This window comes from Arvicola amphibius, chromosome 14 (genome assembly GCF_903992535.2).
Source record: "Arvicola amphibius chromosome 14, mArvAmp1.2, whole genome shotgun sequence".
Classification (NCBI taxonomy): domain Eukaryota; kingdom Metazoa; phylum Chordata; class Mammalia; order Rodentia; family Cricetidae; genus Arvicola; species Arvicola amphibius.
This window is the reverse complement of record NC_052060.1, coordinates 8,563,974-8,708,152: the sequence shown is the minus strand read 5'-3', so window position 1 is coordinate 8,708,152 and position 144,179 is coordinate 8,563,974. Positions and strand designations below refer to the sequence as shown.

Genomic DNA, 144,179 nt, shown 5'->3' with positions numbered 1-144,179 from the left:
TAAGCACCATCAGTTCGCCTGCCTAGAACAGTGGAAAAGAAAAATGAGATAAAATACTTACAAGAAAAATATCAGCCGGAGGATTCCGAGAGCCACTGAGGTCCCAAGGACTTAAAGACAAAGACTGTCGTGAAGAGAGAAATAAAAAACTCCTCTCCGCTCCTCTCATAGAAATATTAGCTGCCTGGACCTAAGGTTATGAAACTGAACACAGCCCTTTACAGCCCAGACAGTAGAAAAGCAAGAGGTGGGGTCTGAGTTCACCAAAGAGAAGGAACTCTGTTAACACCCCAGGGTTGAGTTGGAACCTACAGAAGGTGTATTAGTCATGACTTTCTTAAAAGACCAGAACTGATAGAATGGACATACATACACATACATAATACATACACATACATAATACATACACATACATAATACATATGCAATCATTGATTATTAGAGTGGCTTACAAGCTGAGGTCCGGCTAGTCCAACAATAGCTATCAAGAATCTGGTAGTCGTTCAGTCCACGAGGATGGATGCCTCAGCCACTCTTCAGTTTGCATCAGAATCCCACGCAAGCTTCCTTCTTCCTTATCCTTTCATGTGGGCTGGCCCCAGAAGGCGTGGTCCAGATTTAGGGTGTGTTTTCTCACCTCAAAAGATCAAATCAAGAAAAATTCTCATAGGTGTGCCCAAGCTACTTGAGTTTTAGTTGATTCCAGATGCAATCAAACTTATAACCATGATTAGCCATCACAGAAGGCTACCCTTTGAAGGAACTGTGACCTAGACCTATACAAGCCATCCATCAAAAAGAATGAGAAGGATGGCCAATGAGAAGGCTCAGAAGGTAAAGGCACTTTCGGCCAAGACTGACAATGAGTTCAGTCCCTAGGACCCATATGGTAGCAAGCAAGAACTTCCTTCTATAATTTGTCCTGAACTTCACAGGTGCATTGTGGGAGACCCATAGCCATGCGCTAAATAAAGAACAAATAGATGCCACTTGAAATAAATCTCAGCTTCTGATGAACTCCATCATAGATTGGATGAAGATAATTTCACAGCACCAGTTATCCAATTCTGAATCAGAGCCCCACCCATCTTGAATTTCACCCAAATGCAACTGTGTGTTTGGGCAAGACTTGGGTGCAGTTTTGACTTTGAAACTGAGGCCAGCTGGTGTGCAGACATGCCACACGGCTCTTTCAAATGGTGCTTACTGAGCTAGATTTTTTCTGGTGTGTCATCAGGGTATCTTTAGTTAGCTTGCATTTGTGAGCCCATGACTTACCCAAATGAATCACAGCCCTTATGGATACAGGGGGTCACAAAAACAATTGCTAATAGTTAAAGGTTTCTGAATACACACAACCAAAAATTAATTCAAAATAAAATACCTAATGAATCCGAGGTGATTCGGGCAGTGTTTGCGCATGTTACACCACACGGCTCTATTGCAGCCATGGCTCCTAACACAACATGCCACCGAGTGGTGTGCACACCATCACACCACACAAGGCCAGGAAGAATGCCCAAAACACATTGGTTCCCATTGGAAACTAAGATGTCTTATTAGTTACACTATTGTACTTGGCCACATTTGGTGGTGTGCACTTAGGAGGCAGAGGGATGTCTGTGACTGCTGGGCCAGCCTAGTCTACATCATGAGAATTGACTCAAAAAATTGCTTTTATAAAAACTAGCAGTTTAACTGTAGAAAAACAAGATTTTTAGTGTTTTCCTGATGTCGTCCCTCAGCATACAAGCATCAAATTCATATCTTGGATTACATTATTAGGATGTTTGATTTTTAAAATTGCTGTTTGAGTTGGTAGCTTGAGTTTCATTTTTTAAAAAAAAAAACATTAAATGAATGTTTTGACTTGGGGTTAAGACAGAATTTCCAACAGTGTCTGAAATGGCCATAAACATGCTTCTGTCATTTTGTTCTATCTATAAAACAGCATTGACGGATAGACAATTTAAACGTCGATCAACTTGGAAATACATCAGACAGGCTTTGTATTGTGTGATACCAAATAGTCAGCTAAGACTTGGTACCAGCTTGGTGTATGGGGGAGGGGTGAAACAGTGTCTCTTGGAGCCCAGGCTGGCTTCACACTCTTGCTGTAGTTGAGGGTAGCTTGAACTCCGGAACTTCTTCCCTCTACCTCCCAAGTACTGGGCTTGCCACCACACCTGGCTCAAGATTTAACTCCTTATTTAAACATGAACAAGCGTGTCGATCTCATTTGAATGCAGATTTCCTTACATCTTTAATAAATGCTAAATTTGAGTGCATACCAAAAATTGTTTTAAATAAATCTCTGTAGGGTTTATTAACAGCAAATATTCATAAATCTATATGTCCACATACTGGGAGTCATGAAAATATTTCTTGAGTCAAAGGCTTTGCCCCAGAGGAAAGTTTCAGAAACCTTGTTCTAGATGCTCAAGGCTGAGAGACGCAAAATGTTGATCCTTTCATGGGTTTATTTGTATATTTTGTTGTCTAACCCTCTATGATGTTCAAGTCATTGCTCAGTGGTTCTGAGTGAGACAAATTATATTTATTCTTTCATAATAACAAGCACTTTATTTGACCTAATACAGTCAAACTTAAGCGGCATGGCACCAGGACGGAAGACACTTGGAGACTGGCTCATACTCTTCACCTAACTCCCACTCTCAAGAGGAGCACACCACACTTATTAGTCAAGGAAAGAGAAAATGTTCCAAAAGGAAGGAAAGGGGGGAAAGCAGATATGGCAGAAGGGAGCTCAAGGACCGTTTGTAACACCCCCAGAATGTTTTTTAAATGTCTACTTGGATTGCGGCAATAAACGAATACTCCCAGTCAAGGAGTTCGAAATTACTGCTTCTACCCTGGAAATTCTACCGGGACATGAGTGCAGGAAAGTGGGTGCCGGTAACTGCCACCAGACATCGTCCAAACCAGTCAGGCAGCAGAGGGTTTGCATGGGACTTCCCTCTGGCTAACTGTGCCAGCTGGTTGTCTCATTGATCTAATTAATTTGGCCCTTCATGTTTTATTATCAAATTTTCTCACCCTACTTAATTAAGGGTCAGCAGAATTTTGTTAATATTCATTGTAACTAATAAGCCTTCAAGGAACTTACTTTTTAATGAAGGTGCCAGTCAATAGCCAAAAGACAGGTATGGACAGAACGGACCACCCCAAGGTAACACGGGGTCATCGTTCTTTTTCTTCTTTAGTTTTTCAGAAAACTAGAATGATCGCATTAACTACAAATAACCAAACAAGTTTGTCAAGGATAATGTTGTCTAGATCTTTGCTAGACCAGCGAATGACTACGTTTAAACAAATACATCAGTCACCTTCCCCTACTGTGGCACTAGCTTTTTTCACTGATTGTATTCAGCATTATATAAAAGCATAGTTCTTATTCTTTCCATTGCTCTTGAGTTAAAGTTAGGGCCAAATAAAGTCTATTCTTAAACTAAGTTAATTATCTCATAAGTAGGTATAAACATGAACTCTACTTGACTATGCCGGTGGGAAAAAAGACCAGTTAGTTTAGGGACATTATGAAAACCATTAAACTTAAAACTAACACAAATGAGAAAAACGTTCCCTTTGGTACTAAAGCTATTCTGTTTCCGAGAATAGAAGAAACGGCCTAACAATATGGAGAATCGCGCTGTTAGAAAGGGAATGTTGTAAAAGCCAGCTGGGGAGGACTCAGAGGAGCTGATCGGGTTGATCACAATCACTTGGTGGTTAATTCTGTGTCATCTTGATTGGGCTGATGGATGCCCAGTTTACTCAGAAAACGTAACTGGGAGTGTCTGGGAAGGTTTTTCTGGGAAGAGATTAGCATTTGAATCAACAGACTGGGTGAAGATGCCCTGCCCTTGCCAATGTGGGTGGACATCATCGAATCCACCAAGATGTGAATGGAAAAAAAAAAAAGAGAAAGGTGAATTCTTCCCTCTCTTATACTCAGACATCCATTTATCAGGTCAGTCCCACCCACCCCCGCCCCAACCCTGTTCACAGTTCCTCAGCCAGGGACCAGGAGTTAAAGCATCAGCTCCCGGAGCTCTCAGATCTTTAGACTTGAACTAAAGAGCTCTACCAGGTTTCTAACCTCTATCCTCACATAAACCAGTTCCTGTAATAAGCCTCCTCTTACCTACTTGTGTATCCATCTGCCTATCTATCTATCAACTTATCTACCTACTTACCTATCCATCTCTGAAAAACCCTCGTGAAGGTAATTTCTAACAGCCAACACAAGATAAGACATTGGAATCGAAAGTCACCAGATGCTAACAAACCCAGGGTCCCTACCTTATTTTCGCTGCACAGTTCTCTCACTTCCTCTTCTCCCACTACACCAAACAGCAGCCACTTGGCTTTGCTATCGTGAAATTTCCAGCCCCAGGAGTGGTTACAATAGGTTCTCCAAAATGCAATTTAAAAGCATAAATTTCTAGTGAGAAACGTGAAAAGAACTGGGTTGTGCATTAACCATGAGACGTATCTGCCAGGGCCCTCTCTCTCTCTTAAAAGGTTGGATCTGATTACACATGGGGCCACAAAGGTGACAGAAGTCATGGAAATGGCCTGCAGAAATTCACACTGCCAAAGCCAAGGGAGGGAGGCTGAAGGGGGATGTTGGTGTTTCTCTAAATAGAAACGGTTCCAGTGTGGCGGTGGTCTCTGTGTCTCCTTTCTCTGTGACCCTGTGGGTCTTGGTCCTTTTGTGCCCTTCCATATTTGCCAGTGTTGGTATGTTGGGTCCCTTTCTCCATGAACTCTTCAGACTGACTCCAGTTTAACTGCAAGGACCATGTGAAGGTGCAAATCTCCACCCCTTCCAGAGAAGACATCTTATTTACTGTCATCTCATTTCAAGACCCATGAAATTTAAAAAAAAAAAAAATGTTGAATTTAAAATGAGGTTGAAGGGCTAGAGAGATGGCTAAGCAAGTGAGAACACTTGTTGTTCTTACAGAGGGCCTGGGTTCAGCTCCCAGCACTTAAAGGCGACTCTCCACCGTCTGTACTTCCAGTTCTGCAGGAGCTAACCCCTCCTCCGGCCTCCGCAGGCGCCAGGCACACGCATGATGGCATTTACGCCTGCAAACTAAACATTCCTATCCATAAAATAAAATAAATCTAAAAAAGAAAAGATAATGAGGTTAAGACTCCTTCCACTAATTCCTAGTTTGCAACCCCATGTGGACCTTAAGTGGAGTAAGTTTCTAAGGACTTGACCTCTGTCTGCTGTTTCTGTCTCCTAAAGGCAGGTAGAAAACACACAGGCTTTGTAGTGCAAGGGGGTCTGGGGAGAAATCCTGATTCTCACACTTCTTAGCACAGTGACTTTGGACACATGAGTTGGCAGATTTACTCCAGAGCTGGCAATATATATCAGTAACACAGAGCTAGCACATGAGAGATCATGCTAATGCTCACAACTGCCACCTATGTCCCTTAAGCTGTAACTGACCAGTGAGGAATAAGACTCTCAGTCCCTGACAGTGTGATACAGATAGTAACCCATCTTCCTGCTCGATCATTTTAATCAATAAATTGTGCTCCTTTTCTAAAAGAAATTATTTTTGGTCAGATTACCAATAACCAACAGCTGATGCACTCACAGAGCTGTGCTGATCTCTCTGGTCCGGCCATTTCTCAAGTGGCTTCCACAAGCCATTCTCACTCTTCAGGAAGAGTCTGGAGAAGGAAGCTTGCCGCCTTCAAGAGAGAAACTGCCACATTTCCTCATTCCCATCTTTCTCTTCCGGCCAGCCTCTGGTGACTGTCATTCCCTTTCTGCTTCTGGGTTCCATTTTGGTAGGTTCTACATTATAAGCGAGTTCACACAGTGTTTGTCTTTCTGTGCCTGCCTTATTTCAGTTAGCATAATGTCCTCTCCTCCAGATGGACCTGTGTTGTAACAAATGATGTGGTATTACACTACAGAAAGCTAAATAGTGTTCTGTTACATCTGTATTACAGCTTTCTTTCTTTTTTGCTGTTTTATTTTTGAGACTGTGTCTTGTTGTGTTGTCCAAGTTGTGCTGAACCCAACAGGTGAAAGTTACCCTTCCACTTTTGTTTCCTGAGTGGCTGGGACTCCAGATATGTACTTCCATGCTCAGCTTATTCCAAATTTTCTTAATCCACTCATCCACTGATGGAAATTTAGGTTGTTTCCTGTCTATGGTCAAAAGGTAGAAAATTTGACAGAGATGGAAGTTTCGAGACCTGTTGCACAGTAGCCTGAGTGCAGTCAATAACACTGCATGGTCTGGGCCATCTCAAATAACTAAGAGAATGGACTCAAAGTATCACCAGGGAAAATAATAGAGAAGTAAAAAAAATCTTAATTGGCTTGATTACTAATGCCAGAATGCATAGATACATCAAAACATAATATCATACTCTATAAATGTGTATAACTATGGCTTGTCAATCAATAATTAATATTAACCAATATTTAAAATAATTAATTTTAGAGAGAGGGAAAATACAGGCAAAAACAGTGCCACAGGTTTTTACATAGACGCAATTTTATGCTCACTCAGAGACTAACCCAAATCCAGACAAGGGATTACGCAGTCTTTTGGTGAGTACTTCACATCTATAGAAGAGTCTTCATATTACACACACACACACACACACACACACACACATACACACACGACAAGGTCAACTTTTTTAGTTTATGCACATCTGGTACTCTGTACATCCCCTAAGGGATGATGATTTATATAAATTATTTTTTAAGTGGCTGTCTACAGGAGGACAGGATGTTTCAGTCCTGCCAATTTATCCAGTCCATGCTTGAAAGTGATTGAGGGCAAAATAGATGAGAGACTGAAGATAGAGTTAGGACAGCATTCTGGTGAAAACTGAATCTGTCTCGTGTTTATTTCTCATAGCCTTTATGTGCCCCAATTCAGAAAGGAGGGGGAAGGAAAAAGGTGGTTTTTTGTTTTTGGTTTTTTTTTTGCCCAGATACAAAGAACAAAGTGTCTACCTTCTTAATACCCCAAACATCAAGTAACCCTAGGTCAGAAACTTCACCTTAGGCCAAACATCTTGCTGTTTGACCTCATAAGAGCAATAATAACCTTAAACTCTCTGACCTTAAGACAAAATGGAGCAGAACCTCTTCTATAGGCTTCCACTTCTTTTAATTGAATTATTAATACCTGAGCTCCTGCCACAGAACAGATGACTGTGTCTGTCTTAGGTTGTCCTTTTTAACCTTCTAGCCTTACCCATCATTAGTACACATATTCCATCATGCACATCCTGTCTTAGGTTGACTGTAGGCATAAAAGACCTTACCCATCTTTGACTTTCATCCTCTGTTATAAAGGGTTAAGGGAGACTGTAGCTAAATGCCATATACCTTTGAGCCGACTTTCACAAGTAACTTGGTAATGCTAAGAAATACATATGCTCTATGTCTATAATATTTCCTAATAAAGGAAGTAAAGGATGACCATGATGGAATGGCCTTTTTAAACTGGTCCAGGATGTCTCTAACAGTTTCAGCTGCATCAAAAGCCAACTCTGTCTTTCCAACCACACTGTATCTAAAGACCCATTAGCATCATGTCAAACTCCTCTCAAAATGAGCTCTGACATTTTTTTCCATCCATTAACACTTACACAGTATATCAAAGGTTGCAAACATTAACAGGTCAATACTGTAGCCTTAGTATGATTATCCACAATTGGCTATATTACAATTTTCATAATTTTGATTCAGCCAAAGAATAATAAAATGTTTTGTAGTGAGTGAGGTATGAGTCTTTTTCCTCTCCTAAAGTCCAATGTATTGCTGCTACCAACTTTCAAAGATAAGTTTGAGCTGTTACAGTCCCAACAGAAAAGCTTTTATCCTATTTATCCCCATCAATTTGGTGGGTGTTTTCAGTACCTCCAATGTGGTTTATTACACTGAAGAGGTTCTTTTAACCACACAACACCTCTATACCAGTGTTCAATTGTTTCAATGCATCTCTTTCCCACGGAGGGGAAGTCTGAGGCACCTGTCTTCCAGGATTTCCATTTCAAGAGCAGATGAATAACTACACTGGCAAAAAATGCATTCTGTGTTCCAAGATGTCATGTGGATAAACTGCCAAACATTCTGTTTTTGGGCCAGATTCAGAATAATTGAAACTCACAGACATCTGACAAGGTGGCGTAATAGGTTTGTCAAGAAGATAGAAATCACTAGCCATCATCAAAACCTCTCTCCCTTCCCAGACTGCAGAATGATGAAGTCAGAGAGTCGGGAACACAGGCTCAACAGATGTTTCTCAGACTTCTCTGGGAGGGCCACTGCAGATGTGATGTCACCAGGGCCGGTATTCCTCTTCTGCACATGTGGCACTAAACATTCAGGCAGCCATCAAGCCTTATTCTCTTCCTGTGGAAAAACCACAAAGATGCCCTTAACCCCATATTAAAATAGGACCAGGTCCTTTCCAACATCCAGTGCAAGAGTCTTCCGATTCGACTTGAGCAAAAGTCGTTCAAGCGCCATCATGCCAAAATCTATTCATGGCAGATTGTTCATTGGCATCCATATTCAGAGAATTTAAAACGAAGAAGGCATGATTCAATGCATTATGTGGAGTCTGGGGTTAAAACTCCCCTTTCTTTATTTTTAGAAGTTGTGTTTTCAAAGTGCCACAGGTACAGTCCACAATTCCTCGTCCTTGAGAATTATGACGAATGCCTGTCTTATGCTCAATGTTCCATTGGGAACGAAACTGCTGAAATACCTTGCTAATATATACGGAACTATCATCCATGTTTATGATTTTAGAAATTTCCATGCATGAAAAAATATTTTAAGCAATGCATTATCACATGGTTAGTGGCCTCTCCAGTTTGTGCAGTGGTCATCAAGAAACCTGAATATGTATCAACTGTCATATTTTACATATTTTAATTTACCAAATTCTACAATATGAGTAATATCCATTTGCCATAAATGATTAGGAAATAGGCCTCAAGGTTTTACTCCCAAAGAAGGTACAGGAAAATATTGTGGGCGAACATCACATTGCTTAACAATCTGACAAGCAGTTTCTCTGGTAAGGCCAAAATGTTTTCTCAAACTTCTGCTATTCTGATGATGACAAGCATACAAGTGTTGAGCCAGTTCTACCTGGGGCAGGGCTATCATCTTTGTTAATTTATCAGCTGACTCATTACTGTCAGCCAGTGGACCAGGAAGATCAAAATGAATCCTCATATGATCCACAAAGCACAGTAATTTTCTTTGATGAATGGCATTTTGAATTTGCTGAAACAGCATTTTAATCTGATCATTACCAGTCCCTATACATGGAACTGTTTCTATTACTTGATGATCTCTGAAAATATGATAACTATCAGTATACAAATTAAATAAACTATTTACAAAAATCTGGAAACCCATAGCTACAGCTGGTAACCCGAGCTGAAACTGGAGCCATTTGTACCACGTAACCTTTACCATTAACAACATAAGCAGCTCTCCCATTCAAGGAACCAGCAGTAAAAAAAAAAAAAACCAGCATAGCATCTTTTATGGGACAGGTATCTTTTGGCATGGCTGCAGGAACAGGCAATTCTGACTATAAAGCTCCCATTAGTGTCACAGTCTCACTAACTTTTCTCAAATCTTGTGTTAATCTCCACTTTCCAGATTTCTTTTTAATGATGAAAATAGGAGAGTTCCAAGAAGTATTAGAAGGCATAGCATGACCACTGTTCGGCTGTTCCTGCTCTAACTGATGAGCAGCTTGTGACCTTTCTTCTGGTAGAGGCCACTGATCCAACCATACAGGCTCATCACTCTTCCAGATATTTGAGTCTGCATAGGGCGCAGGCCTTCAGTAACCTCTCCTAAAAATACCCTAATCCTGCTCTGGAAGAACCTTTGCTGATGATAGGATAGGATAGGATAGGATAGGATAGGATAGGATAGGATAGATTGACCACCGAAGGATCAACCCTTCCCTCGTTCTCCTCACCTAGCCCTTGACTGGGCAACAGTCTTGCACTGGGACTACATAAAGACACCCCCATTAAGGTCATAATATCCCGATCCCATAAATTTACAGGTAAATGAGGAAGAACGTATGGTTGAAAAGTTCCCTCACCACCTTCCTCACCTCTCCAGGAAAGCTCATTGCTACTTTGCTCTGGCTAATCCCTTGTAGCTGTGTCTGCATTTTGGCCACGTTGAAGGCCATTGATTGGTGTGGTAACAGACACATCTGCACCAGCGTCCAGGGGGCCAGAGAAGCTCTTTCCATTTGTAAACAAAACAAGTTCCTGGCGCTGTGGACCTATGACTTGTAGCCATTAAGCATCAGATGAACCAAACCCAGATTTTCCTCTCTCATCCCTCTTAACCTGGCTATTTGTTTGCGCTTGGGGAAGTAAAATCAATTGTGCCAGGCTCTGGCCTGACTTTACTACAAAGATTCCATTAGGTGAGTGAGTCATAACTTTGATTTCTCCTTCGAAATCAGCATCAATCACTCCAGGATCTGCAAAGATCCCTGTATAGTGGTGCTACTTCTTCCTAGCAGTAACAGGCAAAGGCCTGTGAACACCAGCCTGGAGAGCTTGCATCCCCATTTCAGGCGTTAAAACTGTGTAGCTGGTTGAGCAGAGATCCAGTCTAGCGCTTCCTGCCAAGCTCTGCAGAGCTCCTGAGTGGATTTCCTTGTCGAGGAACAGGCTGTCTGAGTGCCCCATAAGTTTCTCTTGGGGCCTGAGGTGGCCCCTTGGGTCGTTTCCCTGCAGGAGATTCCATTGGGCATCCCTTGATCTACATTCATTAGCCCAGTGCTTCCCACTCCTGCATCTCAGACACAACCAGGGCCCTTCCTCACTCCCCTATCAGGCCACTACCTGACTTGGTGTCCTTTCTAACCAAATCCAAAGCAATTCCTAGGAGACTCTGTAGTCCTCCTTCTCCCTGGGCCTTGATTATTTTGTTGAAATAAAATAACTTTAACTGAAACTCCCATAACGCAGCAGCCATAGCTAACCCCTGGGTGTATGAGGGCCCAATATCTGAACAAATCCAAAGAATATCAGAGATGTCGCCCCTCTCTCTAAAAGGTCTCAAAGCAGCTTGACATACTGCATCAGCATTCCCATAGGCTAACTGTTGAACAGTCAGAAGTCCAGCTTCTGCATCCTCGACTAACCTGCTTGATGTCTGCATCAGTGGAGAGACAAAGTCCTGAAATAATTCATCAGGTCCATGCCTTAGCTTTGATAAGTCCTCAATCTGCCCTCCAGAAGATGGGATCTTGTTCCAGGCCCTCTTGGCAGCTGTACTAACCTGGGCATACACTGCGACCTCAAAACTTAAGTGTTGATCTGTATCTCTACAGTGTCGTTCTCCAGCAAGCGTATTGTAAGAAATAGGAACCTGCTGGGCTCACTTTCTCTCAACTGAGGTCTGATATTGTTCTGCAAATTTAGTCTCCCACAACAGATAATCACCTCCTGACAGGCAAGCTCCGGCTACCTGCTTCCAAACCCCGGGGAGGCAAGGCTTCTGGAACTATGTTCTCCAACAGCGTTTGAGTAAAGGCTGCATTAGGTCCTTACAGCATACTGTGTGTATGCTGCTTTTGACTCCTTGAGGCGTTGAAATGGATTTGGGAGGTGCACTCTGACTAGATCTCCCCGAGCGTCTTTGCTCAATCACAAGAAGCATTTGGAACCCTTGTGCATCCTCCTCTCTGTCAGTGGCCTCTGTAATACCAGCTTGCAGAGGAGACTTACAATAAACAGAGAGAATTTGCAGTGCCCCGGGGAGTCCCTGCACCACGGGTGGATCTAAACCAGTGACTACTGGAGGAATACTCTTCCCATCCGAGGAGAGTTGCAGAGTTTCCAGCTCCTGTGAAGGTAACACTACAAAATCGCCCAAGCCTCTTAGCTCCTGCTGAATCTCACCGCTATGTTTCTGCCTCCTTGCATTCTTGGTCAGAAGTGAGGAAGGTGACCACCCCTCGTTGTGGTATTTAGGGGGTTTTCCCTATAGCTCATAAGGCTTGGATTGACTCTAATCAAACAGTCTCATAAATGCTTCCTCACCTAGCAACTCTTCCCACAGTGTGGAGGGTTTTTGTTTCAACTTTTAACCAGTTCAGAGGAAATGCCTTCTGCCGTTCAAGGCCCGATTCTAGACTTTCCTGTTTAAGTGCCCGCTAGCCAAGGGCATCCCCTGGGATGCTTCCATGCCCATATTTATCACAATGTTGTTGGATTTTTCACCCCAATTCTTGCCCATGTATGTGGTTCCAAAGTCCCATGCTCTGGAAACCAAGGACAGATCTGCTTTACAAACTCCAATTTTTTTTTTTTTTTTTTTTTTTTTTTGTATTTGCTGCTGTTCTACTTCAGCTCTCCTGGCCTTTAAAATATTTCTAAGCAAGTGTACAATTAACTGACTATTTTCTTGTCCCGTATCTACAATTATATACAGTATTTTACTCCTGAGGTTTTCACTCACTGCACTTCACTTCCTTTTCTGAGCTCTCTCTTCACACTGAGGTGTCCATCACTTTATTATCTTTGTGTTCAAGCCCCAATGTCCAGGGCACCATTTGCCTCGGTTCTGCTGATTTACCTGGTCCGTGCTTGAAAGAAGGGGTGTGAATTGAGGCATAAGTAAGACGAGAGACTGAAGATAGAGTCGGGAGGGCACTCCAGTGAACACCGAATATGCTTTATGTTTATTTCTGATAGCCTTTATATACCCCAATCCAGAGAGGAGAGGAAGGCAAAAGGCCTTTTACCCAGATACAAAGAACAAATTAGTTAACCTTCTTAGTACCCAAAACATCAAGCAACCACATCCTAGGTTAAAACATCCTGTTATCTAGGCAAGACACACAGCAACTTCACCTTCGGCCAAACATTTTGTTGTTTGACCTTGCAGAAGCAATAATAAGCTTGAATTCTCTGACCTTGTGTCAAGATGGAGTGGTGCCAGCTCTGTGGGCCTCTGCAACAGGGACCATGTTTAACTCTTTGATCGCCATATTTCAAGCCAGTGCTTCTGTAGAAAGTAAGCATGAAATAAACATCTGTTGAGTGAAAGAAAGGTATGACATTTGTATACTCATCACTAATAAAATATTTTAATAGATATAAAAAGGTTTAGCTGGAGAATTAATCTGCTGCCAAAGCAAACATCATGACACTTTCCAAAGCCCAGAGTAAATATTGTTTTGAATAATACAGACAATTACTTCACAGATAATCAGCAAAGGACCATAAACATCTCTAGCCCTCCTTGCTGATGAACCTACATCCCATTTAGGAAACCAGCAGAATATTTTCTTCCTGACTCCACGTTGCCAGATTCTCTTAGACGAGTGTTGCACCACAAGCTTGGTTCAAGTTCCCTGCTGAATAGCTTTCATGATGCCTAGAGGTGCTAGGCAGGCTCCCGGGGAAGAGAGTCAGCAACAATGCTACATTACCAAGCTGCCAGGCAAGATGGACCCACTGGTACAATAGTGGCATGACTGTTATGGGTGTAACCAATCACTTTTTTTTTATTGTGTTTAAAACCCATTTCACAGCTGGGAATTTGTGTCTGGGGTCAATATCCTGTGGGTGGGGAAGTCATAGATCCTATGGGGGTCAGGGATCTATTACTGTTGCTTTGATAAATGAATATGTGCTCATCAAATTATCTTCTAGACATTTATGTTTGCGGCTATAGATTATTACTGATATCAGCTTTGGTCAGAGAACCTTGTTTTTATAGTAGGTAGTGACTGTAGAATACTCGGTATAAAGCAACTGTTTACATCACATACCCCACTCCAAGGCTCAGGGGATATCACAGAAGAAGGGGTGAAGAAGTCGAGTAGTGTGGCATGGAACATGCCTTCCATTCTGACATGCCCATTGTGTCCAGGAGCTGGCAGCACCTGTAATTAGCTGCACACGATTGGTCCTATTAGCACCCCATTTTGGAAGGCAGAGGTGCTCATAAAGCCACACCCCTTCCTAGGGATCTATAAGCAATTAATAGTTTCTGGAGGAAGGAGACACATTTTCTTCAGTGGCAAAGCACCTAGTAAGTTTCCAATACCCATGTTTCTATAAGCAAACCAATTAAACCCATTGGGCCACGGGGGTGGGGGGAGATACAGAAGTATAAAGAGGTCTAGTTGAGAAGAAGGAGGGGATTAGTGAGAGGAAGAGTGGGATAAGCAAGAGTAACTGGAATTGAATGGGACTGAAATGCATTGTGTACATGTGTTACCATGTCATAACAAAACCCACTATCACCTATAATTAATTTGTGTTAATCATGATTGTTTCTCCAGATTAATTTTCCTCACATTTCTAGAATTAACCGCATGCTATCCTTTTTCCAATAATTTTATTCTTAATGCTTCTCCCAGAAGGCAGACATTTTCTTTCTTTTCTTATTTTTTTCTTCTTCAAATTTTCTTGACAGTGACTCTAAAAATAGTCAGAGATATGCAACACAAACCCTGAGATGGGCGCTATTTCTGGCCTTATTCTAGATTCACTGTGGCTGTGCCCAAGGCATCCAACTGGGTCAAATGGCAAAGGCAAAAACACTGTCTACAACCTGTCCTGTCAGGCAACACCAGAAGTTTCTTTGGCTAACTTTTATTTTCAGGGTAATTAGTGTATGAGTAAGAGCCTTTCTTTTACAGTCTTAGTGTGGGACACACAACATGTCTCTTTCCTTTCTCCACCTGAAAAAAAAAATGGTATTACAATGACTTCTTTCTAAGTTGATATGCAGTAAAAGATAAACCATACAGGATCACTGTTGAAACAGCTCCAGCCACGTGCCTTAAAAATAATGTTTATTTTGAACTGTATCTCGTGTATCTATAGGGTATCCTTGGCCAGGTTTTGAGCCCCTGGTCCCAGTATCAACCAGTTGTCCAAACAACACATACGGGTTCTTGAAGTGCTGCAACTCTGGAGAGAAAGGTATTCTGAGCATTGGAAGCCAGGCAATACCTGTGCTATACTCTGAAGGGAAAGTTATCCTGGCCATCGGAAGCCAGGAAATACCTACAGTTCTGTTCCCGAGGGGCATGGTTTCCCCACAGGAATGTAGCAGTTGTGCTTCTCTCTGGGGAGAGCCATTACAGCTTAGCTCTGCTCTGCCAAGGGAGTTTCCCTGCAGAAATGTAGCAATCTTCTGTTCCAGCTAAAGTTGTTACAGCTCTGCTGTGCCTTACTGTGCTGTTCTGTGCTGTGCTGTGCCGGGCTGTGCTGTGCCATGATGTGCTGTGCCAGATGTGCCGTGCTGTGCTGTGCTATACTCTGCTCTGCTCTGCTCTGCTCTGAGAATAACAGTTCTGCTCCTCTCCAGCAAAAACAGTTATAGCTCTGCTCTGCCCCTACTTCTCTGTCCCTCTCCACTCCTGCAAAAGAAGGTCCTTACCAAGACCTCATTCAAGACATTTATTGGGAGGGAGGAATCCAGGAGAGTGGCTGCCTCTGCCAGGGTGGAAAGGACAGCTCCCAAATGAACAGGTACAGGGCTTAGATAGGATTTCTTAAGGGTAGAATCTTTCCATGGTGAAGATTTTTAGGGTCGGAATTGGTCAGATTTCAATCCCTGAGCTTGAACAAGCTCAGAGATTGGCTGGGTTTCGTGCCCAGGAATTGATTGGTTCTTGTGTTCAGGGATTGGGTGGTTTGCATGCTGAGCTGGTCAGGGCCTAGGTATGTTTCTTTGGCTGTGGCTTCAGGGCTAGGGTATGTTCCTTTCGCTGGACCCTTTCAACCTTTCGGCTCTGGTGACAGGGCCAGTGTATCAGCTCTGGTGGCAGGGCCAGTGTATTGGCGCTGGTCACAGGGGCAGGCGTGTTTCTTGGGCAGGCCCTTTTACTCTTCAGGTTCATCTTGATGCAAAGCAAATAAAAAACTAAAGAGCTAAGCACAGATCCTTTTGGATAACCCAGGCCACAGCTCCACAGGTAGTAAGGACTGGACTTCCTTGGGTACTTACTAGGCGCCTGGAACTATTTCTGAGACTCTACACATGCTGGCTATACAATCCTCATAAGTACCACGTGGTGTGCGTGCTATAGCTAGACCATCTTCTTTAACTTATTTGTTTTTTTTAAGATTTTATTTTTACTATGTATGTGTGAGTGTATGTGTGCATGCATGTGGTGCCCAGGAGGTCAGAAGAGATCTTGTTTACTTTTTTATGGCTGTGAAGAGACACCATGACCAAGGCAACTTATATAAGAATGGGTTTATTTGGGGCTTACAGTGTCAGAGAGTGAGTCCATGACCATCATGACAGGGAACACAGTGGCAGGCAGGTAGGTATGCTGCTGGAGCAGTAACTGAGAGCTTACATCTTGTTCCCCAGACATGAGACAGAGAGAGAGCTAACTTGGAATTGTTTGAGCTTTTGAAACCTCTTAAGTACACCCCAGTGACACACCTCCTCCAATAAGGCCACACCTCCTAGTCCCTCCCAAAGAGTTTCACTAACTGGGACCCAAAAATTCAAATATATGGAACTATGGGGACCATCCTCACTCAGACCACTACAGGGAGTGTCAGACTCCTTCAAGCTGCCTTTACAAGCATTTGTGAGCTTCCCCACATGGGTGCTGAAATCCAGTCCCCAGTCCTCATGATAAAGCAAGCCTTCCTAACCACTGTGCTCTCCTTCTTAAATGTGCTCTCCCTATCTTAAATGAGACGCTGTATGTTGAGTTCCATGTTCTGTACATGCTAAGCACTGTCTTTACAAACTATCTCCCCAGACCCTAAACCATATTCTATACATAAAGAAACTAAGGCACACAAACCCCATCAGTTTTCCTGAGGTCGTCTAACAAGAATGGCAGAGTGCAGATGTGAATCAGCCGACTTAGCCATTATTCTGACTGCATTTTTAAGTCTTTCTGGGGCTGGAGAGATGGCTCCGCAGTTGAGAGCACTTGCTAGTCTTACAGAGGACCCAGATTTCGCTCCCAACCCCCACATGGTGGTTCACAACCATTCCTAACTCCGAGAACAGGGGATCTGATCCTTGGGACCTCCACAGGCACCAGGCATGCACATGGTGCTCATATATACATACAGAGAAAACACTCATACATAAAATAAATTTCAAAAAGTTATAAATATTTGGGGTGGGTGGGTGGTGTGTTCACATCCACTCATATCTATGTGGGGTACATGTGAGGGCAGGCATGTGCATGACACAGTACTCCCCTGGAAGTCAAATGAAGACAACCTCAGATATCAATCCTCACCTTCTCGATTGTCTGAGACAGGGTCTCTTTCTTTGCTGCCTACACCAGGTTAGCTGGTTTGCCAACTCCCAGGAACTCTGTTTCCACCTCCCATCTGGACTTAGGAGCACTGTGATTACCTATGCATGAATCCAGCTTACATGGGTGCTGAGGATCCAAGTTTGCTTACAAAGCAAGCGTTCTACCCCCTGAACCATCTCCCCAGTCCCTACACTCACTGTGTGTTGGGAAAGTGGCAATCGCCTTGTAAAAGCCAGTCAGTGGGCCAAGGGCTTCACCTAGTTTATTTCATGAAGTCCCCGCAACAGGCATCCTCCTCACCTCCAATGACAAAGACCGAGATTTAAAAGAATGAACTTGCTGAATTCCCCATTGATAGTAAACAGATTCTGAGACTGCTGACGGAGCCTTAGAATACAGAAAATACTAAGCCATGTTTGTAAGCCGTCCAAGCTCAAACCACAGTTTCCACGAGGACTCTTTCATCGTCAGGGTATGAAGACGTAGCTGCTGGGTCTAAGATAAAAGTTTCTCTGGACTCTCCACTCTACAGGACTTTTCAGATAGGCCAAGAGAAGAACAGGGTCCTGCCCAGGAAATTGAAGTCTCTTTTGATTCAGCTATCCTACCAGATAGTGCCAAGGACGGGAGCTTTGGAGAGTAGGCCCAGCATGGACAGCTTGCAGCAGAGAAGGCCTTGTTGCCCTCTGCTTCTGATGGGGACCGCAGACCCTCAGACCCTGAATTTTCTGTGACTCCTTGCCTGCTGGAGTAACCAACTTGTTTTCCTATGCTTGCAGCTGCTCTGAGCGTGAGACCCTCATGAGTTCCTGATGGCAGGGGAGTGGTTTCTGGTGGGCTTGCAGCTGAAAAATCCCAAGTGCTAGGGCATGCCCATTAGTCAAGGAGAGCCCTATATAAACTACCCTGGAACACAGTAAAATGGGTGGGCATTCTTGTTTCAAGGATAACCCGTGTCTCTGTCTGTGTGTGTGTGTGTTTCAATCTCCAGTCTCTTGCCCCATCACGTGGTAGACAGGCAGTATTTACTGTACATGCTTCCTACAGGGCTAGGGCTCTACCAGCCCTGGCTACAGCTACTGAGGCTTTGGGTAGCCAGGTCTGTCTCTGATTTACATGTTTGTGAGTTAAATTCACTCAATCCTAAGCGTAACTCTTGGCATAGATTCTGAACAACGCTAACCAAACGTCCCTAGAATGTTTCTGTCTCCTGCTCTCTAGACTCAGTGGCTTCCCCCTTTGCTTTTCTGTCACATGAACCTACTATACCCGCTACATTTTCTTCTGCCCCTTTATGATTAACTGTCATCCCTGGTACAGGCAGGGGCAGAGCAGAACCGTGAAAAACCAGAAGTGCAGGCCGGTCTGCCAGAGCTATTGGGGGTGTGACCAAGAATAAGACTTGGATTTGATTGGGACTTGCGGGACAGTGGGAGATAGGGCAAAGATTCCAGTCATGAGAAAGGCTTTTGCGAGAGAAGAGAAGTAAAAACAGAGGAAGAGGAAGAGAAAGATGAAGAACCCCTGTGAGTCATCTAACCCCACCATTATAGTGAGGACACTGGAAGACCAGCCCAAGAATTTTGGCCGTGTAATAAAAGATTACCACCCGCGCCCCACCCCCACCCGCACACCACCCCGCGCAGCTGCCTATCTTCCTGCCTTGCACCTCCTGTCCCCTCAGCCCCTCCCGTGAGCCCACGCCCATTTATTTTGGTGTGGAAAAGAGTCACCTACTGCTCTCAGGCTCTAAAGACATCCGACAACTGTTGGAAGCAAAAGAGAAACGGCGTCGCCCCCTAGTGGTCCAGGCTCACCTCAGCGCCGGGCTGGGCCTCTGCTGGATTCCCCAGGCAGGAGGTAATGGCACGCTGTTGCCGCTGAAATGACTTCCTGATTTTCTTAGAATTTCTGGCTGTGAAATGGCTTATGTCATAATGGTGAGGCCCAGGTGGCATCGCCTCACTCCCTCTACCTTTCCAGCCAGTTTTACACACAGACAAGCTATAGCTACCTTCGACGCTACAGTGGGAATTGCTGCTGGTTTTTTTTTTTTTTAAAGATGTATTTGTTTTTATTTTAGGCATGTGAGTGCTTTGCCTGCAAGTATGCAAGCGTACTAGGTGCATGGTTGGTACTTGTGGAGGCCAGAAGAGGGCACTGGGTCCTCTGTAACTGGAGTTACAGATGGCTGTAACCGTGTAGGCTGGGAACCAAACCCAGGTCCTCTACAGAAGCAGCAAACACTCTTAAGGGATGGCCTCTCTTAGCTTGATACAATGCCTTTTGATGACAAATAGCCCCTGGGAGGATTTTTTTTCCTCATGGTTTAGTAATGCAGTAGACCAGCGTTAAAGAGGGAAAAAAAAATCTATCTTTGTTACCATTTGGGACCATTCAGCCAAGTTGAAGCAGGCTAATTTTCATTCATTTGAAACCCAAATAAACAAATAAACCTCTTAAATAAAGCCCCATCACATGCAAACCTCTAATGAATAATTAATTTGGCAGAAGAGGAAAAAAAAAGGATAGAGAATCACAGACAGATATAGGATGGGGGGGTGGTAACTGTTCTGATCAGATACCATTTCTCAAGGACCGAGACAGGAGAATGGAGCCCCGCGGTCAAGTCAGGGCCATCCCTGCCCAGCTCCCCATCCGCTTTCCTTGTCCTATGCAGGCAAATCATCATCATAGTAATTGTGTCTGGACTCCTGAAGCTTCACCACCCTGTAAGGTCACTGTCCCCACAGTCCCTCCCCTGCCGCTGTCTAAGAGGAAGTAAGAAGCAGGTGGACACGGGAGAGTTGTCTGGGCACAAACACAGCCCCCAACATTTGAGGGCAGGACCTGAAGTCTAGACCTATTCTGGCCACCACAGAGGCAGGGAGTGAGACAGGCAAAAGGGAGCTAGGAGCCAGCCCGTTTCCATAGATACCGATTTCACTTGCATTTTATGACAGCTGTGCCAGGCTGCCTGGAGAGGCTTTGTTTAGATGCCTGGGGACAGGCTCAGAAGAAAAATGCTGTACGGATGATTTCTTTGTAAAATCTTTTTAAAAATCTTATGCCTTCCCTCCCCATCTCAGGCCAAGAGCACCCCTAATCTCTGCTGACCCTCTGGCAGGGGGCACCCCAGGAAGACCTTTGCCTTTGCCTAAGCAGATGTAGCACCTCAATATTAGGCACTGTGAGGGTCAGACAAAATGGCCCTTACAAGCAAGCCACTTTCAGGACCACTCAACCCTGATCCCAGTGTGAGAGTGTCACCGGGGTTTAAGGTGAAGAATCTCACTCTGGTTCCAGCGGGGAACCCTTGGAAAACTTCCCCTGGGCTTCAGTTCAAGCCATGGACTCCCCAGAATCTCCACCATCCTCTCTTACTTTTCCATCTTCATCTCCTCCGTCTCGTCTACCCAGAAGGCCCTTCTCTCTGCTTATCATTCATTTGCCTCCCATACACACCATCAGGTTCTCTCCTTTGCTGGGGCTTCATGAGAAAGACTGAGATACATTCCCTGTTCTCAGTGACTTCGAGGACCTGTCTCCGGGGAGACAGACGTGTAAGTGAGCTACTAAAATCAAGACAACTCTAGGGTCAGAGGAGATTTTCTGGAGAAACTAAAGTTTGAATGAGGCCCCAGCAGACGAGTCGGAGCTGAGAGATGGGAAATTCAGTGTAGGGGGACTGCACAGGCAGAGGTTTGGAGGTAAGAGGGTGATGTGGGATTGTGCCCGCGGCAGGATCATAGACGCTGAGAGTTGAGTACAAAGCTATCAGTGGCGAGAGGTAGGTAGGTGCTGCAAGCGGACATGAGACAGTGCGGGCCCTGTGCAGTGTGCTATAGGCCCACGTCTCTGCCTCCTGTATTTCCAGAGCCTCCCAGCAGTGACTTATTGCTAGCAAGCCACAGAGAGGTTTGAGCATAGGAAGCACATGCTCAGATTTGTATTTCAAAAGACTGTGCTGACTGCCAGACCCCACTTCCAGTCGCTCTCCAGAGCAGCCTACTTAGCCTGAGACAGGTTCTGACAATAATAAAGTTTACATCAGAAAGGGGGGGGAGGCTCTGGGAGAGCTGCCCCACCCACCCCACACTTGGGAAAGCTCTCCCCACCCCTTACCATGGGCATCATGAGCATGGGAGAGCTAGCTCTGCCCCTCACCTGAATGAGATGGTCCCATCCACCCCATACTGACCAACTCAGCTGCCCCCCAGGCACACATCCGGGACTCTGGGTTGGCACTTCCCCAACATCCACCCGATCTACAGCCTGCTGGAGCCTGTGAAGGGACTGGTCCTGAGGAAGCAAAGCCATAGGATCTCCATGGCTGGGGCAACGGCAGGACACCGGAGAGGAGTGTGAGTGGGGGTCCAGTACTGATGGTTACAAAGTCAGAGGCCTTGAAGATGACCAACTCCTTACACAGCAAACATGTGCAAGGAAAGCTGCTTGGACAAAGGGTCTACTGCACGGTACACAGCAGCAGTTCCCAGTGCCTCTGAGATGAATGAAGAGGGAATGGGAAGAGGAGTGAGGAGGATGGGGGAGAGGAGTGGGGGGGATGGGGGAGAGGAGTGAGGGGATGGGGGAAAGGAGTGAGGGAGATGGGAGAGAGGAGTGAGGAAGATGAGGGAGAGGAGTGAGGGGGATGGGGGAGAGGAGGGAAGTGTTTTTCAGGCGGCTTTTTGTTTATTTTTCTTTGGCTTTTTTGTTTTTTTAGTTAATATTTTCATTTTATTTTTTATTTTTATTATTTCTTTCTAAGTTTTCCTTTGGGGAGATGCTACACGGGTGAAGGACAGTTACTGAGGGACTGGAAAATGAGTATGATTTGAGTGTACAATGTAAAATTCCAAAAACTCAATTAAAAAATGTTTAAAAATAAATTAAAAATAGCACATATCTGAACTCTTGCTTGAATGTGTGAGACTGGGTTGATCCCTAACACCATACACCCCCCCCAAAAAAAAATAGGAAAAGGAAAAGTTGGACCAGATACTTTCTCCGGGTAAGACCTCCCACCATGGCTTCAGGTTGTCTTTTCTCCTCTGGCTGTGTCGATGGTGCCATCTAGTGGTAGAACTGTGTCTTGCCCTCAAGCTTGCTTCCAAAGAATTACCTAAAAGCTTGTGTTTTAAGCTTTAAGCCCCCAAATACCTCAGGAACGGAATATCTCAGTATTATTTCCATACTAAAGGCTAGAATCCCAAGAAACAGTACAATTGCCTGGGGTCTCCTGGCATTCACTGAACTACATTCAGTGATTCTCAGTATTTCCTCTTCAAAGCTGAAGAAACTGAAGCCCCAACGACTGGCAGACTAACTAAATGAAGCCAAAGGCACCGAAGTTTTCCTGCATCCATTTCTTTCTTTTTTTAGGAAAATGTTGTTACATTCAAAACATTTATTTGAATCAAAGTAAAATGAGAAAGAGACAGGCTTCTTCCTCTCTCTCTCTCCCTCCCTCCCTCCCTCCCTTCCTCCCCCCTCCCTCTCTCTCTCCCTCTCCCCCTCTTCCCCTCTCCCTCCCTCCCTCCCTCCCTCCCCCCTCCGTCTCTCTCTCCCTCTCCCCCTCTCCCCCACTCCCTCTCTCTCCCCCTCCCCCTCTCCCCCACTCCCCCTCTCCCCCCTCCCCCTTCCCCCCTCCCTCCCTCTCTCTCTCCCTCTCCCCCTCTCCCCCCTTCCCTCCCTCCCTCCCTCCCTTCCTCTCTCTCCCTCCCTCTCCCTCTCCCTCTCCCTCTCCCTCTCCCTCTCTCAATTCAAGGCAACTGGCCCAGGCTGCAGTTGTTTTCCTTGTCATGCATGTCAGCCAGGGTACAGCTGTAGGCTAGACTTGAGTATAATTATAAGAAGAATAATTGCAACCAGAATATTCGAGGTTGCATGAGCCTGGCACCGATCAGCAGTTAAACAAGTTTCATTTCTATAGACTGCGTAGCTGCTTTCTGCAGAACAAAATGCATTCTGGGGTCAGAGAAAGGTGTGGGAATTGTAGCCTGAGAACCACGAGCTGCGTGTCTGCAGAGGTCACGTTTGTGGCAGGAGTGTTGCCGAGTTCCATGTCAGGTTCTGATTGTGCTATGGCGAGTCGCCACAAATCCAGCCGCTAAAGACAACCATGAAATGTTGTCACCTCACATGTTTATGTTACAAGTCTGAAGTAAGAGATCAGAAGCACTGAGATCAGAATCAAAGCGCCCCAACCTGTGTTCCTATCCGGAGGCTCAGGGGCACCATTTTCCCTGCTTACCCAGCTTCTGGGAACCGCTCACACCCCCTGACTTCAGCAGTGACCCCTCGAGTGCTTCTCTCCATGTTCTCCTGGTTCTCCGGCTCTCTTTCTGTCTCCATTTTTCTATCGAAGGACTTCTGGAGTCCTGTAAGGATAATAGCCTGGGACTTGGGAGATGGTTTCAGTGGGTAACATGCCTGCCCCAGTGTAACACAGTTCAGATCCCTAACACCCATATAAAACTGAGTGTGATGGCACATGCCTGTAGCCCTGGAGCTTACTGGGTGTGATGGCGCATGCCTGTAGCCCTGGAGCTTATAGGCCAACCATTCCAGCCAGTGGTGAGCTCCAAATTCAGTGAGATTGTCTCAAAAGGTGAAAGGTAGAGAGGGATAATAGATATACCCAAATGTTGACTTCTAACCTTGTGCATGCCCACACATGGGCATGCCATCTATATGAACACATGTGGAAATACAGTGGGGGGGGGGACACCGAGAGAAATGGAGGACAGAAAAAAATTTAATCAGGACTGAACTTGGGCAGTAGCTCAATCAATAAAGTGTTTGCTTTGCCAGCATAAGAACCTGAGTTTGATCCCCAAGCACAAGGTGGTGTGAGCTTGTAATCCCAGCACCAGGAAGGCAAAGACAGAGGATCTCAGACTTGTGGACCTGGCCTAATCAGAAAGCCTGGGGTCAAGCGACAGCCCTGGTTCAGTAAACATGGTAATGGCTGCTGAGGAATAATCCTCCTCAGTTGGCCTCTGACAGCTACATGAATGTGCACACATGTTTACATTCCCTCCATGCTCATGCAGAAGGGCACACGTGTGTGCACACATAAATGTACAAAAGAATGCTGTCCTCATGTCAGGCCAGCTGGTTGGCAGGTTCCATATCAGCATCGTCATAGGTTCAAGAGGTCAGAGTGTGGACATCTTTGGGGTTCACTTTTCTGCCGTCCACATACTCTGAGATGTAAGAGACGGAGTACTCATCGAGAGGGTCAACACGGTCACATATGGCAGCGCCCAGGTGTAATTCCTGCACTTGGGAGGTGGAGACGGGGATTAGGCACTCGGGGTCATCCTCAGCTACGTAGTGAGTCCAAAACCAATTGCATGAGACTCTGCCTCAAATAATAATAATTTTAAAAAAAGAGGCCAAGGGTAATGGTGCATGCCTTTAATCCCCCCACTAGGGCAGCAGAGACATTGGGATTTCCATGAGGCCAGGCTGGCCTCCATAACCAATGTCAGAAAACAAAAAGAAGGTCATCCTAGATGCTTAGCTGAGCAGCGGAAAGCACAGTGTTGCTCCTCCATGGGAAGCTGCAGGCTCATGATGATCTTAGAGGTACCAAGGCGATTTCAAAGTAAAAAAGAGGGAGGAAAAAAATCTTGGAAACTCCCTCTTTACAGAAAGTGTAGAAAATATGCCTTCAAAGAAGAAAACAGTCTCCCCGCCCCCACCAAGGAAACAAGTGTAACTCAAACATCTAGAGTCACAGTGACAACCTATCGCAAGATTCAGGCCCATGAGCCCCAAGTTCAATGTTCTGATTTGCAAGTAGGAAGGAGCCAAAGCAAGAGGTGGTGATGGTGGAATCTGTTGCCAGATGAGGTGAAATGATAAATAAAATATGCACTCCTGTTGAAAAAGAAGCTGAGATCTAAAGGCAGAGGCACTCCTAACAACTCTAAAGCGTTTGGTTATTTTGTTTTGTTTCATTTTTAAGATCCAGGCTGACCCACCGGACACGAGCTGCTCCGACAAGTCTCCTAACGACTTCCTGAATTTTAATGGCATATGGAGGCCTTTCTATGCCAGGCACAAAGTCAAGAAGCCATAAATTTTTAAAAGATAGACTTGATTTGATAAAAATATCAATTCTCTGCACAGCAAAAAACACTGAAAGCAAAGCAAAAGATGAGTCATCAGCTGGAAGTTTGACAACGCGCGTAAGGAGGAAAAGTAGCCATAGTCCGGAGAAAAGGCTGATAAGTCAACAAGGAAAAAACAGATACCCAACTCACGTGCACACGCGCGCGCGCACACACACACACACACACACACACACACATGCCCATACGCACACACATACACTCAAAAAGCCAGGAGTAAACAATTCCAAGGGAAAGAAATAGAAATAACTAATGAATGTTCTAGAAGTAAATACATCTCTCGAGTAATCAGGAAAAATGCAGATTAGCGGTCTCTTCCCTGCCCACCCATCGGCACACTGAGGCGGACCACAGCAGTGATGGTGGAACACAGGCTGAGGGGCGGTCCTGAAAGCTGCCGTGTCGTCTGGGAGTCTGTTTGAAGAGCAACTGTTGTACTCAGCAACTTTTTAAATCCATCTCTTCTGAAAAGTTAATTCTGCCTGAGTTTTCCTCCATTTGCTCAAAATAGGCACACACAGACACACACACACACACACAGAGACACAGACACACACACACAGACACACACACAGAGACACACACACAGAGACACACACACACAGACACACAGACACACACACACAGACACACAGACACACATACACAGACACACACACACACACAGACACACACACAGACACACACAGACACGTTATTCCATACTTTGTAACAGAAAAGAAAATAAGGGTGTGCAAAGTGAAACAGACTGCAGTACTTAGAAAATATTCACAGTGATGTTGGTTTTTTTATAACAACAAAAAAGAGGAGGGGGAAGAAAAGGAAGAGGAAGGCGAAGAGAAGGAGCTGGGGTGGGGGTGGGAAGGACCGCAATCCTAACGGGCCTTCAGAACAAGCTGAATACATTCCTGAGGTGGACCTTATCCTGGAATAGTATTTGGGGCACTAGCCAAATGAGGTTGATTTGTGGGCACTGCAGAGATGTAAGTGAAAAGGGCAAATGACAAAATCATGTGCAACACACTGGCCTTGTTTAGATTTACACGCATATGCACGCACACAGAAACCGGGCTGGGGCGCACACCAAACTGCTCTGGGGGGGTCACAGTAGTGGTAGCTTTGTTTGAAGAGTCCCTCGCTGTCAGATGATTTCGCCTGTCTGTTTGCTTATTTCCCGGGTGTATGATATTTGTACCTTACGCTTGTCCTTTTGAAACTATGAGTACTCCAAGTGAAACGGTCTTCAGTCCTTGGAAAATGTCCGCAGTATGTTGGTTTTTTCAGAACAACAGCAACAACACAATTTCAGCCCTTCAAATGTTAACTGACAATCACAGAGTCGGGAGACCCCAGATACTAGGGAAGGTCAGAGCCAAACCGTGTAATTGAAGGAGACAGCAGGGGCCCAGAGCAAACGTGGGCTTTGGAGTCAAGCAGCACTGAGCCAGCCCCGGAACTGCTCTTTCTTCCTGTGCCTAGGACCTGGACTTCCCTGAGTCTCTATAAAGTGGAGAGAGACGTGTGTGCCCCTCAGTCTTGACGTACATATCATGTCTGGCTCCTCTCTGAGTACGTGGTAAGCGTACATGGTAAGTACATGCTACGGGTAGGGTGGACTCATGCAAAATCCGGGGAACTTCAGAGAAGTCGTCCCGAGACCTTCTCCCCGTTTGGAAGGACCAAAAAGAAAAAAGGGAAGGAAAACGTTTCTAGGGCGTATCTTGACAGTACAGTGTCTAGACATGCAGGAGGTATAGGAGAAAACTGGATAAAGCAGATTCCCGGATGACCCTGGAAGTGCGCTTTGGCCAGCAGAGGATCCACCATTTTGCATGCTTTAGAGACTAGCAAGGGGCTGGTATTGAGCCTGCGGGTTTCCACCTGGACTTCTAATTCCCTGCGTCTCGGGTAGAGCTGGGGGTTTATCGCAGGTGACTCTGCGGTGTAGCGACCCACTGACCTGAACACCAAAGTGACACGCCTCGATCTTTACCCTCTCTCCGAGACTCTGATCTGGTATTCTCTCTACATGCCCCCACGCACTTAGGACTCTGAGAAACGCTCTGGGCTGCAGGTGACCAGAGGCCAGTTACTGTCACCTGAACCAACTCTGCCCAACATGGCAACGGGACAGCCGAGTGGACCCAAGATTTTGAGTCTGGGATGATTCTGCGAGCCAGACCCAGCTCTGGCCTGGGTCCTGCCTGTGTGACATGCTCAGCACAGGACAGGAAGTGTGTCCACCTTCTGCCTAAGCAGATTGGGAAAGATAACTTTGTTAGCAGGAGGCTGGGCTGAGGGGTCGCACTCTATAGAATTGGCATGGTCTGCTCTCACGCATGAACTGCTCTGTTCAATAGAGGGCCCCGCCTTGCCCTGACAACTGTCTGGGCTGGAAATCCTCTCCAGAGTGAAAGTGCCCCCTAGTCCCCCTCCAGCCCCCACCCCCGAGTACCTCAGGGCACAGGAGCCCTTGAATTTCAGCCAAATGGTCTGATAGTGAAGAATCTAACTTATGAACAAATAAACCAGGGAGGAAGGACACAGAGGGCATAGCTCAGAGCCTGGTCTCTCCAGGCAGAACAACCTAGAAAAAGCAAGCACTGAGCCCCATACCGGTGAAGCAAAGAACCTTTGATCTCTCTCTCTGAAGGTGCTCTGACCTTCTTCCTAGGAACGGCAATGAGGGCAGTGACCATTTATCAAAAGATACTTGGCCGGCTCTGGGCTCAGTTTTACACGCAGTTCTATTTAATCACTGCAACTGTAAGGCTAGTTGTGTTCCCTTGGGGTTAAGGAGGGAAAAATCTCTTCTCCAAGATCCGGCAGCTCCTGGTGCGGCGCTGAGACCCCTCCCTCCAGATCTTCACATCCACCAGCCTGCTGTTTGGTTTCCTGTAAAACAATGGCAGGCAGGTCTAGGGATCGGCACACACGGGGTTTTTCTGCCTTTCCTGCTGCCATGCCTCATGGCAGAGCAAATACGTGCACACTCCACGTACTATGTAGACATCACACCAGGAGCCGAGCCTCATCCATGTTGGCATTCCTGGCAAAGTGGCTGCCTAACAAAATCCATGGTAGACGGAATGGGCCTGGCACATGCTGGACGTGGTAGAGTGTCTCATTTCTTGATGGCAGTGGGCTTTAGGACACATGCCAGTAAGAAACCGTACATGGATTAAAAAAAATTAGGAAATTAAAAAATTACACTTCTAAACATTTTTACCCTTGCCACTCCGTCTCAAGCCACTCCAAGCTCTTTGTGGGTTGGAGCCTTCACCCCGAATTGCCCGTGCCCTCATGGGCCCAAATCTTACCTTGTCAATGACATCTGTGTGAGCACCAGCCCTCCCAATCCCACTCGACCTCAACGGTGAGCCCTCAACCGACACTTGTCTGAGTGTCCAGACTCTGGTCGCTGAGGCACTAAGAAATATTCAGGGAAGTGATCCAGTTTGCACACGGCCCTCTGTGGTATTTCTTGGGGCTTCCCACCCTGTTGCACACAGTAGAATCTGGAACTTGTTCATCTTCCATTCCCAGTCTCCAAAGGGACAGACCAAGGGTGGTTTCCTCGGGCCCCTAAATCTTTGTGCTACCTGCTGCTGCCAAAAGACCTTTGCTACCTAAGTGACTCTGGCCTGGACGTAGGGGCACCAGAACCACACAGAGTGCGTGGGCTCGGCCTGTATCTGGACTCCCAGTGTTCCGCTCACTCTGAACCTTCGTTTCCTTATCTGGAAAATGAGGGGACTGAGGTTGGTAATGTCTCCCAGGCTCTCCCAGTTCTGACTTCTCCCCGAGGGAGGGGGCCGGGCATGATCTTAGTCAGGATGGACTTGGGGACGAATCAACCCATAGATCTGAGCACAGGACAGCAATACGGTCAACAGGATGCAAGTGGATTCCTCCTATACTCAAAGCCACAGAGGTGGTGAGAAAGCAGAGGTGGTGAGGGGCTGGACGACTCTATTGACCAATAGACAGTCCGGTTCCCAGCTTCAAACCCCATATTCCCACACATCACTGCCTCAATGCTCCCAAAAGCAGAAGGCCAGTGAATTACCCAAAATGCCATGATCTGATAATCTATATGGTTTCATAATTTAAAGTTGAAATCTGCCTTTAAATTTAGATTTATGCCTCATGTTTTTGAGACTCAGAGATCAAATAATGTCATACGATGCCAAGTGCAGTTAAATCCAGCATTCAGGAGACAGAAGCAATCAGACAGATCCCTGTGAGTTAGAAGATCCTCTGGTCTTCATCATGAGCTGCTCCCAGCTGCCAGGGCTACACGGGGAACACATCTCAAAAAAGAAAAAGACAAGAACAAACAAAAACAAAGCAATACAGCCTCAATGAGAAGACTTTGTGAATGAACTACAAGACCATCTCTGGTTCCTGGCAGGCATAGACATGTCCTTTCTTCTCAGTAAGGCTAAGGTGGGCCTCATTCCTCATCTTTTTTCAAACTTTTTTTCCCAGAAGGTATGAGATTGGGTACTAATATTTTCAAGGGCTTGTTAACTGCATACAGAGCCAACAACGAAACTTAATTCTCAGGAGCGGTGGTACATGACTATAATCATAGTACATTGGGATGCTCAGGCAAAAGGATCAAAAGTTCCAGAGCATCCTGGGCTACATGTCAAGCGAGACCTCTTCTCACAGAATAGAAAAAACCCACAACAGTTAATTAGGCCTTGTTAGTAGAATGTTCTTCTGTGTCAACCAAGTAAATAAGCAAAACAAGTGCTAAAAGGAAGTGCTAGAAAGCTAACCAGACATAATGACTTTAATCCTAGCACTCAGAAGTGTGAGGCAGGAGGACTGCCCTAAGTGTGAGGCCAGCATGGGCTACATGATGGTTTCCGGGCAACCTGGGCTACAGAAGAGAAATGTCTTAAAGAAAACTAAGGGAAGGGAAGGAAGTTTGAAGAGAAGGAAGGAGGGAAGAGAGAAAAGAAAGAAGGAAAAAGAGAAATGTCCCAAACCCATGAGACTGTGATCAGAGCTATTTGACATTCTGCCCATCTGTGCTCAAACAATCCTCTCCAAATGTCTACAAAATGGCACTTGATGCCACCCACCACAGCAGCCAAGGTCAGACAGTCACTCCTAGATTAGGTTGGGGGAGTCATTTTGATAACACGTTCTGTAGGTCCTGGACTTTCTCAGAGAGAGCAGAACTACAGGAATGAGCGTGTGGGCGATCCTTCTTAAAAGGGTGATTTCCCTCCCTCCCACTTCTGGCTCCTCTCCTCATTGCTATCAAGGGAACAGTCTTAACCACCTGTTGTCAATGGAAGGGCTCCCTGGAAGGCATTGCCCTAGCGCATGTGGGCTAAGGTTGTGGGTTTGTGAACGTTTCAACGACAGTGACGCTTAAGACTTACACGGGTTGATGCCACTCTCCTTCACCCTGCGCTGTTAAAATGAGATGTGCTCATGGCCACAGAAAACAGAAGGAAAAACAGAGTGGAGGGAGGTGGCGAGCAAGCACTCAGCTTTCAGGGAGCCAGTTTTGCCCTTAATTTGTACTTGAGTAATTGTGCATTGTTATTTCCTGAGAGAATCCAAATACCAGCTATTTTGCTCCAGTATTTCCATGAGTAAATTGGTAGAATAAACTACCCCGAATTTTGGTGGGTGCCTGCAATCCCAGCTACTTGGGGGGGGGGGGGGCTGAGGCAGAAGAAATGCACATTTGAGGTCAGCCTGGACCGTTGAGGTAAACTGTGTCTCAAAACAAAACCAAACCCTGAGACAGGTCAGGGGTTAAGAACACACACACTCTTGCAGAGACCTCAAAATGTATTCCCAGCATCCACACCAGCATCTCACAGCCATCTGTCATGACAGCTCCAGGGCTCCTGAACCCTTTTCTGAACTCCATGGGCACCTGCTCTCTCGCATATACATACCTGCACACACACACACACACACAGAGAGAGAGAGAGAGAGAGAGAGAGAGAGAGAGAGAGAGAGAGAGTTAAAAGGAAAATAAATTGCTTTAAATTTTTCATTGGGAAAGCGTGGTCGAAACAGCCACTTTTACTGCTGTGTAATCTAGTCAGTCCTAGACAATGAAAGGGATGTGGCTCTCGGACAGCACGTGTCCATGCCTCCTAAGGTGACTTCCCAGTGTCATTCTTTATGAGGCTACAATGATACTTCAATCCAAGACCCTCTTGAGGAGCAAACCATCACACCATCGTTTACAGAAAGTGTGCAGCCCTGCATAATCCCTCCACACAATGCAGCTTCTCAAAGGTACTTGTAGGTGATGAGGTGAGAAACGATACAAAATTGACAAATAATGCCCGAGCCCTTTAAAGTCCACAGCTTACTGTTTTATTCATTAAATTTGTTCTGAGATAATTATACTTGTGTACACAACACATACTGACCGCTCTAACCCTGCCTCCCCACCGTCTTCCCCCATGCCCCTTCTTCCCACAAATCTCGTGTTCATGCCTATTCCTTTTGCTTTGTGACCCACGTAGACAAACCAGGGCTGTCTGTATTGCCCTGGGTTTGATGCTATTTGTTGGAGCCTGGTAGGTTCAGCAGAGAGAGGGTAAACAACACAGACAATAGATCCTCCTCTCTCAGAACCTATCAATAGCCAATAGCTCAGAGGTAAAGGGTAGGGCCTCGTGAGCCCCTCCCACCTCCTTGATTGACAGTTGGCAGGGGCCTTCTTGTGTAGATCCAGTGCTGGTAGTTACTGTTGTTCAGAGTTTAATAATGATGGCCGCTGTATTGAGTCTAAAGAAAGGTGATTTACAGCCCTTAACCCTATATTCTGTTCTACGAACTTGCTGTCCTCTCTTTTTCAGTGCTCCCTGAGCCCCAGAGGGAGTGGTATATCCGTCTTGTTTAGGCCGGGCTCACAACTGTTGCTTAGTCTCAGCACCTTGGGAATCCCTGGGTCTCTGCTTTCGCTGATACTCTTTGCAGGAAGAGGCTTCTCTAGGATCAGCTTTGTCTACTCATAGAAGCATAGATATTTAGAAGGTCGTTTGCTTTGTCCATTTACTTAACTATCGGTCATGAGTTCTCCCACTGGAGCCAGGAATCTCCCTAAACCTCAGTTGTTGGCTGGGCTTAAAGTATCAGGAATGAATTGTCCCTACCACCAACACCAAAACACTCCAACTGGAAGGCATTTGGGTACACGGCATCATCAAGCCTCTTTTGCACAGGTAAAGCAGGCCTATTTTGCCCGGCAGGTTGAACTTCTGTTTCACAGGGCTCAGAGCTGGGCAAGGTCAGCAGTGACCTTTCTCCCACAGCATCCTGCTTAGCGCCCACTGTGGTTTGACTGCCAGCCAACATGGCAGGAATTGTAGCTCAGTGCCTCCTGCTTTCTCTCTCGCCGACAATCAGAGTGTGTGGTGTCTTAGTGTGATTTTAGCCTCTCGTTCTGGTGGGCAGCATGAGGAGTGACAAGAACCTGTGTTGCTTCGGGGGCTTTGGGTGCTTTCCTTGACCCACCTGGGGGCATGTGTCTCCCAGCTGGGACTGAGGACTATATGCAGCACCCCACTGTTTCTAGGAACAGAGCCATCAGGGAGGATGCGTACTAAGGGTGTTGAGTCACAAGATCAAGCCCTGATGGAGGATGAAATACCATCCTTTGAAAGGAATCACCCCTTCTCATTTAGTCTGACTAGAAGCAGAAGACCGGGCAATGGGCCCTTGTTACTCTCCCTACATTACTAAGAGTGTCAAAGATGATAGCTTCAGAGCCTGGGGAAAGACCCCTACACACCTGCCCTCTGCAAGAAGCCGAAGATTTCCCCTCACAGAAGGCCAGTCTGTAGCTAAAAGAAACGTTTGGAGCCTGCAGAAGCCCCAGCTAAGCTTTCCCATGTCCGCTTTCCCCCATCCTCCTCCCCTGGGTGCCCAGCCTAGCTCTCCCATTCTCTCCCTCCCATTGTTTCCCAAAGGTCCCTCCCTTCAGAAAAGCCGTCTGGCTGGGAGCTTAAAATATTGCTGGACAGTAAAACCTACCCATCAGGACCAATCCAGTCATATCTGCTCAGTCGTGCAGCATATTAGGGGCGGGGTAGAGAAGGGGGAGGTGGGCTTTTAGGTGGCAAAGGAAAGAGACCAAAGTTGTCATTTTCCTGCCGAGCACCAAGAGAGAAAGACGGCACCTGTTTCTCCGTGGGACCCAACTCATACTGGCAAGTTTTCCTTGAGCAGCGTTACACTATAACCTTCCCTTCCCTTCATGGCTTCTTTCCCAGCATGATCAGGGCCATACACAGCTTTCTCCAAGATGAAGAAAGATGCCACCACTTTCTGGTACTGGGCTGAGATGGCCGCACTTCCAGCTCAACCTTGAAAACCCTCTGAGAGCTCACCTGAGGGTGTGTGGAGGTTTGGAAGGGAGAGAGCTCTGGGATATGGTGGGTGTGAATTGAGATGATGTTTGAGTTCCAACTCTGGACTTCTTAAGGTCTTTTCATTTTCAGAGAGAATGAGTGTGCCTCCAGGAATCCAGAGGAATATAAATATAAGCATTCCAGTTACCAATCATTTTTTTTTTTGCTCCCAACTCTGAGAAGGGAGGGAACGTCCCAATCGTTGGGTGCTGTGAGTAGAGGGAAAGCCACCTGCTCAGGGTTCGCAATGTTAAAGCCATTCATGGGGGACAGAAACAAATCTGGCTAAGGTTCCTAAAACTCTCCCAGGGGCGGGTTCTGTTGTCTGTTGGTCAGAGTCACTGCCTAGTGGCCCTACATACAAAGATGGAGGCACACTTACTCCCCACTCGCAGCCAGAGTGGTGTGTGTCCCCTGGAGCTTTAAAAACCTTGTAAGCATGGATGTTTATGTGTTTCTGTGCCTCTTCAAACCCACGAAAAGGCCACACAGCCCTGGAAAATCCCTGGGGGCTCGGAGTGGGGAAGACTAGGCCTCCCATCTGAAGTCTGCCCTGCCACATGGACCACTGCAGGAGACTCAATTAACTTCTCAGCTTGCCCCTCCGTGATCGTAGCGTCAATAATTTATTCTCTGAGTCTCAAAATGTAGATGTGTCCATTTTAGCTCAAGGCAAAGTGTTGACAGCCCTTGACAAAAATGTAACTGTAATGAAGGGAACAAAGAGGTGAATGTCTCGCCAAGTTAAAGGTGTCCAATTTAAAGAGTTGACTTTTATTCTGAAATTGTGTCCTCTTTAGGTTTGGGGGTCTTAAAGCCCCCCCCCCTTTAATCAAGCGAGGGTGGAATCAGACTATAGACACTGCTTAGAGATCTAAAACATTTCTTATTTTTAAAATAAGGACTTGGCAGCTGTGTTCTCTTTTATTGTACTTGTCGTGTCTAGTAATCTGATATCTCAATACGAGAGCCACTGCTTAGCTCATAACTTGTCGTGAGGACCGACGGGACACGTCAGTGTGCATCGCTGTTAGGAAGAGGTGAGCTCTCCGACATAAACTGTGGTTTCAGTTATCACCTTCACCCACAGTTCTTGAGTGGGAAGTCGCCAGGAATAAACGGAGGTCCTGGGGTTGAGGCTTGAAAAAGAGCATCCGTTTAATTTTTATCTGTACTAGATTGGCGCACACCATCTTCACAACAAAATACAACAGAGAGGACAGCAGAAGTGACTGGTTGTGTGGCTCCCACTTTCTCCATGCCCCAGAATGCTGCCGTGACTTTATTGCTTTGAATGTTCACTGTACGTGCAGGTTAAGACCAGGGCTGGGGGTGTAACTCAGTCATACAGCGCCTGCCTGGCATGCTTAGTCCAATCTTTATCCATGGAGGAAAAAGAGACAACAATTCAAACGCATAACAATTTAAAGGGGGAAGGGGTGGCTAGAGAGATGGCTCCGTGGTTAATTTCATTTGCTGCCCTTCCAGAGGACACATTTGGGAGCTCGCAATCATGTGTAGTTCCAGTCCCAGAAGATCTGACGACCTCTTCTGATGTCGCAGGCACCGGGCACACAGTGAGGTATAGACATGCACGCAGAAAAAAAAAACATTGTACACATTAAATAAAAAATACTTTTTTCAAATAATTTATTTAAATTTAAGAGGAGAAAGGCAGTAAGAGAGAGTTCAGTGGGTTAAAGGTAAAGACTCCTGCTGCCAAGTGTGATCCCAGAAACCCACATGGTAGAAAAGAACTGACTCCCAAAAGTTCTTTCTGTCCTACACACATAGACACACACACAAATACATACACACAGACACATACACACACAATCTAAAACATATTGTAATACACCAAACACTTCCCCCAGCATCTCTAAACCCTCTCTCCTGACCTGCTTCACTGCCATGCTAGTAGGGAGATTTTGTCCTAAGTTACAGTTGCCTGTAACTTGGCACAAAACTCTTAAGTAGTCATAAGGAAAAAATTTCAAAATTCAGAACAACCCTAACGTGGCAGGATGGGTTACGAAGGACACGCTTTGCTGTGACTTTTAGAAGTTATTGATATTGTCAGGAAGGTCTTGGGCCGTGACCGTGTATCATGACACAGTGCATTAAGGGTCATTGTCTACCCATTTACATACCAATGTTTCATAAAACAAGCACCATCCGGCCCTGCTGATGGGAAGGCTGGTTTGTTTTTGGTTCAAGATAGCTAGTTTGGATCATTTTTACTTTGTTCTTTTTTTTTCCTAGTGTTTGCATTTCCTTGAAAATCCTCTTGTCTATTCTAAATTTTATAACCTTGATTACTATTTATCATGAGTTCTTGCTCTCACTACTGCTATGTAGAAGAAGACTGGAGGTCCCTGAATTTGGGTGAGAATTGTCTTTATGGAAGCTGAGAATTTCAGATCTTAAAACCATCACCCTCAGTCCCATCCTCTGGCATCTAGAGAAGCCCCACCTTCTGAAGTGCTTTGCTCTATGCTGTGAGGGGTCATGGAAGATAAAGCCAAAAGTGGTTCCAGAATGGTCTATTCTAAGGGAGTAAGATTAAGCACACAGAAATAATAAGTCTTACAGGAGAAAATAGAACTATTTAACAAGAAACCAACCTCCCTGGATCTGTCTTGTGTGTGGGCTTGATGTTTAGATGGATCACCCAACTGTGATGTTTCTCTTTTATCTCTGGATGACGGCCAGAAGAAACCCAGAGGAGGCTCCTCCAACAGGAGCTACTGTCTTGTTCTTAGGGCAGCCATGAGTGAGTTCCACAGCCTCAGAGATGTTCAGCGTGGAGGGACAACTGACCTGAAGTGATGGGGGAGGTTTTATTTGTTTTGTTTTTACCAGAGTCCTAAATGAGTGGCTCCATTTGTACATACCCTCCTGGTCAATTCAGCCCTCTCCCTGCCAGCCCCTGCTGTGCTAGAGACATTATATATCATTGTGTTTAATGGTATTTTCCCCTATAGATCAGACTTCTATATTTAAACAACCACCTGCAACCAACCCTGCAGCCTGTTTGTTCTGTGAAACAATGAACAGTCCTCGTGGACTTGGGTAACACAACTCCCTCCGAAAGCACCCTCTCTGCACTTGGGATTTAAAGGGGTAATAATAAAAATATACTGCCCTCAATTTGTAAAACTATTAAAAGGGGTTTCCAGCTCTCAACCTCAAGTAAAGAAAGCATAAATTAAGACTATAGATGTCAGCGAAATGTGTAGCCCAAGTCGCAGGTCTTATTTCTTAACGGTTTGAGAATGAAACCTTTGGGATCAGGTACGGAACTGCCAGTGTTTCGCTGTCTGGCCTAAGACCATCTGCTTAGCCTCTAAGGCCCCTGTTGTCTCATATGTTGAAAGCAGATTGGTTTTTAAAAACTCATATAAAGTCCTGTTTGCTGGGCTGTGTGCAGGCATTGGCTACGCAGCAGAAAATACAACAGGCACGTCCCTACCACCCGAGAGCTTAAAGTCTAACAGGATTAAGATGAAAGAATTAATGCGATATCAAAGGTCTGTCCATTAAAATTGCTCAATAAACGTTCATTCCCTCCCATTTAATTTTACACATGTGATCATGTATAGGACATGGAATATTACATACGGTCTGTTTTGGAATATGTAACTTACAATTTCATTCTCATAACAACGTTGTCAGGAGCCCAGGAACCCATAGTATCGGTTTGTTTTCAGTATTACGATTCATGAATCTTCCATCACCATGTGGTCTTGATTTAAATTCATGTAACCATGGCATTCTACTTCTGGCCCATAGTAAATCACAATAAATTCAAGGAGTAATACAGATACTTATTCAAGGACCCTTTCAAGCAATCTGTGAGGTGAATGAGATATTATTAGCAACACTATTTTATAGACTAGTGTTAAACCTCCTTCATGGTCCCTTTCGTCCCTTAGCACTAGTCCACACAAACAAGGCACTCCATGGAGACTGTTCACCCCTATGACTGGTTCATCAGCTTAGAAAGATGGGCACTCCAAGAGCTGGGGAAGAAGTCATCTCGGAGTTGCACTGCGGCCACTTAGGTTTTGCCTTCTGCTTCCCAGGTGGTGAGCAATGGGTGACTGGAGTTTCCTGGGGAACATCTTGGAGGAGGTGAATGAGCACTCCACCGTCATTGGCAGAGTTTGGCTCACGGTCCTTTTCATCTTCCGCATCCTCATCCTGGGCACGGCAGCCGAGTTTGTGTGGGGTGATGAGCAGTCTGATTTCGTATGCAACACCCAGCAGCCAGGTTGCGAGAATGTCTGCTACGATGAGGCTTTTCCCATCTCTCACATCCGCCTCTGGGTCCTGCAGATCATCTTCGTCTCCACCCCATCGCTGATGTACGTGGGGCACGCGGTACATCACGTCCGCATGGAGGAGAAGCGAAAGGACCGCGAAGCTGAGGAGCTGTGTCAGCAGTCCCGCAGCAACGGGGGTGAAAGGGTACCAATTGCCCCAGACCAGGCCAGCATCAGAAAGAGCAGCAGCAGTAGCAAAGGCACCAAGAAGTTCCGGCTGGAAGGCACACTGCTAAGGACCTATGTCTGCCACATCATCTTCAAGACCCTCTTTGAGGTGGGCTTCATCGTGGGCCACTACTTCCTGTATGGTTTCCGCATCCTGCCGCTCTATCGCTGCAGCCGGTGGCCCTGCCCCAATGTGGTGGACTGTTTTGTGTCCCGGCCTACTGAGAAAACTATCTTCATCCTGTTCATGCTGTCCGTCGCTTTTGTGTCCCTCTTCCTCAACGTCCTGGAGATGAGCCACCTGGGCATGAAGGGAATCCGGTCTGCCTTCAAGAGGCCGGTGGAGCAGCCACTGGGCGAGATCCCCGAGAAGCCGCTCCACTCCATCGCGGTTTCCTCCATCCAGAAAGCCAAGGGCTACCAGCTCCTAGAGGAAGAGAAGATCGTGTCCCACTATTTCCCTTTGACTGAGGTTGGAATGGTGGAGACCAGCCCACTTTCAGCTAAGCCTTTCGGTCAGTTTGAGGAGAAGGTCGGTCCGGGACCCCTGGCAGATATGTCACGGGGTTACCAAGAAACCCTGCCTTCTTATGCTCAGGTGGGGGCCCCGGAAGTAGAGGGGGAAGAGCAGCCTGTAGAGGAGGCCGGGGAGCCAGAAGTGGAAGAGAAGAAGCAGGAAGCAGAGAAGGTGACCCCAGAAGGGCAGGAGAAGGTCGCCGTGCCAGATGGGGAGAAAGCAGAGACCCCCGGAGTAGGGAAGGACGGGGAGAAAGAAGACCTGCACGTGGAAAAGGTAACCAAGCAAGGTCTGCCTGCTGAGAAAGCCCCTGTGCTCTGTCCGGAGCTGACGACCGATGGCAACAGGCCCCTGAGCAGGCTGAGCAAAGCCAGCAGCAGGGCCAGGTCAGACGATCTCACCATATGAAGTGGTGCAGAAGAAAGACAGCCCACCTCCTGCTAATACAGACCAAGATAAAACCAGCTGGTGCCAATACACTTGGAGCCTTCGGTGTCCTTTGGGCCACCCCAACCCCTAGTTGGATAGATGCTGTCTTAGAACAGAGCAAGCGGTACAACCAGAAGACAGCCTTTCCCGTTTGTACAGGCTACCGAGGTAAACCCCCGTCCTAGCCAAGCTCCGGGTTTCACTGCCTGCCCTGTCTTCTATCCCAACCACTATGTGCTGCTTTACTCTCCTCCTTATCCCCCCCCCCCATGGAAAACCATCAGGTCAGATTTGTGGTTACCTCCTAACCTTTTTCTAGGCTTGTCTCAAGCTCACTGAATCAGTCAGACCCGAACCCAGCATTTCCCTAGCAGAAGCCACTGCTCTTACATGAGTGATCCCAAACTCAAAAGCCTGTAGGATCCAGGCAGATGATTTAATAGCTAACGCGGCCCTCTCTAGTGGATATGATAGAATATGATAGAGAGAGGCTGGGGCAATAGCTGGCTGCTTCCAGAAAATAGTTTCCTTGATACCTGGACATCTTTTTTTTAGAGAGAGAGAGAGAGAGAGAGAGAGAGAGAGAGAGAGAGAGAGAGAGAGAGAGAGAGAGAGGGAGGGAGGGAGGGAGGGAGAGAGAGATCAGAAATTCAAAATAGAATTAAAATTTTAGCAAGTTAATTTTAAATACAATATGTGGAGCAAATGCAATGTGTCCAAATTTAACCTATGGGCTATCAATTTGCAACACCAGTTTACATCAATGAGCCCACATTTGCTAAGGAATTTGCCTCAGTTTTTTTGTAGTCTTGGCCTCTTTTTGTGCTTTCCCAACTTCATTTTATCAGTTTGAAATGTTTTAAGTCGTCAGTTCAGGAGATGCCCAGAGTTCTTGCTGACCGTTCTTTTAGGTCACTGTGCCCCCGGGGTTGAAAGCAGTGGAGCCTTTGATTGGCAGGAATTATGCCCTGGGCACAATAAGAGAGCACGCAGGCTATCAAACCTCTCCCCGGGAAATGAAAAGGCTTTAGGCTTTCAAGCCCAATTGCAGTTTTCTTCCCTGGAGCAACAAAAATCCTTTTTAAAAACTCTCCTCTTCTAACATCAGTATTCAGCCTAAAATCTGCATTTCCTTTTACCAGGGCTGGGAGCAGAAAGAGTTCCACTCTAGAGGACGTCTGCCCACAGGCCTGGCCTGAGGGAGGCAGCCCTCAAGCTTGTCTATCAGCAGGGAACTGACAGTGGAGGAAAGCGGCTTACTCTAGTACCACCAGCTGGATGTGCAGTCAGTAGCCAGTCCACACTGTATCCCCTGGGACGCAGAGACTAAAGGGGAACCTCATAGGTCTCAGCCAACCCACCTCAAACACTGAGTCCAATCAGGGGAGAATATAAAGTATATATGCATATTTCATACAGGGAACAATTTTACTCGATTGATTTCCAGAACAAATTATAGATAGATGATAGATAGATAGATAGATAGATAGATAGATAGATAGATTGATAGATGATAGATAGATAGATAGATGATAGATGATTGATTGATAGATAGATAGATGATAGATAGATGATAGATAGATTGATAGATAGATAGATAGATAGATGATAGATAGATAGATAGATAGATAGATAGATAGATAGATAGATAGATAGATAGATAGATAGATAGACAGACTGACAGATAATACAGATAAAATCAAGTAATGTGACCTTAGTATCTACCTATCTGATTCTTTTAAAGAGAAGGCAGGAATTCGTGTTCCTGGGCTTCACATCCCACCCAGGACAACCACGAATGCAGCCCAACACAGCATCACAAACGTGCTGTCTTAGTGTGGGCTCCTATGGCTCTGATGAAACACCATGATGAAACCACAAGCACGTTGGGAAGGAAAGGGCTTCTTTGGCTTATATTTCCACTTTGTCATCCATCATTGAAAGAAGTCAGGACAGGAACTCAAACAGAGCAGAAACCTCTAGGAACTGATACCGAAGCCATGAAGGGGCTTGCTTCTCATGGTTTGCTCAGCCTGCTTTATTATAGAACTCAGGACCACCCGCCCAGGGAAGGCAGCACCTACAATACGGGTGGTGCCCTCCCTCGTCAATCGCTAATTAAGAAAATGCCCTACAGGCTTGCCTGCAGACCAATCTTTTGGAGACGTTTTCTTAATTAAGGTCCCCACCTCTCAAATGGCTCTAGCTTGTGTCGAGTTGACTCGAAGCTGTGCACCACACTTACTTTGAACAGTGTAAAATTCTTACAACTTCTTTGTGCTTCAAATCCATGATTCCCCACTGTGAACTTTTTAGACAACAGAATCATAATGTCAAGAGGCTGAATATGCCTGAACACCATGCCTCGGGAACTGTGTGCCAGAGAAGGGTAGGAAGTGGAGGAGCTAAGTTAGTGAAGCAGAGACTTGGACAGGACACCAAGGTACCCAAAAAACTGCCCTTCAACCATTCCTACTCCCTGGCAACACCATCTCAAAGTGGAAAGTCCTTTTTCGGCCCTCTGGATACCACCCCTGTTTTAACATATTTATTCTGGATAAGCCTCCGAAAACTATCCCTCCCTATGAAAGTTAATGTTCTAATTGCCTGGTGCCACATTCTAAGCCAAAGCAGTCTCGAAAATTAACTCATGAATGGTTTGTTTTCATATATATAATTGTGCCTAAGAAATCTGCATTTAAAAGAGAAAGGCTAACCAGAAATATCTATCTATCTAGAAATATCTATCTATATATCTATCTAGATATCTATCTATCTAGAAAACCAAAGTAACAAATTTTCAATGGAAGATTGTATCGAGCAAGGAACAGTTGAACAGAAGGCCGTGTTTACCTTCCCAACTTTCTTTCTGCTACTGTTGGAATCTTACCCCTGCTAGGTAATAACAGCCTAGTACAGACCTTGTCATATGCAGTGAGAACAGTAGCAAAAATCCCAAGCCTGAGAGCCCAGGGTGTTCTTGACCCTCATAGCTTCCCTATCACCCCTACAGTTGTGCTTATGGTTTAAAAAGAACCTTCTTTCTGATCAATATCAGGGGTGGGGGCATTTCAACTAGGACCTGATACAAGAGTAGTATCATATATGTAGTAGCATACATATGTAGTATCAGATTGGTTCAGTGGTAGAGTGCTTGCCTGGCGAGTGTGAGGCTCTGAGTTCAATCCCCAGTACCTCAATTAAGACCAAATTTAAAAAAAAAAAAAAAAGGAAATGAAAACTAAATCCTGTCTTAAGGCGACATTGCCAGTGCTGCTCGGAACCAGTTGCGGAGCTGTGAGGGAGGGTTGCTGGCCTCCTTGTCTTGGCTGGATGTCAGATGAAGTAGTGTCTCGCTTCACTGCCCACACCTGTTGGGGCCCCCATATAAGCCACTGCTTCTCTTTTGGCCTTCCCAACAAAACGGAGTCTATGCTGGAAGAAACAGACACAGGCACCCAGCGGTCAGGATTTTCTTCCTGTTTCTGCCAGTCAGTGGCTGAGTCATCATTGTGCCTTATCCTCTTTATACCTCAGTTTTCTGTCTACAAACAAGCAATGGCACTTGCTGCCTGCCTCCCTGCGGGGTATCATAAGAGCTGATGAGCTGGCCGCCACACCTGGAGCCTGCTTCCTGGAACCTCACTTCCTGAGCTGTTCCTCCAACAGCAGAAAGACAGGGTAGGGAACAGGTGGGTGTCCTCCATCTGTCCCCTCAGCTCCATGGTGAGAGTTAATCAAGGTAGACATTCTAGAAGCTAGTTTCCTCAGAGGAGACTCAACAACATTTTTGATTCCATACAATGACCACAGACAGATGGGCAACTATTTAAATAATTGGAATAAGGTTCTCTTCGGCCGCCACATAGCTCTTGTCAGGTCCCGTTTGGATGGTCTCTGGTCTTTGTGGTACATCCATGCTCTCTGTTTGGGGGCAAAGACTCATGACTGATTAGGATTAAGATGCTTTGGGGTTCTATTAGGTCCAGCTTTACTTACGACTCATTAAACAAACCCCTAGAGCACAGGGTCCTGCCAGTGAAAGACGCCTCAACTAGAAGACAACAGAAGTGTGGCTCCTTCCAGGGGAAAAGGGCTAATGACTGGGGAGGTCTGCGCCAGGAAGGCTGGAGCCGCTCAACGTTCAGTTAGAGCTGCAAGCTTGTCTGGGAAATCCCTAGCATCCAGGGCTTTGTAAAAAAGACCTATCTGGTTTCCAGGACTTCGGCCCTTGATGTTCAGGTGATGCATCCGACACAGAATTGAGCAAATATTCCTGAAGATCAATCTGATTTGGAGACCCACAAAAATCACTGGCATTTTGTGAGATGTGGTGGCCGCCTCTGTTTAACTCTGGGGATGACAAGTTGTCATTCCTCTGCTCTCTGTGACAGCTTTCTCGAAGGGTAATAGGGAGTGGAAGCCTCCTCGTTCTCAAGGTCAAATTCTTCTTCTCAAAAAACTTACTAGCGTAGAAATAAGAAGAAGAGAAAGAGGGCCTTGTCCAAACTGTGAGATCATATTTTAAAGTACAACCTGAAGCAATGACACCCTTCACTCCCGAAGAAGGCACAGCTCATTAAACCAAGAGACTGTTTTATAAAAAACGGGACAATGAGTGAAATGAGGGGATAGTCCTGAAGTCCTAAGAATCACGTTGCAGACAAAGAACATCCTTAATCACATGAGGATCTGCTGCTGCAAGCAATGCCAAGGTGTTCATCTTACCAGAGCTCATGTACAGAGGAGGACGGAGGTGTCAACCCCTGAGTCTGACTCATGGCAGAGGAAAGAGGAGCAAACAGAAACCACTCAGCTGAAGCCAAATGGAAGATGTGGGACAAGACTAGTTCCTGAGGGGCAAAGGGCACATGTGGACCCCAACAGCACCTCCCGTTCCATTCTCCTGTCTTACCCTGGCTCCAAACTAGCCCTTTGTGCATGTCATGTGCAGACGATTGCCCAGCCAAAGTTAGCGCAGTCTAGATAAAAAGCATAAGGACGGGGCTGGAGAGATGGCTCAGTGGTTAGGAGCACTGGCTGCTCTTCCAGAGGTCCTGAGTTCAATTCCCAGCAACCACATGGTGGCTCACAACCATCTGTAATGAGATCTGGTGCCCTCCTCTGGCATGCGGGCATACATCGAGGCAGAATGTTGTATACATAATAAATAAATAAATAAATCTTTTAAAAAAGCATAAGGACAGGTAAAGAAGAACTACTCTGAGTGTAAATATGTTCTGTAAGATGTAGTGTGCCTAGAAACTACGTTTAAAATTTCCCTTTCTGGAAATTATTGTAGTGTAACTAAATATGTCTTTGGGGAAGGGAGGGGATAAAGGAAAGGTCACTCTAGATCCAGCAGTTAAGTAAGGAGAGAGAAGTGATCTGGAAGACAGCTCGGTCTCCACTGCATTTGACACTCTCTGCAGTGGCCACCGTTTGGAAGTGGGACAGACTGGAGTCTCAAGCCTGACTGCGTTCAGAAGATTTCCAGAGCAGAAAATAAATTCTAGGAGAATTCAGAAACTTGCCTGGAGAGAAAAGGAAATAGCGCCATCGCCGTCTCTGTGTGCTTTCTTGTCCATCTGGGAAACACAAATAAAGAATAAGTAGAGATGCATTGAGACTTAGCGCCACTGGGAAACGGCTCATGAGCGGCAACATGGAGATGCTGGTCCTGTACTCTCCAACCCTCCTCATTCTTGTGTCGGAACTAATAACTACATGTTAGATTCTTAACAAAACAAATAAACTAGCTGGACTTTTAACCACCTTTATTTTCTTTCTTGGCCCATCACTCAAGTAAAAAGACTGCTTCAGTTTCTAAATTGTTATTCTTGGAGTTGGGATCCCGGGAAAGGAAGGAAGCGGGGTACGCTAGTAAATGATTAGTAGCTTTCTCCGAGGCAAAGAAGCCCTAGCTTGTGGGTTTTTCTTACCTGACTTGTGTAAATTCACCCACCATTGTCAATCTTGAGTTACCAGTATGCTATCCCCGGCAGAGCAATAAGAAGTCAAGTAGTGCCTTATGAAGTTTCCCTGTCATACAATGCATATGCAATATTCCACGACTATGAAAAATAACCTCGGTGCTATGGTTTGAATGCCTGCAACAGTCCATTGGAGAGGAGGCTTGGTCCCCAAGCAGCTGGTGGAACATTTAAGAGGTCAGACCTAGTAGGAGATCCTTAGGTCATTGGTGGTATGAAGTCCTTCTCACATGACCCCACGGTAGTTCCCATCTGACACCTTCATAGTTCTAATGTGACCTCCTGATAGCTCTTCAAAAGAGAGTGGTTATAAAAGGAGCAATCCTGGCCCCTTCCAGATATCTCTGCTTTCTGGCTTGAAATATGGCTGCTCACACAACATACGCTTTTACCATCTGCCTTCTACCACAGATTTGAGCTGATGCCCGTGCTGTGCCATTGAACCTCCCAAACTGTGAGCTAAATAGCATGACTTTCTTTTACTCATAGCCCATGTCCAGCATTTTGTTGACGTGACGTGAAGCTGACTCATGAAATAAAAATGATTGCAAAATAGATAGGCGGCTCGGAGTAGATGTTATCTTCGTTCCGTTTTTAGGTTTATACAATATAGCTGTTACTACTGAATGAACCGAAGAGCTGGCTTACAAAATTCCTGAAAATTCAGCAAACAACTTGCTCCACGGTGCCAGGATTCTCCTAGGTCAAACTAGGGAGGATATGATCCAGGCAGAGCAGAAAGGCTCTCCCAGTCAGCTGAGATTTGCTCAGTATGCTTCCTCTCCTACTCTAGTAGCCCTCAGGGAGAAACAAAAGGCACCCTGGTTAGCCCATGCAGAGAAGCAAAAAGAGAGGATGTGTTCTCTTTCTTTCCCTTGAGCATTTAAAAGAGAAATAAAATGATTCATTGAGTATGAAAACAAACTGATAACCAGGTTAAGTTAGTCAGAAGCTTCTGCCTGGGGTTTATCATGTCTCCTCTCTTGTCAAAACTCTTTAGTAATTCTTCATTCCCTATGATTAGCAAAGTCATTTGTAGCTTATGCCCACCCACTTAGAGAATAACTCTCTTTTTACCGGTTGATATTCTCTTCTTTTATATCAGCCTAATTTATCCACAGGAAACACCCTTCTGCAGTTGGATACAGACTTGGCAGATTCCCCCATCTTTATTGTATGTGGATGGGTGTTTTGCTGCATAGATGTCTGTGAACTATGTGTATACAGTGCCTGAGGAGGCAGATGAGGGCATCAGATGCCCTGGGATGTGAGCTGCCATATGGTGCTGAAAATCAAACCCAGGTTCTCTGGAAGAGCAATCAGTGCTGTTAAGTGTTAAGTGTTGAGCCATCTCTCCAACCCCTCTAGATGGATTCCTGGGTGGAGTTCAGCTTTGGGGATCAACTAGGTCAATCAGACACAGTCTCTAGAATGTCACTCATGTGGAATAACAGAAACTGAAAATTGGTTGGAATTCATTTATAATGGCACAAGCTCTAGACCATCCAGATTTCTAGGAAATATCTGCTTCTTCAGACTATGGATTTTAGCTTTCCTTCAATTAGCTAAGCTGCTCAGAGTTTCTGCCCCCATCCCCCGTGCCTTTTTAAACTTACCATGGCCCAAGTCACTTACATTGCTTGCTTACAGAAATCCCACATGATTGAACCACCTTGAAGCCTCATCCCCCACCTCTCTCTTCATGTATTTGCCTTAATCTGATGGAACTAAGATGTAGTATCCAGTAAAGATAGTTCTGGCACACAGAAACCAATAGGCGCTATATTGTTCCAGATCCATGTCTCTTTGTTTACTAAATCTCACAGACTCTAAGAAAAAGTTAGTTGCTGTTTCCCTTGCAGACCCTTGATGCCCATGAGCCCTTCTATTGTTGTCCTATTGGGGCTGGAGAGATGGCTCAGGAGATAAAGGCACTTGCCACCAAGCATAGGGACCTGATTTTGATGGCCAGGACTGACATGGTGGAAGAACAAGTTGTCTTCTGACTTCTACAAACATGCAATGGTGTGTGTGTGTGTGTGTGTGTGTGTGTGTGTGTGTGTGCCTATATATGTATGCACGCACACACACGCACACATACACACACACACACACACACACACACACACACACAGAGAGAGAGAGAGAGAGAGAGAACACTAAAAATTTACATGCAATTTTTTAATGTTTTAATTCACTACGACGGAGCTTTTTTCCTACCTATCACTGCATATTGAGTACTTGGAACATAGTTACATTTGATGAATAAATAAATGAATTACTCAGGGCAGGAATGAGACAACTGGCTAAGCCCTTCACAGAACAATGCCGACTGGCTCTAACTAAGTCTGAGAAAGTGGATCACTAACTGTAGTGATATTTCATTTGTATTTTAATAATAAAGTTTGCATGAAGATCAGAGAGTAAAACAGCCCCACTGGTCAGCATTACAGACCAGGCAGTGGTGACACACACCTTTAATCCCAGTAGCCACACTAGTTTGCTATTGAAACTGGGTGGTAGTGGTGCACGCCTTTAATCTTATCCCTAGAGAGGAGTATAAGATGGGAGGAGACAGCTCTCATACACAGTTTCATTCTGAGACTGGAGTCAGGATCCCCATTTCAGATTGATGTAGAGGCAAGAGCCGGTGGCTGGCTGTTTTGTTTTTCTGGCCTTCAGGTTGAACCTCAATTTCTGTCTCTGGGTTTTTATTAACTGTGCTACACCTAATGGTCCCAGGTTTCCAGACTTGAAAGCAAACAGGTTTCCATTGTCATAAATAAAGAAAAAGAGGTTCGCATATACATTCCTGGACGTCATCAGAGAAACCTTGGCAACCACACGAAGACATCATGTTAGGGATGCTTTCACCCGTGTTATCCTTTTGCTTCTCTGCCTGGGCTAACCAGGTGACCTTTCACTTTTCCCTGGGGATGCTAGAGTAGGGGAGGAAGCATACTTGTTACAGGGAGGCCGCTTGTTCATCCCGGTCGCCCAGAACGGAAATAATCACACAGAAACTGTAAAAAGCCCTCTCAGGTTTTAAGTGGATTTTAGCTGGCCACGTGGGCGCCACAATCTCAGCTGACTGGGAGAGTCTTTCTGCTCTAGCTGGATCATATCCTCCCTCATTTTACCTAGGAATATCCTGGAGCTGTGGAGCAAGTCTTTTGCTGAATTTTTGATAATTACTGAATACATTTAAGCATATGGTAAATTAAATGTAATTGTGAGTATAGTTACAGGCTCCCACTTATATATTAATAATTCTTAGTATTTAAGTTTAATTCCTAGATTATATGAACATAAACTTAGGAATGTAAATGGAATTAACTCTGGATGCCACTTTAGGAAGATGTTACCTTTGGACGACCAGAGAGTAGAGGGCTCTCCATACCAACCAGTCCTCAATATCTGAACTTCTGGACATTGCCTGCATAAAAAACTAAACCTTTGTTGTATAAAGGCACTGAGATACCAAGATTTACATTACAGTAACTATCATGATCTGTTTACAGAAACTGATTCATTGAGGTTAAGTAGGTTTGTAACAAAAATTCAAAATCCGTATGTTTGCTTTAGCAAAGAAACAAAAATCAAGGCTACATAATAGACCCCCAGATAACTCCACACAAATATACAGTAAAAATGTTGCTTCTGGGGACATATGTAGTGAGGAGCTGCGGGCAGGTCTGCTTTTCATCCCGCCCGGATCCCACATGGCTAGCTTTACACCCGAAATAACAACACACCAATTGTATTCTTTTAAACACTGCCTGGCCCATTAGTTTCTTAGCCTCCTTACTGGCTAACTCTCACATTTTGATTAACCCATTTCTAATAATCTGTGTAGCACCATGAGATGGTGTCTTACCGGGAAGGATTCAGCATGTCTGACCTGGTGGCTGGCTTCATGGCGACTGTTTCAGAGAGGAGAGGCATTGCATCTGCCTGAAGCATCTGCCTCACTTCCCTTCTTCCTAGCATTCTGTTCTGTCTACTCCACCCACCTAAGGGCTGGCCTATCAAATGGGCCAAGGCAGTTTCTTTATTAACCAATGAAATCAACTCAAACAGAAGACCCTTCCACATCAGACATATATTAGTTATATAATTACTGTGTAATAATCGCTCCAAAACATAGTGACTTCAAACAAGAAGAACATATTGTCTCTCAGCCTTTCTGTAGATTGCACCTAGAGCAGTCTGGAGATGCCCCTTGAGGCTACAGTCCAGTATTAGTGGGGCACGCTGTTCTCAAAGACTTGACTATCATGGTGGAATCCACTTACTCAAGTGGCTACCTGAGAAGGAAGTTGATGCTACCAAATTAGTCCCCATCCACTCAGGCCACAAGGCTGCTTGAGTATCCTAATGACCTGGTGTCTGGTTACCCTGGAGCAAGGGACCCAAAAGATCAAGGAGAGATGTTCGACATCTTTGGTGACCTAACCTTGGAAGTCATATATCTTCCACCATATTCTATTGGTGATTCCCCTCAGACTACTCCAAATGCCAGGGGGAGAATAAACTAGAAATAAAGATAATAGGTTACCAGAAAAGGGGGAAGCAATTGCTGACATCATATTTCTTCATGATCATATTAAATTTTTAAGAAATAATGGGATGTCTATAGGACACTGAGAATGAAAATAGAACCCAGGAACTCTGAACATATCAAATTTCCCCAGGAGTCAGTGCAACTAAAAGGTACTCTCTGGCCAGCGAGATGGCTCAGCGGGTAAAGGCATCTGCCACCAAGTCTGATGACCTAAGTTCGATCCCCAGACCCACACGGTGGAAGGGGACAACTGACTCCCGCAGGCTGTCCTCTGGACTCCACAGCCACACCATGACACTAGCACACATATGTGCACATACAAAGTGAATGAACAAATGAATTTAAAAATAAATAAGTAACAAAATATGCTCTAAACTGTACAGAGCACAAAACTGTAACTGTAAAACATCTTCAAAGAATAAACTAGTTCATGATTCATTTCAGGTCAAAGATAAAAGAAATGTTAAAAACAGCCACAGAGGCAAAGTGGAGAAATAAATGATAATTACTAAATACATTTAAGTATATGGTGAATTCAATGTAATTGTGAGTATAGCTACAAGCTACAACTTACATATTAACAATTATTTTTTTAAAAATATTTATTTATTTATTATATATACAAAATTCTGTCTGTGTGTATGCCTTCAGGCCAGAAGAGGGCACCAGACACCATTACAGATGGTTGTGAGCCACCATGTGGTTGCTGGGAATTGAACTTAGGACCTTTGGAAGAGGAGGCAATGATCTTAACCTCTGAGCCATCTCTCCAGCCCTTAACAATTCTTAATATACTTCTTAAAGGTCTGGAGTCCTAGATTACGTGAACACAAACTGAATGTCTGTGAACGGAGGACGGAAGGGAGAAGGACAAACATGAGAAAGCAGAAGCGCCCGGTTGCTTGATTCCGTGTGTGTACAGAAAACACGGGGTTCCCGTCTTACACTCAAGCAATCTTTGCCTTCTAAAGTTCTAGAAGTTAAAAAAAAATCAAGACACACAGAGTCTGCACAAAAAATAAACAAAAGTCACAAAATAGAGAGACCTTAACCGTCAAAACAAAAACAAATGTTAATTCTCATTGATGTAAAATATAATAGCCACAAACACATAGTATGAATCATTTGTGCTGGAAAAAAAACTCAGGCATCAAATTAGGAAGCCATCAGAAATACGGACAGAGCTACAGTGGCTCTGAGAGACTTGATCCCGCCCCCTGGTCTTAGGCAATTGGTAGAAGACAAAACGGCAGAGGCAATTGGTAGGGTGGACGGCAGGCTTCTCACCCACAGCTCATCAGCACCCACTACTCTGCCGTAGAAGTTCACAGCCTCGACTCCAGCTGCCGCAGGAGCTAGCTAAAGGAGCTCAGGGTGTGTCCCGGGATTTGGGGCACATATAGTTAAAGTCCCTTGCCTAGAGAAAGTTGAAAGTTAAGATAACTATTACTCGTGGTTCATAATCTTTGCCATGCAGAAGAAGATGGACAGGAGGCTCAGCCAGTAAACTGCTTGCCTTGCTGAGGCACACCTATAACCCCAGTGCTGGGGAGGGGGAGACAGGAGGATCTCCTGGGCTCGCTTGCTTGCCATTCTAGCCTAGTTGGTAAGCTCCAGGCCAGTGAGAGACATTTTCTCAAAAAAGATGGATGGAGTCTCTGAGGATAACGTTCAAGGTTATCTCTTGGGCTTTACACACGCATACATATGCGCACACATGTGCCTATACACACATGCATTAAAAATAAAAAATCAATTATTTCATCTCATAATTGCATTATAGCGAACAATACAAAAAGCATCAAACGTGTAAACTGAGGGGGCTGGGGAGATGACTCAGTAAACTACTTGCCACGAGAGCCGTGCAAACAAGAGTTCAGATCCCCTGTATCCTAGCAAAAAAGCAAGCATGGCGTCACACAACTGCAACCCCGATGCTAGCGCAGTGGAGACAGGAGGATCTCTGCGACATGCTGGGCAGCGAGTCTAGCCAAACTGGCAAACTCCAGGTTCACTGAAAGATGCTGTCAAAAAAATAAGATGAAGAACAATGCAGGAGGAGGGCACAAGAAGGCGCTCAGTGTTGACCTCTGGTCTCTACATGTACACATGTGCACACATACATATGAGCACTTTCCCCTCCCCACAGATGTGGATTAGTTAAATCATGGCATGACCATTTGTTGGAATGTTACTGAGTTAATGAAAATGAAAAGGTTTTAGCATGAGAAAATGTTCATATATGTTTCTAATTGAAAACTATACCACAAATTATTTTAACTGCCTCATTTCACGCTAATATGACAGAATACCATAGATGGTGGCTTAAATATCACATATTTATGGGCCACAGTTCTGGAAGGCTGCAAGCCCACAGTCGAGGTCCTAACATTGTCACTCCCTGGTGACAGTCCTCTTGCCTTCCAGTCAGCCTTCTTGCTGCATCACATGACAAGATGGGAAGGGGCAAATGGAGGGGAGAGGGGCGAGGGAACATGCGCATCCTTGTCCACGTACCTCACTGAAGTGGCACTAATCATGAGCGTGTCACCCCTCATGACTGAACCAACCCTAATCACCCCACAAAGGTCTGCTTCCAAGTACCATCACATTAGGGCTTTGACGGGAGAATTTAAGGGAGACCAACATTTGGTGCACTGGACTCGTTGCAGGTCATTTGGTGGGAAATGATGAAGTGTATGGGATGGTTGTATATCGGGATAACAAATAAGGCCTATCTTGGACTTTGTGATAACAGCAGTGTTACGCTCTTTTCTGACTGTCTTGCCAATGTCGTGGTGTCAAATCACAAATCACGATAAAAGTAGGTATGTATCTAAGATGAGTGGACTGCCTTGCTGACGTATTCGGGAACGTCATTATTACTCTTGGTGCAGGAAAGTACTAGGTACATTAGGGAGAACTGTCTGTCCCACCCAGGCACTGAGGACAGGTGACCCAATGTTCAGAACAGTACCTTATTGCTTCTTTTATTCATCAATTTCAACTTACGTTTTCATCTCTGTGTGTGCTTAAATTTCATCTCTGTGTGTGCTTCTTTTTGTTCACAAATTATAAAGATCAAATTAATTAGGCATGATAATGATATGAGCAAGTTCTCCCAGGGTTCTGCACTACCCCGCAGCTTTGAATGGCAATGTCAACTAAGTGCCACACTGTAGACAGCCACCTGCTTCCCTGATAGATGGGACCGGAAACCCCAGTTCTTTGGTTTAAGACACTCTCATGGCAAGGCAGCCTCCGCAGCTCCCTGGCACTCTAGAATAGGGATTGGACAGTATGCGGGATAGTTTTATGTCAACTTGACACGAGCTAAAGTCATCTGAGAGAAGGAACGTCAATTGAGAAAATGGTTCCAGAAGACTGTGCTGTAGGCAAGCCTATAGAGCGTTTTCTTCATTAGAAAATGATGGCGCAGGGCCTGGCCCATGGTGGGTGGTGCCACGCCTGGGATGGTAGTCCTTTTTTGTTGTTTCTTGTTGTGTTTGTTTGTTTGTTTGTTTTTGAGACAGGGCTTCTCTGTGTAACAGCCTGTCCTGGAACTAGCTCTGTAGATCAGGCTGGCCTCAAACACAGAGATCTTCCTGCCTCTGCCTCCCGGGTGCTGAGATTAAGGGTGTGTGCACCACTGCCCAGCTGGTCTGGCAGTCTTGAGCTATCAGAAAGCAGGTTGAGTAAGCCAGTAAGCAGTGCCTCGCCATGGCCTCTGCATCAGCTTTGGGCATTGCTTGTGGTCATGTTTCTCATCCCATCAATTGTAACCCTAACTAGGACGGGCTGATGGATGGGACAGACTTGAGATCAGAGAAAGACATCTCTCTTTATGTGCAGCACCCTGAGGGGTGTCCTCATTTGTTCATACTGTAGTAATCTGAGCACTCAGAGTCTAGATACTAGCCTTCCCCAAGACACACACACATCCCCTTTCAGGTCTTGCCTGAGCCTTGACTAGTCACTCCTACCCAGGGCTGTTCCGAGCTGGAGCCTGTTTCCTGGATTGAGACCACCGTGACTATAAAGACTAACCAGGGTTCTAGAGGGGAAAGAATAAGCCCCACCGGAGTGCATTAAGCCTTCACGAAATGAGGATACGGTGGGGGAAAGATGTGATTCACTTTGTATTTGAGCCACAGCCACACGGTCTGTTGTGAAGGGCGAAACTAGTTTCTAACAATAACCCTCCTGCAGACTCCTAAATAATTATGATTTTGAATTAAAATCTGCCTTCATATAACTTCCAGTCCTTTGCCCTACAAGCATCCCTTGGGGTTATATCAGTATATACCCATTCTCTAAGTTCCCGAGCCTTCAATTCCCTCTTCCTGTCCTTTCAAATAATCATTTTTTGATTATGCTCCAATGATTTGTGCCCCTCCCCGCCCCGCCGCAGTGGTGGGTCTCACACGACGCCTAGTACTCCACAACCAAAGCGCTGGACTATCACGCAACTCGGTGCCTCTCTGCGACTCTCAGTCCAGTAATTGCTAACTTCCAGTTTTTTAGCTAGGATCAGTATATTTAAAGGCAGTACTACTTAAAACAAGACGTTACTTCTCAGGCCCTTCGGCTCCTTCTGTCTACTGCAGAGAACTGAACTCGCATTGGGCTTAGCCTACTCTGCCGTTTCCAGCCCGCGGAATTGAGCGCGGCGCGGCCTCCAGCCCTGCCCACCCTCACCTGCTGTGCAAACAGGGATGCGACCGCTGATTGGCTGGCTGCGGCGCAGCTTGATGGCGTAAGCACGCGACAGCCCCGCCCGGATGGCTGGGGGCGAAGGCCGCTTACTGCTGCAGCTGGAGTGTCTTAACCTGCAGCTTCTCTGAGGGGTAGACAGCTGGGCATGGGCCTCCCGAGGCTTCGCCATGAGCTTCCTGATCGACTCCAGCATCATGATCACCTCCCAGGTGAGCCGCCGCCGGCCCTCGCGCGCTCCGGAGAACCCGGATTTGCTCAGCCAGTGCCCTAGCCCGGATGGTTAGGGTTGACTTGTGGCCCTGTCACTCACCTAGCGTGCTTCCCACCCCCTGACGTGCGGGTCCGCGCGGGGGCCGGTGCCACCGGCTGGGGTGGGGGCAGTTCCTTCAGTGTCCCAAGGCTTCGGGCTGCGCCGTGGACCGCGGAGCCTGGAGGAGTGTGGCTCCGGGCGGGAGGCCCACGGAGGCGTGCGGGCTAGAGCTGAGTGCTGGCTTAGCCGGATCCGGGTGCCGACGTGTTTACCTCTACGACTTCCGAGTCTGACGTTTCCTTTGTGCCGTGACACCTCTACTTCGTCCTCTCCTTGCTGTCCACTCTTTGCTGATCGCGGTCAGAACCTCGTTGCTTCTCGATTGGCCACCTCCATTCTTTTCTATAGTCGACGCCCACTATTATACAAAACTGTGGGCGTACATAAACCACTGATAAGTCCTGCTCTACAGTAGTTTCATGTAGTGAGCCTCTTGCTTTCCCTGTCGTCCGTGCTTCTCGGGGGTCCCCCCCCCAATGTTTATCACAGTGTTTGTTTGCATCATGTACGCATTTATGTGCATAGCTGTGTATACACCTCCAAATGCAAGCACTCACTATATATTTATATTTATATTATATAAATAATGGGCGAGTAGCCGAAGTTCTTCCAGTTATTGCTCTTGCCCCCTCATCTTCCCAGTCAAAGATTTTCTCTTCATCACATCCGAACGGCAAGTGAAGGAAACAGTTCCCTTCAGGAACCTAAAGTACGCTACATTCCTAGGTTTAAACCCTCCAGATATTTAGGGTTTGCACTGCTGACTGCTAATGCTTCCCCTCTGCGGAGCCTTGTCCTTGCCTCTTGAAAACTTCGATGACAACACAAGACAATATGAGACAAGAAAAAGCCACTCGGTTTTACTATTCTAATATAATAACTATTTTTCCTTTTTCAAAATTAATACCATTCAAATACATTTGGTTGTTTCTGTTGCCAGCATAATTTTAAAATGTGTGAATACAGAAAATTCTGGACACACAGCCCTTATTCTTAAAAACTTCTCTACACCTCCCTCTTGGCCTTCATAACAACACACAATGGCTTCAGCTTTAGTACCGAGTCAAGAAAAAAATAACAATACTTAAGTTTTAAGTGACACTTTTTTCGTGGAACAATATAAATGTAAAGAATTGAGCTTGTAGCTCAATGGTATAGCACTTGACTGGAATATGCAAAGCCCTGTGTCTTTTGCCAGCCCTATAAGAATACAAAAATAAAAGTGTAAGTAGAAAATTGCCATTCACTTTTGCCTGTGAACTTGTGAATATAATTCAAAAGTTAACCCAAGAGCATGACTTTCTAATATTTTAAATTTGTAACCTTTAACTTTTACAGATATATCCAAATGAAATATTAAATTTAATGGATCAAACAATGCTTTATATTGAGTATCCCTTGCCCATATGTTTATGGGGATATTTTACTATCATTGAGGTGTTAATGAAAATAAAAATATCACCTTTATTTTCTCCGTATCAATAACCAGAGTGGTCTTTTATTCTGGCCACTTTCTTTCTCGTTTCTGCTTTATTTCTCTGCTTCATGCAATCCAAGGTAGTATCTTCCTTACAACGTCTGTAGTCCCTCACATCTGAGTCAGTTGCTGAAGAGTAGAGACCTAGTCAGTCTTAGTTTAAAAGAGAGCTCCTCCCTAGGGAAGCGTGGTTAACTGGAGAGCAACACATACACCATTTTCCCAGTTTGGTCTGAACTGGAAGGTTTATGAAATGCAACCAGAGGCTTCGTACCAAACCCTGTCACCTCAGGCAGTGAGATGGCTAAGCAGGTGAAGGCACTCCACACAAACCTGACAGCCTGAGTTAGATTCTTGGTGCTCACAATGGAAGGAGAGAACCAACTCCCTAAGTTGTCCTCTAGCTTCTACTAATGCACTGTGCATGCACTAACATGCTCGTGTGTGTATGCACATGCACACACATGTAATACTTAATATTAAATTCATAAAACTTATTACCTTAGACATTTTTGTTCACCGTTCCATAGAATAAGCACAAGGTCTTCAGTATGCCTTACAAGCCTCTTAAGACACTTAAGATCTCAGCTTGGGTGTCCAAGTACTTCTCCCAGACCAGGTTAGACCAGTGTTTCTATTCTTGTCACCTTGGTCCCCTTCACTCGCTTCCCTATGGGCTGTCATACTCCCCTGTAATTACTTGTTATCTCCTTCGTGGTTATAAACCCTTTGAGAGCCGCAGTTTTGCTTTCTCAGTCCCTGTTCTATCTCTGGAACCTGCCACATATCAGTTGCCAATAAATATTAGCTAGTGAGTAAAGGCATGAATAAATACCCAAGAAAAGTGTCTTCTTCAGGTAATTCTTGAGAACTGTCCTGCCAATCATTGTCTTTTTTTTAATCTATCCTACTTTCCAAATTTGAAGTCGTTTCATAAAAGCAGCTGCTACCTAACTTCTGTTGAGCCATCAGTTCAGCTGTGTGAACTTATCAGTTCCAGAATACTCTCGTGAGTGCCGCAGTACACTGTGAGCCAAGGTCAAGGGTCTGCTTTGCACAGTTCTAAGACTGTTCAGTCTTTTCAATAAGCCATGCAGGTTCCTGTTTATTTGAAAACAAATAAAGATTGAAGTTACTTTTTCCCCTCTATAACCTTGCCAGAGTTCGTAGTTGTCCTGAGTATAATAAATCCTCCAATTCCTGTTTTGTTTTGTTTTTTTTTTAAGACAGGTTCTCACTGTTTAACCTCAAACTTCTGGGCTCCAGGGGTCCTCCTGCTTTGCTTCCTGTGCAGCCACACAGCAGGCCTGGGCAAGCACACCAGCTGCCACTGCTCATTCGTGCGCTTGTAATTTAAAAGTCCTTTCAGTGGAGCTTCGTCAGTCAGCACAGGGTAACACGTTAGAGCCAGATAGCTGTCTCTCGTTTCCTGTTCCATGTATATCATTCACGTGTGTGTGTGTGTGTGTGTGTGTGTGTGTGTGTGTATCTTGTCTATGTTTAGCCACATGACTTGGTACCTTTTCTCAGTGAGGCAGTCTCATCTTGCTTCCTCTGTGTCTTGGTGGTGACTGCAGACTGAGCCTTTCCTCTTCTCAGAATTCTCCTAGTCTGGTCACCCTGCCTATACTTCCTGCCTGGCTACTGGCCAATTGGCATTTTATTAAACCAATACGAGTGACAGCTTTTTCCAGGGTACAAAAGCATTATCCCACAGCATCAGCGACCCTCATCTTTCCAGAATAGTTAAAGCTCCTCAGATGGCATGTTGGGCTCTTGGTGATGGGTTTCCTGCTTCTCCTCCCTATTCTTGTTTTTAAACTTTCTCCTTAATAGACATTATCTTCTGCCACCACCCAGCCATGTAGTTGCCAGTGTGTGCCAACATCAAGTACCCACCTTTCTTCATGACCTTTACTGTCTATAAAGCCCCATCTTCCTGTTCCTACCACCTTTGCTTTTTACTTGTCTGGTTTGTTTTGTTTGTTAAGACAGAGTTTCTCTGTGTAACAGCCCTGGCTGTCCTAAAACTCACTTTTTAGACCAGATGTCCTCAAAGTCTCAGAGATCTACCAGCCTCTGCCTCCCAAGTGCTGGGATTAAAGGTGTGTCAGGAATAATTTTTAATATTTTAATGAATAAAAACCTGTAGAAAAATGAGTACTCCCTAAATTTGCACATGGTATTAGGGTCTCACCTCAGATTGCGACCTTCTTCAGTATCACCTCCAGGAAACCTAACAACCCTGTAGAGAGTGCTTTGGTCCCTCACTGTGTGTTTTACAGGATCAGGATCAGGCCCCTCCACTGCTCATCCACATTACATTATTTAGTGCCTTCTTCACCACTGTACTGTGGCTCTTTGGGATGATAACTGTCTTACCCATCTTTCAATCTCTAGTGGCTGGCATCCCACTACAGACGTTTTTACAGGGACTATTATGTACAAAGAGCAAGCAGCCAACCCTAATCCTTATTGTGACAGCTTTTAATTCAAAACCCATTTCATTAAGCATTATAAAACCATGTGCTCAGTGCCTTGATAAGGCAAAATAAATATGATTATACAGAAAGCATGCTTGATCTGTAGTTGGGAGGCTAGAGAAGGTCTTCCAGAGGCCACAATGCATTCACTAAGACCTGTGTGTGGGGTTATCTGTAGAGAGAGCTGGAGAGAGTTCCTGTCTGGGACCACAGAAGTCTCAATATGAAAGAACATGTCTCCAGAACTGGGAGAAGTTGTGCCTAAGAAGATGTTAAGTTGGCAGGAAGGACAGGCTGAAATAGCTTGTGCTGACCTGTTCATGTGTTTAGACTCCTGCTACAGTCAGTAGGAAGGGCGGAAAAGAATTTTATCCATAAAATTCCCAACCAATACAAGAAGAAAAGAGGGTGTGTGTGTGTGTGTGTGTGTGTGTTTACCTCAGGGATAAGGCTTTCAGATCAGATCCAGCTCTAATCATCCAAGTCTTGTGTCTAAAGTGCATGGTTCTTCAGCAATGGGGATTTCCATTTCCCTCTGGCCTCCAAGTGGGGTTGCCGAGGGCACCAACAGTAGCCTTGTTGTTTCGGGGTCTTCTGGACTTTGTTGACCAACAGTTTGAAAAGCGGTTTCTTATGCCAGGTGCTGGGTTTCTACTAGATGGTCTATGACTCTTGTGGGGAGCATTGTCGGCCAGAGTGGCATAACTTCATTGTAATATAATTGATTTTACGTGCATTGGTGTTTTGCCTGCATGCATGTCTATATGAGGGTGTCGGGTTCCTTGAAACTGGGCTTACAGACAATTATGAGCTGCCATGTGGGTGCTGGGAAATGAACCCGGATTTTCTGGGAGAGCAGACAGTGCTCTTAACTACTGAACCGTCTCTCTAGCCCCATAACTTCCTTTTGGATGGATGGAAGGATGGATGGATGGATGGATGGATGGATGGATGGATGGATGGATGGATGTGGAGACACATGTGTTATATGTAATATTAGGTAATTATAAAATAATGTTTATTTAAGACTCTCAAACATTCTTGGACTTATTTATCTCTCCTCCCTCTTTCTCCTTCTTTTGACTTCTTCCTAAAGAAAGCCCCTTTTCCTCTTTTCCCCTTTCATATTGTTCCTATCCTGCTATCGTTCTCCCTATTGTCTTTTTACTAGCCTGGTTCCTCCAGGTAATATGTTCACATCTGAAGAGTTGGATAGGAGCCTAAAGATAAGAGAGAAGATGTTTTGTTTTTCTTGGTTTGATTTTCCTCACTCAATATAGTATTTTCTGGTTTCCTCCATTTACCTGCAGATACCATGAGTTCACTCTTTACAGCTGAATTCCACTGTCTGTCTACACCACATTTTCATCATCCTTTTTCAGTTGAGGGACATTTATGTTGTTTCCATGTTCTAGCTATTGTGAATTAGAGAGGCAGTGAGCATGGCTGAGCAAGTGTCAGTGGAGTCTTGGGACATATGTCGGGCAGTAGTATAGAGAATTTCCCGTACTGGTTTCCATAAAGTCTGCACCAACAGTGGGCGAGGGTCCCCCTTTCCCTGCAGCACCCTTCAGCATTTGCTGTTCCTTGTTCTGTGACCTTAGCCATCGTGACTGGGCAAAGATGACATTTCCAAGTTGCCTTGCTGTGCATTTCCGTAGTTGCTAAGAATGATGCACATCTTGTAAGACAACTCTTAGCGGTTTCATTTCTTTCGAGAACCCTGTATAGATCCGTTTTTAGAACAGTGTTTTGGGGGAGGCTTCTATTCTTTTAGTTCTTTATATACTCTGGATATCACTCCTCTGCAGGATATGTAGCTGACAAGATTCTCTCCCACTCAGTGGCTTCCTCTTCGCCTGGTTGCTGCCCAGGTTCTGCAGAAGCGTTTGTCTTCCTCACCCCCTGGGCAACGGAGTCTTCTTCAGAAAGCCCTTCCCTACACCTGCGTCTTTAGGATACAGCTTGTATCTTCTTCTAGCAGTTCCCATGTTTCAGGTTTCACATTGAGGTCTTTTATTCATTTGTACTTAGTTTTAGTGCAAGGTGATAGACATGGGTCTAATTTTATTCGTCTGCATGTGAACATCCAGTTTTCCCAGCACCATCTGAAGATGCCGTTGTTTCTCCAGTGTATGTTTTTGGTATCTTTGTCAATATCATATGGCTATATTTATATGTTTGAGTCTTTTATTCTATTCCATTGGCCTACACATCTGTCTCGGAGCCAGCAACATACTGTTTTTATTACTTTACCTGTGTAATAGATCTTGAAGTCTGGGATGGTAATCTCTCCAATTGTTCTTTTTGCTCAGAATTGCTTTGACTATCTCGGGTCTTTTGTGGTTCCAAATAAATTTTAGTATAGTTTTTTAATATTTCTGTGAGGAATGAGATCGGAATTTTTTATTGGGATTGCACTGGATCTGTAAATTGCTTTTGGCATAATGGTGTTTTCACAGTTTGAACTCTACAGTCCCCGACTGTGGGCTGTGGGCTGTCTTTTCACTGTAGGGTCTTTCTCAGTCTCTCTCCAGAAAGTTAAAGCTTTCACGGTAGAGGTCTTCGCCTCCTTGATTGGAGTTATTCTCGGGTACCTGTTTCCTTTAAGGCTGTTGTGAATGAGAGCATGTATGTGATCTCTTTCTCAGCGTTTGTTGTTTGTACGTAGAAAGGCTATTGATTTGTACACATTTATTCTATATCCTGCCACTTTGCTGAAATTGGTAATCTCTGGTGGACTTTGTGGGATCTTTTAAGTATGATATTTCATCTGCAGATAGAAATAATTTAACTTATTTTCTTATTTGTATCCATTTAATTTTTTTTCTCTTGCTTTATCGCTCCAGCTAATGCTTTAGAACTATATTGAAAAAGAGTGGGGACTGTGGGCAGTCATAACTCATTCCCAGTTTTAATGGCATTGCTTCAAGTTTTTCTCCATTTAAAGTGAGGTTAATGTGCATTGTCATATATAGCCTTCATTATGTTGAGTTATGTTCTCTCCAGTCCTACTCTCTGTAGAATTTTTATCACAAAGGTATATTGGATTTTGCTAAAGGCCTTTTCTGCATCTATTGAAATGATTCATGTGATTTTTGTCCTTAAGTTCACTTACGCAATTTATTATACTTACTGACTTGTGTATGTTGAACCATCCCTGCATCTCTGAGATAAAGCCAGTTTTATTGTGTGGGTAATCTTTTTGGTATACGCTTGCATGTGGTTTGTTAGCAGAGTCTCCAGTGTGGAGAGAAGCCACAGTGACAACCGTGGAGGACAGAGGTGTGGTGCAAGTGTCTGCTGCCCTTCGCTGCTTGCTTCCCAGAGCAGCTGTCTGGCTGTGTCGGTCTCTTGTTTCAGCTGTTTTTAATAAAGCCTCCTGCATTTCCCCCTCCTTAGTTCTGACTATGCTTGAGCTATGGTGAGGGCTGCAGCTAATGCTTTCTTCTTCTGACTTCTGCATGTTTAAGAACTGAGGTGGTAATGGGAATTAGAACCCAGACTGTATTGTAGATAAGTTTTCTGTTAAAAATGAGGACACAAAGGGCAATTTACATAGATCTAATCTACATGGAAGTAGAAAGTAGAAAAGACAAGATCTCCTGAGTAAATTGGGAGAATGGGGACCTTGGGGGAGGGTTGAAGTGGGGAGGTAGGGAGGGGAGCAGAGAAAAATGTAGAGCTCAATAAAAATCAATAAAAAAAGTTTTCCGTTAAATCCTCCAATACTTTCTTTGAAGAAAGTTTCTGCTGAATATTCTCACCTCTAGTATTCCATTCTTTTTTTTTTTTTTTTTTTTTTTTTTTTTTTTTTTGTTTTTCGAGACAGGGTTTCTCTGCAGCTTTTTTAGAGCCTGTCCTGGAACTAGCTCTTGTAGACCAGGCTGGCCTCGAACTCACAGAGATCCGCCTGCCTCTGCCTCCCGAGTGCTGGGATTAAAGGCGTGCGCCACCACCGCCCGGCTAGTATTCCATTCTTATTTAGCTCTTGAAACCCATCTTTGTCTTCAGAATACAAAGACCCAGAATTTGGGTCCCTTCTGTGAAATCTCCTGGGGTTTGAATGCTTATTATCATCTTGTGTCTCTTGCAAACCCCATCTTTCTAAGAGGAAGTTCTATGCCCTCAGCATCCAAATCCAACCTGTGAACTGCTTCCTTTCTCATTTTGCCTTTCACCTCTTGAATGTGCCTGGGTTTTGTTTGTTTGTTTCTAGCCATGTTTTCTTCTCTGAGCTGCCTGGCAAGTTACACTGGATCAGTTCATACTATCTGTACAGGTGGTTGATTCCACGTGGTTCATGTTCCCAGAATCAAGATTTCACAGAGACTTTTACTGCCTGGGGGACCAACCTCAACAGTGCAGGCCAAAGGGAATCCACTGACTCAGCAAGTACTGTGACTTTTTTATCTGAGGGGTTAGGGAAAGACACTCACACACGCTCTTGATGGTTTCCTTCAGACCTTTTCTTTATTCTTCTTTTGCATTCTCTATTCTTTATTTTCCTGGTGATTTCCTTCTCGCATTCTTGATGCTTTCCTTCTAACGCTTTCATTCTGATGTTTGCTCATTTTAACTCTATCTGATTCTTTTTTTTTTTTATACACCCCAGAAAAATCTTTCAGGCAATATAACAATTACTATGTGGTTATATTCTGTTTTTCAAGTGAATGATTGCAATGAATACAAGTAAAAGCAGTGTGTTCTCATGTCCCTTACATATTAAACATTTTACATACTACAGGTGAAAAACAATTATCTCAAGAACTCATGTACATTCTACTCAAGCAACTTGTAGACTGACAGTGTGAGCAAGCAAGGTGTTCTTTACTGGCAGGCTGCGTTTTGAGGTTACAAAGAAAGGACCAATCACTTTATTACTGATCTCAAAAGGTAAACATATAAGAAATCTTAAAGGAATTACAAATCTAAACTTTTGTATATGAAAAGTAATCAGCCAGCTCTACTTTAAGTCTTTAGGGTACATACCCACTCATCAACAGTTTCCTATATCAGGAGATTGAGGGCAGAAATAGGCACAAGGAATTAATCATCACCTTTGGTCATCAACCAATCCTAGCAGGAAAGGCACATCAGCTAATGGTAATTGGGCTGCTCTGCTCTTGTTCCCTTACCTTAGAGAGTTCCATATTCAACTCTGTGCCTTTCTAAAACTTTGCATTGTCTTCTTGGGGTTTTCACCTCAAAGCTATTTGACAAAAACATCTTAGTTAACTTGAAGTTACTTCCAAAGCTTTATTTCAGCTGTGTTGTGCTCCAAAACCTGTGAACGTACCTCCTAACTTTGAGATTAGAAGAATTTAAACTAACTGGGCTACTGAGACTCAATTGTGGTTTTTTGTTTGTTTGTTTGGTTGGTTGGTTGGTTGGTTTTTGGTTTTAGATTTATTTATTTATTACATATACAGTATTTTGCTTGCATGTATACTTGCAGGCCAGAAGAGGGCACCAGATCTCATTACAGATGGTTGTGAGCCACCATGTGGTTGCTGGGAATTGAACTCAGGACCTCTGGAAGAGCAGTCAGTGCTCTTAACCTCTGAGCCATCTCTCCAGCCCCTCAATTGTTTTTCTTAATCATTAACCTGAGCCACAGTCTCCACGACTCCCTCATGTGTTCTAGCTGTGTGACACTTCCTTGTTTATTTTTTTTATCATCAAAACTCTATATAAACCAACATTATTGTTATCAGTTAGACAATACAGTTTAGGAAGAAATCGTCTTCATAATAATCCACAGGCAAAAATGCTCAGCAAAATAGTCATTTTCAGAATCCATGAGATAAACACACTACATTACAGGGAGTGGGGCTCTCTCCACACCCATTCACACCATGCCAGATACCAGAGAAAGTGGCAACGACAACCATGTAAAGGCACAGCAGAAGCAAAAGCCACTCTGGAGTCTGTGGTCGTGGGGCCTTACCCAGCTGAGACTCACCCATCGGGGATTTTCCTCCTGGTGGGCTGACACCACTGCTTCTCCTCTGACATGGCCACCGGCAAGCGGCCCTGTCCCCGGCTGGTTATTGTTGCATCAGGGACTGCGCAGCTGTTGCTGTCAGCATTAGCTCACTCGTCCCCTGCTCTAGCGCATAGACTGGTTCCTCAGTGAGCGCTCCTCCTGCTGTGGACTTGCAGAACACTGTGGAGTGTGACATCTTCATGGTGACATCTAATAAGAATCAGCTTGTTGGAACTCATCGGCCAGGACCTCAGGCTTTTTCTCTTCTATTTAATAATTTGTTTCATGCAGAATGTTTTGATCATAGCCTCCCCCCCCCCCCAGCTCTCCCCAGCTCTTCCTCATCTCCCTACTCTCCCAGCAGCATGTTGTTCTCTCAGAACAAACCCGTGAGACGAAACGAACACAGCGAAGCACGGCGCCTGTTATGTGTTGGCCAGCTATCCCTGAGCATGGCCCTGGGGTGTGGCTGGTACACCCCGTTACCCCATTGGGAAAACTTATTTTCTCTTTTCCAGCAGGTGTCAATTGCAAATAGCTTCTTTGTTAGGGGTGGGACTGTATGTCCGCGTTCCCTTCTCAGCGCTAGGACTTTGTCTGGTTTAAGCCTGTGTAGGTCTTGTGTGTGTGTTCTGAAAAGGCGCAGTTTCTGATTGGCTAGCAGGACCTGCTGCGTTTGTTTCTTTCTGAATAGCAGCATTCTTTACCTGTGGTCTTTTAGTTTTTATATGTTATTTTAAGAACTGGGGACCAGGCAGAGATGGTACACATCTTTAATTCTAGCATTTGAGAAGCAGAGGCAGGTGGATCTCTGTGTGTATGAAGCCAGCCTGGTCTACAATGTGAGTTCCAGGACAGCCAGGGCTGCATAGTGAAACCCTGTCTCGGGGCAAAAACAAAAAACAACAAAACAAAACAAAACAAGCCAGGCGGTGGTGGCGCACGCCTTTAATCCCAGCACTCGGGAGGCAGAGGCAGGCGGATCTCTGTGAGTTCAAGACCAGCCTGGTCTACAAGAGCTAGCCCCAGGACAGGCTCTAAAGCTGCAGAGAAACCCTGTCTTGAAAAAAAAAAAAAAGAAAGAAAGAAAAGAAAAGAAAAGAAAACAAAAAACCAAAACAAAACAAAAAAAACAAACAAACCCTAAACTGTGGTTTGGGCACTACTGGCCCTCTGTTTCTGTTCCTGCTTTGATGACAAAACAGTGCTGAGACCTGCCCTGGGTGCTCAGTGCATTCCATAGTGACAGTTTTTACAGCATTTGTCAGCTCGGAAGGTGTAAGGTGCTGAGACCTGCCCTGGGTGCTCAGTGCATTCCATAGTTACAGTTTTTACAGCATTTGTCAGCTCGGAAGGTGTAAGGTGTAGGAAAAGAATGATTGAACCCATAACTCAGGTACAGGGTGCTGGCATCAGCAGATAACAGGTGTAAATGGAGGTTTCTCTCCTACCCGCCAGTTCCTGAATAACCACACAGAGGCTTAATATTACTTATAAATGCCTGGCCAATGGCTCAGGCTTAATTACTTACATTTAAATTAATCCATATTTCTTATCTATGCTTTGTCATGTGGTTCGTGGCATATTACCTGTCTTGCTTTTTTTCTACATGTCTTCCTTCCTTGGTGGCTGGCTGACTGGCATCTCTCAGACTCTACCTTTCTCCTGTATCTCTGCTTGAACTACCTGCCTCTCTCTATCCTGCCTTACCATGGGCCAAAGCAGCTTATTTATCAACCAATGAGAGCAGCACATATTCACAGCATACAGAAAGACCACCCCACAGCAAATAGGTGTACTATGTGGAAGCAGGCTGCTGAGCAGACATAATGGGGTGGGCAAGGTATGGTCCAGCAGGGCTTGGATGGGCTGTTGTCAGCAATTATCATTGGTGTATAAAGGTAACTGCCAATTGACTGGGTTTTCCTGAACGTGTGGGTAACAGGTAACCAGACAAGTGGGAATTGGGATTGATCTATACCAGAAACGCTTCATGCTCATTTAGGAGAGTTGAAAGGAGCATAAATGCCCTGGGATTTTTTTTCTGGGGAATAATAGCTCTGTTTCTGTGAAAGCTTGGCATTCTGCTCGGTAAGCGTATCGCCCATGGCACCAGCCAGATACTCAGTAGAGTCTTTGTTTGTTTGCCGACTTCTCTAGCTTATAAACTGGCTTATAGCATTATGGGAAAATATATGTATTTCCATTTTTGTCTACCTTAAAACTCATTCTGTACAATGAATAATTTAAAAATTCTAAGAGCATCTAAGTATCTCTTTCCAATGTCATAAGTGGGTCTCATTTTTAATCTCTAAAAATAACAATTGTCTAGTTAGCAGACATTTTATCATAAAATAATCTCTATGAGGCATTTGTCAAAAGAAGATGGATCTTGACATTTTGTCTTTCTTCTCCCCTAGATACTGTTTTTTGGATTCGGTTGGCTTTTCTTCATGCGCCAGTTGTTTAAGGACTATGAGGTGAGAAGAAACCATTTTATGCTTTAGTTTGTTTAGAATGGAACAAGAAAAATGGTTCCATTAAAAAAAAAAAATCCAGGCAGTGGTGGTACACGCCTTTGATCCCAGCACTCAGGAGGCAGGGGCAAGCTCGTCTGAGTTCGAGGCCAGCCTGGTCTACAGAGTAAGTTCCAGGACAGCTAGAGAGACACAGAGAAACCCTATCTTTAAAAATCAAACAAAAAGATTGTGTTCACTCCCTCAGATAGAAAGCCTGTGCCAATCAATAATGTGCAATTCTGAAACTACATACTACGACCAGGCTTCACTGATAGATTTATTTTCTTTCTCCTTACTAACTTACTTATCACAGATTTTTGAGACTGGGTATTGCTATGTAACTCAGGCTGGCCTGGGACTCCCTATATAGCTTAGGCTGACCAGTAACTCATAGCAATCCTCCTGCTTCAACCTCCCAAGTGGTAGTGGGATTACAGGCATGTACCACCAGGCCCTACTGGTTTTGGTAATTTAAAACCAAAACCAGAAACAAAAAAAAACAAAAACAAAAACAAAAACTTAAGAACAAGGAAGACCATCCTTTAGTCATTTGGGTGCCGTGTATCCCAAAAGCAGATGCTTATTTTCAAGAGGAAATTTAATTTCTAATGCCTGGGAAGTACCCTTTTAGTCCACAATTGCTAGCCTTCAAGTTAAGTCAACACGCAAATCCCAAAGCTACGCTGGTTTTTGTTTTGTTCGCAAATCCCAAAGCTATGCTGTTTTTGTTTTGTTTAAACCTTGGATTCATATCCTATGCTGGCCATTTTCTGATATAATTTCACTACTTAGTTATCTGGACACTTTGGAGGCATTTCTAAGATGCTCATTATTAAGCCTCCTCAGGAGATTTAGGAAGAGCCCAGCATTCTAGAGAATCTGTATATTCTAAGGCCTCTCAGTAAAGTTCTAGAGCCTATATGAGCTCCACAGTGTCGAAGAACTGTTAACTTTAACCATGTGTGCAGACCTTTTTCCTTTCTGTCATTGACATCGGGCATCTAAACGCTGCTTGTGACCCAGTCATTTCATCCTTTGTGCTTTCAATTCCCCAACTGCGAGAAGATTCCAGTAAGAGGCGGCCATGATTCCTGCGTGCTGCCCACTTCAATCGTGTAACCCAAGTTTCTGCCTCAGACTGCAGAATTGAACACAGGTTTTCAGACTCGCCATCGGAAGAGTCTGCGTTCAGAATGTTAGGGAAGGACATGACTAGCTTCACATCTGACTTTAACAGGTGCGGCAGTACGTTGTGCAGGTCATCTTCTCCGTGACGTTTGCGTTTTCGTGCACTATGTTTGAGCTTATCATCTTTGAAATCCTGGGAGTTCTGAACAGCAGGTAAGCTCCGGTCTGACATCCTTTCCCTGGAAGTGTGGTGCCCTCTCTTTGCAGTAGATGTGCCATCTGGACGTCATGGAGGAATTATCTACCTTGCGGCTAGAGGTTAGTCTCAGGAGCTGCAGCAACCGCCAAAAATGGTTTCCTAGTAACAGGTTCAGCAAGCTGTCTCCAGGGGAAACTGCCCTGACCGCTAGCTCTGCAGAACCTCCTGAGCGTGAGGCTATGGGAGTCTCTGTCCTGGGCTTCATTCCAGCAGCTTTCTGATTCTCAGACTCTGACCAAATGCTAGTCACACCCCCGCAACTCGGCCGCCACTTGAAAAGATCAAAATTCCTCAGCTATTCAAGGACTTCAAGGAAGACTGATCTCCAGTTCATCTATTTTATCCACCCCGGTTAATTTTACATGTAGTCAGTTGGATTGAACTGAGAATGGTTTTTGAAGATGTCTTTTTAAAGTACCTCCTGGGGCTTGGCTGTAGAGCCGTGACTCCCTACTCCAGACTTGTTCTGTCATAATCCAAACCTTGTCTGGATGAGCTACAGAGGATTAACAAGTCATTTCTATGCTATTTGCTAGATTGCATTATCACAACATGGACATTTTACTCTCTTGGTATAATTTAGCAAATGTTTCTGTGAAGGACTAGATAGTAAATATTTCAGACTTTGTAAGCTGTGGGATGTCTTCCATACCACTCGGATCTGCCGTTGTAAAGCAGAAGCACTGTAAGCAGTGCAGAAACAAACGAGTACAGTCCTGCCCTGGTGAAACCTCTTTGTGAAAGTTGCAGAAACAAACGAGTACAGTCCTGCCCTGGTGAAACCTCTTTGTGAAAGTTGCTAGGTGCAGGGGCCCTGGTTCGCTGACCATAGAGCTGAGTGGTAGTCATGGTAAGAGCACACCTGCTGTTTGCGGTGCATTGTATCCCCAAACTCGCAACTCATGGTAATCCTTTCCCATCAGAAACGGTCTGTCTTTCCCATCAGAAACAGTCTGTCTTTCCCGTCAGAAACAGTCTGTCTTTCCCATCAGAAACGGTCTGTCTTTCCTGTAAGAAATGGTCTGTCTTTCTTGTCAGAAACAGTCTGTCTTTCCTGTCAGAAACAGTCTGTCTTTAGTGCACATTTCTCGCATTCCTCAGTTTACCTTAGAGCGCAGGAATGAGTGCTGCTCAAGTCCAGTTCAGGTTCATTTTTCAGACGGGCTTTGTTTAGGCCGAAACACGTATACAGCTATATCTCTTTCTTCATGCCAACATTCTGTGGACAGAAATGTGGACCTTGATCACGTGGTCTGTCTTGCATTCACTAGATTCAGAATAACTTTCAGAAGAGAATTTTGCCTCTGAATGAGTATCCCTTTGACATATCTCTCGGTAGAGGATGTATGTATGCATCCTCTTCACATGCAGAGGGTTGTTTGGATCCTTTATTCTCTTTCAAGAGGACATCACTTTATTTACTGTTAAAAAGAGCAGCTAAAACATGTGACCACTTTTCTTATGTGTATCAGTGTTTTACCTGCATGCATGTTAAGTGTGCCATGTGTGTGCCCGGTACCCAGATTAGCCAGAAGAGGGCATCGGATCCTCTGGCACTGGAGTTACTTTTTACTTCCTTATTTTGAGAGAGGGCCTCACTATACAGCCCTGGCTAGCTTGGGACTTATATAGACCGGGCCGGCCTCAAACTCATAAAGATCTACCTGCCTCTTCCTTCTGAGTACTGGGATTAAAGATGTGTGCCACTATGCCCTGCCTAAAAATTTTAATAGATAAAATGTATTTTATAAATATTAACGAGAGATGTGCATGTCAAATGTTTAGATCAAACTATGAAAGAATTTGAGTCTTTATTACCTCAGAATTGCTATTAACATATATTTTATATATTTTAATAATTTTTATTTTAATTTTATTACATTTATTTATTGGGGAGGGGCACATAAATACAGGTCCCTGCATACATGTGGAAGCTGGAGGACAGCTTTCAGGGCTCAATATTCTCCTTCTATCATGTGGGTCCCAGAAATCAAACTTTGGTCATCACAAATGCCCTTACCTACTGAACCATCTCACCGGCCCTGTTTTGGTTTGGTTTTGAGACAGGGTGTCATGTAGCCCAGAACAGCCTCACACTTACTATGTGACAAAGGCTGATTTTGTGTCTTCTTGCCTCTACTTCCCAAGTCCTGGAATTAGAGGTGTGTAGGATTAAACTTTCCTTTAATTCTGTTTGTACCAGGGCTTTAGGGGGGCCACCAACCAGCTCCCAAATCATGACACAGACTTCTTATTAGGTATGAATGCTTGACCTAGCTTGGGTTCATTTCTGGCTATCTCTTTTAACTTAAATTAGCCATTTCTCTTCATCTACCTTTTACCTCGGGGATTTTTTTTTTTAACTTTTCTCTTCTGTATGTCTTACGTTCAGTGTTTCTCGTGTCTGGCTGGCAGGTGGCTGCCTGGCTTCTTGCCCCAGCCATGTCTCTCTCTTTCTCCCTTGTTCTCTTCTCTTCCTCCTCCCCTCATTCCCGGGAGTCCTCCTATTTATTTTCTCTGCCTGCCAGCCTCACTTATTCTTTCTTTAGCTATTGGCTGTTCAGCTTCAGGACCTTAGGCAGGCGAGGTGAAACAAGTGTAACATATCTTTACATAGTTAAAGTGATGTTCCACATCTATCATTATTATTATTATCATCATTCTATTACATTTAGAATGTGTGTTATCCACATTGCCTAGGAGCATGAGTGAAGTATTAACATTCTTTTTAAAATGAAAATCTCAGGTTAAGATGGTCATGTACCATTTAGAAATTTTTATTCGTTTTGTTTCTTGTTTTCTTGCAAGACAGGATTTCAATGATGTCACCTAAGCTGGCCTTGAATTCACAGTTCCTCTTCCTAAATGCTGAGATTATAAGGATAAACCACCAGGGAGGGGGGAAGGGTTAAAACAGGATATCTCTCTGTAACCCTAGCTGTCATGGAACTTACTATGTGAGACCAGGCTAGCCTCAAACTCACAAAGATTCTCTTGCATCTGCCTCCCAAGTGCTGGGTGTACAGGCGCCCAGCTGTGTAACAGTCTAGTTGGCTGAGTAGGTGGAGTATGTTCAGTGTGGGCTCCAAGAGCAGGGGCCTTTGGAACACTAACAGAATGGACTTGCCAACCTGGCCTCCAAATGACTTTGGTGTTGATTTCAGCTCCCGTTACTTTCACTGGAAGATGAACCTGTGTGTGATTCTGCTCATCCTGGTCTTCATGGTCCCTTTCTACATTGGTTATTTTATCGTGAGTAACATCCAACTTTGTGAGTATTTTGCCTCCTTACGTCAGCACCTAGACTGGGATGCATGCATGTTGGGAGTAGATCACAGACAGCCTCACTTCTCTGTTTTTATACTGGTCTCTGGGGACACCCAGCATCTTAAAGCAGTCATAAAACGAGTTCTGTCTGAAAATATAGATTGTATCTCCTGCCACAGATTAATTTCTGCCTCTGCTATGATGTTCCCTTCAATTCATCCACTCTGTAATTTTAGCAACATTTTTATAATGAGGGGGAGGATCTGGGGGAATTGGGGAAGGAAAAAGAATATGACCAATATATGAAATCTTCAAAGAATAAATGAAAGCAGTATTTAAAAAAAAAACTGGGTAAGAGAAATTCTTAACTAAAATATAAAATGTTCTAATTACACAAAAGATTTCCTAATGGTGGTAAGGATGCTTCTGAAAAGAATTGTGTGGCTCCGGTATTTGCACATTCATTACGTGTGTGGTGAGCTCTCTAGTAGCTGTCCTCCTGACAGCCTCGTTCCGTCTCAGTGCACAAGCAGCGCCTGCTCTTCTCCTGTCTCTTATGGCTGACCTTCATGTACTTCTTCTGGAAGCTGGGCGATCCGTTTCCCATTCTCAGCCCAAAGCATGGTGAGTACGGTGGGAAGCATGGCTATTCCGTCTTCTAATTAAAAATGAAAACTAACCCTTCAAACTTTGATTGCGGGAAATACAGCAAGATATTTCTCTCAAAAGTATTTGACTTCAAAATAAAATTCTTCCTTCTTTCCAAGGGCGTCAAATGCTAGTTCGGCTGCATAGGAATTTTAGAGCATGCGTGATTGCCAGTCAGCTTTCTGTTACTGTCGCAAGAATTAATTAGCTTAAAACGAGAAAGATCTATTGTGATTCACGGCATTGGAGGTTCCCATCAGTGGGCACTTGGTCTGTTGGCTCTATTGCAAAAAAGTGCATTATAGTGGGAGCATGTGGCAAAGGAGGCACCTTCATGACAGCGAGAAATGCAGAGAGGGAAGGGGGTGCCTGGGTGTACTGTTCCCATGCCTTTCTGATAGGCCCTTGTTTTCTTTTTCTTGACACTTGTGGGTGGGCTTGCACATGCCAAGGTTCTCATGTGGAGGTCAGTGGACATCTCTCGAGAGTCAGTTCTCTCCTTCTGCCACGTGCATCCTAGAGATCAAACTCAGGTCATTAGCCCTGGCAGCCAGCACAGAGCCTCTGCCCAGCCGCTCACCACCCTGCACTGTTCATGTCCACATGGGCATGCCAGTTTGGTGAAACCTACAAACATTTGAGCCTCAGTTTCAAGAAAGCCTGGGAATGCAAGAGCTTTGTGCTTCCCAGATCCTAGTGTAGCATGAGCTGCAGGGCAGGCCTGCTTTTCATCTTGCCCGGATCCCACACAGCTAGCTTTACACCCGAAATAACAACACACAAACTGTATTCATTTAAACACTGCCTGGCCCATTAGTTTCAGCCTCTTACTCACATCTTGACTAACCCATATCTAATAATCTTTTTAACACCATGAGGTGGTGTCTTACCGGGAAGATTCTAGCATACGTCCATCTTGGGCCGGAGCTTCATCACATCTGACCCAGAGAGCAGAGGCATGACGATTGCCTGAGGCGTCTACCTCACTTCCTTCTTCCTGTTCTGTCTACTCCACCCACCTAAGGGCTAGCCTATTAAATAGGCCAAGGCAGTTTCTTTATTAATGAATGAAATCAACACAAACAGAACACTCTCCCACATCATCCTAGTACAGGGGGAAAAGCTGGGAAAGGATTGGAATGGATGCCGAGTGCACCAGAGTCTGCAGTCCGCACACCTCCCCACATCCTTCCACATGTGCACGGCACCAGAGTCTGCAGTCTGCACACCTCCAACCTCCTTCCACGGCACCAGAGTCTGCAGTCCGCACACCTCCCCACATCCTTCCATGTGTTCACATGACCTGGTAGCTTAGATTTGGGGAAGAAAAGTTTTCCTTCATTTGGGTCAGAGGAAACATGTAGTTTCTGAAAGCACATAGCCATTCAGTGAGATGGCTCAGAAGTCAAAGGCATCTGCTGTCAACCCTAATTCCATCTCTGGGATCCACATGGTGGAAGGAGATCACTATCTGTCACATGTCCTCTAACCATATGTGTGCTGTGGTCTGGTGCATGCAAACAAATAAAGCAAATTAATAAAGGAATAAAAACCAATTTTAACAGAAGCACATTTTGCATAACTAAGTATATTTAAACATAAATAGCAGTATCTGTTGCAGCATTTCAAATAATAAGCACAGGCAAAGTTCAGCAGCCTGTCATCAATAATTAAAAATAATGCTTGTCAGCTGGAGAGCTGGCTCAGTGGTTAGAAGCACTTATGCTCCTGCGGAGGACCTGGGTTTGGTTCCCAGCACCCATGTGGTGATTCACAACCATCTGGAACTCCAGTTGCAGGGGATCCAGTGCTCTCTGACCTCTGCAGGCAGCAGGTATACTCATAGGCAAGACACTCATGTGCATAACCAATGAATCTAAAGCACGAGTTGTACTAGGCTTGTATAAGCTGCACATACTGGCTGATATTTTAAGTAATGTTAGCTTTCGCGGTGCAAGTGACAGCCACTCCGTGTGTATTGCCTGGCCTTGATGTGTTTGGATGTTTTTAGGGATCTTGTCCATAGAACAGCTCATCAGCCGGGTGGGCGTGATCGGAGTGACGCTCATGGCTCTGCTGTCCGGATTTGGTGCTGTCAACTGCCCGTACACATACATGTCCTACTTCCTTAGGTAATGCATACTTCATTTCTTGCCTGTTTCATTGTTACTGGAATATGTACGTGATGCCACATCTTTAATATTCACATATTAGATCTAGGACTGCTTTCTTATTCTTCCTCTGAGTCTATGGGTACTTATCAGACGCCTTCCTTACAAGTCTTTTCTCATTTCTTTGGAAACAGCAACTCCACACATAGCCTAAGTTTAAGTTAGATTCTCTGACCTCAAGCCCCAGACACTGGGATCACAGGCATGTGCCACCACATCCAACTCCTTTATTTTTTAAGTGGCGAATTTCGTGCCCCTGTACCATGCTATTTAAATGCACGTTTCTGGTGGGCAACAGTGTGAACATCTCCCAACTTCCGTTAATTGGTTCCTCCTTAACATCGGATAGTAGAAGACATCGCCAATTTAAACATATTTTAAAATATTTTATGTATATAAGTTCCTGTGTATATGCATGTGCACTATGTGTGTGCCTGGTGCCCACAGAGCACCAGACACGTGAGCCACCACGGAAAGGACAGGAACTGAGTTACAGACATGTGAGCCACCATGGAGAGGACAGGAACTGAGTTACAGACATGTGAGACACCACAGAGAGGACAGGAACTGAGTTACAGACATGTGAGCCACCACGGAGAGGACAGGAACTGAGTTACAGACATGTGAGACACCACGGAGAGGACAGGAACTGGCTGCTCTTCAGGAGTGGCCCTACTCCTTTTTTTTTTGACCCCTCAAGTTTTTTTGTTTGTTTTTCAGGTTTGGTTTTTTTGTGTTGTTTTTCTTTTCGAGACAGGGTTTCTCTGCCCTGGCTGTCCTGGCACTCACTCTGTAGACCAGGCTGGCCTTGAACTCACAGCGATCTGCCTGCCTCTGTTTCCCAAGTGCTGGAATTAAAGACGTGCACCACTGCCTGCCCAGTACTCTTAACCCCAAGCCAGCTTTCTAGCCACTAAACATTTTAAATGTGTCTGGGTCAAAGCTAAGAAAGACTGAGGTTCAGGGTACCCGCTGCTGCTTAGGACGACAGAAAACTTAGCTATAAGAAGCAGCACTACAAGCATTTTAGCCTAATGGAATCATTTTAATATTTTCCGGAAAAGCGGGCGCTTGGATTGTTGAGTAGCAATTGGGATTTATGATTCACCAGATGGTTTGTATGATGCACACGGATGGGACCCCAAAACCTGGCTCAGTTTTTGCTCATTGCAGGAACGTGACTGACACGGATATCCTGGCCCTGGAGCGGCGGCTGTTGCAAACCATGGACATGATCATAAGCAAAAAGAAAAGGTGAGGCCAGCACGCTGTGCTCGCTGTAGAGAGCCCAGGCGCCTGCTTACTGTCTCCACTGTGGGGCTGTGCTCGCTGTAGAGAGCCCAGGCGCCTGCTTACTTGTCCATCGCAGGGTGATGTACCACTGAAGAGCCAGTCTCGCTCAGATGAAGACATCCTCAAGTTCTGCTTTCTGATTTTCAACTCTTCCCTTTAGATCAGTTCGTTAGAATAATGTTGATATTTGGAGGATTTTTTATTGTTTTCATTTTTTTTCACTCAGTTATTTGATGTCACTGTGCAGAGGACAAGGACAGGTACTCTAAGGCTATTGTCCTACAGTTTTACAAACCTTTGCTTGCTTGATTTGGATTATTTTTTTTACTTATTTTTCTCCAACTACCTAAGACCTCTTTAAGTCTTCTAGCCATTGCTGTTTTTATTTTTGTTACAATGTTTTCCTGTCTGCCCCAGCTAGAGAGGGCTGTGACAGAGCAGAGAGGAGTCCAGCCAAGTCCAGCCTGGTGAGCCTGGGAGTTTAGTGAGATCCACAGGAGCGTGAGTGACTTGGGCGGTTACATCACTGAAAAGCCATTCCAGTGTGGGTGACACCTCATGCAAGCTTAAGGCAGTTCTCTACCAAAGAGCATCCATCTGCATGCATGCGCGTGCATCCACGCACACGCGCATACATACACGCACACACGCATGCATACATGCACACACGCACGCACTCCTGCCTCTAGCAGATGCTCAGCACTTCTGTGAACTATAAGAGGAACTTCTTTGAATCTTATGTCCTCTGAATTATATTCACTCTGAGAGTCTACAATGGAATACAGTATGAGGAAACACACACACACACACCAAAAAGTTGCATAAAAATTTCCCAAAAGAGTACTTCTGCCATACGTGTTTTCAGAGTGGCATATTTATAAAAAATTTGCATCGTAGTGGGCCTGCAAAGCTCTCTGAAATCAAACTATCTGCATTTGAATCTTCTGTCATACCTTATTATGTGACCTTGAATTAGGCACTGTGTCTTTGTGCCTGTGTTTCCTCATACAAAAAATAAAAAAGAAGAAGAAATAAGCCAAGTGCATTGGCACATGACTGTAATTCCAGTACTTGTGAGACAGGCAGGAGAATCAGGAATTCAGAGCCTGAGAAGGGTACAAAGTGTGCATTAGTGAGCATGGACCACGTGGCAGAGCCCTGTCACACACACATGCAGCAGAAAGGAGATCACAATGGACCACGTGGCAGAGCCCTGTCACACACACATGCAGCAGAAAGGAGATGCATAAAGACTCTTACAGCTTCTAAGAAGAGTGGGTCATACCTAGCAAAGGCAAATATTGAGCTTATTGATAATCTAGAATAATCACTTGGTTTCCATAAGCTCATTTATTTTTATCTTTAGGAAACAGCCTCTGCTAGATACTATACCACACACTCATGAAGCTTCTTAGGCTGCTGTCTTTTCTTAAAGCCATTATCCACATGTGACTAGTAGTAAGTTTTGAATTGACAAGTAGTTCTGTGTTTCATCTTCCTTCCTTCAGCACATTTCTGTGTTTTGAGCCCTAGTCACATCAGAGAAGTCCTAGTGGAGGAGACAGCAGTAGACATCAGAATGACAAGGACGGCTCCAACTTCTGAGTAATAATTGTCTCCATCTGTACATGTCTTTACTGAAGTGTGGAAGGTAGACATGTGGCCATACACTTAGTTTACTTACATACATGTCACTTATATTTCATACATAAATCTATAGAAATGTAGAAAAATAAAAAGCCTATTCGATAGTAAAATATATATACATATATATAAATATGAATTTTATTATTTTTGTCCCCAAGGTTATTTCCCCTTTTGTGATATTCTGTTAAGGAAAAGACACAACTGATATTTAAGATAGAATCAGACCTCAGGCCGTTGTAGGTGAACTCTCACCTGTCTTGTACTAGTTGTGGTTAGGAATTGGCTCTGACTCAGTCACATTGTTATCCAGTTCTTCTATAACCTGTCTGGTCTGGATCAGGGCGGTTTGGGTCCTGTAAGAATCATTTCAGCAAACAGGTTCTCAGAGGAACTGGCCTCCCAGCTGCACTTGGTTAGCGCAGGCTTCTCCCACTGGAGCTAAGGGACATGAACACCGCCAACAACACTGGGCTGGGCACTTAGTACCATGTGGAAAAACCGTTTGGCAAATACCTGTAGCGGGGAGGAGCAGTGGCCAGAAGCCACTGCAGATGTAGCAGTGGGGGAGCACAGCACAGTGGCCTGCAAGAACAGTATCTGGTGTGGACAAGATGGGGTGGGGAGACATGGAACAAGGCAGGAAAGATCTTAGCCACTGTCTGGAGTCGGGTGCCGCTAGGCTGACCCGGATGGGGACAAAATGCATCTGAGTGAAACTTCAGCACCAGCCCTCAATGCTTTAAGTCAGTCGTCGAGGGAACTTCCAGGACTGACAGTGTGAGTCAAGCAATTGCTCTGCAGGGAGTCTTAAGATGGGTAGTTGAAGTCACTGGTAAATGAACACTGGTTAAAAGGAAAAAAAATTGAGAAGAGCATCAGATAACTGCTAGAAGCGTCTGGCTTTATGGTGTGAGTGTGCTCTATGGAGTTCAGATTAGCAGAATTCCTGGAAAATGAAAGCGAAGTGTTGGAACCAAGGATGCTAGGGGGGCCACGCTCCATAATTTAAATGTCAGTTCCACCAGATCCTGCCCAGCCACTCAACAGTACATACACAGAGATCTCCAAAGAGCCCAAGAAGCTTGTTACTGATAGTCACACACTTCGTAGATTTGCAAGTTTTCTCTGCCTGAATGGCTGCCTGAGGTTTGTGCAGGCTGGGCACACACTTGGATGACAGGAAGGGAAAGCCTTCAGATGTGAAAAATGAGAAGGTAGAGCTCAGGACTGATGATCAGAAGTTAGGAGGCTGTAAGGAGAGGAACCACAGAGCGCCCTCAAGTGGGGCTACAGAATTGGTCTGATGTCCTTAGCAGGCGCTGTGGACTTTAGCGGGAATTTACAGCACTGGGGACGGGGTGGAGGCGGGGCGCCCACAGGCACACAAATCTACCAGAGCAAGTCTCCATCAAAATCTCTTAGCTCAGCTCTGAAGGGATGAAACTGTGAGCATTTCAGCTACAAAATAGGCAATAACTTCAAATTTGCCCAGACGATGAACGTTTAGCTAAGACTTGAACACAGTTAGCATAGATCCATTCAGGGGAATAAAGGAAAATACGATATTAATTAGTGGAAGCAATAAGGAGTTACTACAAAAATGCAGATTCAGAAAAAGTTCAATGGAGGCAGGTATTTCACCAAAGGATTCTGAGACAGTAAACCCACAGCCTTTCCCTCCTCTGGTAAAACCCAAATCTAAGTTTCACAGTATGTAGAAAAATGAATTCAAAGCAGACCTTGAACTTAGATGTAAACTATAAAGCAACAAAACATTTAGGGGAAAAAAATCTTTGAGATCTAGAAATAGGAAAAATTCTAATACTTAGCCCCTAAAATATAGTCCGTACAACAAAAACAGGACTGTGTGAAAAAGAACGAAAGAAAAGCTACAGGCAGGGAGAAAGTGTTTGAGGAAAGACTCCCGAAGTTCACATTAAAACAGCAGAACAGTCAGAACGTGGGCAACTAACATCTGGATGTCATTATGTCAGCATGGGGGCAGTGACATAGTAGTAGCCACTATGGACATGCAGTTAAAATGGTAAGGTCACTGCACAGTTAGGATGACTCAGATAAAACTTGGTGACAGTGGGGTGGAGAGGTGGCCCAGCAATTAAGAGCACATCTATAATTGCATAGAATCCATGCTCTGTTCCCATCACCACCTCAGCTTATAACTGCCCGTACCTCCAGCTCCGGGGATCTGATGCCTCTTCTGGACCCCCCCCACACACACATACATACAGACCCACTCACATGCACACACATACACACAGACCCACTTACATGAACACACATACACACAGACCCACTCACATGAACACACATACACACAGATCCACTCACATGCACACACATACACACAGACCCACTCACATGCACACATACATGTAGACCTACTCACATGTGCAGACACACACATAAACACAGACCTACTCACATGCACAGACACACATACACACAGATCCACTCACATGCACACACATATACACACAGAGACCCACTCTCATACACAGGCACATAAGCATATTTTAATGGTGATAACACAGAATGCTAGTTGGTAAGGATACAGAAAACAGGACTTACGTAAGTCCTGGTACAAATGTAGGGTGGTAGAGTAAGTAGAATACAATCTAGCTCTCTAAAAAAAAAAAAAAAACAAAAAAAACAAAAAACCTAAATATTCTAGTATCTAAATCCAGAAATTGTATTGTTCATGCAAAGAAATAAAATAATAACACAAAAATGAACATAGCATTGTTTTTAGCAGCTTTATTCATAGAAAGCCCAAACTAGAGATAACTTTTCATGGGTGAGTGATTAAAAACACTGCTAATAGCCATACTGTGGAATGCTGTTTAGAAGTAATGAACAAACTCCAGTGCACACAAGAACCTCAACAAACCTACAGGACCTTTGCTTAGTGGAAGGAAGGCCTTCGCCATAGGACAGACACCGCTCCATCCTAGTCATGAGGAAGGCCTTCTCCGTAGGACAGACACGGCTCCATCCTAGTCATGAGGAAGGCCTTCACCATAGACAGACATGGCTCCATCCTAGTCATGAGGAAGGCCTTCGCCATAGGACAGACACCGCTCCATCCTAGTCATATGCACCATCCAGAAATGACAAAACTGGAGAATTGGAGGACACTTCCAGGGGCTGAGGAATTGGTAGTAGGTGAGTTGTGGACTCTCCAAGGGCAAATGAAGGTCCTTTAGTGATGGAGATGTTGTATTCATAAGTGTTTGAATGCCGATATCCCCTATACTTAAAGCCATATATGCATGTATGTTATCTCTAAAATTCAGAGTGCTGATGGCCTGGTGAGATTGTTCAGCAAGTAAAGGTGCTTGCCACTAAACCTGGTGATATGATTCCATCCTCGAACCCATATACTTGAAGGACATACACACAAATAATAAAATTTTTTAAATAAAGAGAAGTAATGGCTGAACTAGAAATGGGAAGTGTAAAACAATAGGGTGACATAAAGTAGGGTAGAGCGCTTGCATCAGCAACATGTGTGCTAAAATCAAAGTGGACAGAATTAGCATGGCCCCTGCACATAACAAGTATAATGTGGGTTTTCATGACGTGTTTGATATTCTCTAAAAGCGGAGGAGACATTTTTCAGACTCTTCTCATTCATGCTTCTGCCAGACCTCAGCCACCTGCCTGTGGTTTTCCTATGAGGAATTTTTAAATGGCATCTGACCCATAGTAAATAGCTTTCTTCCTGTCACAAGTGACCTTCAAAGGGAGGCAGTGGGAAAGCTGAAGGCAAAAATGGCTACGGTGCTTGTGTGTGTTCGAATACATTGGAAAAGCAATCTCAGGAAGGCTGATCCTGTCCACCTTTTCTTCTTAAGTGTATGTTTATTTTTGTCTGCAACTTACCAATAGCAAAACGGGGTTAGAATTAGGTGATTAAAACCAGAAGTGGAAGTGAATTGTCTAAAGCTGGGGGTACCTGTCTGCCTACAGCCAACTTTCACGTCTGGTTATTCCATCTGTCTGTCTGCTGAGAGTGCACAGCACAGCATCTGTCACCTTCACATAGGCAGCCAGTGCCACAACACAGCCTTTACATGTTGACAAGGACAACAGAAATGACTTCTGTGCTCCCTCTTCCAGCTGCCTTGCCGCTCATCACACGCTGGTCCCACGCTCCCGTTAGAGCTGACTGAATTGTGGGTCTAAGCCTTTGCTGGTTCCTTTTTATGTCTTCCCAGCATGTGTATGGGGCGTATGTCAGGAAAGGCAGAAAGCCCAAGCTTGGGCTAGTTCATTCTTCAGTACCCAGGCAGAGCTCGCTGAGGAGGAAGCTCTTCCAGCAGCCATTGTTGTGAATGGCCTTTTACCTGGGGCTTTAAAAATTTAGCCCACAGAAATGCCACCTGGCCCTTGGTCCCCTGGTGCCATTTGTAGGAGTCCCAGACGTGAAACCGGTGCCAATGCTTTCTCCTCGCCATTTTTACCTCTCACCACCCAGAAATGTCCTCCTTGGATTTCTCTGTGGCCTCCCTTCTACCTGTACTAGATCCACGCCGGTTGACTTTGGGCCCATTGTACTCTTCAATCGTTTGTATGTTTTCTGATCTCACGGGACCTTGTTCTTATTGCCTCTGAGCAGATTAGAACTTGGCGGCAGCTGCCATTGGGCCACCGAGTCCCCACAGAGGAGGAGGGTGGAGGGAGTGGTGTCATTGTGTCACTCCATCCAGCCGTGGCTTGGGTAACAGTCATGGAAAGAGGTGGACTCAGTGAGCCATGAGGCCCTGTTTATGTGATCTTCCTTTTTCCTCTGTCCTCGGCCTTTCCTTGTGTCCTCCTCTGCCTGGTTCTTTATCTAGATCTTTTAGCTGCCTCTTGTTCCTTAACTGATACTTAACAGTGGGGACGAGGCTGGCTGTCTCTACAACCATCCAGAGTGGGGAAGGAAGCTGTAGGTCTCTCAGCTTTCAGGGGCCCACTCCATGTCCTGTACCTCTGGACCAGGCCACATCACCGCTGGGAGTATCCTCTCCCTCGTAACTCCTGAGCCAGCAGACACACAGCTGTGGCATGGAAAGGTGGATGGGACGAGGCTGAGGCACGCTTCTTCGCTCAGGCTTCTGTTTTCTTTATTTCAGGATGGCTGTAGCACGGAGAACCATGTTCCAGAGGGGGGAGGTGCAGAACAAGCCATCAGGACTCTGGGGCATGCTGAAGAGCGTGACCGCATCAGCCCCGGGAAGCGAAAGTATCCTTTATCCCCTCTGACTTTTCTCCTCTCCGCACCAGGGGCAGGAAGAGCCTAGTGCTAGGTCAGATCCCGCTAGGGAGCCTGATGTGTCACGGTCCAGACTCGCCAGCACTGGGCATAGGAAGTACCTGGGTACCTAACCGCAGAGGCAGCCTCTGAGCTGGAGGGGACCTGTGAGGTTGTTATTGCCAATTTACACATGAGAACAGACCCGGAGAGGTAAAGTCACACAGTGGTTTGTGGCAAATGTAGGAGCAGAACTGTGTTCTCACCTCCATAACTCGTTCTGCTCTGCTGTTCCGTGTCGCATTGCTGCAAGACCACAGAGCACAGTGGCTCCCTGCAACAGTGGGTGGCGCATGCATGTGGCAGCAAGGGTCCATTTCTTATCACATAGTGACCACGCAGATTTCAAGTAGCGCCACTTCTTTAAATAACAGGATGGCTGGGTTAATAATAGACTGTTCCTAGCCCTGCTGGTTTGGACGCCCACTAATTCCCATATGGGGATAACCAAGTCTGTGTGTGACCCCCGTGTCAGACTGAGGGCTGTTGTGAGGTGACACATCCCTGCTTCGCTCTCGCCCAGAAGGACGCAGGCCGTTGAGATAGACCCTGCCACACCGCCTCATGTGGCTGCAGATGAGAACTAGACAGGAAGCCAGGCAACTGTGGCAGAAAGAGGAGAGTGAGTAATCGGGTCTGGAGAGATGGCTCCGTGGCTAAGACAGTGCATGGCTCTTGCAGAGGCTTGGGTTCAGTTCCAGCACCCACATCAGGTGACCCATCGCCACCTGGAACTGTGTTTCTGGGGAGATCCACCAGCTCTGCCTTCTGAAGGCACCCCACCTCTCCCCTACGCACACACATAACTAAAAGTAAAATCAATCTGGTTTTAAAAAAGCAAAGCAATCCTGAAGCATTTGATTTGTGTCTGTTTCTAGGCAGTGCTAAGTGCTAGAACAATGAATTGAACCTCAAGGGAGACAGACCTGTGACTGTCCCACTCTGACACAGGGCCGTAGGCCTTGCTGATAGCCCCTGATGAGGGGAGGAACGGAAGGGCACTTTGGATTTCACAAAGGAAGGAAGCTTTGAATTACTATCTTAATATCTTAAAGTAATGGGCCTAATATCTTCATTAGTTTAAAACTCATAAAAAACCAGAGTGTAGGTTAATAAATATGTTAACAAGCGTATGAAGGTGACGTTAGCTCTCTGAGCCCCTGTTTCTTTAATAGTGACACTGCTTACCAGGTGTGGAAGACAACATCTGGCAGTGGAAAGGGCAGGCCCCGCGTAGACAAGTGGCCCTAGCCACGCCTGGGTGTATGATTGGAGCCTCTCTCCTTGTCTGAGAGATGGAAAGCAACTGTCCTGTGGGGATGTGGGGGGGTAAAGAAGGTAGCGTCTGGAAGAGCTAAAGAAGGTAGTGACGAAAGCCAGCCTGGTGACTCCGGGCCACTGAGCCACACACTCCCAGCACAGACTACTCAGATGGCGTAGAGTTGCTGCATCATAGGTCTTGGTGCTGTGCTCCATTTGAGGCCTCAGGGATTGAGCAAACACCAAGCTCAGGAAAGCATCTGTCTGAGAAACCAGACGTCTGGGGTGCTCCTTCACCCCGCTGTCAGGCCGGAGCACTACCCTGAGAAATGAGGTGTCTGGGGTGCTCCTTCACCCCCGTCAGGCCGGAGCACTGCCCTGAAGCATACTGGCTGAGGTGGGAAATTCCAGACACAGACACAGATGGTTCCCAGCGTCCACCCTCTAGAACAGCTAAAGCGAGCCCTTTCCTCCCCGTGTTTTCTGAAGTTTCTTGGTGGTTTAACCCTTGATGCCCGCTTTCCGCCAGATCTGACTCTTATTCAACAGGAAGTAGATGCTCTGGAAGAACTAAGCAGGCAGCTTTTTCTGGAAACAGCTGACCTGTATGCTACTAAGGTACAGAGCAAGGGGACAGCTATGGTTTTACCACACGGTTGAAGAGAGGATAAGACCTCCTGGCTTGTCAGAGTCCTCTGTGACCAGGCAGTGCTCCTGAGTAAGCCTAGTGGCATTAGGAAAGAGGGCTTATGTGTAGGAAATCTCTCCTGGGATGGCAAAATCATTCCTGAAACCCTTTCAGCAAAAGAACTGGAGGGATAGCAGAGGCTTCAACACCCGGGAGGCTAGCCCACTCCACTTCCTGTTCCGGCCAGGGATAAAGACGGTTGCCGCAGTTCTTCCTGCCTCACAAATTAGCCCCATCACAAGAGTGATGGGTGCCTGTGTTACTGGGACTTCCCAAGGCACACCAAAAATGCACTGTGGTTGAAATACACAGACTTAAGGTTGCAAATGATCCTAAGCTTCTCTGAGGGCCATGTCCAGGGTGGCTCTAAGGGCCAGCATGGCCTGAGCCCACTAACCGCCTGACCCTGGGCAAGTTGTTTAACCCATAGGACTCAGTTTCCCATCTGTAAGATGAAGGGCCTAGAAATCTCTCCCGAGGGTTGTGGAGCTTTGGATGCTGCTGGGAATAGGTTGTCCTGTCTCTGGCTGACAGGTAGCACCCAGTCCTGGTTGCCCCTAGTAAAGTCACTTACTGTTGCTACCATGTGTATTGTATGACACAGCCTCAACAGTGAGCCACAGGCTTGGGAATGCTTTTGTTGGAAATGTTTGCCTTTTGTCAAAACCATGTTTTGTGTTTGGTTTTCCTAGGAAAGAATTGAATACTCCAAAACGTTCAAGGGGAAGTATTTCAATTTCCTGGGTTACTTTTTCTCTATTTACTGTGTCTGGAAAATTTTTATGGTACGTATGTTATAGGATTTGTTTATTTATTATTATTATTTATTATTGATTTTACTAATATTTTATGTATTATTTCTATTGTTGTTTGTTAGTGTTTATTAGTAACAGTAAAGTTTATGCTGAGTGCGGGTTCATATATAGAGGCCAGAGGATGCCCTGGGGAGTCAGTTCTCTCCTTCCACTTTGTTGGAGCAGAGTCTCTTGTTCTAAGCTGAGCACTCCCGGCCAGCTGAGCACTCCCTGCTAGCTGAGCACTCCCGGCCAGCTGAGCACTCCCTGCTAGCTGAGCACTCCTGGCTAGCTGAGCACTCCCGGCTAAGCACTCCCGGCTAGCTGAGCACTCCTGGCTAGCTGAGCACTCCCGGCTAAGCACTCCCTGCTAGCTGAGCACTCCTGGCTAGCTGAGCACTCCCGGCTAAGCACTCCCTGCTAGCTGAGCACTCCTGGCTAGCTGAGCACTCCCTGCTAGCTGAGCACTCCTGGCTAGCTGAGCACTCCCGGCTAGCTGGCCCACGGACTTCAGGCAGTTCTCTGAATCCACCTCCTATCTTGGCAGAGGACTACAAGGGTTACAGATTCAGACTATCGTGTCCAGCTGGGGGTGGGGCAGGGGCTGTGTCCAGGGCTCAGACCTGGGTCCTCAGGCTTGCAAGTGGCAAGCACTTTCTCCCTGAACTGTCTCAGCAATGGTGTTTTTAATGGTCAGAGTTTGGTGACTTTTTCAGAGAGTGGCAGGCTTTAGATGGGCTTGGCTGATAACACTGAGCTCAGTTGCACATTGGACCAACATCGCTGTCACACCAAGCATCTCTTCTGCCCCCCCCACCAGGAGGAGTTGGAAAGGGGGATGCATACGTTTCTTATTTTATACTCTTCTGTAATGCCTGTGAGTCCAGTTTTCAACTCAGAATAGAAGCTACTTGCCAATTTTTATAATGCGCACCTAAAACTTAAGTACAAATAAATTCTAAGATGTGCTTCTGTAGGTCATACTTGTCTTCTGCTCTTGCCAGTCTGGCTGTCCCTCCGTGATCTAATTTATCCATTGTGGATTGATTTCTCTGCCTCTGACTCAGCTGTGGTGTCCACGCATGTCCTGTGGTTGTAGGGAAAAGGCTGAGTTCATGGGCTGGTTGGGTGAGTTTCCCACTGGGGCAGTTTGTACAAAGAACAGCTATGTCAGCCCTTTAGCTCATTTTGATCAGTACTGGTGAGTGGGGGCTTTGAATCACTGGCGGGCGCTAGAGTCAGACGCACTCACGGGACGCTCTTGAGTCTGATGCATCCTGTGAGAGAGCGCACAGCTGCGGGCCTCCGATCCTTCCTGAGCTGCCACCTGTTCAGCAGCTGCATTCAGCTGCAGTAGGCATGTATCAAGCTGTATGCATTTTAACTGCACAGTTTGGTAAGTTTTGACACCAGGTACATCTGTACCATAGCTGCTACTCTGTTCAGATAGAGAAAACCCATCACGGTCAAATTTCCGTGCACACCCAGAATGTTCCCTCCCATCTCTAGTCCTGAGGCAGCAGCTAGTCTTCTCTTCTGTCACAGTGTATTAGTCTGTATTTTCTAGATGATTATATAGTTGTAATCAGACAGTGCACATACTTTTTCTGCCTTGCTTTTGTCTGTTTGTTTTCTATCTTCAGCCTGATTGTTGGAATATAGCGGTGTTACTGTGTATACAGTAATTTGTTCCTTCTTACTGCTGAGCAGGATTCTGTGGTGTGGCTGTTCCACAGTTTATAAACCCATTCTCCAATAATAGATATCTGGTTGTTTCCCATTTGGGGATGTCACATGTGGTGCCGTGAACACACACATACAATTCTATGTGTGGACATATGCGCTCTTTCCTCTTAGGCAGATATGTATATATTTATGTATGTATGTATGTGTGTGTGTGCATGTATTTGATATGTGTGGGTGTTTTGTCTGCATTATGTCTGTGTATCATATACATGCCTTGTTTTATTTTTATTGTTGGTGTTATTGTGTGTGTATATGCACCATGGAGCCCATGTTGAGGTTGGAGTACAACTTTGGGGAATCATTTCTCTTCTTCCACCATATTGGCCCCAGGAACAAAACACACCCACTTTAGGGTGAGGCATCTGACTAACGTGACAGACACATGCTTCACTTTTAAACTTGGTTGTTAAGGGAGTCGCCTGCCCAGGCGCACCTGTGGAGGTCAGAGGACAACTTTGGAGGTTGTCCTCTCTGCACACCTCTGTGTGGGTCTGGGGATTGAACTCGGGTTGTCAAGCCTGAGAAGCAAGTGTAACCCGGTAGCTGTTGATGTTTTCAGAGTTGTACAACTATCACCATAGTCAGGTTTGAACATTTCTACCAAACCAGAACCGTTACCTCAGTCAAGTACTAAACATTTTTATTAAACCCGAAAGAAGTCCCAGGTTCACTAGCAGTCATGCAGCATGTGTGCTCCAGTCCCCGTGCTCCCGGTGTCATGCAGCATGTGTGCTCCAGTCCCCGTGCTCCCGGTGTCAGGCCGCATGTGTGCTCCAGTCCCCAAGCCCTGTTGTGTTGGTTCCCCTCTGCTGGTATTTTATGGCCAGAGTCACACAGTTAAGACTTTGGTTTATTGGATGCTTCAAAGGTTCCCCATGCTGTACCACCCACATTCTCCAAATGCTAACCGATGCTGTTCCCTTCTCATAGCTACAGTGTTCTGTAAGGGCACTACCACATTTGGCTTAGCCACTTATTGGTTGATAAGTATTTGGCGTGTGTCCACTTATTGGCCCCATCACTAATGCAGTTGTGAACACCCATGTTTTGCAGTGAACATACTTTGATTTCTCTCACACATGCCTAAAAGTGTTGCTGTGTTGCATGTTAGTGGAGTGTTAACTTCCTGCTGACCTCTAGACTGTTGCCCCTGGTGGTAACACCAGTTTACATTCTGCCAACAGCAAGTGAGGAGGCTAGCTTCTCTGACACTTATACTCCCCCCCCCTCTCTGTGTGTGCGTGTGTGTGTGTGTGTGTGTACATGCATGTACTAAAGCCACGTGAAGAAGTAGGACGGTGGTGGTATAATGTTATGAAAATGGCCCTTACATTCTCAGAGACTGAACCTTCCTCTGGGCCGCACAGGCAGTTAATAATACACCTTGAGGTCACTTCAGACTACTAGGCTACCATGTGTTTGACCAGCTTTTAAGAGAACAGTGTAGCAACTAACCTTATTTGCCTTGAGTTTCCATGTTTTTACAAACTAAGCTAATGCATAGCCGTGATCTTAAGTTGTATACTCTTCCATGCCTCTGACCCAGAGAGCAATGCATGTGTGTTTGTATGTGCATGTGCGCTATGATAGTCATTTGCTGAAAGCAACAAAGAGGTTGAAAAATAACCTTAAGAAATGAATATCCACCGTATATGTTGAGCAGCACACAGATACTGCTAGACAGCCTTGGTGTGTTTGTCGGTCGGGGTCGCTGGGGTAAACTCAGTTAAAGTTTCTGCAGAGCATCTCTAGCTCCTTCCCCACATGGTGCTTCCTGTACTGTTCAGTGAGTGCAGAGCAGAGCCCTTCGTGAGGGGCGTGTTAGACAGCAGACAGGTTACAGGCAGAGCCCTTCGTGAGGGGTGTGTTAGAAAGCAGACAGGTTACAGGCAGGTCCGAAACCATAAGCTACAGAGAGATGGAAGACACTGGGATCGAAGTGGAGAATTCAAACCCGGGCTCTCTCTAGGCTAAATTACTCCAAGGAGAAGTACCTTGGCATTTTTCCTTACTGTGACACCAACAAATATTTGTGACTCTGAGTTTCTCACTAATGCATTTACCCAAGACAGAGGACAGCTTTTGTGTGTCTGTGCCCTTGTCCTGGGATAGCCTCTTGTTTCTGCTGATGTATGAATCCAGGCTGGCCTGGATACTCTCAGGCCATGCATCTCTGCCTCCATCCGGCAGCAGGAGTTTTGGGGTTACAGTTGTGCACCACTGAACCCAGCTTTTTGTGTGAGTTCTAGGGTTTGAACTCACACAGTCAGGCTTGTATAACCAAGTCGTTTTGCAGGCTGTGTGGCACTTTATGTGTGTATTGAGCATTGATCAGCACAGGATAGGGAGCCACCACCTGTGCTTCAGTTGTTCCTGTCTCTTAATTCCTCAAGACACTTGGAGGTGTATGATGTGATACTTCTTAATATCCCTACTCTTTAGGTAGTGTATAAATCATGGGTTTCACTGTAATATCCCGAAGCTTTTATCAGCTATAAAACATTTAGGATCATTAGATGTCCTTTGTAATTATAAAATGACCCTTCTGACACCACCCTGGCAATGTTTCTGCTGTGAAATCCTTATGTGAGATTAACAGAGTCTGCCTTCTTTGGATTGCTGCTGCTGGGATGTATCTTCTCCCACCCTTTTACCTTTGACCTATTTGTGTCTTCATATTTAAAGTGAGTTTCTTGTGGACAACATATACAGTGATCAGGTTTTGATTTTTTTTTTTCTTAAATTCAACTTGACAGTCTGGCATTTCACTGGTGGGTTTAAACCAGAGATTAACAGTCTATGGTCCTCGGGCAAAACCAGCTCTGGTTTGCCTTTGTAGATAAGGTTTTACTGGCACAGAGCCAAGCCCAGTGCTTTATTGTCATGGCTGCTGTCATGCTACTGGGCTGAATGTGCTGACCCACAGTTTAGACTCCTTACGTTTAGTGGTATCATTGGTGGCTGGATTTAAAGCTCCCATGTGGCTCTTGGCTTGGCATTTGTCACACCCCTTCCTGCCCTCCTGTTCTTTTAGCTGCCACAGCTGGGATGAACCGGGTGTCTTTCAGCCGCGTGCTCTCGGTTGTCAGCTGGTGTCCCTCACAGCTGTGCTCCTCTGTCGTTGCTCTGAGCACTCACAGAATCTCCACAGCAAACGACCCTGGCAGTGCCTGGTTCTTACTCTAACGTCGTTTGCCAGAACGTTAGCTTCTGACCTCGGAATCATAGAGCACATGTGCTTTATTGCCCTTGACTCTTTACATAAAATAAATATGGGCTAGAGACTCATTTGCCGGTATGTGAGCAGACGAAATAGATTTCCTGCTCATGATTTAGATTGGAAGAAGGATTAAAATGTGTTTTAGGAAACATCAACCTGTAAGAGATGTTCATTAATTCATGTGGAATATTCCTTATTAAAAACCTTTAAATTACATTTATTTGTGTGTGTGAGTTAGGGCACATGTGACATGGACATGCGTGGTGGTCTGAGGACAGCTAACAGGCGTCAGGTCTCGCCTCCCACCATGTGGATCCCAGGGATCAAGTTTAAGTGGTCAGGCGTGGTGGCATGAGACTTTGCCCCCTGGACCATCGGGGCTGCGTGTCCATCTTTGAGACGTGGTAAAAGTCTTCTGACGCACAGCTCTGTCTCTGCAGGCAACCATCAATATTGTTCTTGATCGAGTTGGGAAGACCGACCCTGTCACCAGAGGCATTGAGATCACTGTGAATTACCTGGGGATTCAATTTGACGTAAGAGCCGTTCTAGACCCTGGTTTGGTTCCTGCTGCTCCATCCAGCCATAGCTTGACACTCGGGTTTTAACCCCTGAACTTGGGTCCGTTTGTCCTGTGTGTTGACAGCTCGCCTGGCACATTTGTAAATGGTCCGATTTAGCTTTCTACTGTAAAGCCATAACAGTGACCTGGGTGCTACCTGCTGCTACAGGGCCTCCTCGGCCTGCCCTCGGCCCGCCACAGCCTGCCCACAGCCAGCTACCACTTTGCCGGTTTCTCTCCACCAAGTATTTAGATCTTTTCTGTGATACTCAGCAAGCTCTCCAAGCTGTCAACTCACCTTTGATCTCCTGGTAGAAAATTAACAGCTAATTAGTGTGCTGAAATAACGCTGAGGGTTCTGCTGTAAGAAACGACCTTTGTCAGTCGAGTCAGGTGGGCCTTGGACTAAAGTCAAATTGTCACCTATGCACAAAATTAAGGATTTTTTTTATCATTTCTCCCTATTTCATAAGACCAGGCATATACTCACTTATCTCAAGTTCAGTGTCTGTATTCATAGTATACTATGTGGTTTCTAGATGACATCATTCAGGCTGACGAACACTTTGACAGTAAGACTGCTGTCACGCTTCGTTGTCCTGTGTGGACTGCCAGGCTTCCTCTGAGCCTGGATGAGGGGTGTGTGTGCCCTTGGTCCTCCATCTCAGCATAGCATGTCCCTGATATCAAGAACAGCTAGATAAAATGAGCAAGCGCACTGAGCTGCAGTCCTGAAGAAGCAACGCCAAGGATGCTTTCGTTCCTTTTAGGGAGGGTCTCCCTGTGTAGCACAGGATGGCTGCAGACTCACAGCGCTCACTGGGGGCAGAGGAGGATGCTGTGGCTAGTCCTCCCTGACTGAACCTGGGGTTTGACATTTTAGCCACACAGAGTCTGCCTGTCCCCGATTCCCAGTGCTGTTTTTAAGACACACACGGCCATCCCCAGCTCTTACACGAGAGTTTGGAATTTCAGCTCAACTCCTGTTGCTGTTACAGCAAGCACCCTGACCCACTGAGCCATTTCCCCAACCACTAAAGAACACATTTTTAACAATAGCTTAACAACGTATTCTTTCTGCGGGTGACAGACCAAGGCATCTCTTCCTTCAGGTCATATGGAATTACAGTGGTCCATGTGCCTTATTACTGATCCCTGTGTGGTTTTCTCAGTTAAATTTCACTTGGCTTTGCAGACTTTGGGAGCAGCTGCACTAGGGAGGCAGAAGCAGGTAAATCTCTGAATTCAAGGCCAACCTGGTCTACATAGCAAGTTCCAGGCTAGGCAAGGCTACAGAGCGAAATCCTGTCTCAAAAGCAAATGTTGTCTTTCCTGGGCTACACTTTGAGAAGTAGGTGCTCTGAGTCTGCCCACTTATCTGCTCCAGCCTGATTTCGTCTTCTCCATGTTCTTGCTTCCAAATAATAACAAGCCTTTTACATGTATGAAGGGCCTCGGCCTCACGTACCAGAGAACAGAGTCAAGCAGTTCCCAAAACTGCTTCTCCCTGTCAAGCAGTACAAGAAAAAGAACTCCATTGTGTGGTTCAAGTTAAACTCTCTAAGAATACCTACCTGTGTAGTCTTCCTGTAGTGTCTTTGCTCTTTACTCCTGGGAGCCTTGTGTGATCAGCATTGAAAACAATCAGGGTGCTACTGAGTTCATTTCCTGTAATCCCTCCTTCTGCACGCCTCACAGTAGGACCCTCTCATCAGCTGTGGAGTTCTCACAGTAGGACCCTCCCATCAGCTGTGGGTCTCACAGTAGGACCCTCCCATCAGCTGTGGATTTCTCACAGTAGGACCCTCCCATCAGCTGTGGGTCTCACAGTAGGACCCTCCCATAAGCTGTGGGATTTCTCACAGTAGGACCCTCCCATCAGCTGTGGGGTCCTCACAGTAGGATCCTACCATCAGCTGTGGGGTTTTTCCACAGTAGGACCCTCCCATCAGCTGTGGGTCTCACAGTAGGACCCTCCCATCAGCTGTGGGTCCTACAGTAGGACCCTCCCATCAGCTGTGGGTCTCACAGTAGGACCCTCCCATCAGCTGTGGGTCTCACAGTAGGACCCTCCCATCAGCTGTGGATTTCTCACAGTAGGACCCTCCCATCAGCTGTGGGTCTCACAGTAGGACCCTCCCATAAGCTGTGGGATTTCTCACAGTAGGACCCTCCCATCAGCTGTGGGGTCCTCACAGTAGGATCCTACCATCAGCTGTGGGGTTTTTCCACAGTAGGACCCTCCCATCAGCTGTGGGTCTCACAGTAGGACCCTCCCATCAGCTGTGGGTCTCACAGTAGGACCCTCTCATCAGCTGTGGGTTTTCTGATTAGTGGTTTTTTTTCTCACTTCTCTGTACTTGCTTTCTTTGACCCTTAAGACTTGATTAAGCCTGCTAATTAAGGGATCCAATGCAGTCTTCCCATAAGCACCTACCACCTGTAGGTGTTTACTTCAGAACAAGCCAAGAGGAACCCAGTGGAATTCCTGCTCATGGTCACACAAGTAATCGAGTTTACATTGGCTCTCGGCTCTGCCTGGAACTAATGGCCTGCTACGCTTCCTGTTCTGATGGCAGGTCAAGTTCTGGTCCCAGCATATTTCCTTCATTCTGGTTGGAATAATCATTGTCACATCCATCAGAGGACTACTCATCACTCTGACCAAGGTATGGTGCATCACAGTGTTCAGATCCTTATTTAGTTACATGACTTCTGAGTTAGGTCCTGCACACTAGTCTTGAACAACTCAGAGGACATTCAGAAAAACAAAGAGACCGTGGTTGCCTCCAGGCCTGATGACCTGATAACCTTGTCTGCAAGGCGTCTACCAGCCACGGGCCACTCCAGCGGTCATAGATCAGGGATCCCCTCTGTTCATTGAGCTGTCATCACCTACAGCCAAACCTGGCATTTGGTATTCAGCAGGTACTTAGGAAACACGACAGACAGACACTCGGGGTTAGAATGATTGGAAGTCATGGTGAAGAAGATAAGAACACTCAGCTCTTTTCTGAGCAAAATAAGGAAGACCACCTGGTGGTGACAAGTGGATCCTCTCTGGTAGAAGGTTTAAACACTGAGAAATTGAGAGGAAAGAACTCCCAACATCTAGCACAATCCAAAAAGCTCAGGAGCCTTGACAGCTGTGTGTGCTTGGAGTGGCCCAAAATTGTGATTTAGTGTTGTGATAGCAAAGGCATTAGAGTTTCTGAAATTTAGCAGTGAGGGTTTCACACATAAAACCACCAAACATCTCAGGAGGAAACTGGTTTCTCTTGTATTTTAAGTCCCTCTCTGTAGCCTTAACCTCTGAACTGGCTGTATTTTTGTGCCGGGAAAGAGAAGCTATTAAAGGCTAATGGTGTAGCGTATTGTTCATGGCAGGAACCCACCCGTGCCGACCTCGCTCACCCCTCCCTTTCTCCGCAGTTCTTCTATGCCATCTCCAGCAGTAAGTCCTCCAATGTCATCGTCCTGCTGCTAGCACAGATAATGGTAAGTGTAATGATCTTCCCTTGTGTCTAGGACTCTAAAATGCCAGAAATATTTTGTTGGGGAGGGTCTTTGTTTGAGACAAAGTCTCATGTAGTCCTTGCTGTCCTCAAGTCTTCTACATAGTGAAGGGTAGACTTGAACTCCTGATCTTTCTGTTTCTCCTTCCCAAGTGCTGGGATTTCAGACATGCACCACCACAGCCAGCTTAGAAATGTGTGGGTTTCGTTTTGTTGGGGAGGATGTGTATTTGTGTGTGCACCTTAGTCCACTTGCACCTGGAACTGAAGTTCTAGGCAGTTGTAAGGCACCTGATGTGTGTGCTAGGAACCAAACTTGGGTTATCTGCAAAAGCAAATGCACATGTCATCGCTGAGCCATCTCCAGCTCAGAAATGTTTAAACTGTTTTAGGTCCTGTACGATGGCTTGCTCAGTGGGTCACCATGGTTGCCTCCAGGCCTTATGACCTGAGTTCTGTACCCAGACCCACGTGGTAGAAGGAGAACCAACTCTGGCAAGTTGTCCTCTGATCAGATGCACACAAGAAAGACACACACCCATATACACAAATCATTTAAGAATTTTCATTCATTTATGTGTATGGGTGTTTTGCCTGCATGTATGTATATATACCGTGTGGTGTTTTGCCTACATGTATGTATATGTATGTGTGTGCCTGGTGCCCATAGAGGCCAGAAGAGGGTGTTCAGACCCCTGGGACTAGAGGTACAGTTGTGAGCCACCGTGGGGGTGCTAGGAATCAAACCTAGATCCTCTGAACAAGCAGCCAGTCTTAGCCACTGAGTCTCTCCAAATCCAGTAAATTTTAAAAACAGTATTAAACTTGGCTCTGGCTTGTCCCTGGAAACACTGTGTAACTTCTGAATTAATTGCTCAACTTTGCAGGGCATGTACTTCGTCTCTTCCGTGCTGCTGATCCGAATGAGCATGCCCCCAGAATACCGCACCATAATCACAGAGGTCCTGGGGGAACTCCAGTTCAACTTCTATCACCGCTGGTTTGATGTCATCTTCCTCGTCAGTGCCCTCTCCAGCATCCTGTTCCTCTACCTGGCTCACAAGCAGGCACCAGAGAAACATATGGCACCCTGAACTGAGACCCACTGCAAACTGTGAGGAAGGAGACACAACGGGCGCCACCAGGGCCTTAAATCCTTGAAGCAGAGGAGCTGCTGGGGCAGGTCAGTCTGCCTCCAGCACACACCCTCCTCCTGCTGTCCTGGAGTCCTAAGTAACTTTGGGTGAGGCACAGGAGGGAGCAATCCCCCACCCCCACACACACAGCATTCGGCAGGGAGCCTGTGTGGGTCTAAGGCTGTGCAAATGGGGATGGGGAGGGTCAGGGCCGGAGGAGACCCTGGTGCTCCTCAGGTGCCTTTGTTTGAAAAATTTAGTAAAATCAGAGTTTGTAACACTGTGGCCTTGGGTTTACTTATCAGTCCCAGCTCGGTGCACTGTTATTGTGGTCTAATGTGAATACTCTCTCCCTCCCCACCCGACTTTACCCAGAAAAATACCCAAAGGTTGTCTGCTCTTTTCTGGAAAAGGGATGGTAAACAACTGATAGATTTTACCAGATTTAGGTGTGCCATTTTTTATTTCCTTTTAAATCAGGGAAGAGTGGCTATCCTACACTAATCGGTGGTGGGGTCTCGGGTCCTTCCCCTCTGTTGTGGGATGAGTCACTGGGCCGCTGTGAGCTGCAGCAAGCCCTGTCCTGTCCTGAACATAAGCTCTCCTATTATAGAAGGAAGGTGGTGGTGTTTTAATACTCAAATGCAGTGTAAGACAATTCTGAGATGTATTGCCTGCAAGTCTTCTTTCATTACTAAGGTCGTAGCATTTATTTTGCCATTTGGGGCTTCTAGAAGCAAATGGAAAAGCACGAAATGTTTCTAGAGAACAAAGGCATTGATCAAATTCAGATCCTGTTAGCCAGCAGGGAAGTCACAAGCAACTCGAAAAGCACTTTACTAATCTAATGCTGCTTGGGCACAGCATTGCTACAGAAGCTCCTCTCACAGGACGCCTGCTTGAGCCTCACACACACAAACGAGTAGCTCCAGTGCTCAGGAAGCACACAGAGAGCTTTCACAATGGCAGTGGGAAATTGCGCTTTGGAAGATATCACATAGAACCTGGCGGCTCCCTCCAGCTAGGTTGAGCAGCCCTTCCAACAGCAGACAGTCACGTGGGACAAGTGATTCCAAAGGTCTAACTGGGTCAGCAGAGAGCTCCTTCCTTGGAAAGGCAGTTCCTGGACGTGGAAGAAATCCGGCAGGCAAAACGATCATTCGTTCTCATCACATCTCTGTGTCTTCAGAGTTGGAAGAAGAAAGCGAGGCTGTGCTGTAAGTCTGTGTAAGAGAAAACCAAGGGTTTACACCGAGAGTGTGAGCAGCAGGGGAGCGTGGCCTGCCTAGACCGCACGCTTAAGTCAGGGAGGAGAGCCGTGCACTTCTAGAAGGCATAAGCTGGCATCTATGCTTGGTTTCCTTTTTAATGCAAACTATTACTATTCAGCGCAAAGTCATTGTCATATATGTATGTTTATGTATGCATGCCATTGGTTTTCTATAGGACACTGTAGTACTAGAATTGACAGTACCTATCAGAATAGTACAGTGGGAAGGACGAGCGCAGAGAGATTTTCATCAGAAGCCTGACTACCATAAATCTCCTTTTATAAACATAAACTTGGAAGTCAGTTCATTTTTAAATCCCAAGTTCATCTATGAAGAAAAAAAATTGACTAGAAAAAATTCTGACAAAAAATAATTGTAAAACCTGCCGTTTAATACTGCCCCGACCACCTGTTTTCACTCGCTGTGAGCCAGGCGCTGTCCGAACACTTCATTCTGAAGACGGCTGTACACATGGCCCTGTTTTATAAAGCTAAAGCACAGGGCCAGGAAATCCCGGTGTGTGGCAGAACCAGAGCTGGCTCTTTTGGTGGTCTCTATCATGTTCCTGATAAAAGCTTCGTCGCCGGCTTGCCAACCGCATGCTAAGAAACTAACTTCACAAGCCACAATCCCAGCACACAGGAGGCCAAGACAAGGGGACTGCGAGTTCTAGACCAGCCTGTGCTCCACGCTGAGGCCACATGTCTAAGAGGACAACAAATATGTCCTCATACAACCTCCTCTCCTCACAGAACCCTGACAGGCTGGCTACCCTGCGTTACTTTTGGGGAACAGGCACTGGGGACTGTATCCCGGGGAAGCAGGTCGCCACTCACTCGCTCTTTTGCTGTGTGGGAGTCAGGCTGGGACTCCGCTGCCGCCGCCGCTACTGCTGCCACCGCTGCCGCTGCCACAGCCGTCTCTCCTTCACCACCAGGGCTAGCGACCAGGGGGTCAGCCATGGAGGAAACGATGGAGATTTTCTTAGCTCGGAAGTAGTCGTAGGCCTTCTTTCCACAGACCAGGAGGGTGACGTGCTCGCTGCTGCCCTTGATTCTGTCCACCACCCTCTCATAGGGCTCGGCCTGCACACTCTCCCCATTCACTTCAATGATGATGTCCTCATCCTCCAGCCCAGCCTTGTCAGCCGGGCCACCCTTCTGCACCTGTGGGCAGAAGTTCCGAGTGTCAGTTCCACACATGAGTGAGGATGTCGCCTCTTTCTCCTTGAGGGGCTACACCTCCTCTACTCCACACTGGTCGAGCACCATACTGAACATCTTTGGGCTGAAGGCATTGGGCCCCTGTTACAATTATAAATCTGCTGGTCTGGCCTGTCACCTGGGTAGCCTGTCCCTTTAAGAGACAAACTCTGCCCTCCTCCATTCTCCCCCTTCCCCTGCCAAGGCAAGCTGATCTGTGCCTCTCTTCTTCTGAAGAGGCAACCTCTGCCTCTCCCTTCCTCCCTTTTTTTTCCTGTCTCTCTTTCTCTCATCCCTCCATAATCCCCTTACCCTTACACTCCTCCCAGTACCCACTAAATAAACTCTCCACATGGCGCATCTGTCTCCCACCCACCAGGAGACCTGTCAGGGTCGCGCTACCATAAATCACAACAGCGTCCCTAACCTGAGAGCTGCAGTGGTCGCACTGCCACCCCTGCAGGGTACGGCACCTTGACAGGAGCACAAAAGCAGACAGGTAGCATTCCCCAGGTGCGGAATGTGCCTGCAGCTAGCATCGTGTCAACTCATGGCTTGCCCTAAAAGTGCTGATCCTAACTGGCCGTGTCTGCCGGCTGCCATACCTCTTTGACAAAGGAGCCTGGCTGACCCTGAATGGTATTCAGGTGGAAGCCATAGCTGTCGTCCACTTTGATCAACCTACAGAGCTTGGGTTTGTAATCTCCCACATCCTCTGTGGTGTCTAAGCTTGTGGCCTCCAGAGGAGCAGGGACAGGAGCTGGAGCTTCCTTGACAGAACCGTTAGGCAGTTCTTGGCTTTGGCAGTAGAGCAGGGGAGAAAAACGAGCCTTTTGAAAAGAAAGGGGGGAAAGATAATATGAGTAGTTACACCTCATTAAACGTGATGGCTTAATACACAGGGTGTCATGCATGTCTGTTCTTCAGTTACAGACTCTAAAAGTTTCTCCACCCCAGCCAGAAAAGTAGAAACATGTATATAGACACATACAGGTGCATAAGATACAAACAGTATAGAGTTCTGTACCAAACCGCAAGCTTATCTAACAGAATTACTAGCTTAGCTCCACCAAAGCAGGCTGATCACGAAACACCGCCTACATTCACATGGGGACACCTGTGAGGCTGCCCCGAGTAGGCCCTCCCTTGCCTCTCAGTGAAACTGTCTTTAAGCACACTATAAGTTTTATACCTAAAAGGTAGCGGGCAATGGTGGCACACGCCTTTAATCCCAGCACTTTGGGAGGCAGAGACTGGTGGGTCTCTGAGTTCAAGGCCAGCTTGGTTTACAGAGTGAGTTACAGGACAGCCAGGGCTACACAGAGAAACCCTGTCTCGAAAAACCAAAAGACAAAACATTTTTGTGGCTAACTGAAGACACAAAGCCATCAGAAAAGGCCAGCTCCACACACTAGTAATGGAGGGGTGACCACATACGGTAGCAAAGATGGATTCCATCCTCAGCTGCGTGCCACCTCTAGTGCTGGCTTCAGTTATGGTCAGCTTACTTGGCACTTCTCTCACGCCAAGCTTCCTCTGTCTCTGAACACTTCTGGTCCCTCCCACTGTCACAGCCACAATGTGATGGCCTTGAATACAGAGAGCAGGAAAGGAACTGGAGGCTTGAGCAGGTGCAGCCCTGATGCCTGTGTTTGTTCCAGTTTGCTCTGGTACCTTCCTGATTCCCTTGCCTAGGTATCCTCCGGAACACCTGCTAACTTGAGACAGGTCTCATTGGCCTGCCGCTCACCCAGTAGTTTAGCCTGGCTTGCCAAGCATGTCCAAGGGTCATCTTTGCCTCCCCAGCACTGCTGCCAAGCTCAGCATTTCAGCACAAGTTCTGGGGATCAAACTCAAGTCCTCGCCCTTTTGGGGCAAGCACTTTATCAAGTGAGCTAAATCCCCATCCTGATTTTTTTTTTAAATTGTATTTTAATAGAGTTAGCTGGCTGAGGATTTCGCCTGATTTAGGGGCTAGATTTGGGTGTGCTATGGACCTGCTCAGCAGTTAAATTGAGTTCAGCAGGTGTCCAGGACATTTGTTAGAAAACAGAGGACATAATGAGGGAGGAACACTGTCCACCTCACCTCTGTAGGTGCTTAGCAAGAATGAGCCCTGGGATTCATCTGCCTTCCTGCCCTCATCACCTTAGAAGCCAGGTACCTGGCAGCTCAGCCCCCTGCCACCCTCAGTGATGTGGACAGACCTCTGTCTGCCTTGGAGGCTGGAAATAGGGAAATTGGTGGTGACTCATTACCCGTGAGCTCTCCCAGCAGGCAGAGCAGCGGTGCCTGCCTGGGGATGACTGCTGGTGTCAGCACTCAGCATGAAAGCAGCGGCAGGAAGGCTTTATCCATCCTTTTGAGAACCACCAGGAATTGTTAGAAGGGTCTCACTCATTCACTACTGTATCTCAGAGAGCCACTCCACCCCCACACCAGCTCATGAAGTCTACCTTGGAGAGTGGGCAGACTAAAACCCAGAAAGTTACATCATTCTATCATATAGTTTTTCCCCCTCAGGAATTATAAGAAAATCCTCAATGCCACAAATTACAAACATCAAAACCGTGGCTTGCGGAAGTTAAGTTTGTCCCCATTTCTAACTATGGTTGTTCTTAAGAAATAGCTCCCTGGAGCTTACATCATGGAAATAGCCTTTCAAATTCTTTTCTTTATTTATTAAAAAAGGAAAGAAAAGAGAGGAACAAAGAGATGTATTTGGGCTGGGTAGTAATGCGTGTTTACTGCCTGCCATCTTCCTCCCCTCGAAGCCTGTCCTGCTTCAAGGTAACCCCAGTGTCCTCCTATCTCCCCCGTCATCATCGTTTTGGTGGCAGAACTTTGTCAGAACAGGTTCTCAGAACTGGACACTATGAATTCAGTGACCATACATGGGAGACGTCCACATGGGCTAAGGAGCAGCTAATAAGTCCTTTCCCTACCCTTCATGGTACTTTACAAACCAAGAAAGCTGGAGTTCAGGACAGCTCCCTCTTCATTCCATGGCTGGTGTTTCCATGGCTGGTCTGACTACCTCTAAAAGCCAACTACTGCAACCTTAAATTGTTTGGGGGGCGGTTTTCTGTAGTACCAAATATGTTCTCGACACTTCCTATTCAATTTCCTTTCAAGTTAGAATAGTACTTTAAAACCATCTCTGTTCTGTCTTGTTCGTTTTTATTCTTCCTAATCTGAATAGGAGGGTCTGTGCTCCTGGGTGTGCAGGGACACACACAACCTTGGGTGTCCTTCCACCTTGGCTCTTCTGTGGCCTGGCACTCCCCCATTAGGCTAGGCTGGCCGGCCCCTGGGCCTCAGGAGTCCCCCTGTCCCCTCCTCTCCAGCACTAGGATTACACATACTGCCACACCCAGCTTTGTCACAGAGGCGCTGGAGAGCAAACTCAGATCCTCAAGCAAGGTGAGGACTTTGGACTGAGCTATCGTCCCAGCCCCAGGCTGGATATTCTGAATGTTAATCCCATCCTCCTGTCAATTGTCCAGCATTCCTTTAACTCCTCCTGGAATACATTAAACATGTCTCCATCCCAATGTAATCAATCGGGATGTATGCGTGCCATGACAGACTTCTGTTCAGGCTGACATTCTCCCAAAACCAGAGATTATCCAGCGAGCTAACACATCCATTCGTTTTTCTACCATCCAATTAATTCTTTAATCTTGTTTATAAAAGTATCTTGAAAAACGTAAGCAAGATTTAAAAGAACATATATGGTCTGGTGAATCGACTCTGAGAACTTGAGTTCCGATACTGGTGAGTCTCTGCTAATCAGGGTGTCTAAGTCATTTAGTGTCTAAGTTTAGTTTCCAAGCACTAAAAAGGGGCCAGCAGCACCACCCAAACTCCTCCTCCCTATGCCACGGCCCTGAGGAACTTCTGTTAACTGTGTCACACACAGAAGACGACTATTTATCCCTGTGACCAACATTCAGCAAGGCAGATGGCTCTTCGACCCCCAGACATCTGCTAAACTGGACTGAACCCCAGTCCTCATGATAGAGCAGTGTACAACATTAACACTGAGGGTAGAGATACTCGGTGGTCGAGAGCACATGCCACTCCTGCAAAGGACCCAAGCTTGGTTCCCAGCACCCACAACCACGGCTTACAGTTGCCTGTAACTCCACCTCCAGGGGACCCAACACCGTCTTCTGGACTCTGGGCACCTGCTCTCATGCACACAGCCACACATCTACACATAATTTAAAAGTTATGAGAACAAACCTTTTTTAAAAGCCTTAAACCACCCGCAAACAGCTATCATAATACAAAGAGGGAGTGGGGCTCTTCATCGGCTTGTTCAAGGTGAACCTGTTTCTACTGGGTTTACCGAGGACAGTGTGGGTGAGAACCCGCGGAGAGCAGCTGAGTCTCCAGTGATCAGAGTGTCCAGCACTGCGGAGGGGTGGGGAGGCTGCAGGTCCAGAGCCTGATTTCTCTAGGGCGATCTCTAGCCCACCTCTAACATTCTGATAAGCAAGGTGGAGTGTATAAATAAAACCTGTTCTTCGTCAACCAAAGGGCTACCTGTTGTCACACGGTGTCTGGGGCCTCCGCCTCACTGTGACCTGCCTCTGTTTCCACAAATGTATTTTTAGGCCTTGATTTATTATACCTTTCTTTGTTCTGTTACTGTAAAAACTCCATTAAATTGTTTCCATGTTGGAGCGTGGTGGGACTTGGGGTAACCTAAATCTGTGTTCTTGGACCATTTAACTCCAAAATAAATTCCTATTCTTTCTGAGGTGAGAGCTGTGGTTTTGCACCATCAACAACAACAAACTAATAAACTTTCTAGATCTTTACTCAAGACCGAGGAAGATTGCTGACCAGCAACATCACATCCACATAGTAGGGCTGGAGAAATGGCTCAGCGGTTAAGATCGCTCACCTCTTCCAGAGGACCCAAGTTCGGTTCCCAGTGCTTGCAACCACCTGTAACTCCAGCTCCAAGAGATCTGACACCCTCTTCTAACCTCGGCACCGGCGTGCACATGTGCACGCATGCACATGCATATACACACATGCAGACTCACACATAAAGATGAATCTAAAACCAAATAAATCCATTTATGGCTGTGCCAGCTTGGAGACATCCAGGCTACCTCTGTCTAGTTTTAGATTCCTGTTCTTCATAGCTTATCCCAGATATCAGCAAGAGTAATTCTTCAGCTAATTGACAAATTCAAAGTTTTTAGTCCAGGAATTTATAACTCATTTTAACACTCACGTCACTACCAATGTGAGCCACTATTTGACCTTAATGGTTGTTATGCCCCTTCCAGGCTGAAGAACAAAGTAACTCAGCTCAAAGTCAGGGGGGGGGGCATGAGTGAAGGGACCCAGCCTTAATGCATGAATATATGCATGGGTAGATATTCATTATATTGAACACATACATTACTGGACTAACTTACCAGTCTATAGATGCTGTCTGCCTCTTTGTCCACCACCAACAGTGTAGTCTGCTCTCCGCCCTTCTTAATCATTTCCACCACACCTTCGTGATCAAGGGCTTCCACAGACTCTCCATTGACAGCAACTACCAAGTCATTGTTCTTCAAGCCAGCTGCCTCTGCTGGGCTCCCAGACTCTACTTCCTTGACGACTTGACCTACCCTCCCCACATGAAGAAAAGTTACCAGAAAAGCCTCCAAACAAATAAGCTCTGGGATTTCTGCTGGATATAGAATAGGTATAAAAGGCATGCTGAATCAAATTCCTCCCATTTCTCTGCACGGCAGGGGCCCACAAATTTCTCCAGCCTGTTTCTGGACCAAACTGAGCCTCAAACAATGAGAAGATCTTAAAAGACTGAGAACCCAGCGTTTACTAAAAGTACCTGATGGTTACTTTGGACAAAGTGGCAGGCTAAGAAGCTCCTAGGAAGTCAGCGGGCACACTTAGAACCACAATCCATACCCAGCAGTGAGTCACAGAAGGGAAAGGGGCCAGGACTAGGGAAGTGGAAGCAGGACCGTCCCAAGTTCAAGGTCAGTCTGTCCACAGTGAGACCCTGAGCCAAAGGCAGGGAGGCAGGTGAAGAGCACAAAGCTTCCAGCCTTTGAACAGGGCTGGCATTTAAAGCCCTATTTGGGGGTCATAGACTGTGCCCCAACAAGCAAACATTCAGCCACTAGCCCTCCATAAGCTGACCAAAACAGCTGAATTAATAGCAGAAAGGGGAGACTTATTCAATGTAGCCACCTTGATAAGGACAAAGGGATCTAGTGACCCCTTCAGGTCTACCTTCAGGGTTCTGAAGTGAGGTTAAGGCCCCCCCACCACTGGTCCATCCTGTCCTCTCCTGCAAGGTGGTCTGATAAGTTGTGAATTCCTTCTTGGCCCCCACCCCCACCCCCAAAACTTAAACTTTCTCTCTTCCCAGCATGAGATTCCTGAGGGAATTTCTCAAGGCCAATTCTGTGCAAACTGCTCAACCTTCCACTGAAGGTTATGTTGGCAACGTGAGGTCACAAAACATTGGGGTGTTGACACCCCAGGAATCAGCAAATGCTCTGAATTCGGATTTCTTTCAGAGAGCCAAGTTAGTGCCGCCAGTCTATCCAGATCCTAAATCCTGCCTGACTACTCATTACAGAAACTGAGACTCCAGCGTCAGGCCGTCCGGGACAATGGAGCTCTGCCTGCTACTCCCCGGCAGCTCCTCCCGTGGGGCTGGAGCTTGATGACCCAGCACTGAGGATGAGGGACTTGGGGACTCGTGGTCTGCTGTCCTGTGTCTCACCTTTCTGTTCATGGCCGGCCCTCAGGTAGAATCCGTAGCCATTGCTTCCCTTCTTGATCACCACCACCCGGGGCTGATGGGGCAGCAGTTTCAGACTGGCCGTTTCCCTCTTGAATTGTGTCTTCTGCTCACTGTGACACTTGGCGGTCTCCTTGTCCACGAGGAGGAGCACAATTCGGCTCCCTGCCTTCTTCACCTGCAGCAGTGCATACAGATGAGGGGCAGGGGCCGCCACAGACCATGCTGGCAGGAAGGCTAAGCTCGGGGTACACGGCCTGAGCACGGATGTTTGAGTTGCTCCCCCAGCCTGACTGGTATTTATCCATCTACTGGGAGGGAAACCATCCAGCCACACAGATGTTAACTGAACTCAAGCAGGAGCCCAAATTCTCAGAGCCCAGAAAGATGTGCAGGTGAGAAGGGCGGAATGGCATTTTAGAAAAGAAATAAGGGTCAACTCTGTCAGCTCATCCTACTGAGAGGGTGGTCGGTTTTCAAGATTCCATCTTGACTGCGACAAGAGAGCCCTGCTCCGGTGCCAGCACGCTGTGGACCTTCCAATACCTGGCAGGTACAGTTTGATACCCATGACCGCCCACAGGATGGAAATACTAAATAGAGACTTCAGAAATCGCTAAAAAGCTTAGCGCAGTATTCTCTTTCAAGTAGTGATGAAATCTGTCCCTTGCCACCCACACCACCACCCAGAAGGTACCTAGCAGATCCATCTTTGTGCAGTACATCCATCAGTCACTGAACGACACAAGCATCCACAGAGGGCAAACAGTACTAGGCCTCATCTGTGCCGCTTCTGCCTCTGCACATATATCCACGATAGTTGAATTTACAAGTTGGACACAGTGACTAATGATAAATAATAAGTCCATTATAACACTGTATTATAGTAATAGTTATTTGAACTCATGAACTATCTATTTCTGGAAATTTCTATTACTTTGACATGTGGTTGCTACAAGCAAATGTAAAAATAGAAACAAAAGTTGGGGGGGACAGAGCCCTGTTAGCATCGTCTGCCCCACCAAGGACTCTGTGAAAGGAAGTGGGGGGGACCAGAGCCCTGTTAGCACCGGAGGTGAGAAACGCGCCCTTCAGATTACCTTGGCCACCACTTCCTCATGGCTGGCGTTCTCTACGTTTTCTCCATTTACTTCAATCAAGTGGTCGTTGGCCAGGACACCCGCCTTCATGGCCACTCCTTGGGGTGTTATGTCAGTCAGGTACACACCCTTTTTACCTGAAGAGTTGGAGAGAAATTCAGTTGCACGGAAAAGCTACACACCTGACAATGAAGAGTTCCCTCTGGATAGCTTCAGAGCGGACTCAAATCACCATCGGCCTCGGCTCTCAACTCAGTTACAGCTCCCAGCACAAAGCTGGGCACTGCTGTTACCCAGCATGGGTCTGTTGGTGTGAAGAGCCATTCTCAGCCTGACTTAAGGAAAGGCAGGACTCCCAGTGACAAGCCGGTGAGATGGCACAGGGGGTGATGGCATCTGACGCCAAGTCTGACGACCTGGGTTCAATTCCCAGGTCCACAAAGTGGAAGACCAGAACTCCTGCAAGTTGTCCCTTGATTCCCCACCCCATTTAGCATGGCATGTATGCGCGCGCACACATACACACACACACACACACACACACACACACACACACACCAATGGAAATTTTAAAAACCAATGGAAATTTTAAAAATAAATGTCTGGCATTGGCATCTTGAACCAGAAACTACTGCTCCATATGCTTATCTTTGCATCTGTAGGATTAGATCTACTCCGCTCCTTCCCCTTTCGATGGAACCATCACGTACTGCTGGAGTCCATAAACCTCTGCTGCAGCTGGGTCGAAGGAAGGAGGATGAGGGAAAGGATCACATGTGTGGCTTAGGTGCCAACCCAAAGAAGTGCTAGTAACTCTTTCTAGATGCCTGCGCTTCCATCTGTTCCAGGGGCAGCTTTATGCGGCCACATGCGTTACTTGTAAGGAGTAGGAGGACCATCAGCTCAGCTTCCTCGAACACTTAACAGTTCCCATATTGCCCATTAGAACACATGGATAGCACCTTTGGGCCAAGGATCAGATCACGCCTCCCTGCGGCTCTCTCTGGAACAGAGTTAGAAGCACCTCTGATGGGACTCGCCAGCTCTAGCTTTATGGTACCTGGGTCCTCCATGCTCCTGGTCACGCGTGGCCGTGCTGAACTAAATTCCATGATGGGAAACTCCTCACCACCCCTAAAAGGTAATAAAAAGCCAGACCTTTCCTTCGTTCTGGGCTCAGAGATAGCTCTAAAAGCGATCTCTGAAGAGGTGCTGCAGCCCCACCCCCAACATCCTTCTCATGTTCATTCACTCATTCATTTTCTCATCCCGTTCATTCATTCATTCACTCATTTTCTCTCTCTTCAGGCTTTAAGGGGAAGCCTGCCCCTCCCTTTAAGACCTCACCATGTTTGACTCTCCACATACTGTGTTATCCGCCCCGAGGCCCCATCACGGCCTCAATGCCCTCTCTCACTCTAGTAAACCTGAGTCCTGAGGCAATTATGTCAGCTTCCTCTCCAAACCAATTGTGCTTGGTTTCTTTTACAGCCATCATTATCTTAGTTTGGGTGAAGAAAACCTTCTCTCCACACAGCTGGCAGACTGCCTTGCTGCAGGCGTCAGCACAAGCGCCAACTGAGTAGACTGAATTTTGACTTTGTATCTGTGTCTGTGGATGAACACACACACACATGCACGCACCATACCATGCACGTGGAATTCAGAGTTAGTCTTCTCTTCCACCAAGGGGGGCTCTGGGGATTAAGCCCAGGTCAGCAGGCTGGGCAGCCAGCACCTTTACCTGCTGAGCCAGCTCACCAGTCCTCTGCCTCTGTTTAACACCATTTTACCACTAATATATTTCTAAGAAATGTCAAGGTTCTCTGGCCCTCAACACCACTGGGTTTAATAGTCCAGATGTGAGGACTGTCTCTCATGGTTTTAATTTCTGTCTCTTGTTAGAGGTCATGTAACCTCTGAAAACCCTTTTAAACTGTCAAATGGTCTTCTCCTTTATTTTCCATCAAACACAACCGGCCATCAGTCCTCTCCAGTCCCAGAGAGAATGTGGGCAGGGGCAACACTAGCTTTAAGTAATGAGCAAACACTCACCTCATGGCCCTTTCTTGTAATAAACCTAATTTCTGAAAGGCAATTATATGTCAAGATCTTTTCTGGACCTACCAACCTCTTCTGTTCAACAACTAAAGATGGAGCCAGCCAGCGAGCATGACTCCTGATTCTGGCCAGTTTTCCAGGGGTCTCCAGGAGACAATGAGGTCCTCTGAAACTGCAGAAACAGGACCTCTAGGTCTTCCCGAGGACCAGGGATTCTCAAGTATGTCCTTTTCAGCATAGGTCAGGGACACAGCTTGGGACAATTGAGACTGGACTTCGACTGAGAGTGTTCTAATGTCACAGGAGGACAGGGTTTCCACAGCAGCTCTGGGGTTGTAACATGGCAACAGATGCTCAAATATTTGTCGACTAAGTGAATGACCACTTGGCTTCTCTGGGCCATGAAAAGAGATATCGGTCTCACCCTAAGGAAGCTAGAAAAGAACAATGAAGCCAGGTGATAGCGGTGCACACCTTTAATTCCTGCGCTCAGGAGGCAGGGGCAGGCAGATCTCTGTGAGTTCGAGGCCAGCCTGGTCTACAGCGCGAGTTCCAGGACAGTCAAGGCTGTTACATAGAGAAACCCTGTCTTGAAAACCAAGGGAACGTGAAATAAAACAATGAAGAGGTGATGTAGGTGTGTCTTCTATCTATCTGATAATTTCATTGGATAATTAATAAAGAAACTGCCTGGCCCATTTGATTGGCCAGCCTTTAGGTGGGCGGAGTAGACAAAACAGGAAGAGGAAGTGAGGTAGATGGCTCAGTCAGATGCCACTCCTCTCCTAAGTGAGACAGACCACCATGCCTCTCCTCAGGGAGATGCCAGACGCAATGAAGCTCCAGCCCAAGATGGATGTACGCTAGAAACTTCCCGGTAAGGCACCAATTTGTGGTGCTACACAGATTATTAGATATGGGTTAATCAAGATGTGAGTAAGAGGCAGAAAATAATGGGCCAGGCAGTATTTAAAAGAATACAGTTTCCGTGTAATTATTTCAGGTGTAAAGCTAGCCGTGCAGGAGCCGGCGGCCAGGAGCTGGGCAGGATGAAAAGCAGGCCTGCCCACAGCCCCGCACTACAGAATGGCGCCAACGTGGATAACTGAATCTACAGAAAACCTGAGAAAGCTTGGGAAAGAATAGAGTAAAGCATGTTTTCTTGATAGCAGCAATTTCTCGGATCTGAGCAAGCGCTCTTATCTAAGAGAGGCTTCCTGACTCAGCTTTAGCTGCAAAACCCTGCAGCTCTTTTAAGAGGTTCGGCTACGAAACACTTAAATGGCGTTGATAAAAGCTGACTGCATGCTTGTTTGTTTTCAGCCATAGCAGGAAAAAAGTTGTGCTGTTTTAAAATGCTGGCGTTCTGGTCTGTACTGCCAGGACAAACTCTGACTCTTTCAAGCAGGCGGTCCTGACTGTTGTTTGACACTGTTGCAGCTTGCTTGCTGGCAGGGACCTTGAAATGCCATAGAGTTGTGGCAATAAACATGGCTTCTGCGGGTACCTCCGCCATGAGGCTAGAAAGCTAAGGCATGGGCTGGATCCAGCCGCCAAAGTTATGGCTTTAGTTCTACCGATTTTGGTGGGTAAATTAAAGACTCGTGTGGTCAGAAAAAGAGAGATATACAGTAAAGAGAGATTCAAAGACAAAGAAAACCTCTAAATGGTTTACAGTGAGTTAAAAATACATGCAGGCTAAAAGTTAAAGTTTTTACAGTTAAAAAAAGAGAAAGAAAAAGGAAGTAGTTTGTTGTGGTGGTACACACCTTTAATCCCAACACTTGGGAGGCAGAGGTAGATTGACCTCTGTGACTTCAAGGTGTGGTAGCACACGCCTTTAATCCCAATGCCTGGGAGGCAGAGACAGAAGGATCTCTGTGAGTTCAAGGTGTTGTAGCACACACCTTTAATCCCAGCCCTGGGGAGGCAGAGGCAGACAGATCTCTGTGAGTTCAAGGACAGCCTGGTCTACAGAGTTATCCCAGGACAAAGATATACAGAGAACCTGTCTCAAAAAGTAAAAGTAAAAATAAAAGAAATAGAGGTTGAAGTAAAGCCACATAAAGATGGAAAATGCACAGAGAATCTTGATACTGTATGCTATGCTCTCTTTGAATTGTTTGAATGCTGGGGAAGAAGCAACAGCTGCTAAAAGATATTTGTTTATAAATACTGCTGAACTAATTCAACATAGATATTTTGAAAATACCTTGACTTCAGAATTTGGATCTAAGGACATGATGCTTTGGAAAGGAATTTCTTTTGTTTTTACAGAAAATGAGACCCTATGGATTGCTTCTATCCCAATATGGTATGATAGACCACGCCCTCCTGAAAGGTTGCTGTGAACACCTTCAAAAAAATTACTTCACCCAACTGATGACTGAGATGAACCTAGCACACAGGTTACACCATGAAAGATCTGATTAACAGCGCCCCCATTCAGCAGGAAGCAGTTTGGAGAGAAATAACTGCGCCCATGTTCCCAGATATTGTTTATAAATGTTGTTTTACATTTAAAGGGGGAGATGATATAGATATAAATAAGTTGGATTGTTGTGAATCTTGGTTAATGATATTAATTTAAGGTCAATCTTGTTATATGTATTTTTGATCTTGATTAAGGTATTGTGATTGTGTAGTTCTTTTAAGAATGTAATGTATAATTAGGAAATATAGGTTGTTAATGGATAATCATCGATAATAGTAAAGCTAATAGTCATGTTAGTTAGATTTTCTAGATATATAGAGATATATTTAAGTTAAATAGGCATTCTTTATATCTTTCAAAGACTACAGAATATCGCATTTAAATGTCTTAATAACTTAGGACTTTTTATGACAATGAGACATGTCTGTTCCTGGCAGCACCAATCTACTTCAAGAGGAAGATGGGCATCGAAGAGGCTCCTTATGGAGATTGATAGCAATTTGCACAAGAAACTGCTCTTGCCTGGACTGTTGCAGAAACTGGACACAAAGAACCCACAGAGAGAGGACTGCTGAACTTGCCTAAATGTGAGATGATTCTTTGGGGTTCCTGATTCATGAAAGAGTCTGTGAGACATTCTGCAGGACACAGCAGAAAGTGACTGAACTGCCTTTGAAATTTCCTGCTTCGTGGAAATGTCTGATGGAAACTATGGACCTGAAGGCTGAAGATGGATGCCCCAACGGTACTTTGGGTGACTATCCAGGTAGCAAGATGTCTCTGTGATTTCTAGAGTTTTGGAAGTAGCTTACTTCTTGTTCACCTAGGTAATATTATATCCTTCTGGAGTCTTTGATGGAGTTGAAGAATAAATAGATAGTTATAGTTTTCCTTAGTTATGATAAAAGATAAAGTAGATATAAATATTGTAACTAATTCTTACTTGATAACTGGTTTTGTTATATGTAATTTTACTATGTTAAAGTGAAAGCTTTTCTTTTTTGTTTAAACAGAAAAAGGGGAAATGATGTAGGTGTGTCTTCTATCTATCTGATAATTTCATTGGATAATTAATAAAGAAACTGCCTAGCCCATCTGATAGACCGGCCCTTAGGTGGGTGGAGTAGACAGAACAGGAAGAAGGAAGTGAGGTAGATGGCTCAGTCAGATGCTACGCCTCTCTTAAGTTAGGCAGACTGCCATGCCTCTCCTCAGAGAGATGCCAGATGTGATGAAGCCAGCCACCAGGTCATACATGCTGAATCTTTCCGGGTAAGACACCATTAATGGTGTTACACATTATTAGATATGGGTTAGTCAAGTTGTCAGTAAGAGGCTGAAACTAATGAGCCAGGCAGTGTTTAAAAGAATACAATTTGTGTGTTGTTATTTTGGGTTTTAAGCTAGCTGGTGGCCGAGAGCAGGTCGGCGGGAAGCCGCCTGCAGCTCCACACTACAAAGAGGTACCAAGCCCTAGAACCCTGGCCTCAGGGCCAGCCTGGCAAACACTAGGGAGAGAGTGCCCAGCTCCCCTCTCAGGTCTTGCAGCTGTCCAAAGTCCAGATCTCTCTCCGTACAGCTGCAGAGAAAGGATTCATGCTGGAGACGAAGGAAGAGAGTGGCATTGCTGTGGGCATTCATCGCAACTGCAGAGAGACTGTCAGTAACAGCATCATCTTCCGGAAGGCTATTGCTCAGCCCACCCCAAGCTCACCTTGGATGGTTTTCAGAGAGAAGCCGAAGGTGTTGCCCTCCTTCACCAGGTAGCAGAGCCGTGGCTGGGCGCACGTCTCCACCGCCCCATTCATCACAGGGCCTGGTTTCTTATCGTTCCAAGATGGCTCCTTCTGGCTTGGGTCCAATTCTTTCAAGTCCACCTGTGTTTTTACGGCCTTCTCGTAGGAGTTTCCATCCAGGACGAGCAGAGTCACGGAATTCCCACTCTTTCTCACCAGATCCACCACCTTCAAAGAACGGGGAAGGGTTAAAAGGATACCATGTCCTGATCACCACCCTCCCGCCCCCATCACCTGCAGGAGGAGGATGTGCATCACGCGTCCCTAAAGGTCTGGCAGCTGACCTGACACCCATACCCTAAGGAGTACCAGACACCTTTACCCCGACACTACACACACACACACACACACACACACACACACACACACACACGAGGATTAGACTGGACCCTGGCACCATGGGAATCTATGAGGTCCTTACAAGGACTGGTCTTTCCCAGAGATGAATGCGCTAGAGCAGTGGTTCTCAACCTGTGGGTTGCGACCCCCTTGAGGGATTGAACAACACTTCCCCAGAGGTCGTGTATTAGATATTTACAATTCATAACAGTAGCAAACCTACAGTTATGAAGCAGCAACCAACATAATCTTGTGGTTGGGGGCAGCACAACATGAGGAACTGTATTAAAAGGTCTCAGCATTAGGGAGGTCAAAAGAGCACAGCGGGGCTTCTCGGGTCTAGGGGTGGCATGGTGCAGCAAAAGGGGAATGATGGCCAAGTGGGGCGAGGACCCCCTCTCCCATATAGTCACTGCACGAATGTGAAGAAGCTACGTCACCAGCACGTGGCTGCCTCATCTGTGCAATCACACATGCCTCACGGGCTTGTGCTGAGGGCTATAGCTTATTCAGAGAAAGCTGTCTAGCCTGCAGCAAGCAGGCAATGCATATTTGACCTGACACTGTTACATATTAACAGTGTTTAATTGATTGATCAGTTTTATAGTAGGGCACATGCCACGGCACAGGAAATCAGTGTTCTCAGTTCCACCACGCAGGTCCCAGGGATTGAACCCCTCAGGTCATCAGTCAGGCTGGCCACATAATACTTTCTACAGGTCTCAGTTCATCATAAGCAATTAGATTGCCCGCCATGAACCAGCGGCATCCAGAGGAGAACCAAGCTCCAGAGTGCACAGAGATGTGGAGCCGAAGAGGTGCCAGAACCCCAAGTGTCCATTCACCTGTGCGTGCTCTTCCTTGTCAACAAAGACACCGTTGATCCTGAGAACTCTGTCCCCATCCAGGAGCCCTGCCTTCTCCGCTGGGCTCCCCTTCTCAATCACCCGGACCAGGTGGCCATCGGTGTCCTTCTCAATGCGCAGGAAGAAGCCATAGTTCTGCCCTTCTTGTTTGGACAATTTACACTCTCTGGGGTTGAAGGCAGAGGCCATTTCTGTGATTAAAAGCAAATGGGTAAATCCACAGACAAGGAAATCTGGTTGGAGCGTGAAACCTATATCTCTGCTTGTCCGGTTCCGTTATGTTGTGTGCGGTGCAGCAATGCCAGGACTCCCATTCCCCAAGAATGGCCTTTTCACCTGCGGTTCAGAACCATGTGTTCAGCTGAGTACTTACCACAGGTACTTTAGCTTCAGTAGCTCCAACCAAACTCACCTTTGTCCCCTGTCCCAAAGAGGTTCAGTCTAAAAACATGGGATCCAGGAGGTTTTGGAAGCCAAGACTACCTTATTTTAATTAGCAGACAGAATAATAGACTTAATCTGGGCATGTGCTGGGGTTGGTGGTGACGGTGGTGGTAGTGATGGTGGTGGTGGTGGTAGGGTGTGTGTGTGTGCGTGCGCACACGCACACATATGTGTAGAAACCAGTCTTGTCAGGTATCTTTCTTAATCCCTCCCCCATCTTACTGATGGAGACAGATTCTCTCAATGGACCCAGAGTGCACAGCTCTGACTGTAGTAGCTGGCGAGCAGGTCCAGCCGTCCTCTGTCGCTGCGACTTCGGCATGAGGACTGCAGACATACACCACAGCCTTTCACAGGGTTTGTGGGGCTCCAAACTCCTGTCCCCGCAGAGCTCACACAGCAAGCGCTTTAAAGAACAGGTCTGTCTTCCCAGCCCCCAGAAGTTTCTCACACCTGTGCTCTGCCCACAGCCACCTCTGAGAAGCACACTTGCGCTCACAGTGTCTGATGAGTCTGTCAGCTTCTAGCCCATGAATAAGAGGAACTACGTGCTGCCTTTCAAATCTGGGGAAATAGCTTTTTCATAATTACATTTTTAAAACAAAATGTTCTGTGGGGTGTCCTTCTGAATATGTGTTGATTTTATTAGTTGATGAATAAAGCTATTTCAGTCAATGGCTTAGCAAAGTCAAGCCAGGTAGGAAATCCAAACAGATATATCTATATATAAAGAGAACAGGCAGAATAAGAGATGCCACATAGTTGCTGAAGGAGTAACATCACGCCAGTAAGCCACAACCCTGTGGCATGCACAGATTAATAGTAATGAGTTAATTTAATAGTTAGACCTAGCCAGTAAGAAGCCTAAGACATTGGCCAAACAGTGCTGTAATTAATAGAGTTTCTGTGTGATTATTTGGGTCTGGGCAGCTGGGAAACAAAAGTGCAGTCTCCATCTACAAAAATGTGGTGTATGTCATACTGTGCAAGAGCTAAGAGATACAAGATGGCACAAGAAAGGGACTTTGGGAAGAAGGAATGGGTTGGGGAAAAAGAAAACCAGCTCCATGGAGAAATGAATTCCCAAGAAGAGCAGGGCTAGTGGGAATTGGGTGAAGCAGGACAGGGCAAGGCAGACTTCAAACAACAGAAAGAAAGAAAGAAAGAAAGAAAGAAAGAAAGAAAGAAAGAAAGAAAGAAAGAGAAAGAAAGAGAGGGAGAGAGAGAGAAGGAAGGAAGGAGAAAGGAAGGAAGGAAAGAAAGAAAGAAAGAGAAAGAAAGAGAGGGAGAGGGAGGGAGGGAGGAAGGAAGGAAGGATGGAAGGAAGGAAGGAAGGAAGGAAGGAAGGAAGGAAGGGGACAAGGAGGAGAAAAGAGGGGGAGGGAGAGAAGCCAGCCTCAGAGCCTGCTAATCATGTTGGTGATGCAATAGAAAAGATGGCGTGCCCCTGGCTGGTGCAAACACAAGTGGGGCACACAACAAGAACATGTGAAAGAGTGTCTTGGGAAGTAGGAGAGGGTCAGCAGCAGAGAACAGGAGGGTAACCAGGAGACATGATCAAAATACATGGCATATACACATGAAACTGTGAAATAGTAAATGAGATTGGGAGGAAGGGACAAAAATGGCCGTAGGTGGTCCTGAAGTTTCTAGTCGGAGTAAGGGTACCCAAGAAAAGATGCCAATGGCAGACTAGGGGCTCTCCCCACCCCAAGGCCATATCTGTCTCCACCCATCCTGCTCCTCCTGTTTTGCCGCTACAGGGAAGAGCCTGGGTCAACCAGAGGAGAAAAGGCACAAAGTGCGAACAGCGGTTGGGTCCTCACTGCTAAGGGAAGTGGGGCAACGCTAGGAGCTCTGAGGCCTCCCGCTCAGCCCTGTGCTTTCAGAGGAGAGTGGGAGTGGGGTCAGCCCAGCAAAAGGCTGGCATATGAAGCAAAGGGCCAAGGTGGCTGCAGCCAGCTCCTTCAGCTGTCTTTAGGGCACAGCTCCTGCTTGTGAACATGTGCCTTTGCTCTGGAAGGACAGGAAGAGGTGACTAGATAAGACATGGAGGGACAGAATGACGCTTGCAGGCTCCCTAGAGGCCTTGCTGTGGCCACTCAAGATGCCGTTAGGCCTTGGTTCCCACAGAGCAGAGCAGAGCGAGCAGACAGGAAGAGCACCACTGCCTGTGGCTGGGTGCCTCAAGCCCTCTCTTCTCTCTCTGCAAAGCTGAGTGTGAAAATTTCTGTGGTCAAAAAACAAAAAACAAACAAAAAAAAAAACCCCAAGAAATGGCCCCATCAGGCACCTGGAGGCGAGAAGAGTGAAGCCTCGGATACCTGTGGCCGTCCTCACACCCTGGAGAGCACAGCAGCTCTGCACATCAAAGGCACAGCCCGGAAAGGGCCCCTGAAGGAGGAAGGGGCCAAGTGCAGCCAGCGCCAGCCGGCTCTCCTCGCTTGCCCACCTCTAGTCTGGTTCTGACTTTGGCTTCTGAGCTCCTCGTTCTGCTCAGCCTGCCCACACCATCTGTTTCCCAGCACAGGCGAGCTCCTCTCTAGACCTCGTCAGTTTTCAGCTCCATGGGGCTGGAAAGCCTTGAAGGCATCCGTCGTCCCTCTTAGTTCCTCCAGGTAAACAGTGGGCAGCCTCATCCACAGGCTTCCGATTCAGAATGTGCCTGTACAGCCAGAATAAAGGGTGCTGGGTTCTGTGCGTTCATCAAAAGAAGCGGCTGTGTTTTTGGTCGACAGATGAATGTTTGCTTTTAAGGCATCTACCTTAAAACGCAGCTGTCTCACACCCTGGGTTGGCCACCACAGGATCCCTCCTTTCTTCCTCTGCAGGCCAAAGAGAAAATGTGAAATCCCTCCCCACTGGGGGATGTTTTCCCATCTCCCTGGAGACCCAAAGGCCCGACAGGCCAGAAAGATGTGAGTTTACTCTTTCTTGGCACAATCTCAAGCTGTGTCTGGTTTGGGCGGCTGTTCAGAGTTTCTAACAGCCGGTCTGAGAACAGTGAGACCTGTGGCTGAAGCTTTGAAGAGACTCAGGTACACGAGGTCACCGTTCTTTCCCACGGCTATGGCTAAAGTCAGGGTTAGAGCTAGTTCAGAACAACAGCAATTCTGAAATGTCATCATGCCTACAGGGAGAGGTCAGTGCTTCTAGTTCTGTCCACTTCCTGCCATGCCTGCCATTACAATGACCCAGTCACTAACAGATTAGTGCTGGTCCCTCCATCAGCAGGTGTCCCCGACATGGATTAGTGGATACCATCACCCCAACCAAGCCACCCAAAACTCCAAATTCCTGGTCTTACATGAGACCCCCTGGGCAAAAACCTCTTTCCGTTATAGTATTTAAGAGAGTCCATTCACTTTAGCTCCATTCTTCTACCTCCATTCCTGCTTCTATCTAGTCCACATCCTGGCTTTATGTGGCTCCTACATCAGTCCAGGCCTCAGGTCTGTGTTGCTGCTTCATGGAGATGTCTGGACTCCGAGCTTTGACCTAACTAGGACACTGTGCTTAAGGATCTGCTTCCTGTTTCTTCAACCCCCAGCTCATCTACTTCTTGAGGAGGAAATCTGAGGGCCAGGCCTTGATGGTGGGTGTGTAGGTAATTAGTGAAGACTTGGAGATATCTAGAATATCCCAAAGCAGCACTATTCCCAATTATCAAAATACTGGAGAGGAAAGGAAGCCATGACTCCTGTCTGAACTGACATGGAAAAGTCAATTTTTGGCAACCAAGTTGTTTGTGTGTGGAAAAACAATAAAGTCTCTGGCCAGGCAGACAGCAAGAACCAAGGCCCTGGCCAGGCAGACAGCAAGAATGAAGGCCCTGGTCAGGCAGACAGCAAAGAACCAACCAATCCCTGGCCAGGCAGACAGCAAAGGCGCGGAGGTGTCTGTCCATCACTCTTTCTGATAACATTACTCTCACCTTCAGACTTTATTTTCTTCCAAACAATTGGATTCTTCCTCTCAAGAACGAATGGTGCACCGAGGTCCAGAAGAAAAGCTCAGAGCATTTTGCACATTAGGAAGGCGAGAAAATGAACTCAGGTGCACTAGGAGGCTCTTCTGCCAGGGGTCAGAGTAGAAAGGATTCAAACTACTAGGCTTTTCCCATAGAAAAGCAGTCACGGACAGCGCCAGAAGACAGCTCCTGAGCCCAAGGCAGACCCAAACAGCCAGCAGGTCCAGCTCAGCTGGCCTCCGTTCATGTGTCTGAGGCTGGAAGCTGACGGCTATCTGGAGGAAGGTAAGGAACTGTTATCACTATTCCTGCTGGGAGTGGGTTTGTGGGAAGGCCTGTCTGTCCTGTCAGACTGCTCCACGCAAAATTCCATCTGAAGCCTCTGTTCCGAGATAATGTTTCATGTGGGTGGAAATGTCCTACTAAGAAATGTCACAGGCTTGAATGTGCATGAGCCAACCCAGACCGAAGTGGGGAAAGAGGTGTTTAGAGCCCTTTAAACAGCAGCTGCATGCTCTCCTGAAAGGATTTGAAAATCTCAGCTTCAGTGGAAGCCTGACAGGAACACAGACTGTGCTCCAGACAGAGACAGAATGTGGGATTCCCCGAAACATTTCAGGCTCAAAAGCACAAGAGCCTCTCTGTGAGTTCGAGGCCAGTCTGGTAAACAGAGCTAGTTCCATGACCGCTGTTACACAAAGAAACCCTGTCTTAAAAAACAAACAAACACAAACAACAACAACAACAAGAGTCAGGTCACATAAGGGTTCAGAGCTGGTTTGAATAGGAATGACGCCCAAAGACTCAAGTGTTTGAAAGCTTGGTCCACGGGGAGACACTATTGGGTATGGCCTTGTTGGAGGAGGGGTGGTTTTGTTAGAGGAAGCATATTACTAGGGGGTGGGCTTTCAGGTCTCAGAAGCTCGAGCCCAGGTTTAGTGGTTTACTATCTCTTCCTGCTGACTGCCGGTCCAGATGTAGAACTCTCAGCTCCGTCTCCAGCACCACGTCTGCCTGCATGCCGCCATGATCCCCTTTATGATGATAACAGACTGAACCTCTGAACTGTAAGTAGCCCCAATTAAATGTTTTCCTTTATGAAAGTTGCTGGGGGGACAGTGACTTCCTCCAGAGCAACCCCAGGCAGCAACCTCCACCGGAACAGGTACAAGGGAGCCACCACACACGAGCAGGCCTGAGCCAGAGACCTCAGCTGGAGCAGGTTCTAGCCATGGACCTCCGCAGGGGCAGGTCTGAGCCAGTGACCTCTGCCAGAGCAGGCCCAAGGCAGCAACCTCAGTGGGAGCAGACCCAACCAAGCAACCTCCCTGGGAGAAGGCCCAAACATCCCTGGGATTGCAGAGCTACCCCCTCCCCAGCACAGAGTGACCCCCCAGGAACAACCAGTGACCTCAGGGGTAACTGGAACCATGGTCCTGCTTACCATGAGGAGCAACCATCTGAGCTTTGGATCCACTGGCACCTGGAAGATTGATCACCAGAGTCACAGACAGCCCCAACTACACCAATCAGAGAAAAGAAGGGTTGACAAGGTAAGAACACATTCAACACCCCAAAGATCAACATGACACCAACAAAAACTAGTGACCCTAAAACAACAAGAACCAAATATAGATGAAGCAGAAGAAAATGGCCTAAAAAATAACTTTAGGAGAATGTTTGAGGCCCTTAAAGAGGAAATGAAAAATTCCCTCAGAGAAATGGAGGAAAACACAAACAAAAAATTGAAAGAAATCAACAAATCCCTTAAAGAAAACCAAGAAAAAGCTATTAAACAGATGAAAGAAACTATTCAAGATTTGAAAATGAAATAGACAATAAAGAAAACACAAACTGAGGGAATTATAGAAAAGGAAATTATGAGAAAATGATCATGAATCACAAATGCAAGCATAAACAGTAGAATACAAGAGATAGAAGAGAGAATCTCAAACGCTGAAGATACAATACAGAAAATAGACTCACTAGTCAAAGAAAACATTAAATCTAACAAAAGCTTAACACAAAATATACAGGAAATATGGAACACCATGAAAAGACCAAACCTAAGAATAATAAGGATAGAAGGACGAGAAGAAATCCAACTCAAAAGCACAGAAAATATATTTAACAAAGTCATAGAAGAAAACTTTCCCAACCTAAAGAAAGATATGCCTATGAAGATACAAGAAGCTTATAGAACACCAAATAGACTAGATCAAAAAAAGTCCCCTCACCATATAATAACCAAAACACTAAATATACAGAATAAAGAAAGAATATTAAGACTTGTAAAAGAAAAAGGCCAAGTAACATATAAAAGCAGACCTATCAGAATTATACCTGACTTCTCAATGGAAACAATGAAAGCCAGAAGGTCCCAGTCAAGCGTTAAGCAGACATTAAGAGATAATGGGCCGGGCGGTGGTGGCGCATGCCTTTAATCCCAGCACTCGGGAGGCAGAGGCAGGCGGATCTCTGTGAGTTTGAGACCAGCCTGGTCTACAAGAGCTAGTTCCAGGACAGGCTCCAAAGCCACAGAGAAACCCTGTCTCGAAAAACCAAAAAAAGAGAGAGAGACAATGGATGCCAGCCCAGACTACTATACCAAGCAAAACTTTTAATCATCATAAAAGAACAAAACAAGATATCCATGACAAAACGAGATGTAACCAATACGTAGCCACAAACCCAGCCCTACACAAAGTACTAGAAGGAAAACTCCAACCCAAGGAAGTTGGCTACATTCACAAACACACAGACAATAGATGATCTCACAGCAGCAAATAACAAAGAAAGGAAAAGCACACACACAATAACATCACCTACAACAAAAACTAAATTAATAGGAGATAGCAATCATTGGTCATTAATATCCCTTATATAAATGGACTCAACTCACCTATAAAAAGACACAGGCTAACAGATTGGATACAAAAACAGAATCCATCCTGCTGAATACCAGAAACATACCTCAACCTCAAAGATAAGACAAACATCACCTTAGAGTAAAGCATTGAGAAAAAAAAAATTCCAATCAAGTGGACCTAAGAAACAAGCTGGTGTAGCTACTGTAATATCTAACAAAATCGACTTCAAACTAAAAATCAATCAAATGATACAAAGAACGATATTTCATATTAATCACAGGAAAAATCCTTCAAGAGGAAATCTAACACTGAACATCTATGCCCCAAATACAAGGGCACCCTCATATGTAAAAGAAACACTTCTAAAGCTTAAATCACACATTAAACCCCACACCCACACACTAATAGTGGGAGACTTCAACACCCCACTCTCACAACTGGACAGATCAGTCAGACAGAAAATTAACGGAGAAATAAGGGAATTAACAGATGTTCTGACTCAAATGGACTTAACAGGCATTTATAGAACATTCTACCCAAACATAAAAGAACCTCATGGTACCTTCTCAAAAATTGATCAGCATACTTGGTAACAAAGTAAACCTCAAAGATACAAAAATTTGGAATAACCCCATGTATCTTATCGGATCACCATGGCTTAAAACTAGAATGCAACGACAACTTTAATTCCAGAAAAGCCCACAAACACATGGAAATTGAACAATGCTCACCTGAATCATCAGTGGGTCAAGAAAGAAATAAAGGAAGAAATTAAAGTCTTCCAAAAATTCAATGAAAATTACCACACAGCATACCCAAATTTATGGGACACAATGAAAGCAGTGTTAAGAAGAAAGTTCATAGCACTAAATGCCTACATAAAGAAGCTGAAAAATCCCACACTAGTTAATTAACAGAACACCTGAGGACAAAAAGAAGCAAACTCACCCAAGGGGACTAGATGGCAGGAAATAATCAAATTGAGAGCTGAAATCAAAATAGAAACAAAGAAAACAATACAAAGAATCAATGAGACAAAGAGTTGGTTCTTCGAAAAAAAAAGTCAACAAAATAGACAAACCTTTATCCAAACTAGCCAAAAGGCAGAGAAAGAATGTCAAAATTAACAAAATCAGAAATGAAAATGGGGACATAACAACAGACATGGAGAAAATCAAGAGAATCATGAGGTCGTATTTTGAAAACCTGTACTCCACAAAATTGGAAAACTTAAAGGAAATGGACAACTTTCAGGATAAATAATACTTACCAAAATTAAATGAAGACCAGATAAGCAAATTAAACAGCCCTATAAGTGCTAAAAATAGAAACAGTCATCAAAAGTCTCCCAACCGCCGGGCGGTGGTGGCGCACGCCTTTAATCCCAGCACTTGGGAGGCAGAGGCAGGCGGATCTCTGTGAGTTCGAGGCCAGCCTGGTCTACAAGAGCTAGTTCCAGGACAGGCTCTAAAACTACAGTGAAACCCTGTCTCAAAAAAAACCAAAAAAAAAAAAAAAAAAAAAAAGTCTCCCGGGGCTGGAGAGATGGCTCAGTGGTTAAGAGCATTGCCTGCTCTTCCAAAGGTCCTGAGTTCAATTCCCAGCAACCATATGGTGGCTCATAATCATCTGAAATGAGATCTGATGCCCTCTTCTGGCCTGCAGGCAGACACACAGACAGAATATTGTATACATAATAAATAAATAAATATTTAAAAAAAAAAAAAAGTCTCCCAACCAAAAAAAGTCCAGGATCAGATGGTTTCAGCTCAGAATTCTACAAAACTTTCAAAGAGGAACTAATACCAATACTCCTCAAATTGTTCCACACAATAGGAATAGAAGGAACATTGCCAAACTCGTTTTACGATGCTACAATTACCCTGATACCCAAGCCACGCAAAGACATTACTAGGAAAGAGAATTGCAGACCAATCTCCCTCATGAACATTGATGTAAAAATACTTAATAAAATGCTGGCAAACCGAATACAAGAACACATCAGAAAAACCATCCACCATAATCAAGGTGGCCTCATCCCAGAGATGCAGGGATGGTTCAACATATGAAAATCTATCAATGTAATCCAACATATAAACAAAATGAAAAAAACCAAACAAACAAATATGATCATCTCATTAGATGCTGAAAAAACATCCAACAAAATACAACATCCCTTCATGATAAAGGTCTTGGAGAGAGCAGGGATACAAGGAACATACCTAAATAATAAAGGCAATGTACAACAAGCCAACAGCCAACATCAAACTAAATGGAGAGAAACTCCCAGCGATCCCACTGAAATCAGGAACAAGACAAGGTTTTCTACTCTCTCCATATCTATTCAATATAGTTCTTGAGGTCATAGCTAGAGCAATAAGACACCAAAAGGAGATCAAGGGGATACAAATCGGAAAAGAAGAGGTCAAATGCTCACTATTTGCTGATGATATGATCATTTATATGAGTGACCCCAAAAATTCTACCAAGGAACTTCTACAACACATAAACACCTTCAGTAATGTAGCAGGACACAAGATTGACTCAAAAAAGTCAATAGCCCTTCTTTACACAAATGATAAATGGGCTGAGAAAGAAATCAGAGAAACATCACCTTTCACAATAGCCACAAATAACATAAAATATATTGGAGTATCTCTAAGCAAACAAGTGGAAGACTTGTATGACAAGAACATTAAATCTTTGAAGACAGAAATTGAAGAAGACACCAGAAAATGGAAAGATCTCCCATGCTCTTGGGTAGGTAGAATTAACATAGTAAAAATGGCAATCTTACCAAAAGCAATTTACAGATTAAATGTCCATCTAAATCCCAACAAAATTCTTCACAGACCTCGAAAGAATGGTACTCAACTTCATATGGAAAAGCAAAAATCCCAGGATAGCCAAAACAATCCTGTACAATAAAGGAACTTCTGGAGGCATCACAATCCCTGACTTCAAACTCTACTACAGAGCTACAGTACTGAAAACAGCCTGATATTGGCATAAAAACAGACAGGAGGACCAATGGAACTGGATCAAAGATCCAAATATCAATCCACACACCTATGAACACCTGATTTTTGGCAAAGAAGTAAAAAAATATAAAGTGGAAAAAAGAAAGTATAGTCAATGAATGGTGCTGACGTAACTGGATATCTACATGTAGAAGAATGAAAATAGATCCATATCTATCACCATGCACAAAATTCAAGTCCAAATAGATCAAAAACCTCAACAGAAAGCCAGCCACACTGAACCTTATAGAAAAGAAAGTGTAAAGTACACTTGAACGCATTGGCACAGGAGACCACTTCCTAAATATAACCCCAGTAGCACAGACACTGAGAGAAACAAACAATTAATAAATGGGACCTCCTGAAACTGAGAAGTTTCTGTAAAGCAAAGGACACAGTCAAAAAGGCAAAATGACAGCCTACAGAATGGGAAAAGATCTTCACCAATCCCACACTGAACAGAGGTCTGATCTCCAAAATATACAAAGAACTCAAGAAATTGGTCATCAAAAGAACACATAATCCAGTAAAAAAAAAAATAAGGTACAGACCTAAACAGAGAATCTAAAATGGCTGAAAGACACTTAAGGAAATGCTCAACATCTTTAGAGAAATGCAAATCAAAACAACTCTGAGATTCTATTTCACACCTGTAAGAATGGCCAAGATCAAAAACACTGATGACAACTCATGCTGGAGAGGTTGTGGGGTAAAGGGAACACTCCTCCATATCTGGTAGGAGTGCAAGCTGGTACAGCCACTTTGGATTTCAGTGTGGCGATTTCTCAGAAAATTAGGAAACAACCTATCTCAAGATCCAGCAATACCACTTTTGGGTATGCTTAATCATACCACAAGGACATGTGCTCAACTATGTTCATAGCAGCATTGTTTGTCATAGCCAGAACCTGGAAACAACCTAAATGGCCCTCGACCAAAGAACAAATAAGGAAAATGTGGTACATTTACACAAAGGAGTATTATACAGCAGAAAAAAATGACATATTGAAATTTCCAGACAAATGAATGGATCTAGAAAACATCATATTGAGTGAGATAACCCAGACCCAGAAAGACAAATATCATATGTACTCACTCATAAGTGGCTTTTAGACATAAAGCAAAAAAAAAAAAGAGTTGCCCTCATCATGATGTCTCTTTGCAGCAATAGCAGCAATAGAAACCCTAAGACACCTGAGACCTGCTGATATGATAACAAACATTTGCAGCCCCAGAGCTGGGAAGGTGGAAACAGGCAGAATCCTGGAGTTCATGAGTCAGCCAGCCTGCTCCAGACCAGTGAGGGGCTGTGCCTCAAAAAAAAATCACTGAGGGTTAGCCCCATCTCCATATGCACACACCCATACATGTGCACGGCACATGCGCTTACATGCCGAAAAGAAAAATCTATTTTTTGTCTAATTCCTGTGAACCTCTGCCTCCCGCATGCTGGGATCAAAGGCGAGCGCCACCATTTGCGATCTTTTGTTATTTGGTGCTCAGGTTCAAACCCAAGCTCTACCAAGGAAGGAGCTAAGTATAAGTAGCAAACCCTAGAGACGTATGATCAATAGTCAGAGCATCCTCTCTTCACCCCTGGGAGTTGTCCAGCCTCACCCAAATGTACTGGCTGCCTTCACTTTGTGAGAGACAGGGGAGTTGTCCAACCCTGCCCAAATGTGCCGGCTGCCTCCATCTGTGTGAGAGACAGGCCAATCAAATCTATACAAACCCAATGGCCATCAGGGGTCACTAATGGTAATAAATCATGCCCGTGAAGACCCAGTGCTGGGCTAGAGAGAAGCCCCAGTGGTGAAGAGCACAGCTGCTCTCCCAGAAGACCTGGGTTCAGTTCCCAGCACCCACACGGCAGCTCACACCATCTGCAGCTCCTGTTCCAGGGAATCTGATGCCCTCTTCTGGCCTCCAAGGACATCAGGCATGCGTGTAGTACACATGCAGACATACATGCAGGGGAAATAGTCACACACACAAGATTAAATGGTTCGGTAACAGGTATGGGGTACCATCTCAGTGCTCATGGCCACCCACAAATTGGATCTCAATCCCAGTGGCCCTTCAGAATAACCTGCACAGAGTCATAAAAATAGATACTTAGTTCCTACCTCACATCTTTGGGCACAGACTTTTAGGCATACATTCAAAACTAGCCTTTGAAACCACCCCTCAGGACTTGACTCCTTTCCCTTCGAGGACAGTTCTCCTGGGTCAAGAATGTCATGCTTGGATGAACTATTAACATTACCCAGAGCTCACCTTTACTCCCTTAAGAAGCCCTGGTGACAGTCTGGCTGCGAGAGGCCCTTGGTCACCCTAGCAGTCCTCAAGATCCAGCTTTGTCTAGAATTAGTGCCTGATCACAGTGGCTGGGGCAGGCACCCTACAGTCCGCGTCTGTTGTCCTCCTCCCCCCTCTACAGTTCCGAGCAGTTCTGAGTCAGGCAGACATAGAATCAAACAATTGAAAACTGTGTTTAACCTCTGGATTTTGATAGAACTCTGGTGCTGGCCCCAAACCTAACTTCCTTAAGAGATAGCCAGGCTTTGTTGTGGACACCTTTATTCCCAGCACTCAGGAGGCAGAGGCAGGCAGAACTCCGAGTTGAAGGCCACCTGGTCTGTATAGGGCATTCCACACTACCTTGGGTTATATATTAAGACCCTGTGTTGCGGGGGGAACTTAAGGACACTGCTCCTCCCCACCCAGCTGCTCTCAAGTCTGAGAAACCCAGCCAGCCTGAGGAAAACTGACCACTGTAACCCTACCTCAGCTTCTTGCGACATCCTAGTCTCTTTCTTTCCCCTCCATAAAGCTGCTCCTTCAGTCAGCACGCTCAGGCAGGGGATGTCTGTCTGTCTGTCTGTCTGTCTAGAACAGTGAATGTAACCCCTTCAGTTTTCCACTAAACATCAAGAGAGCTCACCACCCCACACCCAGGTCATGTGATTGCACTATGTCCACCCTATACTAACATATAAAGCCCCCAGTTCTCAAGGGACTTAGGTTAGGGGAAATGGCTGCTAGAGAGATAATTCCCAGAGGCTGGAGCGATGACTCGGTCGTTCAGAGCACTCCCTGGCTGTGCACTCAGAGGATCTGTGGTTCAGTTCCCAGCACCCACATGATGGTTCACAACTGCCTGTAGCTACAGCTCCAGGGGATCTGACACTCTCCATGGACCCCAGACATGCATGTGGTACATAGACATATATGCAGGCAAAATAGCCATACACGTGAAATAAAAGGAAAAGAAAAAAGAAAACTTTACCACTACAAAGTATACATGTGTAAGAGCTACACCTTGGGGCAAATTAAGGAATACTTCATGAATTAATGAGGGTTTGGCTTTGACAACAGATGGCCAAGATTTCAGCAGCATCCAAGGTACAGGGAGGCTGTTTCAGACAGAGAATGGTATGGCTATCAGGCCATGGGAAAGTCTGGGGGCATGCTTACGAAGAGCTCAAAATCAAACCAAAGGGAGCTTGCCAGTGACAGACACGGAAGAACTTCATGTCCAGCCCACGGTATCTGGCCGTGTGGCCTGATGGCACAGGGCCCACTCGGCGTGTTTAAACAGAGGGACAGTAAGGTTAGAGTTGGGCTCAGGACGGATTGGTGGAGTGGACTGGAGCAGACACCCTGGAGGCAGGCCAGGAGGCAGCTGTCTCAGTGATCACAGAGGAGATAAGGGGCTGCCTCGGCCTAGAAATTGACAACAGAATCACAGAAAGGGGCGGGTGGCCGACCCACACGGCGCTCTAAGCAATCGGTTGCATTCATTCAACCCTGTCCCTCCGTATTTCTCCACGCTGAGATGGCATCAGACAGAACAGGTGCAACAACAGTGAGGTGTCACAATGCGTCCCCTGCCAGGACAGCCTGCAAGGAGGAGCTGCGGGAATGAGCAGGAATGAGCACGTAGTACCCGGGTCACACTCTTCCCCCCTGCTCCCTGCTGGCTCTCACACTGGCGCCCTCCAGCCCTGCTTAGCCTGGCTGCTTCTCTGCGAGAGGACAGTTTTTATAACTCACCTTGAATTTCTTGCCCTACAGAGTTTATTCTACTAATTAACTATGAGATTTGCTCCCACCTCCCAGCTAGAGGCTCCCTTTCCAGTATGGACCGGATGGGAGCCCTGCCTCTGAACCTGAACGTGGACCATGATCTCTAGTGTGACCACGTTCAAAGACCGGGACTTTACAGGGGCAACTGACGTTAAACCAGGTCATGAGGAGGAGACCAATCTGGTAGGACTGCTTTCGCTAGGGTGAGATGCTAGGGATGACCTCGCACTGGGGAAAAAAAGATCATGAGACGATACAACGAGGTGGCCATTATGAAAGCTGAGGACAGGGGCCTCAGAGGGCCCGACTCTAACAGCATCTTTGTCTTATTCTTCTGGCCTCTAGACCGTCAAGAAAATGACACTCCGTAGAATTATATTACAGCAACCCTGGCACCTGCCTCCTGAGGGATGACTCAAGGGATGCCAGCTTGGCACAGTTTTCGACAGGCACAGTGACACACACTTGTGATCGCCATGTTCAGAGGCTTATCAGGAAGAGCATGAGTGTTTGTGGCCAGCCTGAGCTGCATAGTGAGACCTTGTTTCATAGAAGTACGATGGTACCATTGAGGAACGGGATTGCAAGGTCGGGTTGCGGTGGGTTTAAACCAGGAGCACAGCTCCGGTAGCTCTGGTGACTAGAACCAGAGTCCAACACCAGGGAGGTCTGCGTGGGTGTGCCAAGTGAAGCCCCGTGGGGAGACTGTGACAGGAAGAGAGATTAGGGTAAAGCCTCAGGGAATTCCTGGCAAAAAATAAATCAGCAGAAAGCCCAGGCTATAGTGCCATCCCGAGAAGCATTCCATCCTGAGAGGCATTCCATCCTAAGACACATACCAATGCCAAATGATGTCAAGAACAAAACCAGGGAAGGCCACCAACCTGAGACACCAAAAGGCCAGGGAAGCAAGAGGGTACTGAACAACAGAGGCACAGACATATCTCAGAGCAGAACAATGGCAGCCAGGAAAGAAACTGACCACTTGCTCGCTTTTGTTGTTGCTGTTGTTCTGAGACAAGGTCTCATGTAGACTTGGCTAGCCTAAAACTCACTGTGTAGACCAGGCTGACCTTGAATTCAAAGACCTGCTTGTCCCTGCCTTCCTAGCACTGGGATTAAAGGTGTGTGCCACCATGTCCAGCCAGTTGCTCACATTATTTTCAAATATATAATTTTTTATTTTTATATGGACAGGTGTTCTGCCTGCATGTGTGTCTGTACACCACGTTCACACAGTGCTCTTGAAGGCCAGAAATGGGTGTCAGATCCCCTGCGACTGCAGATACAGATGGCTGTGAGCTATCGTGTGGGTGCTGGGAATTGAACTCAGATCCTCCGGATGAGCACCAGTGCTCTTGACCATCTCTCCAGCCCCAGTTGCTCCCATTTTTAAAGATTTTGCATCCATCTCCAACTTTTAAGAAAGAACATGGAAAACCCAACCAAATAGAGCCCATGGGTTGGCAGTCTGTGCAACCATGTCTGGAATGTCACAAGCTATATTACTTCACTGTAGGGAACCGGGAACCAGGTTTAAATAATCATGGATCCTATATAGAAAATGCAGTCCAGTGAGCATTGGCGTTTTCACCATAATGGATGCCAGGAGCAAGGAAGGGATGGGGACGCGGGCCAGCAATGCAGCACGAGCTTGTCATGCCGGGGTTCTTAGACATGGTCACCAGCATAAAGAAAAATGAAAGACTAAGAGTACCTTTCACCCTAGCTGGGGTTTGACATTTAAAAGCAGGAGGCTGGCTGGTGAGGATTCTAGCCTGAGGAGCAGCCCAGAGCAGGGTGCAGAACCAATGTGAACTAGGAGTGAAGAAGAGCTAGCAAAGTGGGAGCAGGAAGATGGGGAGGAAGGGCAACCTAAGGCAGTATTCTCTAAGTGAATTAAGGAGATTTGTCCGGGACAAATAACCAAATCCTTTTCCCTAAGGTTTATGGAAACAGAAAAGCCAGCCCCACTCTGCCTAAAGGCACAGGTAGGAAGCCCGGAAATGGATGTTCCCTACGTCCCAGCGCCATCATTCTTTTCCCAGGAATCATCTTGCTGTTGGTTATTTAAGGGATTCAACCGTTTTTCTCTTTTTGTCAGTGGTTAGTGGAAGGAAAGGTCTGAATGTATTTTCAACTCAAAGGAGAACCTTTTCAGAGACAGAACCTCCCTGTGTAGTCTAGGCTGTCCTTGGACTTAGGGATCCACCTGTATGTACCTGCTTCCCAACTGCTGGCCTTCAACAGGGAACTCTTAATTTGTACCCATTTTGGGAACCTAAGGAACAAGCCAGAAATGCTCAAATACAGACATCAAACTTGGGGTAGGAGAGGTTGAGAGGTCATGAAGGTCCCTTTGAACAGACTAGTGCCTGTCCAAGGAGCCCATAGCCATAGCCATGCGGAACTAATAATGTGTGCTTTTCCTCTCCACCTCCACACGACATTCTATTCCGGGTAAAGCACATTAGGAAGGACCAGAGTTAAACCTAGCTCTATCTAGTTTTGAATCCCAGGTCACCCCTTGCTAACAGTGAGGATGTAGGTGAAGATGGTGGTACCCTTTGATGGAGACAGTGGCGCTCCAGATGGATGTTAAAATCTCCGGAGCACAGAGTCTAGAGCAAGGATGCCTGCACCACAGGAGCCATTAGCTCTGACCTCTGGTGGGAGACCCGACACCCAACACAATGGCGTTTGCTGTGGGGAAGAGTGGGAACTGGAGAATGCTCAGGCACCATGATCATCCAACAAGGCCAGAAGTTCTCCTTCTACTCTCTCCTGATAGTCTCTGCAAAGCTAACCTTAGTGTCTGGGAAGAGCAGATGCCTCTATTCCCAGTGAACCGCCCAGATAATGCTGAGACTAGCCCTGACCCAGGAGTATCTGTCAATCTGTGTATCAAAGGCTCTAGCAGAGCCTCCAGGCTGAGCTGAAGTTCTCAGCATAGTCCCAGCCAGAACACATGAGCTCAAAGTGGAAGCCAACAACTAGGGACCTGCAGAGCCCAAGGATGGAGGAACTGGAGTGAGCGAAACCCTACTTTATACACTGTTATCTGGGCCACGTGTGGACCATGGTCACCAGGGAGTACTCAGGGACCGGGTCCACTCAACCAGAAAGCATCATCAAATTTCCAAAGATTTGATAAAGGACGTAGGATGAACAGGAACTCTGCCTATAGGTGGGAAAATGTGGGCTACGGTCAGCAATGGGCTCAGGAATGACAGCCCCAAGGGCTGCCTTCTTTGCGTGTGTGCTGCTCTGGGTATGGCAGGACTTTTACATAAGCATGGTAATGCCCTACTATTAGTCACAAGTACCCAGTCTCACCTGCATCTTATCTAACAGTAATTAGAAATCAATGTGTGACAGAATTCCAGGGATAGCAGAGCGTCTCCCCGAAGGCACCTATATAAACACCTGCTTCAGGAAGCAGTTTTACTGAAAGATAAGGGCTCACAGGTCAGCTGGTGAATAATGTTTAACCTGGTCACTGAGCCTGTGGAAGGGTCCTCCATTATATAACGCAGGACAGAAGCATGATCGAGCCAATTGTCCGTTTCACTGAGGCAGACGCGGGTGGGGGAAGCAGGGCCTATCTGGCCACATCGAATCTAGCCCTGATTCACCTTCGCTGACCCCCACGACCGTTAGAAAACCTGTGCACTTCAGTGAGAAGGGAGCTGACACTCCCAGGAACTTTAACCGGGTGCAGCAGCCCACAGGTACCTGAGAAGATCACTCGTCCTTGCATCTGCATACACCTACGTGACCCGAAAAAGTTGAAGTCACCAGACTTCTGTTAGAAAAAAAATATAGTTGGTGGAGCATGTGGGGGTTAAGTCCAAAACTGCAGACAGGCTCTGAATTCCTGATGTGGTCAACCCTGGCAAAGGACTCCCCCCGCCCCCCCAAGACAACCACATCCCTCTCTGGCAAAGCCTCGCACACGCTGCTTCTGCTAAGGACATTAAATGAGATCATGCTGTGGGGCGGGAGAGATGGCTCAGCAGTTAACAGCACTTGCTGTTCTTGCAGAGGACCTGAGTTCAATCCCAGCACCTACATGATGACTCATAACCATCTGTGATTCAACTAACGTCCTCTGAGTCCCGTGGGCAACCGGGCACATACGCAGTGCACGTACATACATGCAGGCAGAATGCCCATGCACGAAACATAAGCAAACTTTAAAGAAAGAGGAAGGAGGCGTAGCTCAGCTGACACTGACAAGAGGATCTCTGGCAAGCAAGAGATTTCATCCTTCAAAAACCACTCACCTAGAGCACAGCTTAAAATTTTGGTGCAGGTGGCAGATCTTGGGCTCCTGCTTTGAAAAGCAACACCTGTGGAAATTCAACCAGTCAAGTCTACTTACATGACTAATCCCAAAACAGAAGGGAAAGGGCGGCCCTAAAACACAGATTTGCTAACTGTCCCCACTGTGACAGCTGCTGTTTCGTCTTAGCTGGGGATAGATTTTAAAATGCAAAGAATTCATGGAGGCATTCCATGGAGAATTATCTAGAGAATAGTGATGACAGGCCCAGGAAGTAATTTTTATCTCTTATGATAAAGAATAAAATCTCTTTTATCAAAGGTCATTTGATCTGCCGGTACCTAGTATCCTCCCTACCGCAGGTTCCATAAATGATATTTTGTACTGTATGGTAGGCAGGACTCCAGTCTGGGAGTTCAATGCCCTCCACAATTTAATTGCTTGCGTAAGAGTTTCAGGGGCTGGGAGAGAGGTGGAGTTAAAATTGTGAGAACATGAGAGAGGATGCCCTCACACTGTTGGTGGGACTAGTACCCGAAACAGCTAAGGCCTTCTGGAGGTCAGCTGCAACAAGTCTCCCCCAAAAACAGCGCCACACTTGTCTTGGTGCAGGATCTCACTCACCCCAATCTTAAACCTTACCATCAGCTTCAGACTCTTTTTGCTTCTCCCTGACTAGCGACCATAAGTGTGTACAGCCACACCTGGTTTTGAAAGACCCCCAGTGAGGGGAAGACTCTCACTCAAATCTCAGGATAACACGAACCCCCCCACCCACCCAGTAACTCACGAGAGACCGTCCTTGCTGCAATCACACGAGGTTTAATGAGATGAGCCAGGAACCAGTGCACTGGGGCCGAGACTCATAACCCACGCAGGGAAAGAGTTCCACCCCGAGTGACGGGTAGAAGGAGTTTTTAAGGGAAGAAACCACAGCCCAGTGATCAGAAAGGGGCAGGGAGGGTATAGAAAATTCAGAAAATACCAGTGATGATCACAAGGGGGGCAACTCCCTGCCTCTCAAGATCACTCTCAGGGTCATAATCAGCTAGTTCCTGAACCACAGTATTCCAAAATCCCAATGATAATCACAAGAGGGAAACTCCCTGTTTCTCAAGATTATTCTCAAGACTACAACCTAACTTTATCTTCAGCTAGTACCTGAAACAGAGTCACTAAACTGGCTAATCCTAGATTTCTGATTCTTCTCTTCCTGCTTAGATTTTTGCCTATTTTCTTCCTGCTGTGGGTGGGGGTGGGGAAACCTGGATTTATCCAGGGCTTTCTTTGGGGAGACCTGGATTTATCCAAGTCTTTCAGTTTATGTGGCTCTGGGGACCAGGCCCAGGGGTAGGTATATGCTGGGTGAGTGCACTACCCACTTCCTATACTTGCTTTTCTACTCCCTTACATTTTCCATATGCCTGCCTGATCTACTAGTGGAGTCCTCCTGCCTCTTGAGAAACTTTCTGACCAGTCTTCAAAAGTAGAGATTCCTGCTCAGGCATCAAGCATGTGTTGCTCCTTCCGAGGACCCAGGTTCTAGTTACCTCACTACCCTCTGTTGCTCCTCAGGAAAAACAAAACTGGTCTCTGCGTGACCACCCACGCCCAGCCTGCCCTTTGCTCAAGCCACACGCTCTGCCTGGGTTCCCTTCCCCAATGCTGACTACCCGTTTACAGGAGGTGCTAACTAAACATTTTTTCCATGCGGATGAATTCAGGATCTTCCCAGGTCCAGGTCAACATTCAAATCCTTGCATGACTAGCACATTCTGTAGGTCACCCCACCTCTTTAAGCACCCTCTCTATGTCCATCAAAGTACATTTGGCACCCCAACGAGGTAGGGTGTCAGGCTCAAATGAAATTAGACAAGACATTATTCTACCTCCAGAGAGCCCAGAATCCAGAGGAGAGAGTCACAAAACACACCTACAAAGCACCGATACAGCGGCTAAGAGTGGAAGTATGCTATTGTTAAACACATAGAGTCCTTTCTAAAGCTACTTGCTACTTCTGCGTTCGGGATGAAACCTAAAGAGTCATTTCTCGTGGAGTGGGGGAAGACTCTAGATGGCTACGTTGGTTTCACCTGGCTAGACATGCCGAGCCTAGACTCAGATGTGAGGTCTGGACTCCTTTTACTTCCCAGCCTCAGCGGCTACACTGTGCTTTGGGATCTTGTAGGTAGAGTGGAAGGAGCAAGAAGCCTCCAGGCAGAAGAGCACACGTGTCTTCATGGAACAGCGAGTGTTTCAGAATCACCTCAGTGCATATACAGGGTGAAAGAAAGAAAACAGGTCAGGTTAGACAGTGAAGCAAGCGCCTTGGACTCAGGCCTAAAGATTATAGACGCCATTTCGATTGTTTGCATCAGCATCCCCATCAAGATAAGTTGCCTGTGGTGTAGGCAAGCTCCTTGTGGGATTTTCATGCTCTAAAGGTATTCCCATATAGCTGGTGGGAATCCCATGAGCTAGTCCTGTTTGGGTTGCAGGTGTGGGAGAGGATGTTTCTGTTGTTTTTGTTTGTTTGTTTTGTTTTTAACTTTTGGTTTCTATTGTTCCACCCAGCTTCATAAATACAGTTATCTGTTTCTGGCCCAGGTTCAGGTATTGGTTGTTTCAAACAGAGAAACCTCACAGCAGCTATTAAGTAGGCAAGACGTCATCCTTCCTACCACAAACCTCTTGTCACTGCCAGGCGTCCTGTGTTCTCTGGATTTGCACACAGAACCAGGGAACTAAAGACATCATGATGTGGCATGTAAGATGCACTGAGCATTTAACTTTCCTCACAGTTAAGAACTTGGCCCCACCATACTCATGTGAGAAAGAAATAGAGGCTCAGAGTAACACCCACGTCGCCCCTGGAGCACAGGCTTCCAGTCCCAATGCCTGCGCTCTTCACTCCCTGCACCCTAGACAAGGGTTTCTCTGTGCAGCCCTGGCTGTCCTGAAACTCACCCTGTAGCCCAGGCTGGCCTCGAACTCAGAGATCTGTCTGCCTCTGTCTCCCTGGTGCTGAGATTAAAGGTGTGCACCACCACCATGCTCTTAACCACTTGTCTAGAATGCCAGCCGGGCAAGAAGATTAAGGAGAGCTGGGTGGTGGTCTCTCCTGAAGAACCAAGGAAAGGAGTTGCTGAAGAGCTTGAGGTAATCCTGTCTACTCTCGCCCGTCTTCTATGCAAAACTGTGAGTCATTTAAACTAAGATGTGAGTGGAGAGGTCCATTTCCACGTTCAGGCAACCGGACGGGGAGTCCAAGTTCCTCAGTCTCCTCTCCCAAGGAATAGCTGACGAAAACAACCCATGACCCAGCTCCCTTCCCTCCACCCAAACATGTAAGCATCTATTCTGAGTCAAGAACTGTCCCAAGAGCTGGGAACATGGCTGGTAGCAATGATTTCGGACGACAGATGCTATGGAGTATACAAGATTGTGAGGAGACGGAGGGAGGCTGGATTTCGGAAGTCCTTCTTGGAAGGTAACGTTTGAAATCATCGTCAAGTCACAAGGAGCCCACCTTCAAAGCACAGATCCTCTTATACGGGAAAGGCCTTAGAAAACATCAAGTGTCAACTCTTTTTAGTTTGGGGTAGAAAACAGACTCAGTGACACCGAAAGACTCATACAAGGCCTCCAGCAAACTGCATGGAGGCTGCTTCCTGCTACTCCACGGCACAGCTGGATACACTCATCCGAAGAGTAGGCATCTTAGATTTGGACTGTCAAGTCCCTCAAACACATCCATGTTAATAATTTTATTTTTAGAACAACCCTTGGGAAATGATGCCTGACTTTCCTTCAACAAATAACAAAATTGAGGCAAGGCATGTATCTAATGACCTGTGATAAATGATCTAAGACCTTAGCCCCTGGTTTTCCCAGACCTGGGCTCTCTCCCTCGGGTGAGCAGCAGCTGCCTACCAAGTGGTCTAGGACACACAACAGCAACAACAAGCCCTTACGGCAGAGACCACATGAGAGTCAATTATGAGAACAGTGTGCTCGGCCATAACACACAAATTCAAAGTCCCTGATTTGTTTGTACAGGAAAGACTAGTCAAACTGTGGCCTGAAGCAGTAGAGCTCTGTCACTTATGGATACAGGGTGACACTCTCTACACCAAAGCCCCCGTGAGCGTCTTTATAAATACAGTTATAGACCAGCCATCTTCAGAACTAGTGGGCCCCTAGGGAGAGGTCCTGATGCTCCAGAAATGAGTTCCTCCCAAAATGCCTACACACAGAAGAATCTGGGGGAATGTCAGAGTAACACAGACATTTCAGGTTCACCCAAGACACAGAGATTGAGAGATGCCCCAAAGGGAGACTGAGGGACCTGAATTTCCACTCAATAAGCCCAGGAATCTGTGGTTTTCCTCGTGGTTAAGGGTTAAGCACTGGCCTAGGAGGTAGAGAGACGGTGTTTATTTTGATTAGCCAGTAAGTTTAAGGGCTAGCTGCCCTTACAGCCAAAAGGCTTGAGTATTAAGTCTCAGGAAAAAATTTCCTGGGGCCTATGAGGTCTGTGGTCTTTCTCTTGGCTGTGCATCTTATACAACTCTCCCCAAACCCCCATCACCCCATCTCGTACAATCCAAGGAAAGTGAGCAGCTCACCTTTATGAGGTAGAGCCTAACTAGCCCTCACAGCCCCAGCAGAAAGAGCTGTGAAACCCCAGGAAACAGTCCGCACCCCTACACTCCTGCCACCACCAAGTGCCTCGCCTCACCCCTCCCCGAAGTCACTTGCTAGGAAAAAGAAAAGGGAAAGAGGATCTCCAGGCCAGGTGGCAGGTTCCAGAGGCCATTCTTACCTATGAGAGAAGGAGCCACCGGGCCACTAGGAATTCTCTCTGCTGCTAACACTACTAGTCTTGGAACTTACTGGACTTTGGACAAAGATTGATTTAAAAGCTGATGTATTTAACAGGGACGTGTGGTCTGAGTTCAAGCGACCTCTGTCCTGCTCCCTGCCAGCTGGAAACCCTCAAGATCCCTCAGCCCAAAGAAGCCCTGCCCCCACCCCAGCCTAACAATGTGGGGAGTAGGAGGGCTTGTCTGTGCTCCCTCAGGACAAAAAGTGGGGAGCAGAGGTGAGGGGAGCAGCTGAGGAGGAGGTGCCTCTGCCTTTCCAGTTCTATCCAATGAACAGAGGTCTGGATCATACCCAGCCAATCCCTAATCCCAGTAGGAATCCCACTGCCCCTAGCCCAGGGTCAGAGTAGGGGCTCATCACCAGCCACCTTCCACTGAGGCTATCCTGAGAGCAGGGCATTGTACCTCCTGCCCAGAAAGCCACCAGCAAGCTGATAAAACCCCAGAGAAGGCAAAGCCCCTGTTTACCTGTCCTGCCTCCCTGGGAGCTCGCACTCGCCTGCCTGTGGGGTCAGCAGCAACAAAGGCCAGCGCCCTGGTGTCTTTATTGCTCCCTCCTGTCTCCCGCTGGCTGATGTCTGTTCTTCGACTACTGATACCTCAACTCCTCTCCACACTCTGCAGCCTCTCAGGAAGGTGGCTGGGCAGTGGACAGCGTTTTCACAAGTTCCCCTGTGGGCTGGTGCCGTGCCTGAGCCAGGGCAGCAGCTGATCTCTATCAACCACACCCACACAAACCATCCTCACCTGGATTCTCAGCCCACACTCCTACTCCAGGGCAGGAGAAGGCTCACAGCAGGAGACAGGGCAAGCCCTAGGCTGTGGACCAGGTAGCCTCACCTCTCTCCACTCATGAAGAGCCAGCCATTAGTTTGCTCTGGGTCTTGGCTTGGCCCTCAACCCATGTGTGACCGAAGCCAGTAGGTAGCATTTGAAACTGGCCAGCATCAGAGCCACTCCATCAGACCCAGCTGCCTTCCATCTTTAGACCATATTCTCTTGACCGCTAATATAACTTTAAAAGCATCAGGGTGCTCTACATTGGATCAGAACCCCCCGAGTTGAAACTCTGACTTTGCCAGATTCCAGATGTTTGATCTGGGCTGATTCTCTTTCTTACAGTGTTATGGGTGGAACGCAGGACCTCCCCCCACATACACACACACAATAACAATTACAAAATTTTGATATCATACCTTTAAATGAGCCTGACCTGAGTAATGCAAGAACAGTGTAAGTTCTTGGCTATAAATCTATAGATCCCGTAGGGTTATCTCTTCTGTGCCCCTCAAGGTCTCACATTCATTACTCTCCTCAGCCCTCATCACATGACATCTCTAGATAAGAAAGCTGAGATTCATCTGTTTAATAATCCTGCCCAGGGTCACCTGCCCAGGAGGACTGAAGAGCCAGCCTTGGACTCCACCCTGTCTTCTTCGATGAGTCCTTTACAGCGGCAATAAGGCCTGCTGTTGGGAGAGCCTTCTGCCTCCTCTTCCACACCTTCCCCAGCCATATTTGAGCGGGTGGCAGGGGACAGATGACGATCTATTGCTCTTCCAGGAGGTGTTCTCTACTGTACGGAGACAAGTTGGGATTTCCTGGGTCATTTCCAACTTCAAGATTCGGTGATCCCTAAATCTGCTTGGCAAGGGGGGGGGGTGGGAGGGTAGGGGGCATTGTTTGTTTTTTGAGATAAGATTTCCTTGTGTATCCTTGGCTGTCCTGGAACTCACTCTGTAGACCAGGCTGGCCACAAACTCAGAGATCCATCTGCCTCTGCCTCCGGAGTGCTGGGTTTAAAGGTGTGCGCCACTACTGCCCAGCTAAATCTGCTGGGCTTTAACACACACACACACACACACACCACACGCACACGCATGCACACACACGCACACACACCCACACACCACGCATGCACGCACACATACACCACACACACGCATGCATGCACACACACACACACACACACACACCCTGCAGCCCACCCTTGAGGATGTACAGTGTAAGCTTTGGTTTGTCTCTAGAGTCCTGCAGGTAAGAAGCTGTGAGTACAGGCTGTAGCATAGGATGTAGGGGTGGTTTTGAGTTTTGTTTCTCAAACTCCGGGCCATGGAACCTAAGGCCTTACTGTGCTAGGCTAATGCTCTTAATTCTGAGCCATAGCCCAGCCCGGTCTTTGGCATCAAGAAGATACGACATTGAATCCTAAATACGTCGTTAATGGTTTCTTCTTTGGTTTGTTTGTTCTCTCGAGCTGGAGGCTTTATCTCCAGTCAGGCAGCTCCTGTCTGCCCCAAGGAAAGGTAAAGAAATCCTCCACCTACAATCTGTGTTCACTGCTTACCTGGCTGCTTCCGTTAAGGAAAGACTTCGTGCGAGGTACCCTCAACCCCAGCACCACTCTCCACCCCTCATCCAAAGCAGGTCTGTGACTAGGAATTTGCCAAAGAAATTTCTTTTATTCTCCCCAGAATCTGGGCTGAGAGAGCCATTTTCTCGTTGCCCTCCTGGTCTCTTCATGGCACTCCATTTTGTCCTCAGACATGAGTATTGTGTTGAAAGCCAATGAGATGGCTCTGCCAGTAAAAGCGGCTGCCATTCAAGCCTGATGACCAGAGTTCAATCCCCGAAACCCAGAAGGTGGAAGGAGAGAAACAACTCCATGGAGTGTCTTCTGACCTCCACTTGCATGCCATGCCATGCTCACACCTGCACATGTGTTTGTGCATATGCATGCACGTGCACACACACAGAGACGTGAAATTGTTTTTAAGTGCCGGTACTCAGGAAGGAGTTTCTTTGTCTGGATACCAAAACCATGTGGTAAATGGTGGCATTTGCTACAATATGATTTGGGAACCAGGTGGGCAAAGAATAAACTAGAATGAAATAAACTAGAAAGCCCCCAAACAGCTTCAAACATATACAAATAGTTGATTCACGACCAAAAATGAGGACGAAGGAGCTAGGCTTTTTTCATACAAGAATGTGTGTATGTTTTATTTCTTTCAATCAAATATTTGTGAGATTCAGCAAAGTTGATATGTGTACTTTACTGTCATTTAACATTAATATTTAAAACTATTATAACATTCCGTATAGATAGTAGCTGAACGTGGGGCGGAGTGTTGCAGGCTGCCTGACTGGTGGCTAGGATGTTCATCTGATTTCTGGGATGCCCCTGAGATTCAGGCTCCTTGGCTGGTTTCCTGGGGCTGATGGCTCATACCTTGTTTTGTCTGAATTTGTGCTTGACCACGAGGTTAGGAAAGAAGTTTCGTTTGTTTTTCTAAGACCACCCCAAACCTGTTTGTTGTTTTTGAGACAGTGTCTCTCTTCGTAGTGCTGTCTTGCAGCTTGCTCTGTAGACCCGGTTGGCCTTGAATTCACAGAGCTCCACCTTCCTCTGCCTCCCTAGTGCTGGGATTTAAAAGCCATCATGCCTAGTAAGGACATACTTTTTTTCAGATTTATTTTCTTATTTTTAATCGCGTGTGTGTATACATGTGTGGAGGTCAGAGGACAGATTTAGGAAATTAGTTTCTTCCTTCGACTCTGGGGTTCCTGGTTCTAACTCCAGCACCTCCACCGGCTGAGCCATCTCACCTGCCCCACACTGTTTCCCCGTAATGGCCGGACCATTCTGCTTCTTCACCAGTCGCGACACAAAGGTTCTCTCCACATCCTCATAAACCGTCACCTAACTTGTTGGTTTGTTTATTGTTTTGACACTCATCATCCTGATGAGTGTAACAATTCATTTGCATTTCCCTAACAACTGATGCCAATAGCATCGTCTTTCCATCTGCTTCCTGGCCGGTTGCAGACCTCTTTACAGAAACATCTATTTAGAATCCCTGCCCCGTTTTTAAAAAGATGTTCTTGTTATTCATGTTGAGGTGCCTCAGTTTTTGACCATGAAACAAAGACCCAGTGAAAGACCCCCAGTGTGGGGAGACTCCCACTCAAGTCTCGGGATAACACGACCCCCCAGTAACTCACGAGAGACTGTCTTTGCTGCAATCACACGAGGTTTAATGATGAGATGAGACGGGAACCAGTGCACTGGGGCAGAGACTCATAACCCACACAGGGGAAGAGTTCCACCCCGAGTGACGGGTAGAAGGAGTTTTTAAAGGAAGAAACCACAGCCCAGTGATCCGAAAGGGGCAGGGAGGGTATAGAAAATTCAGAAAATACCAGTGATGATCAGAATGGGGGCAACTCCCTGCCTCTCAAGATCACTCTCAGGGTCATAATCAGCTAGTTCCTGAAACACAGTATTCCAAAATCCCAATGATAATCACAAGGGGGGAAACTCCCTGTTTCTCAAGATTATTCTCAAGACTACAATCTAATTTTATCTTCAGCTAGTTCCTGAAACAGAGTCACTGAACTGGCTAATCCTAGATTTCTGATTCTTCTCTTCCTGCTTAGATTTTTGGCTATTTTATTCCTGCTGGGGAGGGGGAGAACCTGGATTTATCCAGGTCTTTCACCAGAGGGATGAAGTGATTTAACCAAGGACACCTTGTGCATGCAGAGATGTGGCAGCTGAAGGCCGGGGCTTCTGTTTCGGCAGCCAATGAATGCTCTTTTAGCTTGGCCACAGGGGACCTGAGAGACCCCCGTTTTTACTTCAGCTTCAACATTTGATTGTCCCACATTACTTTTTAATAGCTCATTAACTTACTCCAACCCTAACATTTTAGATCCTGCTGTCCTCTGTCCCTGTCCTGAGTCAGCTTAATGGCTCTCCCTTTGCCTCTGTGCGTTCCTGGCCTCTCCTAACATCTACAGAAGCTGGCCACGTAGGCTGCATACCTTTAGAGGAGTTTATTAGGTCAGGGTCCAGATGCAGAACGGAGATAAATGTTTTACAGCTATGTGGATTGATGGGACAACGCCATCCCTCTCTGCCGTGGTATATGTTGAGGCCCCATGTTGTTGCTGACCAGAATTTTCTAGTGTTTATAGGAAACAGGTTTCAGGCCAGAGGAGGCCTGAGGACCCCTGGAGGGCTATGAGCTGGTAAAACCTGTAAGTTGTCTGTGAAAGATTTTTTTTCTTCATTTTTATTTTCTAAAAGTGGGTGTTTGCCAGCATGCGTGTCTGTGCACTGCATGTGTGCAGGACCCCCAGAGGCCAGAAGAGGATGTTGGATCCCTTGGGACTGGAATATAAACAGTTGTAAGACACCATGGAGGTGCTGGAAATCAAACTCTGGTCTTTTAGAAGAGCAGCCAGTGCTCTTAAATGCCAAATCATCTCTCCAGCCCATGAAGAATTGTTAATAGTCATTTCCTCTCCTTTCCCAACTGAGAGGTCAGAACACAGTCTGCTTCCACCAAAGGTAAACTATGAGACAGAGCAAGAATATATATAGCCATGTTCTAGGCTCCTTAACGTACCAATGTCACTCTTTTGAAATATAGGTTTTAAGGGTCTCTGCTTACTTTTCTGAGGAACACAGGGACTGTGAGTGACCCGGGTTCTATCTTATAGATTCAGTTTCTCAAGAGCTCCTAGAGCAATGGCCTCAACCTTCCTAACACTGCGACCCTTTAATACAGTTTCTCATGTTGCGGTGACCCCCCCAACCACAAAATTGTTTTTGTTGCTACTTCATAACTGTAATTTATGCATCGTAATGTAAATATCTAACATGCGACCCCCATGAAAAGGTCATTTGACCCCAAGGGGGTCATGACCCACAAGCTGAGAGCCACTGCCCTACAGGGACAGGCTAGGCAGGGACAAAAGAACAGCAAGAAAAGTTCTGAGAGGCTGGGACCACCCTACCAGAGGCAAAGGGTCTGTGAGAAAGAACAGAAACCAATGGCCCACCTCTGGCTTGACTTCAAAAAAGCCATCCCTCATGGCTGGGCAGTCGTGGCGCATGCCTTTAATCCCAGCACTTGGGAGGCAGAAGCAGGGAGATTTCAGTGAGTTCGAGGCCAGCCTGGTCTACAAAGTGAGTTCCAGGACAACCAGGGCTGTTACAAAGAGAAACCTTCTCTCAAAGTATAGCCTCCATGAGGGCTCTTGGAACCCCTGGCGTTAACAACTCAGCTGTGACTGTTCTTTTTGGCGTGCTCAGAATCCTGACAGGCCAGAGTAAGATGGTAACAACCCACACCTGTAACCTGTTACTCAGGAGGTGGAGGAAGATTTCTAGATCAGGGCCTGCCTGGGTTACACAGCAAGCTTAAGGCAATCTGGGCAGTGTAGGGAGTCGATCAGTCAAAGCTCTGGGAATATCATTCAGCAGTAGAGCGCCTGCCTAGCATGCATGATGCTCTATCTCCAGCACCACAGAATAAAATATAGTAGGTAGTAGATAAAAGATAAATCTAGCCAGGCGGTGGTGGTGCACGCCTTTAATCCCAGCACTCGGGAGGCAGAGGCAGGTGGATCTCTGTGAGTTCGAGACCAGCCTGGTCTACAAGAGCTAGTTCCAGGAGAGGCTCCAAAGCTACTGAGAAACCTTGTCTCGAAAAACCAAACGAAGAAGAAAGAGGAGGAGCAGGAGGAGGAGGAGCAGGAGGAAGATGAGGATGAGGAGGAGGGGAGGAGGAGGAGGAGGAGGAGGAGGAGGATTTGTTCGTCTTCGTTCGTACCTGTATTCGTCGCCGTCTTCTTCTCTTCTTCTGCTTCTGTCTTCTTCTTCTTCTTCTCTTCTTCTCCTTCTCCTTCTCCTTCTCCTCCTCCTCCTCCTCCTCCTCCT

General features: G+C 46.0%; 3 protein-coding genes across 4 annotated transcripts; 2 read left to right on the top strand and 1 right to left on the bottom strand.

Annotated features, from left to right (window-relative positions):
- Positions 1–37,980: 37,980 nt before the first annotated feature.
- On the top strand, positions 37,981–39,303 carry Gja8 (gap junction protein alpha 8). Its single transcript, XM_038312006.1, has one exon. It carries the CDS (start codon positions 37,981–37,983, stop codon positions 39,301–39,303), a length of 1,323 nt encoding a protein of 440 aa, XP_038167934.1.
- A 15,360-nt stretch (positions 39,304–54,663) lies between these two features.
- LOC119800594 (Golgi pH regulator) lies at positions 54,664–96,311 on the top strand. The gene is made up of 14 exons (XM_038310745.2): positions 54,664–54,806; positions 67,277–67,336; positions 68,613–68,716; positions 71,927–72,033; positions 72,552–72,653; positions 74,689–74,809; positions 76,022–76,102; positions 82,927–83,036; positions 84,895–84,983; positions 85,746–85,838; positions 91,254–91,349; positions 93,955–94,044; positions 94,808–94,873; positions 95,778–96,311. The coding sequence occupies exons 1-14, from the start codon at positions 54,765–54,767 to the stop codon at positions 95,982–95,984; spliced, it is 1,368 nt and encodes a 455-aa protein (XP_038166673.1). The 5' UTR covers positions 54,664–54,764; the 3' UTR covers positions 95,985–96,311.
- A 624-nt stretch (positions 96,312–96,935) lies between these two features.
- Positions 96,936–137,469, bottom strand: Pdzk1 (PDZ domain containing 1). 2 transcript variants are annotated; one of them, XM_038310744.1, is made up of 10 exons: positions 137,389–137,453; positions 132,565–132,630; positions 113,865–114,076; positions 112,599–112,848; positions 106,390–106,526; positions 105,272–105,467; positions 103,941–104,137; positions 99,105–99,329; positions 98,134–98,463; positions 96,936–97,249 (listed from the first exon to the last, which is right to left on the bottom strand). In XM_038310744.1, exons 3-10 carry the CDS (start codon positions 114,072–114,074, stop codon positions 97,196–97,198), a joined length of 1,599 nt encoding a protein of 532 aa, XP_038166672.1. In that variant the 5' UTR covers positions 114,075–114,076; positions 132,565–132,630; positions 137,389–137,453; the 3' UTR covers positions 96,936–97,195. The 2 variants fall into 2 exon arrangements, with proteins under 2 accessions (XP_038166672.1, XP_038166671.1); XM_038310743.1 differs by lacking the exon at positions 132,565–132,630 and having other exon boundaries at positions 137,389–137,469.
- Between the last annotated feature and the right edge of the window lie 6,710 nt (positions 137,470–144,179).

Bases quoted from the DNA above. Each gene is read 5' to 3' on its own strand.
- Gja8 (XM_038312006.1), top strand. From the start codon at position 37,981: ATGGGTGACTGGAGTTTCCTGGGGAACATCTTGGAGGAGGTGAATGAG.
- LOC119800594 (XM_038310745.2), top strand. From the start codon at position 54,765: ATGAGCTTCCTGATCGACTCCAGCATCATGATCACCTCCCAG. The intron at 67,337-68,612 runs GTGAGAAGAAAC...TGACTTTAACAG, and splicing joins AGTTGTTTAAGGACTATGAG to GTGCGGCAGTACGTTGTGCA. The intron at 68,717-71,926 runs GTAAGCTCCGGT...TGTTGATTTCAG, and splicing joins CTGGGAGTTCTGAACAGCAG to CTCCCGTTACTTTCACTGGA.
- Pdzk1 (XM_038310743.1), bottom strand. From the start codon at position 114,074: ATGGCCTCTGCCTTCAACCCCAGAGAGTGTAAATTGTCCAAACAAGAA. The intron at 106,527-112,598 runs GTGAGCTTGGGG...CCAACTCTTCAG, and splicing joins CTCTCTGAAAACCATCCAAG to GTAAAAAGGGTGTGTACCTG. The intron at 98,464-99,104 runs GTATGGCAGCCG...TTCTGCCCACAG, and splicing joins CAGGCTCCTTTGTCAAAGAG to GTGCAGAAGGGTGGCCCGGC.